The sequence below is a fragment of the Panthera pardus genome, unplaced genomic scaffold, assembly GCF_024362965.1.
Source record: "Panthera pardus isolate Hobbes unplaced genomic scaffold, ASM2436296v1 HiC_scaffold_15, whole genome shotgun sequence".
Lineage (NCBI taxonomy): Eukaryota > Metazoa > Chordata > Mammalia > Carnivora > Felidae > Panthera > Panthera pardus.
Window position 1 is genome coordinate 38,238,826 of NW_026526710.1, and position 114,067 is coordinate 38,352,892.

The 114,067-nt window shown below is 36.8% G+C and overlaps 2 protein-coding genes across 2 annotated transcripts; one reads left to right on the forward strand and one right to left on the reverse strand.

Moving 5' to 3' along the window:
* Positions 1-1,077: 1,077 nt before the first annotated feature.
* THOC1 (THO complex subunit 1) lies at positions 1,078-60,446 on the forward strand. The gene is made up of 21 exons (XM_019418337.2): positions 1,078-1,169; positions 3,600-3,673; positions 3,769-3,829; positions 5,038-5,104; positions 8,971-9,089; positions 10,228-10,276; positions 10,684-10,779; positions 18,613-18,695; positions 21,239-21,312; positions 29,811-29,919; positions 32,085-32,216; positions 47,782-47,882; positions 49,301-49,367; positions 49,566-49,616; positions 49,704-49,774; positions 50,621-50,716; positions 51,304-51,369; positions 55,547-55,630; positions 58,334-58,481; positions 59,213-59,288; positions 60,033-60,446. The coding sequence occupies exons 1-21, from the start codon at positions 1,116-1,118 to the stop codon at positions 60,326-60,328; spliced, it is 1,974 nt and encodes a 657-aa protein (XP_019273882.1). The 5' UTR covers positions 1,078-1,115; the 3' UTR covers positions 60,329-60,446.
* A 1,850-nt stretch (positions 60,447-62,296) lies between these two features.
* Positions 62,297-112,242, reverse strand: USP14 (ubiquitin specific peptidase 14). Its single transcript, XM_019418338.2, has 16 exons — positions 111,981-112,242; positions 106,538-106,683; positions 103,155-103,187; positions 89,759-89,863; positions 88,941-89,044; positions 80,179-80,237; positions 76,734-76,864; positions 75,733-75,813; positions 75,272-75,357; positions 73,577-73,691; positions 70,348-70,413; positions 70,113-70,205; positions 68,392-68,520; positions 64,543-64,603; positions 64,057-64,164; positions 62,297-63,410 (listed from the first exon to the last, which is right to left on the reverse strand). The coding sequence occupies exons 1-16, from the start codon at positions 111,994-111,996 to the stop codon at positions 63,259-63,261; spliced, it is 1,485 nt and encodes a 494-aa protein (XP_019273883.1). The 5' UTR covers positions 111,997-112,242; the 3' UTR covers positions 62,297-63,258.
* Between the last annotated feature and the right edge of the window lie 1,825 nt (positions 112,243-114,067).

A 114,067-nucleotide genomic window follows, 5' to 3' on the forward strand; every position in this document is an offset into this window, starting at 1 on the left:
GCTTCCTGTATTCTTGTTAGAAGCCAAAGAAGGAAACAAGGTACACATGGAACGGTCTAAGATCGTTAGGGAAGTTCCTCCCGTTTGGAACGGAGGACTAAGGGTTTTGCAACTGGGGTCTCTACCCTGGATGCAGTGCCATCCATTTTCCAACGAGCCTGGAGTTTTGCTTTCCTCTTCGGTCTATTTCAGTAGACACCTCTATGTGCAGCAAAGTTAACTGATACCAAGATATTGATAATGATGCTCATATTCCCATTACAAGCCACATTTGCTTTGTTTCATTTGAGCTTTTCGACAGACTTGTGATACAGGCTTTTTTTTTTAAACATTTTATTTACTTTTGAGAGAGACAGAGTGAGAGCGGGGAGGGGTAGAGAGAGAGGGAGACACAGAATCCGAAGCAGGCTCCAGGTTCCAAGCTGTCAGCACAGAGCCCGACGCGGGGCTCGAACCCACGCACCGTGAGATCATGACCTGAGCCGAAGTCGGACGCGTAACCGACAGGGCCACCCAGGCGCCACCCTCCCCCCCACCTTTTTTTCTATTTCACATAAAAGGGAACTGCTCCTAAGCTACAGAGCCCATGAACTATAAAGGCCCACGAACTACTCAGCGAGGCCGTAGCTGAGACCACTCCCTCCGGAGAACGACTGCGGTCCGGAGATCACAGGCACTGCCAACAACTTCCCCAGCCTGGGGCACTCCCAGATAACCCACCTGCTCTGGATTCCCGGGCAGCGGTTACCTTCCCGCGCGACCCAGTGAGCCTTACTACCCGCCATTCACCCGGTTTCCCCAAAACAGGAAAACCACCACAATTGCGCGGGTCCCGGCCTATTCCCCGACCAGCAGCGCCGAGCTTACAGGGCGAGGCCCCTCATATACCGTCACCCCAACAGTTCCCTACGAAACCGGACTAGACACGGTGTGGCTGACTCAGCCTTCCAACGCCCGCTGAATTCAAGTCACCACGGAAGCGGCCAGCAGCCAGCCGACCCACCCCTAGGCTCACAGGCCGCTCTAGCCGAACACGGAGGCAGCAATCTCGTTACTCCCGCTTGACGTCATCCGCGAGCGCCGCAGCGCGGTAGCGGGCACGCGCAGCCGAGAAGATGTCTCCGACGCCGCCACTCTTCAGTTTGCCCGAAGCGCGGACGCGGTTTACGGTGAGCAGACCGTGGGAGAGCGTGGCCCTAACCCGGCTCTATCTTTTTCCTCCTCTTCCTGAAAACACTCGAATTTTGCTCTGGGGTAAAGCGGGGACGGAGGTGTGTAAGGCGCGGTGTCGGCTCCCGGCCCCGTCGGGGGCTGGGAGGTGGGAAAGACGCATTACTTGCCTCTTCCGTGCGTCCTGAGCTGTCCGCCTCCGTCCTTCTGCAGGCAGGTCTCTGAACTCCGCGTTCTGGACGCCTTTGTGCCCTGCGTGGAGGGTTTATCCGCAGACTCCCTCCAGTGCGGTCGAGCTCCCGTGCAGTGCTCGCTTAGCTGGGCAGGTGTCTCCAAAATTGCTTAAGGGTGAAGGCGGGAGTGGTTTTAGCCCAGAGAACTGGCTCCCGCCCCGCCCCCTAAGCTGCGGGTGGTGGTGGTTCTGGCCGCTTATTTACCACCCTTTAACCTACCATATCTCTCTCCTAAGAGATTAACGAGGAGATCCAAAGCAGGAAAACAGAGATCAGCTTGGGAATTGTTGCCAGATGTCTTTTTATTCTTACAAAATGAGGAGGAGTACTTTGAGCATTTGGGGAACGCCTTACAGAGCGTTTTTGTTAGCTTATTTAACTCTTAGCACTGTGAAGTAGGCAAAGTTCTGTTAAGCCTGGTAGATTGGAGACCACCCCCCTGCCAGAGTTAGGTCATGTACTTCCCTGGTGTTTCTGACTTCAGACCCAGGATTCTTTTTATGTTGCCCATCACAGCATGAAGAACCCTGTCCTGAGTTGTTTGCCTATATTTGTCTTTAGATTTGAGCCAGTATTTCAAATCATGATTCAACTTACTGACATATTTAACTGTGCTTACCTAGTTATAGTGACGGCAGAATAAAAATTCTGTGAAAGAAAATTGATTCTTTGTAGTCAGTTTTCTTGTGTGCAGGTTATTTTTTTTCCATACAATGAGGGTTTATTTGTTAATCAGGTTATATCTTAGTTATGTCTTCAGAATCGTTTTCTTTCTGTGTATTTTGCTGTAATCCCAGGTGCTCTGAAATTCTGCTAAGAGTAACTGTTAGAAATATCCAATATCGTATTAGTCGCAGAGGGGACCATTTAATTGGAGATCATCTGGTCCAGTACTTCTAAAGGTTCAGTGTGCAGTGGGATCACTTGGAGATCTTGTTAAATGTAGACTGGTTCAGTAGGTCTGGAATGGAGCCTGAAAGTGTGCGTTTCTAACAAGTTCCCACGTGGTGCCTCTGCTGCTATTAGTAATAAGCGTCTACAACAACCCCCTTATTTAACTGGTGAGGAAATTGAAGCACAAAGAAAACAAGGAGATATGTCCAAGATAACACAGTCTCCTTTTGGCAGAGTCAGGAATGGACATTTCCAATGTAAATCTAACTCCTGGGGGTAAAGAGATGACTTTCCAAGTGTATGTGGATTTTCACAGAGTGAATGACTTTGCAGTATTTTTGTCTTTGATACTTCTTTTTTGTTTTTTTAAGTTTTATTTTTAAGTAATCTCTACACCCAGTGCAGGGGTTAAACTTACAACTTGAGACTTAGAGTTGCATGTTCCACCAACTGAGCCAAATCCCACCCCCTGCTTTTTTGTCTTTCAAATTATGGCTAGTTTAAGACAATTAGCAGGTATTCAGTGTTGACTATGTGTCAGGGACTGTGCTGAGCAAACTAGAGAAGGTAGGACTTGAGATGGGTCTTGAAGAATGGATAGAATTTGCATGAGCTGGTGGGAAGAACAACATAAATGAAAACACTAGAATGAGCTTGACAGAAAATAATGAAAAAATGGCTAGACCTTAGTGGAGAGTATATGTTAAGTTGTAGTGGGAAATAAGGTTGGATAGGTTGAGGGAGATAATATCAAGGACTTGAGAGGGGGCTGTGAAATTTTAAAATGAAAGCCTATAAATAAGGAGCCATTTGGAAATTAAAAAAAAAAAAAACAAAACAAAACAGAATACTCTCATGTATGTGATATTTTAAGAAATGGTAGGTGGGAACACCTAGAATGAGAAAGTCTACTTGGGAATCTCTTGTTAAGTTCACAGTGATTAGAGTGTGTATCATTGGCACCTGGGTGGCTCAGGCACTTGGGCATCCAACTCTTGATTTTGGCTCAGATCATGATCTCATGTACACTGACAGCATGCAGCCTGCTTGGGAGTTTCTCTCTCCCTCTCTCTCTGCCCCTCCTCTGCTTGGGCTCGCACTTGCTCGCTTGCTCTCTCTCTCTCTCTCTCTCAAAAAAAAAAAAATAAACTTAAAAAAATAAAGAATTACTGATGGAATGACTAATAGGTAATTTTTCCCACACATAAGCATTTCCAGCTAGACAGACTATTGATGAGTAATGTTTTTCAGTAAATAATAAGCAAAAATCTTTCCACTTACATGCTATTTTTACTTTTCTAGAAGTCTACTAGAGAGGCCCTGAACAACAAAAATATAAAGCCGTTGTTGAATACCTTCAGCCAATTACCTGGCAGGTAAGGCATTGATATCCATGAAATATCACTTGCTGAGATCGCTATACTTACCTTGAGCTGTTTAAAAAAATTCAGGTGTCTTTTGTTTTTAATAGTGAAAATGAAAAAAAATGTACCCTTGACCAAGCTTTCAGAGGTGTTCTAGAAGAAGAAATTGTAAGTATGTTTTTCTTTCTTGTTAAAATTTTGCTGATAAATTAATAAATGTTATTTTTGAAATTGCTTTTATCTCAGAATAGATATTTAAGATTATTTTTTTCTATAGTGAACTTGCTACTTTGTGAAAGCTGACTTGATCACAATATAGGGATTATGTAATTGTTCAGGATTTTGACAGCACAAGTGAAATTTAAGGGTTTGGTTTAACAAATGAGCTCTCCAAGTGAATAGAAGAAAAGTTGATATGAGGTGTTCCTGAGCAAGAACTAGAATTTTAGATCGGCCCTTTCGCTTTGCTCTAGAAGCAGTGACATCCTTCAGTAACATGAAAGGTCTAGTCCAAGGATGTTCAGCATGAGTACTGGGATTCCATGACCTCATTTTCCTATGATGACTTCATCAGTAAGCATACAAAAATAACTAGAGCCTATCCAACTTCAGTAGAGAAATTTAACCTAAACATGAAAATTTATTTACCATTAGTGGGGCACCCAAAGGAAAGGAAAACTTTCAGCATTTTATTCTTGGTTAAGTAAAGGTTGTGTCTCAAGAATCTAGATCCTTTTCTAATGACCATAATACAGTGTCCCTTTCTTTTGAACACTTCTATATCAAAACTCATTTTTTTTTTCTCTTCTTCAGACCTAGTCACATACGCCTTGTGAGGCATTGGACAAGTTACTTTGCTTTACTGAAGCTCAATTTCATTTGTAATAGGGGAAATAATATTCTTTCAAGGCTGTTGTATAAAACACTTAACGAGCACTCAAAAAATGCTAGTTTCTATGATGTTATTGAACCTGAGCATTACCTCCCTTCTATTAAAACCCTCAGGCATATTGATACACCAGTACAACTAATTACCCTGGCCCTGTCTTTGCCCTGTGCCATTGATTGAGTTATGGCCTCTGCTTCTGTACTTGATTAGCTTGTTGCCATAGTCATGGTAATATAACCATTTTCCTGAGACCATTGTATTTTAAGTGAATCACCTTGATTATTATTTACTTGATCTACTTTGACAATTAATGATTCTATTACTATTTTTCATTTTTTGTATTTTTATTTTAGTAATTTTATTATATGTAACAAATGTGTTTATCTTGTATTTCTGATAATTTGATGTCAGAAAATATGTTTTTATTCTTATCAAACTAGCCTGGACTCTGGCCCCTAAATTAAATTGTTCTCTCCTCTGTTGGTAGATAAATCACTCATCATGTGAAAACGTTTTAGCTATTATTTCTCTTGCTATTGGGGGAGTAACTGAAGGTAAGTACGGTTTTGTTTTTCTTAAGTAATCATGGACGTGACATGCTTTATTTAAAACTTATTCTCCTCATACCTCTCATCTATTTGATTTTGTTCATTTTTCAAATTCTCCCTACTACCTTTGCCAAGATGTTATCCCAATGAAATTAGCTCACACTTCTTGTTTCTGGTATGCAGCACACATTTTGGCACTTTCTTTGTTCTCCAGTTGTTTCGTTCATTCAGTAAATATTTATTGAGCATCTACTATGTGCCTGGTACTGAGCCAGGACTAGAAGATTCAATGGTACAGAAAACCTATCCCTGCCCATAAGGAGCCTAGTGGCTAATGGAGGAAACAAATGTGTAAATTTCTTACTATGGTCTAATTACTGTGAAGTAGGAATGAAGTGTGGTTGGAGTGATTCTCTAAACTCTAAAGGAATAAGGAAGGTCTTAGAAGGGAAGCTGTAACAGGAGCTGGGATGTGAGGGATGATGGATTTGTCAGGCAGAAAGGGAAAGGAATACACAGCTACGTAAAGGCCAAGTTCAGCCTGGCTAAAGAATTGTGTTGAGCAGAGGGGTGAGAGGATGATGACAATGGTGAGGAAAGAAGCAGCAGAGGTAGCTTAGGGTTCTTTGTTAAGGGTTTTGTATACTAAGCTAACAAGGAGCTATGGTAGAAGAGTTGGATTGGGAGAGACTGTTGGCAGGAAAAGTAGGGGACTGTTAAAATGGGGCAGTGATGTTGGGGGATGGTTTCAAGACTAAAAAAGCCATTTAGGAAGTACACAGTGTTGAGGTGCCTGCATGGCTCAGTCGGTTAAGCATCCGCCTCTTGGTTTTGGATCAGGTCATGATCTCACATATCATGAGTTCAAGCCCCCACATCAGGCCGGGTACTGACAGTGCAGAGCCTACTTGGGATTCTCTGTCTCCCTCTCTCTCTCTGCCCCTCCCTGACTTGCTCTCTCTGTCTCTCTCAAAATGAATAAACTTAAAAAAATTTTTAAATTAGAAAAAGGAAGTACGCAGTGTCTAACACATAAGTGGGAGCTCATTAGATGTTTGCAGAAAGAAGCAGTGAAAAACTAGTTCATCAGTAGTCTTTTAACAAATTTAATTGAAATACTCATTAATTCAGATAATTTGTGTGAAAAGTGCCTTTTAATCTGTAAAGCATTATTCACATTATTTTGATACCTGTTCCTACAAAAACTAGACTATTCAAGGTAAAAGTGATCTTCTAGTGCAGTAGCAAGTATTCTGTGAACTTAAGCATAGTTCATAAATTCTGACTTCACACATAAACTTTTATTTATATTTCTTTAATTATTTTGAGAGAGAGAGAAAATCCCAAGCAGAAAATCCCCATGCTGTCAGTCCAGAGCCTAAAGTGGGACTCAATCCCACGAACTGTGGGTTCATGACTTGAGCCGAAATTAAGACTCGGTCACTTAACAGACTGAGCCACCCAGGCACCTTGACACACATTAAACTTTTATACAGGATAATCATTCATTCATTCATTCATTCAGCGTACCTAAATGAGTTCTGCAATGGACTGTTCCTTCCCCAGTTTCTGTCAAACAGCAGTGTCTCCTTAATTCATTGATTACCTTGATGTGTTAACTCTGGTAGACTAGTAATATTTTTAACAGTTGAAGTTATACAAAGTCTATATTTAGAACTTTATTTGAGAAAGATAAGAACTTATGGACTTAGTTACACTGAAAATAAAATCTTAGATGCTTTTTTAATTTAATTGGATGGGAAAAAGTCCTTTTTGACAGAGATTATTATTCTTTACGTGGCGTGTTTTCAAATTGTCCATAAATATGTTTTGTTACATTCAACTCAGCAGATACTTTTTGAGCTTCTCTTTATTATCAGATACTTTACTGATTAAAATGTACAAAAATGCCTACCCTTAAAAAGCTCATAGTCTACTTAAAAATAATGTATGATAAATACTATAATTTATACTGTGCTTTAGAAGTATAGATGGGGTGGCCTGTTCAAAGGTATCAGGAGTTTTTTAGGTTCATGTATATTTGTCATGTGCTTTGAAAGATGGAGCAGGAATTTGCCACATGAGAAAGGAGGAAAACTAGGCAGAGAAAAGCATTGTAAACAAAACCATGGAAGTATCAATATAGCAAAGTGTCTGGGAATTGAGAAGAGGGAATCTGTGGCCAAGGTTAAGGTGAAGCAAAGAATGCGGTGTAGAAAGGCTAAGACACAGGTTGTGAAAGTTCTGTGGGATCATGCTATAGTCCAGTTCGTCAGAATCACCACTGAATCTCTGTTTTTAAATGAGATTGCAAGGCCTCACTTAGTTTTACCGAATCAGAACCTTCAGGAGTGGAATCTAGGTAATTTTCTTAAGTTCTGTAATTAAACGTGAGTTAACTCATGTCAAACTACACTGCAACTATGGGCAGGGAATATGCCTCTCAGATCTCTTGGGTGTACAGAGCATATTGTATCTCAGGATCTAAAGTGGTAAGGCACTGTGGCAGTTTTCTAGTTATTTAGTCCATCTCTGGCCTCTCCGCCCCCCCCGCCCCCCCCCCCCCCCCGTAACATCCCTGGCAGGTGGTCATCCAGCCTATACGCCCATTGATAGAGCTTACTAATTTGATTTCTCTTAGTTTTGTCAGGTTTCCCTTGTATTGAGTTGAAATCTGCTGCCTTATGCCACCCACTGGTTCTTGGCCAGTATCCCTCACATCACATTGCAGATGGCATCATACCAGTGCAGAGTAGAGCTGGAAATAATACTTTCTTTTGAATTGAACATACTGTATCAATTGCAGCCTTTTGGGCTTACAGTGCTCCCTAGATACTTTGTTTGCATACTGTGCTTAAATGGCTACTTTTTTAAAACACTTAACAAGTGCTAGTAAGTGTTTCCTTAAAAGAGAAGGAAGAATGAGCAGCAAGATTAAAGTATTTTTAGCTAGTCCAAGTGACCTTTTCTTTAAAAAGTTTTTAAATTTATTGCTGTAGTTAAATAACATTGAATTTTGAAATAAACAGCTTTTTACTATACCATCTTTTCCCTTCAAACAATGCTTTTATTTTAAATGTTTAATAATAGTTGACATCAGTATCAAACTTTTTTTTATTATCTTTTTTGAAGGTAATCTTTTCAAATCAGAATGATATTTAACAACATTATGGAACATTTGGAAATGAGGAAATGGGAAAATACTATTCATAATTCCTCTACTTTAAAAAACTACCATTCATTTTGGTATATGTTTTTGGTTTCTCTAGTCTTTTTTAAAACTTTTATTATTGTAACCATATAATACGTACAGTTTTGAATCCTGCCTTTTTCACTTAACATTATATCATAAGCATTTTCCAAGTTATAGTCGTCGTAACCATCGTTTTTAATTGGCTGCATTATATTCTTTTGAATAGCTTAGTGGTGAAGAAAACAGACTGTGGAGCCAGACTGCCTGGGTTCGTATCCCAGCTCTACCACTTACTGGCTCTATGGCCTTGGGCAAGTTATTTAACTTCTCTGTGTCTCAGTTTTCCCATTCTGGAGGTAATATTATCTACCTCATAGGGTTATAAGGATTAAATGTGTTAGTATACATAAAGTATTTACTTAGCGTGCCTGACATATAGTAAATGCTCTAGAAGTATTATCAAGAATTATTATCATCATCATTATTGAGTGCACATACCAAAAATTACTTAAGTATGTCCCATATTGGGGACTTTTAGGTTGCTTCCATTTCTTGTCTTTTAAAAAATTTGTTAGGGGTGAGAGAGTATACTGTTAAGATATTCTTCAGAATTATTTTGCATGGGCTATTTACTGTACAGTTTTTTAAATTTTTAAATTGGCTTGTGCTCCACTTGAAGGTATTTGTACCGCATCTACACCTTTTGTATTATTGGGAGATGTTTTGGATTGTCTTCCTTTGGATCAGTGTGACACGATATTCACTTTTGTGGAAAAAAATGTTGCTACTTGGAAATCAGTAAGTGCCTTAGTTTCTTTTTATGATTACATTATGTTTCTACAGATTCAGAGTTCAGAGGATAGTTTTTTTTGTTTTTGGGGTTTTGTTTTTTTTTTGGTTTTTTTTTTTGGTTTTTTTTGTTTTTTTTTTTTTTTGCTTATTTTTAATATTGGTGACTGCTGAAAAGTTTGTCCTTATGAGGGAATTACACTGTCTTACTTGGGGAGCCAAGTTAAGAGTCATGTGGGAAGAAAAAGTTTAACAAAATTTGAGTAGTAACAATTAACTGGAAAATGCACACTTTTCATATTTAAAACAGTTACTCAGTAACATGTTTTGTTATATATGTGAAAATATCTATTTTGCTTAAAATGTTTGAGGGGGAAAAAGTAAAAGTGGCATTGTAAACTCAGTGCACGTTAGTGTTCTTTTTTTTTTTAATTTTATTTTTTAAATTTACATACAGATGAATTAGCATATAGTGCAACAATGATTTCAGGAGTAGATTCCTTAGTGCTCCTTACCCATTTAGCCCATCCCCACTCCCACATCCCCTCCAGTAACCCTCTGTTTGTTCTCCATATTTATGAGTCTCTTATGTTTTGTCCCCCTCCCTGTTTTTATATTATTTTTGCTTCCCTTCCCTATGTTCATCTGTTTTGTCTCTTAAAGTCCTCATATGAGTGAAGTCATATGATATTTGTCTTTCTCTAACTGACTAATTTCACTTAGCATAATACCCTCCAGTTCCATCCACATAGTTGCAAATGGCAAGATTTCATTCTTTTTGATTGCCGAGTAATATTCCATTGTATACATATACCACTTCTTTATCCATTCATCCATCGATGGACATTTGGGCTCTTTCCATACTTTGGCTATTGTCGATAGTGCTGCTATAAACATAGGGGTGCATGTGTCCCTTCGAAACAGCACACCTGTATCCCTTGGATAAATACCTAGTAGTGCAATTGCTGAGTCGTAGGGTAGTTCTATTTTTAATTTTTTTGAGGAACCTCCATACTGTTTTCCAGAGTGGCTGCACCAGCTTACATTCCCATGTTAGTATTCTTTAATACCTTCTTTCCTGTAACTTATCATCAAAGAGTGTGCAACAACTTCTGAACAGTAGTAATAATTTCTGTCTTAATTTCAGAATACATTCTATTCTGCTGGGAAAAATTATCTACTACGTATGTGCAATGGTAAGTAATTAATTAGTAAATGATCGTGTTAAAACATAAATGTGGTTAGAGAAACAGGTGGTTGAATTAAACACAAGTGATAAAATTTTTAAAAATAGATTAGTACCATCATTTTTATAACAGACTGATTTGTTAAAACTGATCATTCACTTTAAATTAAACTGTTCTTGTTTGGCGTATAAACTTAAAACCAAAAAAAAAAAAAATTAGTAAAATTTATCTTGTCCATGCTAAACTCATTTCATTCCTAATTTTTTAGTGCTTTATTTTATGACAATAGTTTGTACCCCAGTTTTGAGAACTATTGCTTTAGGGAAATGCTCTTGACAGGCTGGTTAACAAATTTGGGTATAGTTGTAATAAACATAGAATGATCTCCTATAACCTTCATTTCCATATATTGTTAGATCTCCTAAGAAGATTATCAAAATCGCAGAATACAGTCTTCTGTGGACGAATTCAACTCTTTTTGGCCAGGCTTTTCCCTTTATCTGAGAAATCAGGTAAACTTTTATGCATTAAAGAAATGTTTTGAAGGGAAATCTTTCTCAGTTTTTAATTCAGAAGCTGTTGTGATGGTAATAAGAAAAATAGTTCTCACAAGTTTAATAGGAAATTGTCACTTTATTTTCTTTTACTGGTAATTATACTGTTCCTAATGCATCATATAGGTAATGCTTGAAGTCACTGATTTTTTTTTTTGTATAGTTGACATAGTATCATATTAGTTTCAGATGTACAACATGGTAATTTGTAATTACTATGATGATCAAGAATTACATAGTAATTCTTTTTAAGTTCCAAGCTTATTAATCATAAAAATGTGCAGTTGATTCACATGTATGTAGATATGAATTACCATGTCTGTATTTCATTTATAATGCATGCTGATTTTTCCACTTCCATTTTCTCCCTCAGTCGTTACCGTTTAGACACAATTATGTCCTCTCATTTCTTTTACCATTTTTCATTGTGAAATACAGCACTCATATAGAAAAGTGCATAAAATAAATGTATACTATAATTATTCTGAATCAATTACTTGTGTAACTACTGGCAGAATCCAGAAATGAAATATAACCAGTTCTCCAGAGCCTTTCACAATCTGTTCAAATATGCCAGATTTTAATACCTCTTTCCCTCAGTCTTCCTTTCCTTAATATCAGGCTGTTATACCACCTACTTTGTATGTTGTTGTGAGGATTAAATGAATTAAAATATGTGAAGCACTTACAACAGTGCCTGCACATAAAGAGACCCATAGTATATGTTGGCAATGGTTTCTGTGTGTTTTCTTTTTTGTCATGCTAGATCTGTGTTGTTTTTTCTTTCCTACTTAATGTCATCAAGATTAATTTAGATTACCATTGTATTTACTGCTTGTATTTCTGTCCTTCTATCTGTGGAAAATTTCCCTGTTAAACTTTTCTTTAGTGAAGGTCTGTATTTTGTCTGAAAATCATTATTCTTGAAGAATGATTTCAGTAGATAAAAGATTCTAAGTTGGCACTAGACACAGGATTTTATCTTGTGGGAGATAATCATTACTTTGTCTTCTATCTTCCATGTTCTCTAGACAACACAAATGTCAGTCTAACTTCTTTGAAGATAATCTAAATGTTTTTTTGTTTTTGCTCTTAAGATTTTTTATCTTTGTTTTCAGGCTTTTTCGGTTTTACTGTCATGTGTCTTATTGTGGATTTCTTTTTATTTATCATGCTTGGGATTCTGTAGAAATCTTAAATCTGTGGATTAATGTCTTTTGTCCAGTTTGTAAAAATTTCAGCCATTATCTCATCAAATATTGTGTATGTCTCTTTCTTTTCTTTCTGAACTCCAGGGAACATTGTTATACCTTGTCACTATATCCTCTGTCTCTTATTCTTTCTATATTTTTATCTACTTGTCTTTTTGTATCACATTCTGAATAATTTCTTCAGAATGGTTTTCTGGTTCACTGTTTCTTTCTTCAGCTATGAAAGATCAGCTCCTAAATTAATTTTTAATTTGTTATTGTTTTCATTCTATTGTATTTTATTTTTCATTTGTTGAAGGTCTTTTTTAAGTCTGCTATATCACTTTCTAGTCTCTTATTCCCTGCTCATAGTTTCAAACTTTTTCTTTAGTTTTTTAACCAGGGCAAGTATTTCTATTTTATAGTCTGTGTCTGATCATTCTAGTATCTGAAGTCTTTGTGGGTTTGTTTCTACTGTTTCTCAGGATTTCTTATCTGTGTATCTGGTTAGTATTGGGTATTATATTTGAGAAAATATTGAGGGATTTTGAGGCCTAGGATAGATAGTTTTCTCCAGATAGAGTTTTCATTGCTTTTGCCAGGAGCCTTTAGAAGGAAGCTATCACCAGTCCAGGGTTACCTTAATCCAGTCCGCTTTAAGGCCTATAATTCCTTAGATCATTGAGAAGACTTGGTGCTGGGCTGTAGTTTGGTTTATTTTAACCTGAGGGTATAGTGCTACAGGTTTCCAGCCTTGAAGATAGTTGGGTGGGCCCATCACTTTTGGGCCCTGATTTACTTTTAACATTCTAGCTTTGGGAAGCTATGAAAAGAGTAGCTCAATTTTACAACTGATTGTCTTGTTTGGCAAATGTCCTCAAGACAAAAGTGGCTTTAAATATTGATGATGCATTGCTTACCTTACTTTTCTTCTGGATGTTTGCCACATATCCCTTACTTTCTTGTCAGCTCTTTACTGGTTTTAAGAGAACCATTTTTGTACTTCATTATCTGGAACACTGCTGTGAACATGGTTTATGCTCTGTAAATTTTTATGGAATTAATTGACCTGTTACTGGAAACTCACCTTTTCTATTACTTTTTTAATAGCTTTTTTATTTTATTTAATAGCTTTCAACATGTGAATTCACTTATACAATTCACCATTTAAAGTATACAGTTCACTGGGGTTTTTTTTAGCATATTTACAAGGTTGTGCAACCATCACTGCAGTCTAATGTTTGAGTATTTTTTCTACCCTGTACCCAGTAACTTGCACCCCTGCCTCACTCATCATCATTCTTACCCTCTCTTCCAAGCCCTAAACAACCAATAATCTCCTTGTTCTCTGTACATTTTCCTATTCAGGACATTAAAAAAATAGAATAATGAAATATGTGGTCTTTTATTGATGAGCTTTTTTTAACTTAGCTTACATAACATTTTCAAGATTTATGTATTTTATAGCATGTATCAGTATTTCATTTTTTTATAGCCAAATAATATTATCAGTATAGATATACCACATTTTGTTTACCCATTCGTCAGTTGGTGAACATTTGGGTTGTTTCTGCTTTTTGTTTATTATGAACAGTGCTGCTGTGAACTTTTGTTTATAAGTTTTTGTTTGGATGTATATTTTCAATTCTCTTTGGCATATACCTAGAATGGAATTACTAAGTCATATGGTAATTAAATTTAAATTCTTGAGGAGGGGTGCCTGGGTGGCTCAGTTGGTTGAGTATCCAACCCTTGATTTCGGCTCAGGTCATGATCCTAGAATCATGGGATTGAGCCCCACATTGGGCTCCGTGCTGAGCATGGAACCGGCCTAAGATTCTCTCTGTGTGTCTCTCTCTCTCTCTCTCTCTCTCTCTCTCTTTCTCTCTCTCTCTCCCCCTCTCTCTCCCCCCTCCCTCCCCCATCTCCTCCTGCCCCTCTCCCTCATTCATGTACTCTCTTTGTCTCTCTCAAATAATCAGTGCTTAAAAAAAAAAAAATTCTTGAACTACGAAACTCTTTTGTGAAAAAGCTGCACCATTTTACAGTCCTGTCATCCATACACATGGATTCCAATTTCTCTACATCCTGGGTAGTACTTACTAATTCTGCCTTTTTTTTTAATAGTCACCTGAGTAGGTATAAAGTGGTATTTCATTGTGGATTTGATTGGTATTTTCCTAATGACTAGATATGTTAAACATCTTTTTTTTTTTTTTTTTTTAACGTTTATTTATTTTTGAGACAGGGAGAGACAGAGCATGAACGGGGGAGGGTCAGAGAGAGGGAGACACAGAATCTGAAACAGACTCCAGGCTGTGAGCTGTCAGCACAGAGCCCGACGCGGGGCTCAAACTCATGGACCACGAAATCATGACCTGAGCCGAAGTCGGCTGCTTAACCGACTGAGCCACCCAGGCGCCACACATCTTTTCATTTGCTTACTGGTCATTTGTACGTCTTCCTTAAAGAAATGGCTATTTATTTTATTTGCCCAATTTTTGAGTTGTCTTTTTATTCAGTAGTTATATGAGTTCTCATTATATTCTATATGCTAGACTCTTATCAGATATGTAATTTGCAAATGTTTTCTTCCATTCTGCAGATTTCCTTTCACTTTCTTGATAGTATTGTTTATAACACAAAAGTTTTATATTTTGGTGAAATTTGATATAGCAATTTTTTCCTTTGTTGCTTGTGCTCTTCCTATGTAAGAAATCATTGTCTAATCCCAGGTTACAAAGATTTATTCTTGTGTGCTCTTATAAGAGATTTAGCTCTGTGGTCCATTTTGAGTTAATTTTTGTATATTGTATGAGGTGGGAGTTCAGTTTCACTTTTGTGTATATTAATAACCAGTTGTCCCAGCACCATTTATTGAAAAAACTATTCTTTGCCCATTGAATTGGCATTTTGCCTTCTTTCTGCCTTCAAAACACCAGGGTCGGTTGAACCTTGGGGCCTTGGCACTGTCTTCCCTCTATGACCCTCCTGTTCATTATTGTCACACTACCGACTTTAACTGTTAGTCTCAATTTTACTTCCTCAGGGAGCCTCTCTTTCAGCATCTATTCTAAACCTGCCAGCACAGTCCCTCATTATCACCACCTAATTTCAAACCTCTTCTTAGTATTTAGCACTATCTGTCATTTTCAGTGTGTATGTTGTTTACTTCTGTGTTCTCTGTGCCTAGAACGGTGCCAGACACCTAGTTGCCATTTAAATCTGTGATAAATGAAGTCTCTTTTTTGTGAAATGAAGTATGCCCCTTCATAAGAACTAATTTGTAGTTTCTTTACTGGAAATTATAGAAGACATAAGAACAAGGTTTCAATTCTCAGCCATAATTTTGTCCTTCTTGGTTATTTCCAGCCTTCACTCTTCATCTGTTTTTTTTACATTATATAATTCAAATTTAGTTGTAATAGGGCCTCCTCTTAAAATATAGCTGGATTTTGAATGTTATTTTTTTAGAGATAATGTGAATTTAGTTCAGGAAGGAGAGTGGCCTGTAAATTTCCTTCCCTATAATGATATTAGATTTTCGTACCAGATTCATAAAATGAATTGTAAATTTTCCTATTTTTCTTCTTTAAGGCAAAAGTTGGAGTAATTTTGTATTCTTTCTTTCTTGAATGTTTGGTAAGCTTTACAAAGGAAGCAGTTAGCAACAATAGAATGTTGTGGGAATGTTTTAAACTGGATTTGATTTATGTAATGGATTTGGGACTATTCAGACTTTTCATTTTTTTCTTGAGACAGTTTTGGTAACTTCCTTTTTCCTGGGAATTTGTGAGTATTATCTAAAATTTCAAATGTATTGGAGTACCTGGGCGACTCAGACGATTGAGCATCCAACTGTTGATTTCAGCTCAGGTCATGATCCCAGGGTTGTGGGATCAAGCCCCACGTCAGGTTCCGTGCTCAGTGTGGAACCTGCTTAAGATTTTCTCCCCCTGTCTCCCCTACTCTTCTCCACTCTTCCCCACTCTTCCCCACTCTTCTCTGCCCCTCTCTCCCATTCTTTCTCTAAAATAAAATTTTAAAAATAATTAAAATTTCAAATGTATTTATAGGATGCTATTTGTTGCATTTCTTTTTTTCTATTTTTTCTTTTTTATAGTTGAAGTATAATTAACATACAGTGTTATGTTTGTTTCAAGTGTACAACATAATGATTCAGTGACTCTGTATGTTTCTCAGTGCTCATCAAGATAAGCATATGTGCTTTTTTGTATTAATTTTTTAAAATGTTTATTTATTTTGTGAGAGAGAGAGGGCATGCTAGTGGGAGAGAGAGACAGAGGGAGAGAGAATCCCAAGCAGGCTCACAAACCGTGAGATCATGACCTGTGCCAGTGTCAGGAGACGCTTAACTGACTAAGCCACCCAGGTGCCCCAAGATAAGTGTACTCTTAATCCCCTTTATTTGTAGATCTCATCATATTTTAGAGAACATTTTAGACCTCTCTTCCAGTGTACAGCATTACTAAATTAACAAGACATAAAAAAACCATTCTTTCCTTTATTGACTGGTTGAAAGACTAATAATATATTGCTAATATATAGCTTTAAACATTATGCATCTTTTAATAAGTAATGTTTTTAAATTTAATTTTTAAATTATAAAAATAACTTTTTTCAGAAAATTTGAAAAATGAAGGAAAAAGCTGTGTATAATTAATCCTACCACTAACATAAGGGAGGTTGGCATTTGGGGATATTTTCTCATAGTATCTATGTTAAACATTTGTAGATGCTTGACATTCACTGGAGTATATCCCAAGACCTTCAGAAAGCCAGTTTAACATGTAGTTTAGCATGTAGTGAAGTCTGACTGAAATTATTGATTTAATGAGAATTATGGCATGTACTATATTGAATAATAAATAGAGAATAGACAAATGTATTTTAAGTAGTCAGTGCTAAATGGGCAACCAGATTCATTCACTAGCTTAATGACTTGATCTAGCATAGTTTTTTCCGCTTTCACTTTTGTACTGAAATAACTTTAGACTTAAAGAAGAGTTGGGAAGATAATATAGAGAGTACCTGAATTAACAACCTTCACCTAATGTTAGCCTCTTACATGATCACAATATAGTTGCCAAAACTAAAAAATCAACATTGGTACAGCATTATTAACTATGCTATGACTTTATTTGGATTTTACCAATTTTATCACTATTTTTCTTTTTTCTGTCCAGGGATCCAACCCAGCATCCCATGTTCCATTTAGTTGCTATGTTGCTTTACTCTCCCCAGTCAGTGACAGTTCTTATTTCTTTGCTTATTTTTTTCATGACTTTGATACTTTTGAAGAGTACTGATCAGGTATTTTGCAGAATGTCCTTCAATTTAACTTTGTCTGATTTTTTTTTTTTGTAATTAGATTGAGGATACGGATTTAGGGGAAGACCACAGAGGTGATGTGGCCTTCTCACTGCATCATTTCAACATGATGTTGATATATACTATTACTGGTGGTGGTATCCTTGGTCATCATATTTTTTTGTTGCTAAGTTACAGTCTTTGCCTTTGTAGTTAATATTTGAAGGGAAATACTTTGAGGCTGTGCACATACTCTTTTTCTCCTTAGATCTTTACCCACTAATTTTAGTTTTCATCAGTGAATTTGCCTACAGCAATGATTTTTAGGTTGTCCTGTTGTTGGTTTTCTATTTCTTTTATTCCTTCTACATCTATTACTTGGGATTCTTCCATGCAGAAGAGTTGTCTGCTCTCCCTTATTATTAATTCAGTCATCTGTTTCAGTGTGAATTTGTGGATATTTTATTGTCTGGATTATAATCCCATAGTGTAATTAATTTCTTATTTAGATTGTTCTGGTTTTGCGCATTGGAGGGAGCTCTTTCATGTTTTCCTGGTATGAGAAAATAGAGCTCATCTGTGTTTTCCCTACCCCAACCCTAGAATCACCCACTTCTCCAAAGAGCCTGATTCTTTTATTTAAGAATGGTATTTAGAAGCCAAGATCTGGGTCCTAGATATCTAAGAGTATCACTGCTCTGGGTTCACTTGGTGGACAGACCTAGGAAAGATCTATATGCACACACATCTATATTAATATGTGTCTATGTATGTATTTTTAAATGACCAACAACAAAACCCATGAGATCATACTGATACTTCTGAGTTTAAGCCAGTACCAATATCCCTTCTTATTTATAAGTTCCTTCTTTGACAGAAACCTGGTGCTCATTAACTGCAGCGTATTTATTATATATGTTGTTATACATGCTCACTTTTTGTTTAATACAATTTTTATTTGTGCTTTAGCAAAACTATAAATTACTACATATTACACTCTGTAAAATTGCTCTAGATTTTTCAGTAATAACAGGGACAACTGTATTTGTTATATATGTAGAATTCTGGATACTCTAAAGGCACCTTAAAGAAATGAATTTTAGAAAGGATTTGAAAACCAGGTGTGGGTCTGACTTGATCTTTTGTTTAATTATGGATTTATCATTTTCTTTGTTTTGGTTATGTGACAACAAAGTTATATTCTTAAACACATTTAGGTGTTTGGTGGATTTGCTTTGAAAATCTTTTTTTTTTTTTTTCTTTTTAATAGGTCTTAACTTGCAGAGTCAATTTAATCTGGAAAATGTCACTGTTTTCAATACCAATGAGCAGGAAAGCACCCTGGGTCAGAAGGTGAGGCTGATACAAAATTTAACAAACATAAGTTTGTTACTAAGATAACTCCTGTGACTGGGTCTTCTAAGTCACCAAAAATTTTAAAACCTTTATTTCTAATTTATAGACATAATGTATGTTCTATGCAAAAAATGCAAATCAGATAGGAATATTTAAAATAGAAAGTATGGCTACCCCATAATCCAAGGCCCAAAGATAACCACTCTTAGCATTCTCTGTCTGTCTTTACAGGACTTATTGTGTGTGTAGTTTTATTCCAAAAATGAGATCATATAATACATATTGTTCTGCAATCCATTTTCTTCTTTGGACAGTATAAAATGGATGCATTTCTGCATCAGTACATTTGGATCTGTGTCTTTTTAATGGTTCATGATGAGTCTTTCAAGTGGATATATATTACAATGCTGTCAGTAGGCATTTAGATAATTTCTAACGGTGGATAATTGTTAACAGCATTACAGTGAATAGTATTGTGTATATCATTGCTAAATTATCCAGGTGTCTCTTTAGAGATAAATTCCAATAAGTGAAATTGCTGTGTCAGAATATATGCATATATCACATTTTGATAGCTGCACTCAATTACTTCTCAGAAAGGTTATACCCAAACTTATACTATCACCATTGATACATAGAGAATGTGTACCCACAGCCACACACCACCCCTGGGAATTAATCAATTTTTAAAAATCTTTGCTTAATTGATAATATACTTAAAAAGTAAATCTTCTTTGTTTTAACTTACATTGCTTGGTCATTAATGAAGTTGAGGGATTTGCTGTATGTTTATTGGAATTTATTTTTCTTCCATGACAATTAGAAGCAGTGAGGAAGAGAATTACCTATTCTTGCCATTTGCCCATTTTACTGTTGAAATGTCTTTTTCTTACTGCTGTGTAGTTCTACTCAGACAGAATATTACTAATTCATTGCCTATCATTTTGTTGATTTTTTTTCCTGTTTATTGTTTTTCTTATAACTTTACTTATGGTGCCTTTGCTGTGTAGAACTTTTAATTTTTGGTTTTTTTTACATTTTATTTATTTTTGATAGAGACGGACAGAGGACAAGTGGGGGAGGGGCAGAGAGAGAAGGAGACACAGAATCCAAAGCAGGCTCCAGGCTCCGAGCTGTCAGCACAGAGCCTGATGCGGGGCTCGAACTCACAAACCGCAAGATCATGACCTGAGCTGAAGTCGGATGCTTAACCGACTGAGCCACTCAGGCACCCCTGTGTAGAACTTTTAAATCTGGATATAATATTAATGTTTTTGGTCTTTTTGTTTTATTGTTTCTGGCCTTGTGTCAATGCTAAAGGCTTCTACTCTGCAGATTATAGAAGTCCCTTTGTTTTCTTTGATGCTTTTATGATTTAATTTTTCTTGTAAATCTTTAATCCAGCATGAATGTTGGAGTATGGAACAAACTGAGTTATAATTTTATTTTTTCCAAGTATAATTAGAACCATTTGTTAAATAATCCATCATTTGCCCACTGATTTTTTAAAAGACATCAGTTATAATCAACTTTATTTTTAAAGGTTTTTTTTTTTTTTTCAATGTTTGTTTTTGAGAGAGAGAGATAGAGTGTGAGTGTAGTAGGGGCAGAGAGAGGGGGAAGGAGAGAATCTCAAGCAGCCTCCATGCTGTCAGTGCAGCCCAATGTGGGGCTCAAGCTCACGAACCATGAGATCATGACCTGACCTGAAACCAGGAGTCAGCTGCTTAATCGACTGAGCCACCCAGGCGCCCCTTTTAAGATTATTTATGATATATCCAGAAGACAGTCCAGATTTCTGGCAAATTTCTGTACATTCAGCACCGATTCTTAATTTAGGAACAAGTTATAAATCTTTAAAAAATATCAATTAAATATAACTAACATCTCACTGTAAATTAGACTACCTTATATAATTTGTTAAATGTAATTATCAATTTGGAAGTGATGTTGACTTAAGATTTTTTAAAATCTTGTCTCTCGCCTTCATATATCTTTCAGTATTTCTTGAACTATTCTTTGTAAACTTGTTATTTTGAATTTCTCAATATAGAGCTAGGCACTCAGCATACCCTAAAGTATTCCCCAATAATAAGAGTTCTCTGTGCAGTTGGGGGAGGATTTCTTTGGTCAAACTAAAGCTGGGGACAAAACCACAGTTATTTACTACGATTCTTAGAGTCCTTAATATACTAATGGTCTTCTCAGTTCTCTAAAAGCTCATTGTATATATTTCTAAAATGTATTTAGCCATAGGCCCTTTCTTTGCAAAGGAATCTAGAAACCATGTGTGGAAAAATACTGTCTTAAAACTACTGTATCTTCATAGCTATCTTATATCATTGTCATACTGCTTCTGAGTTCTCAGATCCCTGTCACATAGAATTCCTGTTGCCTTAAAGATTAACTGTAGGTCTAGGCAGAAGTGCAGCTAGACTTCTAACAGTGTTTGTCTAGCAGTGTATGAATGATGTTATTCTAGTATTTGCCTTCTGCCTGACAACTGCTTCATGACAGGCTATGCATGTTTTTAAATTTAGCATACTGAGGATAGAGAAGAAGGAATGGATGTAGAAGAAGGTGAAATGGGAGATGATGAAGCTCCAACAACTTGGTGAGTTTTTGAAGTTCAAGTTTCTTGATCTACAAAGCTAACACCTTAGTGACTAAGTACTAAGTAAGTCAAGTTACATTGTCTTTAGAATGCAGTAATGCCACCTACCTGCTCATTGAGAGTATTATAGGAGATGCTGCTTGGATATGGTCTATTAAGATACACAGTAGTTATCCTATTGTCACCATACTCATTGATGTTATGTATAGTGATATATGGAAAGTGCTTAGAACAGTGTTTATTCAGTAGCTACCATCAAGATGTAGACAAGGAAGGAAATCCTGCTTATACATTTATTTGTAATTTTTATGTATATTAAAGTTACAAATTTTAAATCACTAATAGGCTCTTTTAGTTGGTTTCTGAATTGCATGTGGACAGTTCATTATTTACATGGCCTACTTTATGCGTATGCCTAAAATTTGGAAAGCCAACAATGGGCAACTTAGGCACTCCTCTCTTTTTCCTTCCATTTAACTTTGTGGACCTGTGGATAGGGCCTATGGATAATGGGCTGACTTTTTGATGAAGTAGGAGAAATAAGAAGCCTTCCCTTCTTCTCCCCTTCCTGCTCCATCTCTTGTTTCTTATCTCATATGCTAACTCTTTACTTTCTTTCCAAATTATTTCTTCCTAATGATGGTTAGAAGCAATGAAGAAGAGAAAAGGGAGGTGGGAAGGAAAACTTTCACATCCAGGTATCTGCAGTGACAAAAGATATCATTAATTGCAATTAAATTTCCAAAAGGTCAGGAAGAGTTTCCAGTATCCACACAGGGAGACATATTCCTGGCATCCCAGATTTCAGATTCAAACATGTATCTCCAAAGAAGCATTGAAAGTAGTGTGGCTCCAGGCTTAATTCCAATCCTAGTCATATAACCTTAAGCAAGTTACTTAACTTCCCTGCAACTCAGTTTCAGTATCTTTAAAATGTAGTAGTGCCACCTACCTGCTCATTGAGAGTATTAAAGAAGATGCTGCTTGGACATGTTCTATTAAGATACACAGTGGCTATCCTTGTTGTCATACTTGCTGATGTTATCTATAGTGATATATGGAAAACTTAGAACAGTGTTTATTCAGTATTTATTGTTAGCTATAGTTGTGTTTTGGGGGTTTTTTTTTTAGACATCTATTTGTTCGTGGACATTATGGATAGTATACTTTTGGGGTCTTGCCTGAACATCGAATTTAAAGGGCCAAGGTAGTAGTCTCCAACATAATAGGAGCCTGAAATGTAAAAAGAGCCCCCAAAGACAAACTGTCCAGTGTAGTTTTGTCTAGTTAAACTCAGCCTGTATAGACAAGTCATCCCCTTTGGTTATGTTGATGAAGTAGCCACAGGTACAAGGATTCAATACTCAGCTGCCTCTCAGTCTGTCACAATCATACTTTTCTAACCCTTTTTGTTTTTTATTGAAATGTAGTTGACATGCATTATTACATTAGTTTCAGGTGGATACATAGTGATTCAACATTTATATACATTATGAAGTGATCACCAGTATAAATCTAACTATCCTCTGTCAACCATACAAAGTTGTTACAATATTGTTGACTGTATTCCCTGTGCCGTACTTTATATCCCAGTGACTTACTTATTTTAAAACTGCAAGTTTATACCTTTTAATCCCCTTCACTATTTTTTGAATGGAGGAAGAGATCGTTTGGGGAATTACTTTGTGACCAACTGTATCACCAGATTGTCTTAGGCACTGCAATTTACAAAGAACACATTACCCATGTATCTACAGTATGAAGTCCATTTCAGATTTGGCTAAATACACCAATAAAGAATTTTGTATTAAAAAAATATAAGTGTAACATTCTATAAAATCATCAGCTCAACATTTAAAAAATATGTCAAGTTACAGAACATCTTGGTTAAAATAGTTACAGAACATTCTATTTTAGATAGTAACTCTCACCTCTAATTTGTTATGGTTTGCATACATAATAAGTAGTTACATTTGCTTTGTTTGGATATAGAATCCAAAAGTATCTGTGGAATGGTGAAGTTAGAAGGCAAATTGCAGTGGGTCAAAACATGAAAGGAAGGTAAGGAAATGGCGACATTGAGTGTAGACCACTCTTTCTATGTTTAGCCCTGAAGGAAAAGAGAGGGACAGCATGGAATGGAACTTTGAGAGGAGAGGAATTTTTTTACTTTTAGTGCCTCAACTGTAAAAATGTCTTAGTAGTCATATATTAATACTACTTTAACTATGAGGCACCTCAGTAAATACCAGGCCAACTAAAAATAAAAGATCAGAAGCTTTTACAGGTAGGAGATTATAATTAGCAACTTGGAATAAGATTGTTGTTGCTATCAAGCATTAATTAAGAGGTGAGGTTTCTGGCAACTGAAACAATAAAGGAACATACGATGGTTACATAATTCTCATTCTCTGATTAAATGTAGTCTCCCATTTCTTTTTTTTTTTTTTTTTTAATTTAATTTTTTAAATTTACATCCAAGTTAGTTAGCCTACAGTGCAACAATGATTTCAGGAGTAGATTCCTTAATGCTCCTTACCCATTTAACCCATCCCCCCTCCCACAAACCCTCCAGTAACCCTCTGTTTGTTCTCCATATTTAAGAGTCCTTTATGTTTTGTCCCCCTCCCTGTTTTTATATTATTTTTGCTTCCCTTCCCTCGTGTTAATCTGTTCTGTGTCTTAAAGTCCTCATATGAGTGAAATCATATGCCATTTATCTTTCTCTGACTAATTTCGCTTAGCATAATACCCTCTAGCTCCATCCACGTAGTTGCAGATGGCAAGATTTCATTCTTTTTGATTGTTGGGTAATACTCCACACACACACCACCTCTTTATCCATTCATCCATCAAGGGACATTTGGGCTCCTTCCATACTTTGGCTATTATTGATAGTGCTGCTATAAACATAGGGGTGCGTGTGTCCCTTTGAAACAGCATACCTGTATCTCTTGGATAAATACCTGGTAGTGCAATTGTTGGGTCGTAGGGTAGTTCTATTTTTAATTTGTTGAGGAACCCCCATACTGTTTTCCAGAGTGGCTGCACCAGTTTGCATTCCCACCAGCAGTGCAAAAGAGATCCTCTTTCTCCACATCCTCACCAACATCTGTTGTTGCCTGAGTTGTTAATGTTAGCCATTCTGACAGGTCTCTGGTATCTCATTGTGGTTTTGATTTGTATTTCCCTGATGATGAGTGATGGTGAGCCTTTTTTTCATGTCTCGGTTGGCCATCTGGATGTCTTCTTTGGAGAAGTGTCTAGGGGGGTGTTGAGTTTGTTAAGTTCTTTATAGATTTTGGATACTAACCCTTTATCTGATATGTTGTTTGCAAATATCTTCTCCCATTCTGTCAGTTGCCTTTTAAATTTTTTTTTAATGTTTATTTATTTTTGAGAGAGACAGACAGAGTGTGAGCTGGGAAAGAAGCAGAGAGAGGGAGACACAGAATCCAAAGCAGGCTCCAGGCTCTGAGCTGCCAGCACAGAGCCTGACACGGGGCTCGAACCCACAAGCCACGAGATGATGACCTGAGTCGATGTCAGACGCTTAACTGACTGAGCCACCCAGGCGCGCCCCCCCACACCCGCTCTGTCAGTTGCCTTTTAGTTTTGCTAATTCTTAACTTCACTGTGCAGAAGGTTTTTATTTTGATGAGGTCCCAATAGTTCATTTTTCCTTTTGTTTCCCTCGCCTCTGGAGACGTGTTGAGTAAGAAGTTGCTGTGACCAAGATCAGAGAGGTTTTTGCCTGCTTTCTCCTTGAGGATTTTGATGGCTTCCTGTCTTACATTTAGGTCTTTCGCCCATCTTGAGTTTATTTTTGTGTATGGTATAAGAAAGTGGTCCAGGTTCATTTTTCTGCATGTTGCTGTCCAGTTTTCCCAGCACCACTTGCTGAAAACACTGTATTCCACTGAATATTCTTTCTTGCTTTGTCAAAGATTAGTTAGCCATACGTTTGTGGGTCCATTTCTGGGTTCTCTGTTCCGTGCCATTGATCTGAGTGTCTGTTCTCATGCCATTACCATACTGTCTTGATGATAACAGCTTTGTAATACAGCTTGAAGTCTGGCGTTGCCTCCTGCTTTGGTTTCCTTTTTCAACATTGCTTTGGCTATTTGGGGTATTTTCTGGTTCCATACAAATTTTAGGATTGTTTGTTCTAGCTCTGTGCTAGTGTTATTTTGATAGGGATTGCATTGAATATGTAGATTGCTTTGGGTAGTATTGACATTTTAACCATATTTGTTCTTCCTATCCAGGAGCATGGGATATTTTTCCGTGTGTGTGTGTGTGTGTGTGTGTGTGTGTGTGTCTTCTTCAGTTTCTTTTATAAACTTTCTATAGTTTTCAGTGTACAGATTTTTAACCTCTTTGGCTAGATTTATTCCTAGGTATTTTATGGGTTTTGGTGCAATTGTAAATGGGATCAATTCCTTGATTTCTCTTTCTGTTGCTTCATTGTTGGTATATAGGAATGCAACTGATTTCTGTACATTGATTTTATATCCTGCAACTTTGCTGAATTCATGAGTCAGTTCTAGCAGTGTTTTGGTGGAATCTTTTGGGTTTTCCATATAGAGTATCATGTCATCTGCGAAGAGTGAAAGTTTGACCTCCTCCTGGCCAATTTGGATGTCTTTTATTTCTTTGTCTTGTCTGATTGCTGAGGCTAAGACTTCCTAATACTATGTTGAATAATAGTGGTGAGAGTGGACATCCCTGTCTTGTTCCTGACCTTAAGGGGAGAGCTCTGTTTTTCCCCACTGAAGATGATATTAGCGTTGGGTCTTTTGTATATAGCTTTTATGATCTCGAGGTATGATCCTTCTATCCCTACTTTCTTGAGAGTTTTTTATCAAGAAAGGATACTGCATTTTGTCAAATGCTTTCTCTGCATCTGTTGAGAGGATCATATGGTTCTTGACCTTTCTTTTATTGACATGATGGATCACATTGATTGTTTTGCAGATATTGAACCAGCCCTGCATCCCAGGTATAAATCCCACGTGGTCGTGGTGAATAATTTTTTTAATGTACTGTTGTTGGATCCAGTTGGCTAATATCTTGTTGAGGATTTTTGCATCTGTGTTCATCAGGGAAATTGGTCTATAGTTCTCCTTTTTAGTGGGGTCTTTGTCTGGTTTCAGAGTCAAGGCAATGCTGGCTTCACAGAAAGAGTTTGGAATTTTTCCTTCCATTTCTATTTTTGGAACAGCTTCAAGAGAATAGGTGTTAACTCTTCCTTAAATGTTTGGTAGAATTCTCATGGAAAGCCATCTGGCCCTGGACTCTTGTTTTTTTTTTTCGGAGATTTTTGATTACTAATTCGGTTTCTTTACTGGTTATGGGTCTGATCAAATTTTCTGTTTCTTCCTGTTTCAGTTTTGGTAGATACATTTTTAGGAATTTGTCCATTTCTTCCAGATTACCCATTTTATTAGTGTATAATTGCTCATAATATTCCTCTTATTGTTTTTATTTCTGCTGTGTTGCTTGTGATCTCTCCTCTTTCATTCTTGATTTTATTTATTTGGGTCCTTTCCTTTTATTTTTGATCAGACTGGCTAGTGGTTTATCAATTTTGTTAATTCTTTCAAAGAACCAGCTTCTGGTTTCATTGATCTGTTTTACTGTTTTTGGTTTTGATAGCATTAATTTCTGCTCTAATCTTTATTATTTTCTGTTTTCTGCTGTTTTGGGTTTTATTTGCTCTTCTTTTTCAAGCTCTTTAAGGTGTAAGGTTAGGTTGTGTATCTGGTAGTCTCCCATTTCTTAAGGGCAAACTTTCCTTGTACTGCATTTCAAGAGGCATTTATTATATTCTTATATGTGGTAACTGAGTATCATTGTGTGTGTGTGCATATAACTATATATAAAACTATATAAAATCTTCAAAAGCCATTTTGTTTCAAAAAACTTATTTATTAAGTGTATGGAACTACACAAATACTGGTTATAGTATTATTTGAGGAATATAAATAATTTATTTTATACATGGCTTTTCTTTTTTCCATTTGCACATTTTGGAAAATGTTCCTTTTGTGGCCTTTTTTTTTTTTTTAACTTGATATGTAGAAAACCCAGACTTACAATCTTGTAAATCAATGAAATTGCTTCAGTTATAGAAAACAGTTGATGTCAGTTGGTGTTCAGATCATTGTTTTCCTGTTTTCAAAGTTACTAGGAAAGAATGTAGAAAGAGTAAAAGTTAACATGCCCATTAGATTCTTTTGAACACTGTCAGTTCTTGATAAAACTTTTGGCAGGAGCTGGCTGTTGGTCAATTAAAAGTTGCCAGTATTCTTCATTATTGATTTGAAGCAAGGTCCACATATTTCAAATACTAGTAGTCGCTCTACCAAGTTAGCATTCTTTTATCAAAATGAGCTAGCTTGCTAAATTATTAACCTTTATACATAATTCAAAGCCGTTATAATCTGGGTAAGCATAATTCAAGCATAATTTCAGCCTCTTTTGTAAAATGAAGTGCATGCACTTTGTGACTGCTGTTTCCTTGCAGACCAAGGACTTTTTCAATTATTTCCAAGTTCACACCTTTGTTCCATACAGTTAGAGTTGTCAGAAGTGTGACTGTAAGATAAGTAATCTGTTACTGTATGTGGTTGTTTTAATTGATGTGCCAATTGATTATAAATTTAATGAAATTCTTTAGACAAGTATTTTATGATACTGACTTGTAGTTTGTAATCTTAATCATATGAATTAAAGTACTATGGTGAGAATCTTCATCAAATGTGCTTCCACATGTTTTGCTAAAATACTTTTCCCTTTGTCATTCTTAGAAAACTAATGCCTTTTCAGACATTTCTGTAGAAAACTGATTTTTACACTAGCAAATTATTTTTTACTTTTCTACTCTATCCTTGTATAAAAAGGAAGTAAGACACTTTTCAGTCTTTTAAATATTACCCTATCCCTCCCAAAAAACTTCTTAAAGTACATAATGAAAATTATACTCATTTTATTTTACTATAATCCTTTAAAATGCTTTATAATATTGTCCCTGTCACTCCCTTGTCATCAAAAAAGTAATTTTTAATATATCCGTGTCAAAAATGAAGAGTGGAAGATTAACGTTCTATTATTGCCCAGAATAGAGAATGCAAGACTCTTAAGATCATAAGACTTTGTGGATCACTAAGCCCCCCTTCCTGTTCTGCACATAAAATTACAATCTTTCTTGGAATATTTGTATGGCCGTGAAGCTTAGAGAAAATACTAACTATAATCCATAGGTTCAATTTATTAAGGTTTATTTAGAAAGAATGGAGTAAGGTAGTACACACAAAATTAATTTTACAGAGGTGATGTTGAAAATTTGTGTGGATATTTGAGGATATGAAATAGTTCATACCTCAAGCATTTTTTTACATTATATAATGGCTATTTTGAATGATATAGAGGATTTTGTTAAAACAAAAATCTCTTAGATAAAAAAAGTCTGAAATTTTTAACTTTTTTTTTTCAATTTTTTAATGTTTATTTATTTTTGAGAGAGAGAGACAGAGCATCAGCAGGGGAGGAACAGAGAGAGAGGGAGACACAGAATCTGAAACAGGTTCCAGGCTCTGAGCTGTCAGCACAGAGCCTGACGCGGGGCTCGAACTCACAAACCGTGAGATTGTGACCTGAGCCGAAGCTGGACACTCAACCGACTGAGCTACCCAGGCACCCCTGAAATGTCTAACTTCTAAAATTAAAACATAGTGTAATGATTTTTGTAAATTTAAAAATTAATAGAATGTGTATTGACACTGCAGATTTGTAACAAATTACAGGTTGAATTAGTAATGCCATAATAAAAACACTAAAGAAAATGCCTACTTTTGTAATACTGAGTTGATATGTACTTGTCTGATGCCATGTCTTTTAGCATAGGTTCAAAGTGACATTAGTTTAAACAACATGGAAGTTGATTTCTTTCTTATGTAAAAGTCTGGAGACAGGCAGTTCAGAGCTGGTAGAATATCACTTCTCAGGAAGATTGTCTAGGGACCTACGTTCCTCCTAACTTCTTATCCCACCATATCTTGGTGTTTCCTTTTTTTCCCTATAGTCCATGTGGCTCATCATCATATCTGCATTATGGCCAGCAGAAAGAGAAATAGGAAAGTGGTAAAACATGGCCCCAAAATTGCACATATGACTTCTCCCAAATAGCCAGAAATTAACCACATGGCCACACATAGCTGCAAGAGAGGTTAGGAAACATAGTCTTTAATTCTGAATAATCATGTATTGGGCCAAAATTCAGGCATTCTGCTACTGTAAAGTGGATCTGTTAGAGTCTATGAATCCCCTGAAATTGTTTATAAAAGTTTAAGTATGAACGTGCACTTTTCTGGGTAAAGGGGCTTAGCTGTCATCAGCTTCTTAAAGGGATTTATGACCTAAGAAAAGTTAGGAGCACTTAGATATTTCTAAAAAAAATTTAAATGATTTATTTAATATGACATTTATTTTATTAGCTCCATTCCAATTGATTACAACCTGTATCGAAAATTCTGGTCACTTCAAGATTACTTCAGGAATCCTGTGCAATGCTATGAGAAGATTTCGTGGAAAACTTTTCTGAAGGTGAGTTGCCAGTTACGTACTAGCCAAAAGTCAATGTTTTACAGCTATGGCAGAGGCAAAACTTGACTCTTGTCCAGCATACTTTTTATTGTATAATTTTACCTCTTAGGTTTTTATGCCTATTTTGTAATATAATGCAGAAGCTAAATTGTAAATTAGTATTTAAACCGCCAATTTTGTGGAGTTGTTTATAAATGAGTTAGGGATTTCAAAGTTAGCAATTACAGCCTTGGGGTTTGATTTTTTTTTTTACATAGTATTATCAACACAAATTGATGAATATTTGCCAAATATGTTGTCTTTACTTTGCACAAAATTATTTCAAGTATCCTGTTAGAACGAGGGTTGCAAACTATGGCCATGGGCCAGATCCAGTCTTCTCTTTGTTTTCGTAGTTGTTTTGGCACACAGCCACACTCATTCATTTATGTATTACTTATGGCTGTTTGTGTGCCGTAATGGCAGACTTGAGTAGTATGACTGAGACCACATGAGCCACATAGCCTGTGAAAATTAATAAAAGGAAACCTCATTTAGAATGGAAGAATCAGGAAACCAACAGGGGGAACTCTTACACTCAGCACTAGTTGTTAATTTCAGACCCAGCTGGAAGAGATAGACCTTTTCAGTCTATACTATTTTACTGTCCCAGCAGCATGAAGATTTCTTCCTCTCCCAGCAACAGCCCAGCCAGTGAGAGATAGCGACAGTTTAGCCAATGAGAAACCACTATACTTTGAACTCCCAGTTTATTCCAGTGGACTTTTAGTTTATAACAGTCCCTCAGAACTCCTCCTTTATTCTGTAAAAGAGCATTCTTCTACTTTGTTCTCCCAAAATTTGTGCCTGGCTTTGTGGTAGTTTGCTAGTCCCAGATTGCAATTCTCAGCTATTCCCAAATAAACCCTTTTTCTTTTATTTATTTATTTTTTTGCTGGTAAAATAACTGGCAGTTTTATTTTTAAGGTAAACAAGCTTAGGGGTGCCTTGTCGGTTGAGTAGAGCATGCAACTCTTGACCTCATGGGTTTAAGTTCCAGTCCCACTTTGAGTGTAAAGACTACTTAAAAATAAAATCTTAACAAAAAAAAATTTTTTTTAAGTTGGAGCACCTGAGTGACTCATTCTGTTAAGCATCAGACTCTTGATTTGGATTCAGATCATGATGTCACAGTTCATAAGTTAAAGCCCTGTGTCAGTCACTGCACTGGCAGCACAGAGCCTGCTTGGGATTCTCTCTCCACCTCTCTCTCTCTGCTCCTCCCCTGCTCCCACAGGTGCTCTCTCTCTCTCTCCCTCTCAAAATAAACTTAAACAAAAAATTTTTTTAAAGGTTTACAAACTATCAGAAAAAAATGGCTAGGCTTTGTTTTATAAGAATTCTCTGGGGGCGCCTGGGTGGCTCAGTCGGTTGAGCAGCCGACTTCGGCTCAGGTCACGATCTCACAGTCCGTGAGTTCGAGCCCCGCATCGGGCTCTGTGCTGACAGCTCAGAGCCTGGAGCCTGCTTCAGATTCTGTGTCTCCCTCTCTCTCTGACCCTCCCTTGTTCATGCCCTGTCTCTCTCTGTCTCAAAAATAAATAAACATTAAAAAAAAAAAATTAAAAAAAAAAAAAGAATTCTCTATATTTCTTTTTGTTGGCTACTTAAAGATCAGTTGTCCTTTTCAGTTGTAGTCAAAATCCAAGGTGAATGCATAGCTCTTAAAAGTGGCATGGTGTGTGTTCAGATTAAGTGGTGAGTGAGAAATCATCTGGAATTGTTACTAGATAGGGTTCAACATCATTGTCTTATTTGGTCACAGCATTTTAGCACAAGAAATGCTTGAATGTTTTCCACAGCTGGTTAAACAGCTAATTTCAATGGTAAATTTCTGTATAATCTGAAAGCATTACTTTCTCTATTTGCCCCTTACACAAACTATATAAGAAATGATATTTCTTAAGGAGTAGAGGGTTTATCCCAACTTTTACAATACCATGAAATCTCATAACAAGTAGTTTTACTCCCATTTTCCCGCCATGGTTTTTCTTGTTTAATATGCTTTACAATATGCATTCATGGCTAACTGTGAGTAAATTCTAGGTGTTTTGATATAGAAAAGCACTTAAAAAATTATTGGGCCACAATGCCAAATAAAACTAATTGGTATTTTTACTTTGCAGTATTCTGAAGAAGTTCTAGCTGTTTTTAAGAGTTATAAATTAGATGATACTCAGGCCTCCAGGAAAAAGATGGAAGAATTAAAAGCAGGAGGAGAACATGTGTATTTTGCAAAATTTTTAACAAGTGAAAAGGTACAAATTTTTCTTTTTCACTAAGCATAAGTACTCGTCTTTTTTTCTATTTAGCTGATCTTGTTTTTAAGTTTAATAGAAATGTTTATTTTTGGTTAAAGCTGGTAAGTATTAGTTTGAGAATCTTGTGTCTTCCTTCCACAAGTAAGACTAATTTGATTTTAGAAGTGAAAGAAGTTCTGCATTTTCTGTTTTGTAGGCTTATTTTGCATTTTAATTACTTTCAAGTGCATATATTTTGAACCTCAAGTTAGGATTTAATTTGCATTATTGAAGATAATATTTTGTAATTAGTTTGTCCCTTAGGTACAAATAAGGTGTTTAAACATTCTCTGTAATCTTATTTGTACAGCTTAATAAGTAAATTTTATTCAAATGCAACGCTAAGGGGGGTATAGCTCAGGGGTAGAGCATTTGACTACAAATGCAATGATAATTGTATTAGGAGTTTGGCTATAAGGAGTTTGACTACAAGTGGTAGACACCAGATATGTTTCATGTGGGACCAGGGGCCGGAGCCAGATTCACTGCTTGAAGCCAGGGACTGAGGTTGAAATTTACCTTCTTTTAAAAAGAAGCTAAGACAAAATATTAATAGTATTCTGCCAAGGGCAGTGGATTCATAGGAGACTCTGGGTCTAGGGATAACAAAGACACAGATTTGTGTCAAGCTTTATGTCTGCTAGTTTTGTGACTAAATATGTGATATCTTCAATATACTAATAAAATAGTTGCTCCAAGAATTCATCTTAAGACTTTTTCCAGACTTGGTTCCAGGGACCCTCATGGAATCAAATGGAAAACTCCTAGACAAGAAAGGATGTACAGAGAAAGAAGGGAAAGTAAACAAACATTCCAAAACAAAAGCTTCTCATTCAAATCTCTGATAAATTACAATTAAATTACAATATGATTCACAAAATTTATAAAGAAATTCAATACTAGGAAATACCACCAACCAAATCAACTGTTGGGATACACGTGTATTTATTCCAGATACACAGCCTGATCGTGACTTTAAAAATACATGTTTTGGATAATCAAAGAGATAATTGATTATATAGCATCCATTGAGACTAAATAAAAAATTGTGAAACTGAAACAGGCAGAAATGAAACAGAATGGTTCAATATGACAACTGAGAGACTTAGAAATGAAAGATGTGATCATCAAAACCAAAGCAGAACATACAGAATTAAACTATAGATTGAACATAGATGAAAAGAGAACTAATGAATGTTAGGTAATGTTAAGTTTACCCAGAAGACACAGAGACAGGGTTTTTTAGCTTGTTAATGTGAAAGAGCAGTTGAGAGCAATGTGTGGTTGACTGAGAAATTTCAGCAACTATTAAAGAACAAAATAGAGGGAAAAGTATATTGAAAAGAATTAAAGGGAATACCAAGTTCGAAGATTAAATGTGTGCTACAAATAATACTTCAGTACATCATGCTATAACTGCAGAGAAAAAGAGACAACCTTAAAAACCACTAAAGGGGGAAAAAAAAAAAAGACAAATATACTAGAAAGGAACAGCTGTTTGTTAGCCAATTTCTAACAGTTAACAGATACCAGAAGATAGTGGTGAAATGCTATAGTTCTAAAGAAGAAAACCTGTCAATCTAGAATTTTATATCCAGCTAAATGCACTCAAGACTATGGACAAAATAGACATTATCATTGAAAGACCAGGAAAACATACTTCTCTAAGACCTTCTTTTTGAAAAACTTCTAAAGGGTATTCTCTAGGAAGAAGGAAATTGAACCCTTAAGAAAGTAGTGGGATACAGAAAGCAGTGGTGACCCCAAAAATTGAAAAACATGACAGTGAATGTATTGATAAAAAACAAAAATGTCATAAAAAGTGCTTAAAAATTTTTTTTTAATATGAAATTTATTGTCAAATTAGTTTCCATACAACACCCAGTGCTCATCCCAACAGGTGTCCTCAATGCCCATCACCCACTTTCCCCTCCCTCCCACCCCCCCCCATCAACCCTCAGTTTATTCTCAGTTTTTTAAGAGTCTCTTATGGTTTGCCTCCTTCCCTCTTTATAACTTTTTTTTTCCCCTTCCCCTCCCCCATAGTCTTCTGTTAAGTTTCTCAGGATCCACATAAGAGTGAAAACATATGGTATCTGTCTTTCTCTGTATGGCTTATTTCACTTAGCATAACACTCTCCAGTTCCATCCACATTGCTGCTAAAGGCCATATTTCATTCTTTCTCATTGCCAAGTAGTATTCCATTGTATATATAAACCAGAACTTCTTTATCCATTCATCAGTTGATGGACATTTAGGCTCTTTCCATAATTTGGCTATTGTTGAAAGTGCTGCTATAAACATTGGGGTACAAGTGCCCCTATACATCAGCACTCATGTATCCCTTGGGTAAATTCCTAGCAGTGCTATTGCTGGGTCATAGGGTAGATCTATTTTTAATTTGTTGAAGAACCTCCACACTGTTTTCCAGAGTGGCTGTACCAGTTTGCATTCCCACCAACCGTGCAAGAGGGTTCCCATTTCTCCACATCCTCTCCAGCATCTATAGTCTCCTGATTTGTTCATTTTAGCCACTCTGACTGGTGTGAGGTGGTATCTCAGTGTGGTTTTGATTTGTATTTCCCTGATGAGGAGTGACGTTGAGCATCTTTTCATGTGCCTGTTGTCCATCTGGATGTCTTCTTTAGAAACGTGTCTGTTCATGTCTTCCCATTTCTTCACTGGATTATTTGTTTTTCGGGTGTGGAGTTTGGTGAGTTCTTCATAGATTTTGGATACTAGCCCTTTGTCCAATATGTCATTTGCAAATATCTTTTCCCATTCCGTCGGTTGCCTTTTAGTTTTGTTGATTGTTTCCTTTGCAGTGCAGAAGCTTTTTATCTTGATGACGCGCCAATAGTTCATTTTTGCTTTTAATTCCCTTGCCTTTGGAGATGTGTCAAGTAAGAAATTACTGAGGCTGAGGTCAGAGAGGTTTTTAAAAAAATTTTAATGTGGAATTTAAACTAGATGACAATATGGGAAAGGAAAACATGTTTAATGACTGATGTAGGCATATACTTCAGTCAGGAGTGCTTGAGCTTACAGGGTTAAGCTCTGGAATTCCATTACTTAATACCATGAGGGAGGTAAAAACAGCTTTGAGAAGCTTCAAACTTTATGATATGGAACAGAGAGAAAAGGCGCACAGAGAATTGCAGCAAAGAGAATGTGAAGCATGTAATGTTTACTATCTTCAGTTCTCTTTGCGGCCTCTTAGGCAACAATTTTTTCCTAAATTTAGATCTATATGACAACCCTTCTTATACATTCTTCATATTTTTACGGTGTATACCCAGTGTTTACTGCTCAGTATCCAGGTGAAAATAGTTGTAGTGCATTACCTGTAGCGTCAAAAGTATGCACCATTTTATAAGCTTTACTGTTCCACTGAAAGACTTTCACATCTCTCTAATACCTTACACAATGTTTTAAATCCATTTGATATAGTCCCACATCTGATGGGAGTGTTATCACCCAGAAGCATTACATTTTGTTTACATGAATGTGGTCATACTTTTCCCTAGGGAGGGAGATTTAGGATACAGTGCATAGAAAGAATGATACAGCCTTTATAGTTACAGACAGGCCAATCATATAGTAACCACAGATAGGCACAGGTTCTACAAATAGGTGTCTTTGTAAGTTCCTTCTTTCTTAAAGAGGGATATTTCCCCTAGAAACAAAGTTGCATTGTAATTTTTAAAGGCCACTTTTTTGTGCTGCCTATGGTATGATTGTAAACACGAAGTTCTAATAATACAGTTTCCTTGTTAGCATGGTAAAATAATCCAGGGATAGTCACTAAATGTAGTGCTGAGGACATCTGGGTTTTTTGGTTTTGTTTTTTTAAGTTTATTTATTTTGAGAGAGAAAGGGAAAGAGAGAGAATCCCAAGCAGGCTCTGCATTATCAGCACAGAGCCCGACGCAGGGCTTGTACTCATAAACCGTGTGAGATCATGGCCTGAGCCGAAATCAAGAGTTGGACATTTGATCAATTGAGCCACCCAGGCGCCACTGTTTTGGTTTTTTTAGTAGAGAAGACACACAGCTGTGATAAGAATGGTTTGACAGACTTGATTTGGGCTTTGAAATAATCAAACACAAAGCTATAGAGCACATCAGTGTTGGGCCTGAGGTGGCCAGTGAGGAAGTTACAGAAATTTTATTGGCCTACCATTAATATTTCATGAAGAAAGAGACCAAATTACAGATCTCACCATCATATAAGCTATAGACATTGTGTCTGGGCACTTCAGTTGAATTATGTTACTTTGGGTTACTTTATTTTTCAGAATTATTTGGATATTTTCCTATCTGTGCTGTGGGCAGTGAAGACATTGATAAGTCTTAAGGACTTTACAAATTTTGCAATTTGTTTGAAGTGTTTTGCTGACATTTTAGAAAATTTAGAGCATGCTTATTACTTTTTATTGTTTGTAGAATCCCGTGTGTGTGTGAGGCAAGCTGTGGTTATGCAAGTAAGGTAAGAAGGTCTATTCTTTGGTGCTGCCAAGTGGCCATCTAGGAAAGGCTAAAGCCAGTCAGGGTACAAAAGGTATCCTGCCAGTGTAGGCCATGGACATGGAGCCTGATTCTGAAGGACAAAGTCTGAAAGAGTTGGTAGAGGAGACTGGCTAATTGGTAAGATAAAGAGAACAGCAAAGATAGGGTGAGAAATGACCTAACCTTGCTATTTCATTAGCCAGAGTAATAGAAATAATCATTTCAATTATTAATAAATTATTAATAATTAATAACATTAGAATGTTAGCTCCTCCAGAAATGACCATCTCATCTCATTTTATGGCACTACATAGTCACGAAAACATAAAGTCAGTATATTCATAAATGTAAACAGTTCTTTGAAAAGAAAATGTGCTTTAATGAGGGCAGTGATTACTACCACCTGGACAGAACATACAGCAGGCAAAGCACATTTTACTACCCTTGAGAATGGAGTGCATACTCAGAGGCTTAATTTTGTGTCTCTGAGTTAATCAGGTTCCCTCCTCTAAGTGTTTTTAAACTTTATACTTTAATATATATGTTTTAATATATCAAACAGTATGTTTAATGACAGTATTAAAGTTTTGAAACTCTGATTTTAAAGTATGTTTAAAAGCCCCTATTGAGGGGTGCCTGGGTGGCTCAGTTGGTTAAGCATCCAACTCTTGATTTCGGCTCAGGTCATGATCTCACGGTTTGTGAGATCGAGCCTGAGTTGGGCAGCTTGCTTTGGATTCTCTCTCTCCATCTCTCTCTGCCCCTCCCCTACTTGTTCTCTCTTTCTCTCCCTCTCTCTCTCTCTCTTTCTCTCCCCCCTCCCTCCCCTACTTGTTTTCTCTCTCTCTCCCTCTCTCTCTCTCCCTCCCTCCCTCCCTCCCTTCCTTCCCCTCCCTCTGTCTCTCAAATAAACTTAAAAAAAAATTTTTTTTTTTATGTACACATTGAGGGGCGCCTGGGTGGTTCAGTCAGTTAAGCATTTGACTTTGGCTAAGGCTATGATCTCATGGTTCCTGAGTTCGAGCCCCGCGTGTGCTAACAGCTCAGAGCCGGGAGCCTGCTTCAGATTCTGTGTCTCCCTCACTCTCTGCCCCTCCCCTACTCACACTCTTACAAAAAATAAATAAACATTAAAAATAAAGAAATAAATAAACATTTTAAAAAACCCCATCCTTTAAAAAAAAAAAGTACACATTGATTTCACCATCTTAATCGGAGTATTCTGAAGGATATATATATATATATATATATATATATATATATATATATAGTTTCTTAAGGAAACTACAGATTATTGAAACTTTATCAGGTAACCTAAGAGTATTCAGTAAAGTCACCTAATTTGCAGTATTGTCTGAGGTTTATGAAAACCAGTATATAAACACTAGCTGTTTAATCACAACTCGATTTAATTGTTCACCAGTGTTCGTTTAAATAATCCTAAATCTTTGTAGCAGTAACAGCATAACCTGTATTGTTCAGGAGGTTCCATTTAATTTAGGCTTTTGGAGGCAGAAAAAAAGTCTTGCATTTACTAAAATAAATAGTTTGTATCGGGGCGCCTGGGTGGCTCAGTCAGTTGAGCATCCGACTTCGGCTCAGGTCATGATCTCGCAGTCCGTGGGTTCAAGCCCCGCCTCGGGCTCTGTGCTGACAGCTTGGAGCCTGGAGCCTGTTTCGGATTCTGTGTCTTCTTCTGTCTCTGACCCTTCCCCATTCATGCTCTGTCTCTCTCTGTCTCAAAAATAAATAAACGTTAAAAAAAAAAATTAAAAATAAATAAAATAAATAGTTTGTGTTTTACATTAGATATATTAAAGGAAAAGAGATCAAAATGTAAGTTTTCATATTTTACTAAGGGGTATTAAGTCCTCTAAATCTCCTTGAAAGTATTAGTACAGAAGGGTTTCTTCAAATCTTTTAATTTATGACCATACCTTTAAGTTACCTTTGTTGACAATAAAGCAAAAGGGCTGACAGATAACATCTCCTGCTTTGCTGGAGACATACTTTTCTTTATCCTGTAACTCAGCAAGGACACTGAAATCCTTAAACTACAATGAAATTTTTCACTTTTTTACTTTTTTTTTGAAAGAAAGTTTTTAAAAAATTATTAGTAAATACAAGTACTATTTAAGTTTGTAATTTAGTTTTTATGCAATAGTTTATATGTTCTTTTTCTTCTCAGAAACCAAATGTTTTATAATTCAGTTGAATATAATATATGGACCTATTCCAGGTAGAAAAGTATTACAATTTAGTCTGCTAAACCCTAATTTAAATCTAATTTTGTGAAAATTAAGTTTAAATCATGGCATTCTTTTTAAAATAATGACTGTGGAACCTGTGTTTTCTCCCAGTCTGGGGAGAAAAATGAATATATTCAAAGCATGTGGAGTTTTGGCTTGATTTCTTTCTTGTCTAAGGAGGGTTTTTAACAGCTCTCCCAGAATTATATAAGAACTTAGTGATGCTTTTAAACAATTTAAGAAAGAACTGTAGTACACTTGAGAAATTTTATACTTTTCTAGAAATCCCTAAAGACACACAGTTGACCAGAGTATATTCATATACTCATTTCTTTTTTTGAGTAATCTGCAACTCCTACATTAGAAAGACTGCTGCCTGATTTTCTACTCCTTGACCCACAATTCGGTGGGCTTTCACAGAAAAAAAAGAAAATGAGCCTAATAGTTAATAGAAGAAATTACTCAATTATTAATAATGAAAATTATAGATTATTTTTATCAAGTTATTAGGCAAACTAGAGATTATACAGGACACTTTTATTCCAAGGAAAGGAGATATTTTAATTACTCAGATAAAGCCTGCTTCACTAAGGGCCCAAGAGTAAACCATAGATTCATATTTACACAAATGCTCTCAGTTTCCAGTGCATTCAATTGTCATTGGTAAATTTGTTTTCCAGGGAACAGCAGTTTCCTTTTAAAGAGTTTTGCATTTTAGAATTGTACCCTCCTAGTTCACTTGCAGTACATAGCTAAGCTTTGTAATTCCAGTGGGTTGCATTAAGAAGGAAGGAAAATAGACCTAAGAAGCTTAAAACTTGGAAAAGAGCACAAGAGAAATTTAAGAAATGGAATGTGCAACGTTATAATTTGCATCCACAGAGGATATATGCCTAGAACAAAACTATTCAAAAAAGTTGAAATATTAGGATGGAAATAGACATACCAAGCAGATATCAACAACAAAAAGCAGCTACATAAGTACCAAATACAATAGAATTTAAGGCACAAAGCTTAAGTAGGGTAAAAATCACTAATGAGCCATCCTATGTGCTCAAAATCTATTAAGAAAAAACTTGTAAAAGTATGAGAAGTTGGCAGATGAACAGTTATAATGGAGTATTTTTAACTGCCTTCATCAAAACCTGATGGGTTGAACAGACTAAAGATTAGTAAGCAAATCCATAATAAATTGGATTTACTGCTAGATCAAGCAGACCAGTATTAATAAGTATATATGGTAGATTTGAACAATAAAAGTAATAAGCTTCATGTAGTGTATATGGAAACCTGTACACAACAAATAGAAGTAATATATTATTTTTCAATACATATGCAACATTCGCAAAATTTGTGTACTAGGTCATAAAGGAAATCTTAGCAAATTTGAAAGATTCCATATCATGCAGAGCATATTCTCTGGCCACTGTACAATTAAATTAGAACTATAAAAAGTATGGTTTATGGGGTACCTGGGTGGCTCAGTTGGTTGAGTGTCCGACTTCAGCTCAGGTCATGATTTCGCTGTTGGTGAGTTCAAGCCCCACATCGGGCTCTGTGCTGATAGCTCAGAGCCTGGAGCCTGCTTCAGATTCTGTGTCTCCCTCTCTCTCTCTGCTCCTCCCTGACTTGTGCTCTGTCTCTCTCTCTCTCAAAAATAAATAAACATTAAAAAAAATTTTTTGTCTTAAAAAGAGGTAAATATATAGAAACATGAAAAGCTTTCCCTAGAAGTTAAAGAGGAAATCAAAATGGAAACTCTAAATTTGTTGTAAAGGTATTATATAGCAAAATGTATTGTATGTCAAATGTGTGGGTTACAAATAAAGTAAGAGGTAAAGAGAAAATTACAGCTTTAAATACAGTAATAAAAAATTTAAGAATGAGAAATTGAGAATTCCTTTCAAGAAGCTAGGTACAGAATCTCAAAGTAGAAGTAAATAATGCACAAATTACTGAGGTGGAAAAAAATATATAGAACACATCAGTAAAAGCAAAACCTGTTTTTTTGAAAACAAAAATTTTGTAGGAACAATTTTTATAAAATTTTATAGAGCAGGCCTGACCAAGGAAAAAAGTGAAAAGGTAGCAGTAAACCATTTTAATAAAATAAATAATAAAAATGGGCATAATTGAAAATGACAGATATTTAAAATATGTAAGAGAATATATTTTTAATTTCTGCTAATACCTTTTTAAATCTAATTCTGCAGAAAAATTTAATTACCAAATAGATTCACAAAGAAATAATAAACCTAAATAAATAAAATATAGTAGTCAAAATGATACCTTTTGAATGACATCAGGCTCAGATTTTTTTACTCACATATTATCAGCACTTCAAGGAATAGATGATTCTTATTGTAAATGAAATTTTTCAGAAATTATAAAAGGAAGAAAAGCAACAGGTCCTTAATATGAGATTGATTTAACTTTTAAGTAAAATCCCAATAATGACAGAACATGGGGGGGAAAAAGTGTATATATCAATACAGTAGAGGTGAAGAAAAAAAATTTTAATAGGATTTATCCTAGGAATGTAAGTATGGTTCAACATCGGGAAGATTAATGTAATACCAAATTAAGCCTAAAGGTTTAAATATTTTAAAACTATATGATCATCTCAGATGCCAAGAAAATTCTTACAGTAAAATCTAACATCCAGTACAAAAACAAACCAGAAGGGAATTTTCCTAACTTGAGGGAATTAATAAAAACCCTATGGCAAGTATCATACATAATGATCAAACTTCCAAAAATATTCCCAGTAAATTCAAGAAAAAGGCACAGATGTCTGCTAACCATATTTCTGTTCAACACAATAGTAGTGGCGGACCTAGCCATTTCATTAAGAAAAAAGAAATAAGAGTTATAATTACTGAAGAGAAAAGACTGAACTGACTCTATTTGAAGGCAGTAGAATAGTCTACAGAGAAAATCCAGGAGAACCAGCAAACTATTAGGAGAATTAAGAAGGCTTCAGCAAGGCTACAAGAGACACATCAGTGGTATTTTACTCTCTAAGCAACTACAAAATGTTAGTCAAAATAGCAATGAAAACTAATACCTAGAAGAAATTTTCATGGAGAAAATTATAAAAATGGAGAGGTACAACTATGTTTATAGATAGGGAAACCCAGTGCCATTTCTCCCCCAAGTGTATCCATAAATGCATTGTGTTTTGAATCAAAACCAAATGTGTTTTTTGAGGAAACTTGAAAAGTTGATATTAAAGTTCTTCTGAAAAGCCAAGAGTACTAAGAAAAATTGGAAGAAATTGGAAACAATTGCCCTATCAGATATTAAGACCTGTAATGCTCTAGTAATTGAAACAGTAAAGCAATTATTAGTACAGGTATAAAGAAGAAAAAAAAAAACTAGAAAAATAGAAAGCACCAACTGAAGTTTGAGATACAAAAGTTACATTACAGATTAGTGAGGAAAAGATGGATTATTCCTTTTTTTTATTTTTATTTATTTATTTTTTTTTTTTGAGAGAGAGGGCTGAGGGGAGGGACAGAGAGGGAGACAGAATCCCAAGCAGGCTCCATGCTGCTAGCACAGAGCCCCACATGGAGCTCGAACTCACAAACTGTGAGATCATGGCCTGACCTGAAACCAAGAATTGGATGCTTAACCGACTGAGCCACCCAGGCACCCCGAGATGGATTATTCTTAATAAATGTTGCTTGGACAGCTCACTCATATGGAAAAAAATACAATTCAATTCATACCTTATTACATGCACAAAGCTGAATTCCAACTTAATTAAAAGTCTAAAGGAGAGGGGCACCTGGGTGACTCAGTTAAGCGTCCGACTTCGGCTCAGGTCATGATCTCACGGTGCGTGGGTTCGAGCCCCGCGTCGGGCTCTGTGCTGACAGCTTGGAACCTGGAGCCTGCTTCAGATTCTGTGTCTTCCTCTCTTTGCCACTCCCCCACCCCTCCCCTCCCTCTCTCTCTTCCTCCCTCCCTCCCTCTCTCTCTCTCTCTCAAAAATAAACATTAAAAAAATTCTTAAGTCTAAATGAGAAAAGCAAAACTGAAACATTTAAATATATATATATATAATGTGTACATTTGGAGCAGGGAAAGATTTCTCAAGTCACAGCACCAGTCATGAGGGAAAATACCAATATAGTTAATATGAAAACATAAAAGTTTGAATAGTAAAAGATACCATAGAGGGGCGCCTGGATGGCTCAGTCGGTTGAGTGTCCCACTTCAGCTCAGTTCATGATCTCACGGTCTGTGAGTTCGAGCCTCGCGTTGGGCTCTGTGCTGATGGCTCAGAGCCTGGGGCCTGCTTCGGATTCTGTGTCTCCCTCTCTCTCTGCCCCTCCCCTGTTCATGCTCTTTCTCTCTCTGTCAAAAATAAATAAACATTAAAAAAATTTTTTTTTAAAAAGATACCATAGAAAAAACCATATCAAAGTGAAAAAACAGCCACAAACTGGAAGATACTCATCACCTGTATAACTGAAGAAGATTAATATTTTGAACATTCTATCAATAAAAAGACAAGCCAGTGGAAAGCTGGAAAGATGGTATGTGCAGGTAGATTGCAGATACAGAAACCTAAATCACTGATAAGCTTATAAAAGATGCTAACCATCTCTAATAGCCAAAGGAATTAAAATGATGAGGCAGTCGTTTCACACCAAATTGACAAAAGCAGAAAAGCCTAACAACAAATGGTATTTGCAAAGGTGTGGGAAAGGATGCTTTCATACACGCTGGTTGAAGTATAAATTGATTCAACCACTTTGCAGAGCAATTTTATAACTAGCAAAATTAAAACTTCTGTTCCTAGATGTGGCCCCTAGAGAATCACACACACATGCACAAGGAAATAATTAAGAAGACTCATTGTTTGTAAATTATGTGTTTGTAGGTGGAAGTGGAAACAATCTAAATGTTCATAAGCAGGAGGCTGGTAAATTACGGTAAATTTATGCAGTAGAGTTCCACAAAGCACTGAAAGTGGGTTAACTGGAGCAGAGATTGGCAAATCTAGCTTGCCACTTGTTTTTATAAATCAGTTTTATTGCCTCACACCCATGCTATAACATTCACCTGTTGTCTATGGCTGCTTTTGTACTGCCCCAGCAGAAAGTCGTAGTTGTGATGAAGACTGTATCATCCACAAAGCCTAAAATAATTTACTAATTGGCCCTTAACTGAAATTTGCCAACCCCCGAATTATGTTAAATGTATTAAGTTGTATAAATTTCAGTTATAATGTCGTGTGAAAATAGTTTATTGCAGAATAATATGTATAGAGTTTGAAAACATGCAAAATACCTCAATATGTTATTTATAGATGACTACTTATGTAGCAATAATGTGAAATCTGCATTAGAATCATAAACACCAAATACATGGTAGTGCTTACCATAGAAGAGGAAGGGAGAGGGGAGCAGAAGAGGGAGGTTACAGAGGAGGGCTTAACAGTTTCGATAATATCTATTTCTTTAACAAATGTGGAACAGGTAAAAATGTTAGGATTTGACATGTCACTGGATAGAGGGACATGAATGTTATATTACTTAACTGTACCTTTTTGACATTTAAAATTTTTCATAATTTAAAAATTAGATAATTTGATATCAGCTAATGTGTTAATGATGACAAATTAAGATTTTAATGAGAATGCTCTTAATTTTTTTTCTAGCACAGATTTTTAAAGTACTTTGTATAAATGATAGAAATGGGATATTTCATACTTCAGTTTAATTTTACCAGGAATATTATTTACATGTACAGTTTATTGACAGAAAGGCACATAAAGATAAATAAGAATAGCATGATCCTTTTTGGGTTTAGAATAATAATCAGGAAGGCTGAAAGGCCTGAGCTGAGATGTGCAGTAAAAGCTAAGGATGATAAAAGACCCTTTGTTCAAGAAACAAAACAAAGAAATATTTGACCCATTGCGTGATGTAAATGGTGTAATTTTCTAAATAACCAAAGAAAAGTAGAACTAGAAAATATACATTAAGGAAGAAATAATGCACTTGAGCGTGTCAGTTTTAGTCTCAGTTCTGTCACTAGCTGTGTGATCTTTCAGAGCTTATAGTTTCCATAAGCATAGTGTGAAGCAGTTAGCTTGACTGATCATACTGGTCCCTTCCCACCTCCGATTCAATGTCTTGTTGACTCCTGTTTTCAGTCCACTATTTCCATCAAAAACTATATTCTAGGGGCGCCTGGGTGGCGCAGTCGGTTAAGCGTCCGACTTCAGCCAGGTCACGATCTCACAGTCCGTGAGTTCGAGCCCCGCGTCAGGCTCTGGGCTGATGGCTCGGAGCCTGGAGCCTGTTTCCGATTCTGTGTCTCCCTCTCTCTCTGCCCCTCCCCCGTTCATGCTCTGTCTCTCTCTGTCCCAAAAATAAATAAAAAATGTTGGAAAAAAAAAATTAAAAAAAAAAAAAACTATATTCTAGCATAAAAAATAAATGTGGGAGGGGTGCCTGGATGCCTTAGTAGGTTAAGTGTCCGACTTCGGTTCAGGTCATGACCTCACAGTTTCGTGAGTTCAAGCCCTGTGTCGGGAGCCTGTCATGTGGAGCCTGCTTCACATTCTTATCTCCCTCTCTGTCTCTGCCCCTCCCCTGCTCACGCTGTCTTTGTCTCTCTCTAAATTAAAATAAGATAAAATAAAATAAAATAAAATAAAAATTAAAAAAGAAATGTGGGAGACCAAAAGCCCAAGATAGATGAAGAGTTTGTACACAACACTAGCCATTTCAGTTCATCTCTCCAAGCCAGGAGGCTTGTTTGTATTCCCGACTGGCTGAACTACTTAAGGTCTTCAAACAGACGAGTCTTTTACTGGACTTAGAGTCTTGGTACCTCCTGTTTTCTTTCTTGTCACATACTCTCCAACTCAAGATTTGCTCCTATAGTTTATAGTTGTGCTTTTTCCAGGCAGTCTTCCTCGAGTTGCTTAGGCAAATAGATGGAGGGTGGAACCTCTCACTGGAGAAAAGCGGGTTTCATGGGCAAAATAAGTGTGTTTTACTTTGGACATGAAATCTGATCAAGTGTCAGTTGAACATTCAAGTAGATATGTAGTAGCTTTGTAAGTATACAGATTTGGAGTTTAGCAACAAGGTCTAGGATGAGAGTATAGATTTGGTATATGGTATAGTTACCAGCTGTATGTAGTAATTAAAGGAAAATACAGACTGGAGAGAGAAGAAAACATTATGCAGCATCATGCAGAATCCTGAAGAAAATCAGCATTTAAGGGGCAGGGGAGTCCGGGAGAGGAAGAAGCTTGAAGAGTAGCCAGTGAAATTGGAGAAAAACTAGAGAAGTGTGACCTTGTGGAAGCCAAGCATATCAAGTAGGATGAGGACTCTGAAAAAAATGTTCATTGTGGGCGGGTGGGGGGACACAGTTCATTGGATTTAACAACAAGTAAGTCATTGGTCATCTTGGCAAAAACAGTAAATTGGTAAACAGAAAGCCACAGATTGTGCAGGTTGAGGGGTGAATTGGAAACAGTTCTTTCAAGAAGTTTGGCTGTTAGGGAATATGAGGGGAGGCTGAGGATCTCTTTGAGAGAAGTTACTTAATGGTAATAGAAAGGAGCTTGGAAAGAAGAAAGGGTTGAAGAAAGGGGGGTTAACTGATGGGACTCAGTTAACTTAGGGAGATTGGAACTTCCAAATGGAAGGATTACCTTTAGCAATGAAGATGTCGAGACAGAAGAAAAAAGGTGAAAACAAGGATGTGGGTGAAGCTTCCAATTTATTGAAATATTTTCATTGAAGGTGGAGGTAGTTGATGTACTGAGAGTGGAAGGGTAGTTAAGTAATGCTTGTAATATGTTGAAAGGGTTTGCAGTAATTGCTGTGGAGAAGAGGAAAGAATTACAGCCTTGGAGAATAAAGAAAGATCACTGATTAGAGACCAGAATTTTAAGTTAGAGGCAGTAGCATAGGGGGATACCATCTGCAGAGCTGTGTGGTTTGTATTTTCTTTCAAGTAGCTCCGTCTGCAACCTTCATGGGAAGCCTTCGTGTTGATAGAGGGAAGGTGAGTAACTTGGTTCGATCTGGTGTTGCTGTTTTGCCCAGTAGATGTGACAGAAGTATGGCACAAAGGTGTTGAGGAAGTTGGCAAGAAAATGGTTGAAGAGAGAAACCAGAAAGTCAGGACCAGGACTCAGCCAGCTATAGCCGCAGGCTAAATCTGACCCACTGCTTGTTTTATTTTATATTTTAATATGTTTACATAAGTACCTACATAATATAATATGCCTCTTGGCTCACATAGCCTAAAATATTTAGCATCTAAAGAAGGTTTGCTGACCCCTTATCTTAACCAAAATAGGATTACTATAAAAACAGAATGGGACTAACAGGCAGAAAATAGATGATTCAAAGGACTTAAGGTCTCAGGTCCTGGGACAACTGAGTGAGAGACTGGAAGAATCAGAGGCTATGGTGAGAGGACTGTGAATTGAGGGTTTCAGAGCTGGGTTATATTTCTGGTTTGCTGTATCTTGACTTCAGAACCACAGATGTAACAGTGCTATCTACCGAAATAAATATCTCATGGCATAAAATAGTTTAAAAATCTGAAGCCTTTGCTCTTCTGTCCTAGGGCTTGTGCAGTAATGCCTCATATTCAGTGAGCACTCAGTAAATATTTTTTTAATTAAAATCTTTCATTTTTGTAGTAGAATAACCTGTACCTTTAGGCAAAACTTGAATTTAATGTGTTTTGTGTTGTGTGTTTTGTTTTTCAACTAGTTGATGGATTTACAACTGAGTGACAGTAACTTTCGCCGACACATCCTGTTGCAATACCTCATTTTATTCCAGTATCTCAAGGGGCAAGTCAAATTCAAAAGGTGAGTTAATGTGAGTAGTAAATGATTTCCAAATAGTCCTTTCTAAAAGAGGACTTACTGATGTATTTTTCCTATGTGTCAGACTCATTTATAAGGGTCACATCCCTGAAACCTTCCTTTTGCGGCAACACTAGATAATCAGACACTTTTGTTAGAGATACGAGATGTTAGGATATTTGTTTTAGAGAAAGGTATTGACTGGATCTGCTATCAGTGTAAGTCTCTCCTGATGAGCGCCAGGGCTTCCTAGGGGTCCCCCAGTTGTGTGGGTGCAGGTCTCTCTGTTCCAGACATCCACTGTTCCCCTTTCACCTCACTCAGACCTTCTCCAAGCCTGATTTGCAGAGTAAATCCATAATACTTCTCTCACAAGACGTGGAGCTGTCTTAAGCCTTTAGAACTCAAAAGAATAAAGTAAATCTTTGAAGCACAGAGGAGTTCCAGTTTCTTTGGAGTTTCAGAAAACCTGATCAGTTCCTCTAGTTCCTGAGTACCTCCACCTGCAGCACAGACCACTTCCTCTTGTCCTATCCATAACTCAAGTAGAGTTCATCATTACTCAATGGCACTTTTAAGCTGCAAAGCAGTGTTGTATTTATTAGTTGTGTGAAGACCTGCTGGCTTTGAATCCCGCTTTCATCAATCACTATGTGCAGTTCAGCCCTTTCAGGCTTTTGATTTTAATATAACAAATAGCAAGTACTCAAAAACGTTATTTTTTTTATCCTGCTATTGTTGAGTTTTAATATAGTTTGGTGGAAAGATCAAGGACTTTGGAGCCAGACCTAGGTTTGAATTCAAGCTTTGTTGTCTTGGGCAAATCACTGAGCCTTTATGGCCTCTGTTGAATACACACACATCCTCATTCTAGAATTAAATGAATAATGTGTGTAAAGTGCTCAGATCCTGGCACAGTAGTCTTACCACTATTTACTGGCTGGCAGTAAAGCACCTAGTGCATAGTGAGAGCCTAATTAATGGCACCCATTAACACTTTGGGTCTGCCTTCACCCTTCTCTAGGGGTGGGGTTTTTTTTTATTCATTGTGTTTTGATTGCCTTTTAAAGAAATGTAGCATGCTTTATCTGGATGTGCACCATGTAGAAGAATATGTTAATATTAGAGGTTTTCATTCCACATTAAATTTATTTTAGGAAACCTTCGTTGCTCTGTTCATAGTTAATCAGATTGAGTGTTCTCCTTTATACACCTTCATGTCTTCAATTCTGATCATCTTAAGTGAAGTGCAAGAATTTTCTCTTATAATCCTATTCATATCTTGGTAACTTCTGACACTGTTTACAATCTGGTTAACTTAATCTGTTCTAGGCCTTGGGTTTTTACAAGATAGTATATAAGCCTTAAAATTGAATACACATTGCTGTAACTTAGTGTGCTTTTATTGCTTTGTTTCCTAGTTCAAACTATGTTTTAACTGATGAGCAATCACTGTGGATTGAAGATACTACAAAATCAGTTTATCAAGTAAGTTCAACATGCAACAAACCCATGATTGAACAAAATGGAAATTTAGAATTTTCTTTGTTTCAGCCCCAAATAGGAAAATAAGGATAAAGTTAAGCTCAGGTACAAGATCACAAACACTTCTTGGTTCCCTGCCTACAAACCACACCCATGATGCAGAAAGTTGTTGAAAGCTTAGTATATTCTTTCTAATCACAGCTACTATCTGAAAACCCCCCCGATGGAGAAAGATTTTCAAAGATGGTAGAGGTATGTATTTTATATTTACATAGCCTTCGTAGCACCAAATAGAATTTCAAAGGTCTTCATTATATAAATATAATTTGTTTTTCCCAGCATATATTAAACACTGAAGAAAACTGGAACTCGTGGAAAAATGAAGGCTGCCCAAGTTTTGTGAAAGAAAGGTAAATATATACGCATCTCAAGCAATATGAGAAAGGTATTTCAAAATACCATTTGACATTATTTCACATTATGGATAGATGTATATGTGTATTGCATATTAAAAAGTGTAAGTAGAACTGTATAAGAATACAACCATTTTGGGGCATCTGAGTAGTTCAGTCACTTAAGGGTCCAACTTTGGTTCAGGTCATAATCTCACGGCTCATGAGTTTGGGCCCCACATCAGGCTCTGTGCTAACAGCTCAGAACCTGGAGCTTGCTTTGGATTCTGTGTCTCCCTCTCGTTCTTTCCCTCCCCTGATCATGCTCTGTCTCTGTCTCTCTCTCTCAAATACATATTTATTGAAATAAATAAATGAATTAACAAGAATATAATCATTTTGATTTATTTCTTTTTTTAATTTATTTTTATTTTGAGGGAGAGAGAGCGTGAGCAGGCAGGGGAGGGGCAGGGAGGGAGAGAGAGAATCCCAGCTGTGTCAGCACAGAGCTCAACATGAACCCAGAAACCATGAGATCATGACCCGAGCTGAAATCTAGAGTCAGATGCTTAACCAACTGAGCCTTGCAGTTACCCCTGATTTACTTCTAGTTGAATTTTTCACCTTAGATTTCTTGTCATTAAGTTCCCAGAACAAATTATTATTATTTTTAAAATGCTATATGTATCCACTCCTTGCAATTTGTTCCCTGGTGTGGGATTTTTGTCTTCTAATGATTGTTTTATAATAATATGAAGCTTTGATGTTTTTATGGGAAGAAAACAAGAACTGGATTTTCTTTTACATTAAACACTTTGATGTGTGCTATCCATTTGTAAGTCCAGTGTGTTTTGTTCACCACAGAACGTCAGACACCAAGCCAACAAGAGTAGCTCGCAAGAGAACGGCACCAGAGGACTTCCTAGGGAAAGGACCCAACAAAAAGATTCTAATGGGAAAGTAGGTTAACCTTAATACCATCTCCTATGTGGGATGGTATTAGTTTTTTTATATTTTGAAGATGTTACTGTAAGCACTCTCCAGTTTTTGTGTTTTTCAAGTTTTTTGTGTTTGGTGCATACATAGATGACTAAAGCAGACCACACACTGTCAATCTCGATGGCCCATTACATGGACTCATGCAGATAGATAAGCTTCCATTTTGTTTCTTGCTCCCAAAATCCATGGCTCTAGGCTATGCCATTTTTTTTTCCATGTCGTAGACAGTACAGTCGCTGTTAGAATGATCGCTGTTAGAATGATCCAGCTCATTTCCAGCTGCTGTAAGGTACCACGATCCTTCAGTTTCTGTTACTTTCCGGTTAATTATTCATTGCTTTATACTCTACTTGAATATTTTTAGAAAAAACAAACGACTGTAATCATTAAATATATGCTTATATAGAAAATTTGCTAAATAGCAAAATTTAACGAAGAAATTAAAACTCATTCTGTCACCACCTAAAAATTCACTGTTTAAGTATTTTTACAATTTTAAGGCATATGAGGATGATGTCCATAAAAAAATGTATTTGTCTGTTTTGTAGTGAGGAGTTAACAAGGCTTTGGAATCTCTGTCCTGATAACATGGAAGCTTGCAAATCAGAGACAAGGCAAGTTTAAAATGTTTCACATGAAGTATTGCTTTTCTCACATGTCAAGTGAATGAAATGAATTTATTGTGTTGACTTTGGCACAGCAGAGTATGGTTTCCCATCATGAAACACCTAGAAGCACTGGCAGAATAATTTTAGAAATCACAAGGAAATACAAATTCATAAAAGAAGAGGGAACTGAAAACCGAAGTATGAGCTAATATGGTTGCTTCTAGCTGAGAAGTTTGCAAATGATTTCCACTTTGGGGAGCCAGGGAACTTGGGTTGTAAGAGCTACAGAACGACAGAAGGTAAGGCCTTAGGCCTGCACACATTTGCAACTGAGTTTCCCTTGAATAAATTTCAGGCCTTTGAAGCACTGCACTGAACGTAAAAGAACAGATTAAGGAAGAAGGATTTGCTCACTGGCACAGGAACAAGCTTGTCCATTTCTACCTGGGGTGTGGGTGAAAAGGAAAAAGTACTCCCTGAGAAATTATAACAAGTCTAGTGTCATGCAGTCCTACAATTTAAATTTATCCTACCTGCAGTTCAAAGGAACCCCCAAGTTAAGGGTGAATTAAAATGTCTCAGTCTGATGATAAAAATCTTTCTGGAGGTCACACCTTCAACCTAAGCCATACAAGGATCCTCCAGATAAAGTCTGATAAGATAACCATCCACACTTAAAACATTCAAGAAAACAACCTACCATGAGAAAGAATCAGCAGATAGAACAACAGAACTTAGACAACCACTTCAGGTAATAAAACCATCAGGTAAATACAGCTTAAAATAAGTATATTTAAGATAGCTAAAGACATAAAAGAAGGAAATAAAAATTTTAAAAAGGAATATGACACTCTGAAAAAGGACCAAGCAAATTTGAAAAAACAAATAATCTAGCAATAGACACAGGTGGAAATAAGAATTAATGATTAAGAAATCACCCAGAACAGTAAAAGGGATCAAGAGTTAGAAAATACGAGAGTAAGAATCAACCACAGAATGAGGAAATAGAGAATGAGAAAGAGACCATAATCAAGATAATGACTGAGGATTTTTCAGAACTGAGAACAGGCATAAATTCTTAGGTTCAAGTACAAGTCTTAAGTAGGATAAACAAAATAAATCCATATTTCTACATATTGTTGTAAAATCTCCCAAGAGAAAAACCAGACTACCTGCAAAAAAACAAAATTAGACTGACAGCTGACTTTAAGAACAAAAGAAACCAGAATGAGTGTTAAGAGAAGGTGTCAACCCAGATTTCTGTAACAAGTTACAGTAGATCAATCAGGAAGGAGTGACTGAGAAGTAAAGTTACTTTCAGATTAAAACAATATATTATCAACAGTCCTTACTAAAAAAGCTGTCAAGGAAATGGAACCCAGAAACACTGAGTAAATTACAAGAAGGATTGCTATTCAAAGACATTGGTAAACATGAATAAAACTCATCAAGAATTCACTGTATAAAACAGTAGTAATTACTATTTGGGGATTATTTTAAAAGGTAGAACTAACATTTGATAAAAGTAACAGGGAGTGATCAGAAGAATTAAAGAATGTTACAGATGAAGGTAGATAGTAAGTAGACTTCAAGTAAAACATGCTTGTTAAGTATGTAAAACAAATAGAATGTGTAACTTTGAAATGAGTTGAGGATACAAGGAAATATAGAAGATTCAAGCAATCAAATAAAAATAGGCAAGGAGGAAAAGCCACATAAGAAACAAGTAACGGAAAGCATAAAATTGTACAGTTAAAAGAAATTCATATATAACAATAAATGGAAATGGACTTCCTAGTTCAAAGATATTAGTCAGTATATATTTTTTAAGTTTATTATTTTGAGAGAGAGAAACAGCAAGTTGGCGGGGGGGGGGGGGGGGGGGGGGGCGGGGGGGAGGGCGGTTGGTAGGGCAGAGAAAGAGGGAGAGAGAGAATCCCAAGCAGGTGGAGCCAGAACTGCGAGATCATGACCTAAGCCAAAGTTAGATACTTAACCGAAAGAGCCATCCAGGCACCCCTAGAAGTTAGTATTCTATTTTTAAAGTCCATCTATATGTTGTTTATAAGAAACACCTTAAACATAAGGATATGGAAGGGTTGAAACTAAAAAATATATGTATGATGTATGACAAATGACAGTTATATGGATATCAGAGTTTTAAAGGCAGAAAGCATTATTAAAAATAACGACAATCACTGCATAAAGGTAAAAAATGCATCAGAAATACATAGATCTTCTAAACCTTGTTTCTAAAGAAATAAGTCTAAATAAGGATTAACCAGCTCACAATCTTGACACTTCTACAAAATGTTTTACTAGAATTTTGATACTAAATACTTTCAGTATTTAATAAGAAGGGTAAGAAAAACTTTGGATTTAACAAGACAGTTAGCAAGCTTAGTCTTACAGAAAACACAGATGCATTTAAATTATACGTGAATAACAAAATGTATTTTAAAAGCTTTCACATACTTTTTAATAACTCCAGAATCAAAGAAGCATAACGTAAATTAGAAAACACAGAATTAAATGGTAGAAGTATTATAGATTTAAACTTTGGAGAAATAGAAAATAGAAATTTACGACCTTAAATGTTTATAGTTTTTTAAACATCTGAAATTTAACTCAGAGTTAACTGAAAATTAAGAATCCAGCAATGGGGGTGCCTGGGTGGCTCAGTCAGTTAAGTGTCCGACTTTGGCTCAGGTCTCAGTTTGCTCTCTGTCTCAGAAATAAACAAACATTAAAAAAAAATTTTTTTTTTAAGATGTGTTCTTTTTTTTTTTTTTTTTTTTTTTTTCAACATTTTTTATTTATTTTTGGGACAGAGAGAGAGAGAGCATGAACGGGGGAGGGGCAGAGAGAGAGGGAGACACAGAATCGGAAACAGGCTCCAGGCTCCGAGCCATCAGCCCAGAGCCTGACGCGGGGCTCGAACTCACGGACCGCGAGATCGTGACCTGGCTGAAGTCGGACGCTTAACCGACTGCGCCACCCAGGCGCCCCAGGATGTGTTCTAATCAGACCCTTGAATCTTATTTGCTTGACTATCAAAATCTTACTTCTAAAAACAAATTCAGTGGGGCACCTGGGTGGCTCATTCAGTTGAGCATCTGATTTCGGCTCAAGTCATGATCTCACAAGTTTGTGAGTTCAAGACCCACATCGGGCTCTGTGCTGACACCTCAGAGCCTGGAGCCTGCTTCAGAATCTGTCTCTCTCTCTCTCTCTCTCTCAAAAATAAACATTAGAACAAAATTTTTAAATCAAAAAAACAAATTCAAGAAAGATGCCATTAAAAACCAACCATGCTATCATGGTAACTATCTAAAATAAGCTCAAAGTTAAACTCTTCAAATTTTAGTATGGTATGGTTATTAGTGTGGGTTTTATTAATTCTGGTTTAAGGAAAAAACATCCTTGGATATGGACATTTGGATGTGAAATTTTCCTCCTTGCTGGGGAAATTCAAATGTTATTAAACCCCAGGCTCCCCCTGTGACCAGTAACATTACAGTGTAGAGTCCAGTGACTGTGTTAGATGGAATACAGTATATAGTAACATTGCAATACCACACTGCCCCTCTTTATTATCCTCTTTGAGAAGTTTAGTTTTGAGTCATTTACCTTTTTTTTAAGTTTATCTTGAGAGTGTACACATGTGCGTGAGCAGGGGAGGAGCAGAGAGAATCGCAAGCAGGCTCTGTGCTCACAGAGCTCATTCCCATGAACTGCGAGATCATGACTTGAGCTGAACCTGAGAGGCAGACACTTAAACGACTGAGCCACTCAGGTGCCCAGAGTCCTTTACCTCCTTAAAAATATGAGTTCCTGGGGTGCCTATGTGGCCCAGTTGGTTAAGTGTCCAACTTCGGCTCAGGTCACGATCTCACGGTTTGTGGGTTTGCACCCAGCGTTGGGCTCTGTGCTGACAGCTCGGAGCCTGAGCCTGCTTCAGGTTCCATGTCTCCCTCTCTCCCTACCCCTCCCTCTCTCATGCTCTCTGTCTCTCTCTCCTTCAAAAATAAATATTAAAAAAAAAATTTTTTTAATCTGAGTTCCTAAGTAATATAACTAACACAAGTGTGGGTAACAGGAGAATCTTTCATTGCCATCATTTTATGATTATTTATTATTAAGAACACACATGATCCTCACTAGGTAATTTTATAACACCTAGGGAATACATGCCAACTTTGGAGGAATTCTTTGAAGAAGCCATTGAACAGGCAGACCCTGAAAACATGGTTGAAAATGAATACAAGTAAGTAATGTTCCTCATGAGCTAACTTTCCACAGTATTTTTTTAGGAATTGTATGTACACCAGAACACTAATTAAGAGAGATGGCTGGTAGGGCAGTACTTTTCCTCATAGGGGAGTTTACGTGCCAAGTTCACATTAGCACACATCCTGATTTCAATGACCATGCCCACTAACAAGCAAGACACAGAATCATACCTGTTTCAGAAAATAAGCACAATCCCTTTGGACCCCCCACCTCCCTTCAACCATCCTCTTTTCTTTGTTCCCCTTCAAATCAGAGTCTCCCAAGAGGCGTAGATAACCATTGCTTCATTTCCTCACCTCCCATTCCCTTGTCAGCTCACTGCTGCTGGGCTGTCTCCCTGTCCCTCCACTGAAATCACTCGTCGAGGTCACCGTGTCTTGTTTTGACCTCCCAGCAGCATTCACCAATGGTGTCTCCTTCCCTAGTGTGTTCTTCTCTGGACATCCAGCAAACTCCACTCCTGCCTGTTTTCCTTCCTGCCCCGCTGCATCTCACCTGGCTCCCCATCCTCTACCTAACTCACAAATTTTGGAGTAACTTCAGGACTCAGTCACAGCTCCATCACGTAAATCTAGGCAATACCACACAGCACTGTGGTTTTAAATCGGCACTTTGGTGTCATGATTTAAGGGCAAGGACCCTCGTGTCAGACTGTCTGGGTTCCAACCCCAAGACAGTGTCTCCTACTGGCTAGGCTGCTACAGCTACTATAGCACCCCTCTGCCTGTGTCCTCATTGTTAAATAGTAATAATACCCACTCTACAGGGTTATTCTGACGATTAAATAAAATGGTTCACTTTGAATCACACAGGTCATGTATTTAGCACACAGTAAATAGAGTGCTGTGGCTGACGTGACCTTATGACTAGTTAACGAGTTAGTTACTCTAATCTCTTAACTAGTGATGCTCCGGTCAGTTCTCCAGAAGAATTGTGATCTTTAAATTCCTGCTTAAAATTTTCCCATGACTGCATATTAAAATTAGGATGAAATCCAAATTCCTTACCTGGATCTAAAAGACTTCAGTCTGACTCCTTCCCCTCCAACCACATCTCCTCCTCCTCCTCACTCATTTTCTCTGTTCTAACCATACCAACCAGGGTTTTGTTCTTCACCTCAAAGGTTTTTCTATCTCAGGGCCTTTGCACTTGCTATTATGTTTGCTTGAAACTTCTCCCCCAGGTATTCCCATGGCTTGTGGTCTTATTTCGTATCTCTTCTCAGATTACTGCCTCAGGGCAGTTTTCCCTGGCCCAGAAGCTCCCCCCCCCCATCAGAAATTCTCACTTTTCTTGGTTTTCTCATCCTTACCACTGAGATTCTTACACCTCGTGTTTATCAGTAATAATGATGCATTCACATTTACTGTGTGTCAGGTACTCCCTAGGCACTTAACATATATACCTCTAAAGTAGAAACTGTTCTTCTCTCCGTTTTACAGTTAAAGAAAGTGAGGCAAAACGTGTATTGAATACATTGAATAATGTATTGAAGTTCTTATCTAGTAAATGACAGAGCCAGGAAAATCACTCTGGCCTCAGGGCCCTGCCCTTAACTGCAGCACTAGTGTCTTGAGGGCTCCGTGACCCTGAGTGCCGAGTTCAACAAGTACTTGTTGAATGAATGAATGTGATAGTTCTCCAAGAACCTTAAGAACCTGAATGGTATGTATGGATTTCTGGAGAATAAAGTTTGTATTTATGACTGGCAGGATTTTGAAAATGTGTAAAAGATTCAAACTGTTTAAATGGGAATGTGTCCGAGAAGTAGACTGGTTCCCTGTTCAGGCAGAGCCCTGTAGCATGGCATTAACTTAGCAAGACCATGGTATCGGAGCAGCTTTGTAAGTACCAGCACATGTTAAAAGTAGAAGCTCATTTGTAAGAGAGGACTAAAGAAATCAGCTTGCTACTCTTAAGAACTTGGGGAGGAACTGCCAAATGACTTGCAAAAACTCACAACCAGAATACATTTGTGTTCTAGATTCTTCTGCAGCTTGGCTGTTTCTGGAACATTATCTTTAGAATTTGAGGTTTCCATTTCTCACCTTACTGTGTACCACCCACTGCTGTGCTTCGTAACAGTTCATGGATTCTCTTCTTGCATCATTGCTTATTGTGTTGGCTGTTCGAGGTTTCCCTTTTAGTTTTAGAGCCATTTTTCTTCACTGGGTTTGGTATTAAGCAAACTAAAATTTGAATGTTATATAAATGGAAAATAACATATTGGATTAAGTTTATGTGGTCAAAACTCAGCCATTGAATTTATAAAATATTCTGAAATTCACACCTGTAGGTGGCATTGACAGTATGGACATCAATTTACTGAACATAGTAAACCTTATTGTGAATTTTTTTTCCTAAATAGGTAGATGATTACGGTCCGGCACATAGAACATCTAGTTATTACTATACAAACTGACTTAATCTTAAGTAAAATGTGTATAAACTTTTCAAATGTGTTTGCTGCATATGAACCTGTCTCATCGGATTCTGCTGGTTTCTAGTATTACAAATGAACTGCATACTGAGAAGGTCTTTAGGAATAAGATCAAAATGAAAAGAATGGTGCCTTCAGCTATTTAGAGTATAGAATTTCACATGGTAAGTTATATTAATTAGAAGGCATATAGAAATAAAAAAACGTAAATTATAAGATGGACATCTCTTTTCATAGGGCTGTGAACAATTCAAATTATGGTTGGAGAGCCCTGAGACTACTAGCACGGAGAAGCCCTCACTTCTTCCAGCCAACCAACCAGCAGTTTAAAAGTTTGCCAGAATATCTTGAAAACATGGTAATAAAGCTAGCAAAGGAATTACCAGTAAGTAATACAGATGAATTTTTTCATATTCTTTAGGTGATGTTATCTAAAATGATTATCACGATTTGAGCAAAGAAGCTGAATATACAGCTTATCATGTGGAAAAAAATAATGATCTACAAACCCCCATGTTTTAGAATAAGGAAAAATAGGAGTATATATTTATAGGAAGAACATAAATTGATAAAGTATCCTAAATTACATGCTGTATAAAAAATTTATTAAAGTCCACAATACTTTGGTTAAACTATCATTCCACCTGTAAACTCAGACATGAAATTTTTCCTGTTTGCCAATGCACTTTTATCAAACAGGATCTGAGGGTAGCAGTAGGCATCTTGGCCTATCTTTCTACTCTGTTCTCTTTTCTAATACAATTTTCTCGTTGTATTACTACAACTCAAAAATTTTTAAGAACATGGTTGCTCCCCTGGTTTTCCCCAGCCCACTGTTACTGTACTAAAATATTTGCAAATCATTATACTTTTTATTGGCTTCCTTCTTCCCAGGTTGGGGGCAGGGGAAGTCTTTCTCATTCTCAGATCTTAACGTCCACTCCAAGTTAACACCATCCCATTTGTGATCCTCACCTGCCATTCCCATTTAATATGCTCAAGGATAAAGTTCTGGGTCCTCTATTTGGAAACTCAACCATTCCTGTCTAACCTGAAAGTATCCCCAGGTATTTTACAAGTCAGCATTCTTTGAAACATTCTTCTTCCTCATTTTAGCCTCCTTCTGAAGAAATAAAAACAGGTGAGGATGAAGATGAGGAAGATAATGATGCTTTACTGAAGGAAAATGAAAGTAAGAATTGAATTTTCTTGGCTATTTTACAAAATTGGAAAAGATTGGGGTTCTTTGTTGAGAGGTACGTTATTTGATCTACTTCTCAACTTCTACCACTTATCTCTCAGCTGTTTCTTATAGTGAGGAATTTTAAACATTGTTTGACAACTTGTAATTAAAATATTACATTTTATGCAATAAAAATGTGGAAGTGACGGGAAGGAAGGTACTTAAATTTGAAGGTGACCCATACTTGTTAATTTTGACAGGGATTGGGGTGGTTAGAAGGGAACACCTGGTTTCAGGGGAGGCCTTCATAATTACACTAGAGGCAACAGCTTTAGCTTTAAAAGAAGTATTGAGGGGCGCCTGGGTGGCTCAATGGCTTCAGTATCTGACTCTTGAATTAGGCTCAGGTCATGACCCTAGGGTTATGCGATCGAGCCCTGTGTCAGGCTCCACGTTGAGCATGGAGCCTGCTTGAGATTCTCTCTGCCCCTCTCCCCTGCTTGTGCTTTTTCTGTCCTTCACTCTCTAAAATAAAATTTAAAAAAATAAAAGAAATACTGATTTCCTAGTGATCATGACTGTAAGAATATTCAACCCACAGAAAATATAGAAAGGAATTGTTTTACTTTTAAAACAAAGCTTATGAAAGGTGATTAATATTTCAGTGGCCCCGTAACTTCCCAGTTCTGTTGTACTTTGAATTGTACATGTCCTCATACTTTGTACATAATTTACATTTCGTGTGTTTTCTAGGCCCTGATGTCCGGCGAGACAAACCTGTGACAGGGGAACAAATAGAAGTATTTGCCAACAAGCTGGGCGAACAATGGAAGATCCTGGCTCCCTACTTGGAAATGAAAGACTCGGAAATTAGACAGATTGAGTGTGACAGCGAAGATATGAAGATGAGAGCTAAGCAGCTACTAGTCGCCTGGCAAGATCAAGAGGGAGTACATGCAACGCCTGAGAATCTGATGAATGCACTGAACAAGTCCGGATTAAGTGACCTTGCAGAAAGTCTAACTAATGACAATGAGACAAATAGTTAGCTTCTTTTTCCTTCATTTTTTTTTTTTTTTTTATTAAAACTGTGATAAGATTTTGTTACCAAGCAGCATTTGATAAGAGGTCCAATGGTTTTGGTAAACAATAAACATTTTTATAACAGTTGTTGTACAGTTGGCTGGTGCTCCAAGAACAAAAGAACACATTGGCTCTTGATGACTGACCTCAGGGTTTCAGAAGGGAGTAGGTTGGGAAATGGCCAAAATAAAGTGACCTCAAGGTCAGGTATCTTTGTTAAATATTTATAATGAAGTCAGTAAGCAATATTTAGGGAGCATGGTGTTTCCTAATACTATGCCAGATTAGATTCCTGCATGCCATTAGTAGTTACAAAATTTAATGTGCTGTTCTGAAAATCCCAGAATGACTTTGTGAAACCATATGACTGCTCTATTCTCATTCATTTGTGCTTTAAAGCAGAGGATCAGCAAACAATGGTCCATTTTCCACCTGTTTTTACAAGTAAAATTTCATCAGCACAGATGCCGATTCCTTTAAGTATGACCTATGGCTCCTTTCATGCTACAACACAGTTAAGTAGCCACAACAAAGATTATGGCCTGCAAAACCTAAAATAATTTACCATCCACCCTACCCATTACAGAAAATGTTTACCTTATTTCTTTTAAAGTTGGAGGTTGGCAAAGTCTAAAACCTAGTCTTTTTAGCTTTACAAAAATTATTTAACCTCTTTAAGTCCTTAAAATAGAGATTTATACTTCAGGGACTATTGTGAAGTTTGAGATGTATTATGTGAATGCAATCTATAAACAGCAAAGCACTATGTAGTAATGGCTGGAGTTACTACTATCTATTAGTTACTAGCAACCAGAAAGATAGTTACTACCATCTATTTCCCACGTAAGTATTAGGTCATCACTGTTCATTTGTTTTGAATCCTGAAAGGCTACTAAGTGCTTATTACACCATAAATGTTCTTGCTTGGGCTTAACGTCCCTAGCTAGTCCCGAAAGTGATACAGCAAGGCTGTACTGTCAAAAGGGCCTCAGTGCTCATGGCACAGCATACAAGGCACACTCAAGAATCAAGACATTTTCTGGTCTACTCTCCCTTCTCAAAAACCTTATATGCAAGGCTGAACTCTAAAATAGCCTTATTTAAAACACTGATATAAGTCCCAATTTCTAACACTTAAAAAAATCTTTGGAATAATGCTTATTTGGATCAAGTAAGATGAAATCAATTTTATAACAATTAAGGAATTACAATTTTAAAATTCTAACTCCATACAAGACGTACTTTGTTCTAAACCTACCTCACCTGACCCAGTAGCTACAGCATCCTGCAAATCAGAAATGTGAATTCTAATTGCTAAATTTATGTCCTCAAAATTGTTCAGACCAAGACAGAATAAAAACTGCAGTCACAAGCCTCATGGCAATATCTAGGAATCCTTACCATTCTTATGGTCTATGGTCTCCTCCTCCCCATTCCAGTCTGTACCCTCTTCCAAGACAAAGGGAATAATGACTGCCAATAATTACCATTTAGCTGAAGAAGCTATTTACAAGTAAGTTTCCCTGAAATGCTTATTTTATCCCGTCTCTGATTTTATCATGTTGTTCAAAGTTTAGAGGAAAATGGCCATTATTCTCTAGGAAACTAGTAGTTATCGGTGACATTTCATGATAATCCCCCAAACTTCATTTTACATACCTAACTCAAAATCAGAGACAAATTAGCTAATTTTCTATCTTTGTCTAGCAATCAATCAAGGCTCTTAAGATGAGGAACTAATTAGAATGTGTTAAAAGGTAAGAAACCTACCATACTGAAACACCACATATTCTTGGTATTTTTACCATCACTTTAAAAGTCACTATTAAATTCTGAGACAGACATGGAGATTTTGGGAACAGATGAAAGTAAAAACAATTGAGCCAAAGAAAAGAGCCATAAACATCATTGCAGTCAGCATCCAAAGAACTCCGTTACTTTTACAACTTTATATTTCTTTTAAACAATATAATGTGAGGAGGCAAAAAAAAGATAACATTTTTTAAATGGATGCTTAACAGCAGAATAAGACTAACCATCTGCAGAAACTGTATAGTATTACATATTACCTAAACTCAACCCAAGCTCCAACACTCAGTAGACAAAAGACTTGAGGTCAGAAGCTGTTAGTCCCTCCTTTTTTTTTTTTTTTTATTAAATATCCTCATTTTCTAAAAATAAGCAACCAGAGCTTGTCAACTTTTTTTTTTTTAAAGGTTGATGACTACAAAACCATTGCAAAGTTAAATATACAAACCATAGTACAGAGAGACACAGTAATAAATGTATAATCAAATGTACTATTACTGATCACAATTTATTTTAAAGTCATGAAAAGCCAGCAACAGTCAGGCTGGACAAATACTTGATTGTACCCATGTTTCCATGGGATGTGGGCAGCAGCACTGAGTAACACAATGAGAAAAACACTTACTTCCTTTCTACCTTCCTGGTAAAATTTTTGTTAGATAAGGCAAAGGATGGGCAGCTATGAATCACCGGTGGTTTGAACCATGCAAGAACAACAACAAAGAGTAGGTGTGCAATAAACATCTGATTGCTGAATCCTGGGCTGAAAAAGGGAGAAAAAATTTATCACAGAAGGTAATGGTTGAAAGGCATTTTCAGATGAGAATTTTTAAAAATTAATGCAAGAAATAAGCTTTTAAAAAATATCTTCCTGCAACCTTTATACAGGGGAGCACAGTCCAAAGGCAATTTTCTTTATTCTGTAATTTTTTTTAGGTTGATCCACAGAGTGGTCTGCTTCCACCCTCTTTTGTTCCACACGAGGGGATACACATAAAACCACCTAAATAGCTTCTGCTAAAGCTCTGGATTATAGAAATGATCAACAAATAACATTTATTTCACACCTAAACATAAATAGCTAAAATTACTGTTCACTTTCCTCTTCCATTATTTCAACTCTGCGAGGCCCATACAGTAATACATATGCTATATGCCAGTCTCCACCACCAGAAAGCCGCAAGATATCCTCCGGTGTCACGATGCTGACCTTATCATCATCAAACTTAATCCACTCATCTGAAGAACAAGAGAAGAAAATGAAATTAATATCCTAGAGGATTTTCTCAGTTTCATTTCAAAAAAAGTACTGAGTAATTATAGGCTAAGTAGTATTCCATCTATCATACTAACAGTTTTCCAAGTGTAGTCCAGGGACTACTCTGGTTCATTTTCAGCAATACCATAAAAGTCACAATTATTGTCATAACACTATTAAAGCATTTAGTTGCCGTTTTGCCCTCATTCTCTCAAGTGTGCTTTGGAATTTTCCAGAAGTCACAGAAGATGTGTGATAAAGCAACAGAAAAAATGCAGAAACAGTTAAGAGGATCCAGCTGTCTCCTATCAAGCCAGACAAAACAGACCTACAAAATCAAATCAGTACTATTTCTCTTGCTATTTTTTGTTTTGAAAAATAGTTATTTTTAGGTTGTGTGGTATGTTTTTTTATTTTATTACTGTCAGTTTTCACTGAATTAATTTCTCAGTAAATATTAGGAGAATCCTTAAAAGCAAAAGCTCTTTGTGGACCTCAAAAATTAAGAATATAAAAGGGTTCTAAAACCAAAAAGTTTAAAAACCACTGGGTTACAAAATTTGTACTAAATAAACTGTTAACATAATTAACAACTGGGAAAACAAAAAAAACAACAACAATCCTTACCTTGTTTCCTTTTTACCCATGACACATAATGGCCTGAAGAGCTAGACCTTCCCTGATGTGTTAACACTGCTTGCAAATCATAGTATCCACAATTATTGGAGCCAATATCTAAAAAAACGTAAATCCAACATTAGACAATGAATAGGTGCTTTCTCAAGCTAGGTAAGCAAGCAAGAAGTCTGGTGGTTAGTCTAGAGAAGTACTACTCTATTATTAGAATTCAGTTAGACACTACTGTTCAAAATTAAGGATTTATGAAAGATATTTTATGAAGTATGGTAGTATTCACAGAACTAATGCCAAAAGACTGATTTTTACTGTGTTTAAGGCACATTATATTTTAAGAAATCTGACTTTTTTTAAAGCATGCTATCTGAAAAAATTCCTAAGTGGAATTTTACCTTCAACACACACACACACACACACACACACACACACACACACACACAACACAGTAACTCAACTGAAGTTATTTTTTCCACTTACCATCAGCAAAAGAAAAAGGTTCATATTTAACTTCTTTCTGGGGACTACTCTTTTTGTCACTCTGAGGAGAAAAAAATTTAACTTTAAATCATGATACTGGAAATAAAATTTATATTCTCCAATAAGTATTCATTTCCACAAATATTTACTGACTACAATACAAAACAAAGACAAAATGTCATCTACCTTACAATTTACTAAAACGATATAATTATAGTTAACATAAAACTGTAAACCCAAAGAATCTACACTCCAACAATACAATCTTGTATGTATAGTAACAGACCCTCTGACCAACTATAAGCCACTAAACCTAGAGCACAGCAGTGAATAGAGCAGTATAGATAAACTGTTCTAGAACAGAGAAGGAAAACCCAAGTCTATATTTTAAACAAAATACTATCAAACCACATAGGATAAGAAAAAAAAAAGGTTATATCAATAAAACAGGAAAGTCAAATTGCTGCAACATTAAAGCTACTAAGACATGATCACCTGCTCAAATGAACTGAATCTTAGTTTACATGAACTAAGCTCTTTAATTCAGCAAATATTTACCTAATATCGAAACACAGGATTTACTACTTTAGACAAAGGTTCCTAGTGGGAACTCTCCCTGCCTCAGCCCATTTCAGTGTGTAATACAAAAATTAAATTTATCTAGGCATATGGACACACAGTTCTTGAAAACTGTAATGCTAATGAACACAATGCAAGCAGTTTAAAGATAGGTGGAACAACAAGAAGTCAAAGGACCCTACAACAAAAAAGTGGCAATTAGGTCAACCATTCCTTTTAATATAATTAAAATTTAATATTGAGAGTAACTATAGGAAAAGCTATAGAAAATCATTTTTTAAGTTATAGCTAAATTAGAAATCTATCATATGTTCAAGTAACCACAAGGCAATAAAGGGAAATGAAAAACAGAACAAAGAGAAAGCAAAACATAACAGATTTAAGAAATCAATAATTATATTCAATGTAAATGGTCTAGAGGCGGCTGGGTGGCTCAGTCGGTTAAGCGTCAGACTTTGGCTCAGGTCATGAACTCACAGTTAGTGAGTTCGAGTCCTGCATTAGGCTCTGCATGACAACAGAGCCTGCTCAGACCCTCTGTCTCCCTCTCTCTCTCTGCCCCTCCCCTGTGCTTGTGCTCTCTCTCAAAAATAAACTTTAAAAAAATGTTTTAATGTAAATGGTCTAAATATACCAATAAGAAGAGATTAACAGAGTGTCTTAAAAAAACATGAGCCAACTAACTCTATGGTGTCTACAAGAAACTCCTCAAATATAACTATATAGGCAAATTTAAAGTAAAAGAAAAGATATCATGCAAACATTAACAAAAACAAAGCAACGGTGGCAATAGTACTGTCAGATAAAGTAGACTTCAGAGCAAAGAAAATTACCAGGGGCAGAAAGTGACAGTGCATAATATAAAGGGGTCAGTCCACCAAGAATACTTAGCAATCCTAAAGGTGCAGGCACCAAATAACAGAGCTACAAAACCTGCACATCAAAAGCTGACAGAACTGAATGGAGAAACACATAAAACCACAATTTTAGCTTCCTCACTCTCAACAATTGATAGAAACTCCCCCACTCCTCTCGCAAAACTGACAGAACAGCTCGATAGAAAAACAGCAAGATTATAGGAACATGCAACATCACCATCAACCAACTGAATCTAATCAACATCCAAAGAACACATTCCATTCAACAACAGAATGCAAATTGTTTTTCAAGTACCCATGGAATATTTATCATAGCTAAAGGGAGGGAGAAAATTTTGGAAGCCATGTATCTGACAAACGATTCATATCTATAATATAAAGAACTCCCAGAGCATCTGGGTGGTTCAGTCAGTTAAGCGTCTGACTCTTGATTTCGTCTCAGGTCATGATCTCATGATTCATGAGATCGAGCCCCAAATCAGGCTCTGTACTGACAGCGCAGAGCCTGCTTGGGATTCTCACTCCCCCCTCTCTCCATCTGCCTCTGCTCTGCTTGTGCTCCCTCTCTCAAAATAAATAAGTAAACATTAAAAACCATATATACAGGGCACCTGGGTGGCTCAGTTGAGCATCTGACATCAGTTCAGGTCATGATCTTGCAGTTTGTGATTTCTGAGCCCTGCGTTGGGCTCTGTGCTGACAGCTCAGAGCCTGGAGCCTGCTTTGGATTTTGTGTCCCCCTCTCTCTGCCCCTCCCCCACTTACTGTCTCTCCCTCTCTCAAAAATAAATGTTAAAAAAAATTTTTTTTTTAAACATACACACACACACACACACACACCACACACCTATACATAAAGAACTCTCAAAATTCAAGAGTAAAAAATAGCACAATTAGAAAATGAGAAGACATGAAAAGACATTTCACCAAAGAGGAAATACAGATAGCAAATAAATTCAGCCCTTAGGAAAATGCAAATTAAAAGCCACAATGAGGTATCGCTGCAAACCTATACAAATGGCTAAAATAAAGAATAGTGACACCACCAAATTCTGGCAAGACTGCAGAAAGTGGATCAGTCATATGCTATTGATAGGCATCTAAAATGGTACAGCCTCTAGGGAAAACATTTGAGTTTCTTAAAAAACTAAATGTACAACTACCATGCAATCCAGCAACTGTGCTCCTGGGTAATTATTCCTAGAGAAATGAAAATTTATCTTCACACTGAAACTGGTACATGAATGCTTATGGTAGCTTTATTCACAATAAACAACCCAGCTATCAATAGTTAAACTGTGGTATACGCATACCATGGAATACTCTTCAGCAACTCTACAAAATGACCTGGACTAATTTCCAAAGAATTATGCTGAGAAAAGAAAATCTCAAAGGTTACATACTACATGATTCCATTTATATAATGATCTTGAAATGACAAAATTACAGGAATGGAGAAAAGTCAACAGTTGCCAGGAATTGAGGAGGTAGGGGCCAAGGGAAAGTGGGCTTGGCCACAAGGGGGCAAGTATGCAGAAACTTTGGTTGATGAAAATGTACTGCATCTAGACTGTATTAATGTCAATTTCCAGGTTATGATACTGTATTATCATTTTGAAAGATGTTACCACAGGGGAAACTTGGTAAAAGGTATTTGGATCTCTTCGTATTACTTCTTTTAACTGCATGTGATTCTACAATTATCTCAAAATAAAGCTTCGTGTTTAAAAATAAAAGCATTTAATACACATACAGTAGTAATTTGTAGAAGAATTTAATTTTAAACTTGATATACAATATCACACTAGAAATATCTCGTTACCAGGAAAGATGTTTTTCATAATGGAAAAAAAAAAAAAAAAAAAAAGAATCCAACACACAGTTCAGCTGTACCTTATCTGAACCTAAAATGATACAACTTATTAAATACAAACTCTCCTAAGATTGTGATTTTAGCAGTTAAAGGCAGGCACACCAGCAGCACCTAAAAGATACAACTTAGTTGTCACAGTAGGCATAAATGAGCCGATACTCTACAACATGAATTCCATCTTAAAATAGAGATAATTCCATGACTTACAAGGAAAACAATAAAATACACTAAAAACACTAGGCAAGATTTTATGTAAAGTACTTTGAGGTGATAAAAGAACTTTAAGCTTAAGCTACATATTACAGGGAAAAAATAAATATTAGGGCTTATTCTACCATAAAGGGCCCATACACCATAACTAGAGTTCTTTTTCTTACACTAAAATATACCCAAAACTTTTGTGAATAGAGAAAATAGAGGTTCATCCATTTCTACTAAGAGATTAACGATAACAAAGTAATTGTTGAACAGATTAAAGATTAAAATATTAAAATGAGAAAATCAGCAATAAGAACCTACTGTCTTTGGCTGCTGATTCACTTTTTTATCTTCTAGATCCTTGAATTTTGATCGAAAAGAGACCATTTTCTCCTGAAGTTCTGGTGTACATAGTTCGTACACGTCCAACATAAGAGGAAATTTAACATCCTATATACAAAACCAAGAAAAAAAATGTGTAAACACACTTATAAAAGTAGTTACTAAAAATATCTATTAACACTTTTATAGTAGTACTTTCATAATCAAAAGAAGTTGAAAATAAAATTTATAAAAATCACTTGCAAACCTATGCAGCTGAAAACATCACAGTGCTTATTTTCAATCTGGTCCTAATTTTCCTTTTTAAATAGGCTCCATGCCTAACTTGGGGCTTGAATGCAGGATGCTAAAATCAAGAGTCACATGCTCTACCAACTGAGCCAGCCAGGCACCCGGGTCCTAACTTTTTAAGGTAAAAAAAAATTTTTCACTTTTTCCCCCCCAATATTCTAACCCATAACATTAACCACAGAGGAGTTACCAAAATTTACATGACAAAAGAAGCATTTCAAAAACATTAGATCAGGGGCACCTGGACGGCTCAGTCAGTTAAGCGTCCAACTTCAGCTCAGGTTATAATCTCACGATTTGTGGATTTGAGCCCTACATCGGGTTCTACGCTGACAGCTCAGAGCCTAGAGCCCGCTTTGATTGTGTTTCTCCCTCTCTCTCTCTCTCTGCCCCTCCCCTGCTTGTGCGTGCTCTTGCTCTCTCAAAATAAACTTAAAAAAAAAAAAAAATAGATCAGTTGCTGTGAAAATAATTGACACTTATAACGGACAATGGAAATCAATTTACAAATGGGGTCACTTAATGACTCTTTGTAACCTGAAATACTCCTTTACACAGAAATAAGTGGTACAGTTTAATAACTAAATATTAATACATATTTATAGTTAACACTAGTAAATACTTCCAACTACATTTGACCCTATCATGTAACACTAAGTATATCTAAAATTGTATTAAGAATTTCAGCTGTCTCCCAAGGATCAAGGACTGTGGATATGTAGCAGAGCTACCGTTCCATAAAACAGTTCTTAAGGCTGGCTCTTACTGAAGAGATTATAATTACTGCACTAGAGAGTGTAGTGTGTTATAATACTGCTGGGTCAGTATCTATGGAGTTGAGGATCTGCTCTAGAGCAGTGTTTCTGGGAGAGTGAAGGGCAACCATCAGAATTAACTGGGAATCTTTCAAAAAATTGTAAGACCTCAGGGCCTACTTAATCAAATGCTGAGGGTGCTGGTGGTAAAAATCAGGCATGTGTATGAATGATTTAAAAGAAAAAGGACAGGGGCGCTTGGGTGGCTCAGGCGGTTGAGTGTCCAACTTCGGCTCAGGTCATGATCTCGAGGTTCACGGGTTCAAGCCCCGTGTCGGGCTCTGTGCTGACAGCTCAGAGCCTGGAGCCTGCTTCAATTCTGTGTCTCCCTCTCTTTCTGCCCCTCCCACACTCACGCTCTGTCTCTCTCTCCCTCAAAAATATAAATAAACACACAAAAAAAATTTTTTTAAGAAAAAGGACAATAGATAATTCCAATACACAGTCTTGGTTAATTAAGAACCAGTTATCTAATGTTAATAACTTCCCTTACAGTATTTTGAAGTTTATCCCTAAAGGAATAAAGAAACCTTTAAGTTAGGGATTTCTATCAAAGAATTACAATATTTTATTATACTGAAGCTCATTACTAACCTTAAGAACTTTAGCATTCACAGATTCCTTCTCTTTATAAAAAAATCGAACCATCTGAATAGTCAAGTAAGCAGGTAGTCGGCTGATCTTGGACTGAGGAGAAAAAATAAATCCTATCACATGCAAATAACACAAGTTTTTAATTCCTTGGTTTGGTACAAAGACTGGGTAACATTAATTAACTGGAAACCTTTCATCAAAATGGATTCAATTTCAAAAGGAATGCACAACTTACAGATTTGATGTATAAAGCATTTCTTTGCAATGTCGGAGACTGTTTGGTGATTTCTTCCTGAAGTCGCTACAAAAAAAAAAAAAAAAAAAAAAGGAATATAACAGAAGACCAAACATTTTTAGTTTTAAAATTTTTTTTCTGCAATATAGAATCACACTTTTTTTTTTTTTTTTAAATAAGTTCTATGCCCAAAGTGGGGCTTGAACTCGTGACCTTGGGGATCCAGAATCACATGCCAGGGGTGACTGGGTGGTTCAGTCGGTTAAGCGTACGACTTCGGCTCAGGTCATGATCTCGCAGTTTGTGAGTTCAAGCCCCACGTCGGGCTCTGTGCTGATAGCTCAGGGCCTGGAGGCTGCTTCAGATTCTGTGTCTCCCTCTCTGCCCCTCCCCTGCTCACACTCTGTCTCTCAATAATAAACAAATGTTAAAAAAAATTTTTTTTTTTAATTTTTTTTTTAAACATTTATTTTTCTTTTATTTTTGAGACAGAGAGAGACAGAGCATGAACGGGAGAGGGCCAGAGAGGAGACACAGAATCCGAAGCAGGCTCCAGGCTCTGAGCTGTCAGGACAGAGCCCGACGCGGGGCTAGAACTCACAGAGCGGGAGATCATGACCTGAGCCAAAGTCGGACGCCCAACCGACTGAGCCACCCAGGTGCCCCAAAAAAAAAAAAAAAAAAAAAAAAAGAATCACATGCCAGCCAGGCATCCCTGGAATCTACTTTTAATTCTGTTAGACAACATATGAACATGGATTTATACCACCGAAAAATCATCTAAATGAAGACAATGTACGAAGGCCTTTAGATTTGGTTCAGTTCTGAAAAGGCATCAAATAATTTACACTAGTGTGAACTCCTCAGAATGTAAATAACGTTTGAAGTTTTTAAATTGTGACCCAAATGTTGCTCATATTCTGAGTTTACACTGAATTTTATATAATATAAAAAAGCCTTTTATGGCTTCTGTCTACATACAATCAGAATACTATTAAAGGACAATTAAGAAAATGTAGAGAATCCTTGTTCTTTATGCTTTATGTATAAAAACCTTCCAGAACCAATTACTATTAAATGAGAAAAGTCATCACAGAGAAAACCTGTTAATCTAACATATGTGGAAAGCCATTTTACATATCTTAACCATCATGTCTGCTTTTCCATTTCTTACAGCCTATGTGATGCTCAGCAAGGCAGTTACCCCTCTGCACATCATATGGAAATGATAACAACAACCACATATATATCATAGTGCTGTTAGAATTACATGAGTCAGAATGTGTAAAAAACATGCACAACCATTTGGCATATATTCTATGTTCAATAAACATTAGCTAATATTATTTTTCATATCAAACACTAATGTGCTCTGCTTCATAAGAACATTTAATATCCAAGACATTTAAGTTAAAACAATTTACTGTTAATGTTTACTATAAAATTACTTATATAAAATATTTTCTTAATTTTTAAACATTACTAATCATATTACAAAAGGAATCACCATGTAGCTTTTTAACACTTAATCAAGTTTGTTCATCAGCAAAAATGGTAAAGAAATATGGAGCCAAATTACTCTAGAATAATCAGAACAAATGATAATAAAGCATCTAAAAAACAGGCAACATGGGGCGCCTGAGTGGCTCAGTTGGTTAAGCATCTGACTCTCAATTTCAGCTCAGATCATGATCTCATGGTTCGTGGGTTTGAGCCCTGTGTCGGGCTCTGTGCTGGTAGTGCGAAGCCTGCTTGGAATTCTGTCTCCCTCTCTCTGCCTCTCTCTCTCTCTCAATAAATAAATACACATTTTTTAGAAATTATTATAAAAATGGGCAAGACAATACAGTATCTGAAAAATACATGCTTTTCAAGAAAGCATATCTGGCATGATGTTATTCATCAGGTAAGCTATATCAATTATCAATCCACTATCATCTAGAAGAGCCAAGCACATTTAGCTTTTCCAGAATTTTATAAAATTATGAAGAAAATATTGTCCTGGAGAGTTCCTGCCAAAACATTCCATTCCCTTCTACACTCCCCAATTACATTTATACTTCATTTGATGCCTTGAAACTTGCACATCATGATTTATTATAGGACTCTTAGGAGTTAGCTATTATTTGTAAGCTTTTAAAATAAACTTCTCTTAAAAGCCATTAGGCCTCATTACAACTCCCCTTCAGTATCACAGAGCAGAGAATATTACTATTTGCCTCTTATGTCCACATTTACCAACCCCTTTCCTAGCCAATCTTATCCCAAACTATAGATGGGAACTCCCTGATGACAAATGATCTTGTTTATCAATGCAATCCCTGCCTCAATTCACTGCCTATCTTCAAGACATGTACGTATTTCCCAAACCAAACCAAAGTACTAAATTAGCAAGCAAAACTGTTAAATTTTATCAATCTTCTCATTAAAGAATACATTCTATAATATGGAAACGGTGAAAGAGTACTAACTGGATAATGACAGTATCAAGTTCTAGACCCGGCTCTGCCACAAACCAATTAAGTCACTTACATTCTGGGGCCTCAACTGTAATACTGGTGCAGTGGCAGAGGACCCACATGGCCTGATTTGAACAGTAAAATCCCAGTTTATACTCATCATTACTAATACACCCTCATCATAATACCCTCAGAGGCCTCCTACAAGCCTCTGGTCACAACATTTTTGTCAACCTATCATGCACATAATACACAACCTTGTGGTTATGTGTGTTTCCATTAAATGATATGTTGACACATTATCGTCTTCACAGCCAACTACACTCTAATTCATCCCTGAACAAAGCTTATCTAACAAACATTATTTTCTCCTTAAGGCTTATCTAACAAACATTCACACACAGTCTTCTTGGCCTCAGAACACTAGACAGCACTTCAGCACTTTGGCTCAAGGCCACTCTAAACAGCAAATCACCAACAAAAAGCACAAAATGCAAAAAAAAAAAAAAATTTGTGGTACTAAAATTACTGCAAAAGGACACTTGCTTGTTTCATGAGTTGAAACTAGAAGACAGAGCATCACCTTTTTGGACCTCAGGTGAGACTGAGTCCATTAACTCAAAATTTTTGCCACTATGGAACATGTCTACAAATGACTATGAAAGCACCACAAGTATTGATATTAGAGGTATAAATAAATTTTAGTTAAGTAGGTGTATCTGCAAATAGAGAATCCATTTACAATTAAGATCAACTGTAACTGAACTTACCAATTTAAGTCCTGTAAAAAGATACTTGACTTCTTGATTGATAAAACAGCTAAGCTGAAGCTGATTTTCCTTCCCTTTAGTGACTTCTTCTTCTTCAGATTCTGTACATTTCATGCTTGAGAAATAAGATAAGGAATATACCAACAGGCATTCACTTTGTTACATAATCCTGAATATAATAAATTATCCTAATGCTATTAAAATTAATAGCATCACTATTTGCAAATGACATATCCGATAAAGGGTTAGTATCCAAAACATATAAAGAATTTATACAACACCAAAAAATAATAATAATTCAATTAAAAATGGGCAGAAGACATAGACATTTCTCCAAAGCAGATATACAGACAGCCAACACAAAAAAAGATGTTCAGCATCACTAATCATCAGGAGAATGCAAATCAAACCCACAATATCACCTCACATCTGTCAGAATGGCTAAAATGACAAGTGCTGGCAAGAATGTGGAGAAAAAGGAACTCTCATGAACTGCTGGTGGAAATGCAAACAGGTGCAGCCACTGTGGAACACAGTACAGAACAACCATATGATCCAGGAATTCCACTACTAGGTATTTATCCACAGAATATGGAAACGCTAATTTGAAAAGACATATAGGCACCCCCATGTTTATTGCATTATTTACAATAGCCAAGTTATGGAAACAGCCCAAGTGTCCGTTGATGGATGAATGGATAAAGATGTGTTATATATACACAATGGAATATTATTCAGCCACAAAAAAAAAAAAAGACTGATATCTTGCAATCTGCAACAACTGAATGGAGCTAGAGGGTATTACGTTAAGTGAAATAAGTTAATCTGAAAAAGACACATACTGTTTGATTTCACTCGTGGAATTTAAGAAACAAAATCAAATGAACAAAGAGACAAACCAAGAAACAGACTCTTCTTAGCTATAGAGAACAAACTGATGGTTACTAGAGGGGAGGTGGGTGAAATAGGAAAATGAGCACTGAGTAATGTGTAGAACTGCTGAATCACTATATTATACGCTTGAAACTAATATAACATTGTATGTTATAACTATACTGGAATTTAAAAAAAATAGCATCATACACTGGTATTTAAAACATTTTGGTTTCCAAGTAGATTCATTTCAACATACTTAAAAGTGCTCCATTCACTTACCAACAATATGAGTAATGAGTGTATAAAAGGATAAACTCTCAACAAATATACATTGGTACTCATAGTATTGAATGGTTTTAACACTAAGGTACATAAACAGAAATCTTTAAGCTTCTACCCATGACCTAGAAAATAGGCCTTCCCTAAATTCATGAATTCATGTTTTATTGGCTCAATCTCATGTATACAATTTGGCTGATACATTGTTTCATACATTTAAAAAATTAATTCCCTATGAAGTAAAAAAAAAAAAAAAATTCCCTATGAAGTGAATTAATGAGGTTGACTCCGCTAAAGATATTCTTAGGAAAAAATAATGAATATCCTTATTAAAGTATATACTTACCTAAACATTAGGATTACTCTAATGGGTATATTTTTCCAAATTCCTAAGTTTCACCATATTTTTCAGGCATAAAGCCTCTGAAGAATTTTTCATACCCCACCCACCACTCCAATCAGTCAACAATGCTACTGATACCCATCTACTTCTAGTAAGTTATGAGTACAGCCTCTACAAATCTTGGCTCATAAGGATACGTAGTTTCAAACTCAACTCCGAAGAACTGATCAATTAAGCTTTTCTTTTTAGAAGGTGTCACTGCTGATGCAGATGAAGAATCTGTCTGCAAAAATTAAAACAAAAATTCCAAATTTACTTTATATAGATACTAATGTGTATTTCTTCCCTCATAATCCAATTTAGTAAATACATATTTAAGCTTTTTAAAATGTAAGCCCCTTCTGTAAAATCCTTCTATTCAAAAAACATCACCAAAAGACTACAGATGCTCAATAATATCTTCTATGTTTAATAAATAATACACTGAATTCAAGTGTCAAATGCAAGCTTTCAAATTCCAACTACAGACTGAGCATGTTAAAGTATTCAAGTACATGTGTATCTATTAAGATGAATTTATTTCAAGCCTTTGGGATTGGTGAGTAGGGGGAAATCAAGGTATAATGGAAGTCTATAAGCACAAATAGATTTCAATCACCTCTTTAACAGAATCATCTTCTATAGCTTCCAATTTCTGTTGCAATACTCGCATCATTTGTATCCAACATTCATTAGCATCCTGTAATTTAAAAATGACACAGTAAATAATCCTGGCTGTGACAGCGTTTTACCCATAAGAGTCTTCCAAAAGAAGTACTGTTTCCTTAGGGAAGGGAAATAAAGCTATTTTATTTAAAATATTAAGTCAAATGAGATATTATATGATCTTCAAAGCAAAGAATTCCAGAACATTCATTCATTCAAGAGAGGTTCACTGATCTCTTCCTTATGCTAAACACTGTTTTAGACACTAAGAATAAACACAGCCGTGACCAAAACAGAAGGAAGTTCTCAAGGGGGATATAAATAACATATAACATAAATTCACCTAAAGAGAAGTTATGAAGAAAAAAAAAAATATGGGAGCAGAAAGTGATGAGGTGAAAGGAAGTGTGCTATTTCAATAGGATAGTCAAGAAAGCTTCTCTGATGCCTTGACATTTGAGCCGGAAGACCCAAACAATATGAGGAAGCAAGCCATGCACTTATCTGTAAGCTAAAGAAAGAAGAGCAAAGACCCTGCAGAAAGAGGGTATGTGGAGGGTTTAAAAAATAGCAAGGAAGCCAGTGAGTGTACAGGAGAGCCAAAGTAAGCAAGGGTGAGAGTGGTACATGATGAGCTCAGGGAGGTAGCCAGGAATAAGATTATTCAGGACTGGGATAGAAAATCACTAAGAGGCAATCAACAAGGGACCAAGGATTATTCCTTAGTAACAGTTTAAGGACTCTAAAAGGTTGTGTGGAGAAACCCGCAAAAAGACGGACAAAAGCAGAAGTGAGATGATCAATTACCAGACCACTCCAGGCAAAAGATGATAGTATGAACCAGAGAGGACTGATAACTGGAGTGTATTTGGAAATGCAAATAAATATGGTAAGTGTATAACACCTAAGTTTTACATTTACACAATGAAAACCCCAGAACCTTGCCCTGTTTACCTGTTGAAGATACTGTCCTTGTTCACCCTTCTCCGCAAACTGTGGGAAAGCCATGTGTAAAAACTGCAGTAGGATAATAGGTGGAATACTAGAAGACGTTTTATCCATGGAATCAAACAAATCTCTAAGGGCTTAAAAAGCAAAGCAAACACTGCTTTAGTAAAACAGTGACACATTTAATACATGTTACTATAAATTAATTCTAGATTAATAAAAACACAAAACTGCTGAGTACTTTTAAGTATATCTACTCTTTTTGTAGTTTTCAGATTCCCAATAAGAAAAAGATTTGTTTTTAAATCTTAAAGAATTGACCCGAAGACTTTATAATGCACTAACTATAAACAACTTCTGAGCCCTGCCCCTCTGTCTCTCTCTCCTTGCCAGCCTTTGTCTTCCAAAACAAAGCACGGTATATTCATTCAACACAGAGAACACATAACCTTTGTCTAGGGATCAAACAGGCTGATGTTACTGTTTTGGTACTATGCCACTGTCAGGCCACCACTCCCAACCGACCTCCCCTTAAGCCCGTACTTAGCTCCCAACTACTTAACTCCTAAACATTAAATAAAATATGTTTAACATACATCCTAACTCTACTAAGAACCAAAACTAATTTGCCTTCTTCAAAATCTTTCCTCTGCTATCCTCTTTCACTTTCATAAAATCTCATGGTCATGGCAGACTGAGCCCTGCTCTGGGAGTTCAGAATACTCCTGCTCTGCTGACTCCCTGGCTATCATACCTTGCCCTTCTTACTTCATGTACAGCAAAATGCTAGTCTAGCCTATCTTGACTCGTTTCGTTAACTAACATGTGAAATGTTATCTACCATTAGTATATACAAACCGAAGCCCAGAAAATACTAAGCACAAAGCCAGTGTGCAATAAAATATTCCCGAATAAAACAACGTGGTGTTTAAAAATGTTTTTCCAAGAGACAGCAAAAATTAAGCATCACTACCAAGCTAATGATTTTTAAAAGAAAAAATCTAAATTATAGCACACTTTAAAGTACACATTACTCAAAATAAACAATGGTTTAAGATTTAATATATACCATAAACAGAGCATCTCAAAGTATTTCATTAGTTTGAAAGAAAAAGATCAAAAATGCACTATACATTAAAAGAGACTAGTAAAACATGAAAATTGAATACAATGTATGATCCCAAACTGGCTCCCAAAGCAAAGAACTTTATAATGGCAATACTGGATCAACTGCCGAAATTTAAGTAATCTGTATTTTAGAGTACTTCATCCATGTTAAACCCCTAGATTTTGAAAAATGGTAATTGTCTTGTGATTATGAATGTCCTTATTCTTGGGAAATACATACTGAAGTATTCAGGAATAAACTGTAACGTCTATACCTTACTCTTGAAGGTTCAAAAAAAAAAAAAAAAAAGAACATGGTTACAGAGAATGATGAGCCAGGTATCTAGGTAGGACAAAAAGTTAATAACTGGTGAATTCTTGTAACTGTTCTGTAAATTTAAATTTAGCACAAAACAGGGGTGCCTGGGTGGCTCAGTCAGTTAAGCATCTGACTCTTGGTTTCAGCTCAGGTCATGATCTCACATTTCATGGGTTCGAGCCCCATATCGGGCTCTGTGCTGACAGTGAGGAGCCTGCTTGGGCTTCTCACTCCCTCCTCTCTCTCTGGCCCTCCCCTGCTCACACACGCTCTTTCTCAAAATAAATAAATAAACATTTTAAAAAATTAGCACAGGGGCACCTGGTGGCTCAGGTGGTTAAGCGCCTGATATTGGCTCAGGTCATGATCTCGTGGCTCTGAGTCTGAGCCCTGTGTCAGGCTCTGCGCTAACATGTTATAGCCTGGAGCCTGCTTCAGAATCTTTGTCTCCCTCTCTCTCTGCCCCTCCCCTGCACACACTCGGTCTCTTTTAAAAATAAACATTTAAAAAAATTAGCACAAAATAAAATTTAAAAATGAAAAACAGTATCTTTCATCTCCTCAATACTACAAGCCTCTTAGAGGATACTGGAGAAGTTGCTGAAATTCCAAGCTACTCTTAGATACAAAAGCAAACAAGTAAACTAGATATAAATGATCATATTTTTCTCATTAAAAACTTCCAATAAATCTTTCAGGAAAAAAAATGGTCGAAGGAAAAACCTCTAACTACAAATGACACAAAGAAACATACTGTTTTTATAGTATTACAAATTAACAGCTGACCACAATGAGATACCACTTCACACCCCTAGGCTAGCTATAATCAAAAACAGACAATACCAAGTATTAGCAACAATACAGAGAAATGGGAACCCTTATTCATGCTGGGAGAAATATAAAATGATGCAGCTGCTTTGGAAAACAGTCTGGCATTCCTCAAAAGGTTAAAGTATAGTTACCATACGACCCAGCAATTCCACTCACAGATATATACCCAAGAGAAATAAAAACATGTCCACAGAAATCCTTGAACAAGTTTTTAGCAATACTTACAATAGCAATACTACAATAGTCAAAAGCGGAAACCACCCAAATGTCTATCATTGATAAAAGGACAAAGGAAATACAATATATGCCTACAACAGAATCTTTTTCAGCAATAAGGAATCAAGCACTCATACATACTACAATCTGGATGAACCTTGAAAATAGTGAAAGAAGCCTCTCTAAAAAGACCACATATTGTAAATTCCATTTTTGTCAAAAGTCCAGAATAGGCAAATTTATGGAGACTGACAGTAGGTGAGTGGCTGTACAGGGCTGGGGGTGGAGAGCGGAAAACAGGGTGACTGTGAAAGGTTACAGAGCTTCCTTTTCAAAGCGATGAAATGTTCTAAAATGGACCTGTGGTGATGGCTGCACAACCCTGAGTATACTAAAAGACAACGAATTGTGCACTTTAAGTGCATAAATTGTATGGTATGGGAATTGTATCTAGTTAAAGCTGTTACAAACAAAAAGGCACAGCCATAAGAATACCTTATCAATCTAACCCAATGACTTAAGAAAGTATTCACTTGTAAAACTGTCCCAAAATGAATGGAGACAGAATACATGGTCTCATGTAATGAAGAAATGTTATTCCCATGCTTTAAGAATTTGTTTCTCCTCATATTTCATATACCACTTCCTTACACTAACATTAGACTCTCTTGTAATGACTGCATCAACTATAATAAAACCTACCTCTTGCTATCCTCAGAGATAGATCTTACTAATAGAACCTAAAGCCAAAATTAAATTTAATCCAAAAAACCGAAAGACTCTTAGTGAGAAAAGACAGACATCAAAGGTTTATAATTTGGATAATAAAATAAAATGTAAGTATAAGTACTCCGATTTTAATGAGACAAGGTTTTACAAAACAATTTTTTAAATTGAAAGCTACTAAACAAACTGAGTGAAAAATAACTTATTGAATACTACACTGCCCTCTCAAAAAAGGAGTTTTAAGATACCGACCTGCAGTAATGTACTGTGCTGAAGCCATTTCCCCTGAAGCTCTCAAGGCACCTGCATACCTAGGAACATTAGGCAGAATTAAATAGGATTCGATTCATTCTGAAACTCAAATGAGAAGAAACTAGTTAAAAGAGCTTATGACACCTTCAACTGCAAGTTTATCAGAGTTGTTCCCACCTTTATATTTCCTCCTCTTTTGGTCTTGTTACATTAACAATTATATGTACAAAAAGGAACACTAAGAAAAAAGGGAATTTAGGGGGGTGCCTGGGTGGCTCAGCCAGTTGAGCCTCTGACTCTTGGTTTTGGCTCAGGTCATGATCTCACGGTTCATGATATCAAGCCCTCCACCAGGCTCTGTGCTGACAGCATAGAGCCTGCTTGGGATTCTCTCTCCCCCCCTCTCCCTGCCCCTCCCCTATGCACTGCTCCCAAAATAAACATTTCAAAAAGGGAAAAAAAGGGGTGCCTGGGTGGCTCATTGAGTTAAGCATCTGACTTCAGCTCCAGTCATGCTCTCATAGTTTGTGGGTTCAAGACCCACGTCAGGCTCTGTGCTGACCTCTCAGAGCCTGGAGCCTGCTTCAGATTCTGTGTCTCCTCTCTCTGCCCCTCCCCTCAGCTCATGCTCTTATCTCTATCTCAAAAATAAAAAAATAAAAAAAAACTTTTTTTAATGTTTGTTTTAAAGAAAAAAAGAATTAGATGAATGAAGACTACTTTTAAATTCTTTCTCTTAACACTTTATTTATTTATTTATTTATTTATTTATTTATTTATTTATTTATTTTAATGTTTATTTCTGAGACAGAGAGAGAGAGACAAAGCATGAGCAGGGGAGGGGCAGACAGAGAGGGAGACCCAGAATCCAAAGCAGGCTCCAGGTTCTCAGCTGCCAGCACAGAGCCCAATGCGGGGTTTGAACTCACAAACCGTGAGATCATGAACTGAGCAGAAGTCCAATGCTTAACCAACGGAGCCACCCAGGCGCCCCTCCCTGCCAACAATTACTTTTAAAAAAAACATTTCCCGGGGCACCTAGTGGCTCAGTCCGTTAAGCGACCAACTTTTAGTTTTGGCTCAGCTCATGATCTCACATTTTGTGAGTTTTGAGCCCCATGTTGAGCTCAGCGTTGACAGTGCATAGCCTGCTTGGAATTCTCTCCTCTATCTCAAAATAAATAAACTTAAAAAATTAAAAAAAAAAAAAAATTTCCTGAAAACACTGCAAAACAAAAAAGTACAAGTATAATATCCATTATTACAAAGAAAATAAAACACAACTTCAGAAATAACAAAAAAAAGCATTACATCAAAAACATTAAATCAAAGTCAATATACCTACATTCAGCATTAACTTTCTATGTAACAATAAATAAGTCCCTTTAATTTTCAAGTCTGTCTGCTTACCTATAAAATGAGGTGTTGCTATTAAATAATTTCTAAATTCACTTTCAATTTAAAATTCTCAGTTAATTTATAACAGCACAAAGGACTGGCCATTCAAAGGAAATAAACTAGTATTTATTCATACATCTTATGACACAGAATCAGAAATGATCATTCATATATCAAACACCGAGGGGCAAGAGAATGACTGCCTATTCACTATGATTAAAAAACTATGTTCATGTACCACACACCCACTGAAGGGACTAAAATGAAAAAGAATGATATCAACCAAGATTGGCAAGAATGTAGAGCCATAAGAACTATCAATACCATCAGTAACATGGATGAATTTCAAAAACTATGCTAACTAAACTAAGCCAAACCAAAAATACATTCTGTACATTTAAGTTCCTGAATGCACAAAACTAATATGAGATCAGTAGCTGCTTGCAGAGTTGGGTAGTGGGTGGGAATGAGGACTAGGAAAAGGTAGAAATATAAAAACTTCCTGGGATGAGGGAAATGTTCTGTAATTTGTAAAATGGGTTACAGATATTTGCATTTATCAAAACTGATCACACCAAACACAAGATATTTACTCCATGTAAATTACATTTCTATTTAAAAATAAAAAAAACTTTGGGGCGCCTGGGTCTCTCATTCGGTTGACCCATCTGACTTGATTTTGGCTGATCCCAGGGTTATGGGATCGAGTCCTATGTCAGGCTCCATGCTGAACATGGAGACTGATTAAGATTTTCCCTTTCTTTCTTTTTCTTTCTTTCTCTCTCTATCTCTACCCCCTCTGCCCCCTCCCATGCTCGCGTGCGTACTTTCTCTAAAATAAAAAAATAAAGTAAAAAAATGTCTGTGCTTATGTAAACAATCAAAGAGGTCACAGAAAATGTCAAATCATATCCAACTGAAAAGTTGTTAATTTAGATATTTTGGAAATTGCTATGACTCAAGTTTTTAAGTTTTTCAGTACACAATTCATAACAATGTCTGAATTATATATATTCATTTTAAACAGTGAAAATCAGGGGCGCCTGGGTGGCTCAGTCGGTTAAGCGGCCGACTTTGGCCCAGGTCATGATCTCACGGTCTGTGAGTTCGAGCCCCGCGTCAGGCTCTGTGCTGACAGCTCGGAGCCTGGAACCTGTTTCAGATTCTGGGTCTCCCTCTCTCTGACCCTCCCCCATTCCCGCGTCAGGCTCTGTGCTGACAGCTCGGAGCCTGGAACCTGTTTCAGATTCTGGGTCTCCCTCTCTCTGACCCTCCCCCGTTCATGCTTTGTCTCTGTCTCAAAAATAAATAAACGTTAAAAAAAAAAATTTAATAAAAAAAATAAATAAATAAATAAATAAATAAATAAAAAATAAAAAGTGAAAATCATAATAGCTTCCCTCTTAGTTTGTAACTTCTTAAAAGGCACTTCTGAAGTTAATGTACTAATAAAGCAAGTGTATCCCAAAACATCAGTGAAGTTTATAACAACATGTTGTTAGTGAATTTTACTTCTAGTTACAGGACAACATTGCTAACTAACTATCCCTACATTTATGGCAAAGGCTATACTAATGAATTATCTTTTAACTCACTAAGAATAGGAAAAGCATAATTTAACACTATCTCCCCACACAAACCTCTCATTATACCAAAAAAAATAAATAAATAAAAAATTAAAAAAAATTTTTTTTGATGTTTATTTATTTTTGAGAGAGAGACAAAGCATGAGCATGAGCAGAGGAGGGACAGAGAGAGGGAGACACAAAACCTGAGGCAGGCTGCAGCCTCTGAGCTGTAAGCACAGAGCCCGATGTGGGGCTAGAACTCATGAACCATGAGATCATGACCTAAGCTGAAGTCAGACACTTAATGGACTGAGCCACCCAGGGGCCCCTACCAAGAAAACGTTTAATTCCTAATTAAGGTAAAACCATCCAATAAGCCAAATAACAGTTGAACTTTACAAAGAAAAACTGTTAGAAAATAAAAGGAAAAACTGCCAAGAGTACAGAGAGATGTAACAGAAACACTAAGAGGATTTACAGAAGATAAACAATAAAAGAGTACCTTTTCTAAGAAAGTCTTTACCAAGTCAATAAATTTAAAAAAAAACAACAAATGAGGGGTGCCTGGGTGGCTCAGCCGGTTAAGTGTCCGACCTCGGCTCAGGTCATGATCTCGCGGTTTGTGGGTTCCAGCCCTGCCTCAGGCTCTGTGCTGACAGTTTAGAGCCTGAAGCCTGCTTCAGATTCTGTGTCTCCCTCTCTCTCTGCCCCTCCCCTGCTCACGCTCTGTCTCTCTCTGTCTTTCAATAATAAATGTTAAAAAAATTAAAAAAAAAAACACTACATGATATAGAAAATCCAAATGTAATTAATAAGCTTCAGTCTATTATACTTTATACTTTATCACCTACAAAAAAAAAAAAAAAAAAGGACGTTTGACTTTTCTATCATCTGTGAAATACAAGAATCAATCATACATCAGCTAACCCCAAACATGCATCAACAGAAAAATAGATATTGTGTAGTAGATCCATACAGTGGCATAGTACACAGCATGAACATCATAAACTACAACCACACACACAAGGTTAAGCCAAAACTAATAAGCCAGACCCAAATGAACACAATCCATGTTTCTGCTTATAAAGAGTTCCAAATAGGCAAAGTTAATCCATGAGGTTAGAAGTCACATTATTATTAACTATTCTGAACACAAAGTAGAGGCAGCCATCAGGAAGGGAGAGTCACGAGGGAATATTTAGAGGCTGATGAGATTCTGTTTGTCTGTGTTGGTTACACAGATGTGTTCATGGAGATAATTCATTCATATACTTTTCTGTATGTTAAAATTTAATAGTTATAAATGAATTCAGAGTCAAAAGGAAGATTTTATAGTTGTTTTTTTTTTCAAAAACATGTGAACAGCCTCATCTAATGAATAGAGAACAGCAACCAAAACTCAGAACTAAATACCATACTTTCATTACTACACAAGAATAAATGATCTAAGCGTACAACTTAAGAAATCAGAAAATAAAACAAGCCAAAGGAAAATAGAAATAAGTTAATACAAAGAAAAGTAGGATGAATCAGACAATCAAAAAAAGTGACTGAATAAATCTAACAGCTGATTCTTTGAAAAATAAAATATACAAACCTCTGGCAAGATAATCAAGGGAAAAAATACATAACAAATAAAAATGAAAATGAGGGGAAATACAGGTCCAAAAATAGATAATTCTTACACTAAAATATCTTAAAGACATAAGGACAAATTCATAGGAAAACATATTACCAAAACTTACCCAAAAGACACAGAAAATGTACATTTAAAATGCCCCCCCCCCCCCAAAAAAAAAGGTTTGGTCCAGCCAATTTTATAGTTAAGTTCTATTAAGAATAGATCATTCCTGGGGCCCCTGGGTGGCTCAGTCGGTTGAGCATCCGACTTCGGCTCAGGTCATGATCTCATGATTGACAAGTCCGAGCCCCACGTTGGGCTCTGTGCTGACGGCTCGGGACCTGGAGCCTGCTTCAGATTCTCTGTCTCCCTCTCTCTCTGCTCCTCCCCTGCTCACACTCTGTCTCTTTCTCAAAAATAAAGATTTAAAAAATTTAAAAAAAAGAATAGATCATTCCTATACAACTTTGAAAATATAAGTAAAATGTAAGTAAAATATCAACCTAGTAACTGCTAATGAAAAAAAAACTATGTGGTACTTACCAAGACATGTCTTGCCAATCTCCAGTAAGATAAAAATATGGCCATGTGATACAGTCTTTTGTAAGTAGCTCATAGAATTTAAGGGTAATTTTTTATATTATACTTTTCAAGTTCTAAATTTAGAATTCCTACTTATCACGAGGTTCCACTAATGAGGAGCATCAAGCAAACTAGGTTCTACCTGTAGCTCTGGTTCTTGGCCCTCATTGCCTCTTCAACTAACCCAGTCTATTTCCCTTCTACCCTTTAGCAATATATACTTCTCACTCCCCAGAACCTGCCAAATAAAAATTCTTAAGTATTTAAGGATGAGCTTCAGACTGCCAGTTTTAAAACACCTCCCATGGAAGTTTCTCTCTCTTCTTTCATTCCTATTTTATCAGTGAGTGCCATTTTTCCAAAGACATACAACCCCATCCATGTCCTCTTGTAGTAAGTTAGTTAAGTACAAAGGCTTCTGACCTCCTGTAAAAACTTAGCATTCAAAAAGTATTTCATCTGGTCAAGAAAACTGAAATCAACAGAATGAAATCTCCCCTGCTTATATAAAACTCAGAGAAATAACCCCAAAACATGAAGGACTTCTCCTTGGAATAGAGCCTGGAAGATATCCGAGATGAACAAAATACAAAGAAGTCTTGGAAGTAAGGCAAGTCTGCTCCCAGTAGCCAGTTTTTAGGGCAGAGAGCTGCCCAATAAGCTGCTCATTCAGCTCATTTGCAAATGAAACATAAGCAAGAGAACATGGGTGCATAAGATAACTACACAATCTCGACACAAACGAGAGATCAATCCTTACATCTAAGGAGAACAGAGTTTAAATTAAAAAGGTCCAAACAAGGGGGGGGGAAAAAGACCTTGAAATAAGAATACTTCAGAGCCTCGAAGAAAGAAAAGCAGAATTCATATCCAAAATTAAGAACATGAGATTAAAGAAAAGAAAGTTGTGATAAGCAACTGTGAAACAAAGCTAATGCATACATCAGTGAAATGTAAAATAGAACTGAGGCACTCTCCCAGAAGACAGCACATAAAATAAAAAATCAGAAGTGCAGAAAAAAAAAAAGAGACATGAAAAACAGATCCAGAAACTATTATTCTGAATATAAGGGAAGCCAGATAAAACAAAGGAGAAACTATCTGAAGAAATAACAGCCAAGAATGTCCAAAGTTTAGGACAAGAGTCCTTACACTAAAACTCACTCAGCACTAAATAAGGTAAATAAAACCCCACACCTACCCTATTAGAAAACTCTGAAAAACAAAAAGAAAAAGAAAACCTTAAAAATTATTAACAGAAAAGAATAAGAAATGAAACTGATATTAGATCTCTCATATCTGTGGGCACACAAAAATAGTGGAAAAGTAACTACAAACCTCTGGGGAAAAAGCACTCTGAATTTAACATTTCCCATCAAAGCAGTTCTGAAACAGTACCAAACATGGCAGACTTTCTCAATCAAGACTCTAAGTGCCTGGAAGATAGGTACTATGTCTTGTTACACCAGCTATAAGCTAGACAACTTCATAAATACCTGACAAGAATTCACTTCAGAGAAATTTAGAAAACCTTCTGTTACTCTCAGGTTTCTGTATAATCCTCTCTCCTCTCTATTGCCCAGCTCTATCAAACCATTTCACAAGCCACTAAGGAAAAAAGAAGAAGAAGAAAAAAAAAAAAAAAAAAAATCAACATTCATAAAGCTGGCTAAGAATTCAAATTACAATTTAGAATTCTATCCTACATTAACAAGCAGCAATGTATATACCAAGACAGTTGTAATAAATTTAGTGAGAATTAAGTGACCTATTTTTTAAGTTATACATTTATATTCAGTGAGGAGAAAGGATCTTCATTTACAGACTATTTCACAGGCTGTCAAAACACAGGTAACTGTTTGCTCTTTTTTCTTTTCTATAGTGGTATAAAAATTATTCACCAGCATAAGGACAAATCAATACAAATAAAGGTATTTATTTCTAGACTAGAACTGAGAGTTCTGAAATAAATCTTATTACATACATCATGGTCAACTGATTTTCAATAAAGGTGCTAGGGCAATTCATCAAGGAAAGAGTCTTCAGCAAATGGAACTCAAAAAACAGGATATCCATTTGCACAAGAATGAGATACCAACTTCCCACCATACATAAAAATTAACTAAAAATAGATTAGAGACCTAAATTTAAGAGTTAAAATTATGAAGCTCTTAAAATATAGGATTAAATATTTGTGACCTAGGATTAGGCAACTGTTTCATATGTAAGATACACACAAACACACACACACACACACACACACACAAAATTAAACTACATCAAAATTAAAACCTCTTGTGTTACAAAACAGTAACATCAAGAAAGTGAAGACAACTCACAAAATGAAAGAAAATATCTGCAAATTATCTGAAAAAGGACTTACATCCAGAACATATGACTTACACACTTGTAACTGAACAATCAAAAGACAAACCATTTAAAACACAGGCAAAGGGGGCACCTGGGTTGAGTGTCCAACTCAGCTCAGGTCATGATCTCGCTATTTGTGAGCCTCATGTGGGGCTCACTGCTGTCAGCACAGAGCCAGCTTCAGATCTTCGGTCTCCCTCTCTCTCTGCCCCTCCCCTTCCCATGTATGCACGCACACACGCACTCTCTCTCTCTCTCAAAAATAAACATTTAAAAAAAAGATTAGAGTTAAAAAAAATAAAACACAGGCAAAGAATTTGAACAGACGTTTCTCCAAAGAAGATATACAAGCCAATAAATACATGAAAAGATGATCATCACGAGTCATTAGGTAATTACAAACAACAACTACAATGAGATACCATTTCACATTTAGGATGACTATAATCAAAGACATTTGAATAAAAAGACTGGCATGGAGGTGGAGCAACTGGAACTCTCTTACATTGCTGGTCAGAAGAGAAAATGGTGCCAAGCAGTTTGGCAGTTCCTCAAAATGCTGTTTAATGAAGAGTTACTACATGACCAAGTAATCCACTCATAATCAAAAGAAATGAAAACTGGTCTGCACAACAACTTCTCCCTGAATGTTCATGGTAGGTAACATTATTATAACAGCCTCAAAATGGAAACTAATCAAATGTTTATCAACAGATGAACAGATTAACATAATATGGTATGTCCATAGAGCTGAATATTCAGCCATAAAAAGGAATGAAGTACTGACATATACTACAATATGAATAAACCCAGAAAATATATTATGCTAAGTAAAAGAAACCAGTCACAAAAAATTACTTACTGTATGATTCCATTTATATCAAATGTCCAGAATAGGCAAATGGATAATACAGAAAGTAGATAAATGGTTGCCTAGAGCTGGAGGTGGGAAAGGTAAAAGGAGTGACTGCTCAGGAATAGGTTTCTTTCAGGAAGGAAGAAAAGAATCTAAAATTAGACTGTGATAATGGCTGTACAATCTTGTGAATATAATAAAGACCATTTAATCAAATACTTTAAACAGATGAACTGTACAATAAATGAGCATCTCAAATAAAGCTGCTAAAAAAACTATACACACAATGATACACTAAACACTACTCACCCAAATGTGAACCTCCCTTACCTACCAACAGGATTACAGCATTTCTCTTCTGTCTTACCTTTTAAGGGCATCTTTGAGTTCAGGCACGGAACGAATACACTGAACTGTGGCATTCATGTAACAAGTGTTACCAAGGTTTGTCAATCCACATGGTAATTCCATCTGATAAAGAAAAGGATTAACTCATTTTTATAAAATGACATAGCATGTATAAAATCCCTAAAATTTACACTTTGAAGTACAATTTACCAACTCATACCAATTTATATTCCACCTTCACCCAGAAGTAACAATGTCTTATATCCCACAATAGAAATGTGTACTTGCAACATGCTAATATTGTGTTTTTAATTCCCTTCTTGAAAATAATAAGAGAACAATCCTATCAGTCTTGCCCACCTTTGCAGGCTTATCATTAGAATGGGTTAACAAAGTATACATAGAAACACTTCAAAAAAAGAAAAAAATAACACTATAAAAATGCTCAATGATAAAAAAATAACATTTGACAAGTTTGTGTTAACCAGTTTTTTTAAAACAATATTGCAATTTAGGATACATTGTATGTATTTTCAACAAGGAAAATTTTAAGAATTTAAACAATCCAGCATTTAAACTATTTATCGTCTTTAAGCCTGTTTTCCCATAAAATAATAGCAGTTAGCATAACACTTATTAAAGATACTAATTGACTTTGCATTGAATTATCCAATTATACAAGGACTCCTCAAGCCAGTTTCAAAAATAAAACCTTTTACTACTAAAAACATACATCTTAATATTAACAATTAAATCTTTAAAACATTTAGATGCTACTTTCTGAAAGGCATCCTAGTAACTATAGCAATCAAATATATAAAACGTGGTATGTCTTACCGCAGATGCTAACTGTTCTTCGGTCATGTCTTCTACAAAGACAGTCTTAGCTGAGGGCTCCTCAGGAAGAGCATCTGCTGACCCCATCATTAGTAGAGTCATTCCCTATTTTTAAAACAAAAAAATTTAATTTCATAAAGATGCTCAAATGATGTGTATATCCAATAAAAGAAACCAGGTACAAAAAAAAAAAAAAACAACACATACTGCATGCTTGTATTTGCCAGAAAAGGTAAATCTACAGAGACACCAAGTAGACTACTGGTTGCTAGGGCTAAAAGGTAGAAAGAGGGAGTGACTTTTAACACACACCCATTTTTTCCAAGGGTGATGGAATGTTCTAAAATTAGACTGTAGTGAAAGTTATACAACTCTCATCAATATACCAAAAATTACTGAGTTATTAAAAAAAAAAAAAAATTCTGAGCTGGCTGCTTCAGACCAGAGGTCACCTGCTTATCTGCAAAGGGGAGTGAAGAAACCAGAATGGTGGAACATCTGTATCTTAATTGTGGTGGTGGTTACAGGGCTCTATAAAATTAACCAAATTCAAACTGTACACTAAAATTTTACAGGTGAATTTTTTTTTAATTTTTTTTTTTAACGTTTATTTATTTTTGAGACAGAGAGAGACAAAGCATGAACGGGGGAGGGTCAGAGAGAGGGAGACACAGAATCTGAAACAGGCTCCAGGCTCTGAGCTGTCAGCACAGAGCCCGACTCGGGGCTGGAACTCACGGACCGTGAGATCATGACCTGAGCCGAAGTCGGCCGCTTAACCGACTGAGCCACCCAGGCGCCCCCAGGTGAATTTTAATCCATATCAATTATGCCTCAATGAAGCTAGGGGAAAAATAAACACTGTCATAAAGACAGGTGAGAATGGGGGCACCTGGGTGGCTCAGTTGGTTAAACGCCCAACTTCGGCTCAGGTCATGATCTCACTGTCCTTAAGTTCAAACCCTGCATTCAGCTCTGTGCTGAAAGCTCAGAGCCTGGAGCCTCTTTCAGAGTCTGTGTCTCCCTCTCTCTCTGGCCCTCCCCCGCTCACACTCTGTCTGTCTCTCTCTCTCTCTCTCTCAAAAATAAACATTAAGACAGGTGAGAATGTTTACAATACTGGAGTGGAGGGAATTCTTGAAACGCTCATTTAGTGGAATCATTTCTCCCCATAACAAACTAAGCACAGGTAAGATTCTTTCTGTAAATGTCGATTTCTAACTGTAACAATTATTTACATTCGAATAGAATTATTTTGAGAGCATCAAACCCTCCATTATTAAAAATCACCAAACACATAAGTTAGTTCAAAATATCCAATTTTATAATTCTACACTGTCAGCCTAAGGGAACATTTATATTCAATAATATGTAACATTCCATACAATAGAAGAACAATATCCCCTCAAATCTCGTAATCCTGAAATGTGAACAATGTCTTACTACAGAAGACATGAGTGCATAAGAAGAGTAGGGAGATTTTAAGGAAAAAAAAAAAAAAAAAAAAAAGGAAGGCACCTGAGTGGCTCAGTCGGTTGGGCATCCGACTTCAGCTCAGGTCATGATCTCACGGTTTGTGAGTTCAAGCCCCGCGTTGGGCTCTGTGCTGACAGCTCAGCGTCTGGAGCCTCCTTCAGATTCTGTGTCTCCTCTCTCTGCCCCTCCCCAACTTGTGCTCTGTCTCTCTAGGTCTCTCAAAAAATAAATAAATGTAAAAAAAATAAAAAAAATAAAAAAGCCAGAAGTAGAAGTTAGAAAAAAAAAAAGAAGATGAATATTTCTACATAAGGATTAAAATTAGAAAATTAATAAGGCTGGGGAACCTAGCTGGCTCAGTCAGTGGAGCATGCAACTCTTGATCTCAGGACTGTGAGTTTGAGCCCCATGTTGGGTGTATAAGTTAAAAATAAAGCCTTTAAGAAAATTAATAAAGTTGGGAATGCAAGCTTGTGCAGCCACTCTGGAAAACAGTATGGAGGTTCCTCAAAAAACTGAAAATAGAACTACCCTACGACCCAGCAATTGCATTACTAGGCATTTATCCAAGGGATACAGGTGTGCTGTTTCAAAGGGACACATGCACCCCCATGTTTATAGCAGCAGTATCAACAATAGCCAAAGTATGGAAAAAACCCAAATGTCCATCAATGGATGAATGGATAAAGAAGATGTGGTGTATATATATGTGTGTGTGTGTGTGTGTGTGTGTGTGTGTGTATATATATACACACACACACACACACACACACACACACATACACACACACACACACAAAATGGAGTATTACTCAGCAATCAGAAAGAATGAAATCTTGCCATTTGCAACTACGTGGATGGAACTAGAGGGTATTATGCTAAGTGCAATTAGTCAGAGAAAGACAAAAATCATATGACTTCACTCAGACGAGGACTTTAAGAGACAAAACAGGTGAACATAAGAGAAGGGAAACAAAAATAATATAAAAACAGGGAGGCGGACAAAACCTAAGAGACTCATAAATATGTAGAACAAACTGAGGGTTACTGGAGGGATTTTGGGAGGGGGGATGGGCTAAATGGGGAAGGGGCACTAAGGAATCTACTCCTGAAATCATTGTTGCACTATATGCTAACTAATTTGGATGTAAATTTAAAAAAATAAAAAATAAACTTAAATAAATACAAAGAAAGAAAATTAATAAAGTTAACAAACTCAGTCTTCATAGTACCTATGCTGAACTCCAATAACCTTCACTCCATCACCTGTTATTTTTAACTTAAGCTTTCTGTAAGATAATGGCAAAGCAATACTAAACCATCACTAAAGAATCTTTTTTCCAAAGACAACTATCCTAAGAAAACCAAATACTTAAAGAATATACTTGCAATAATTTTAGAAATATAATAGAAAAGAAAAAAATATTTAAAAAAGTAAACCTAATAAGATATATGTACTACTTTAATTTAAAAAAAAACCTATAAAGCTTTAGAGATACAAAAAAACCAAAAACAAAAACAATACCTAAATAATAAACTGAAGGTAATGATTGATGTAGAGAACAAAGTTAAAAAGAAATATAGAAAAAAATGAAAATTCCTTACAATTTATAGCCCACTGACAAGTACCCGAGACAGTCAGAGGAACCTTCCTCAAGGAGCTTATTAGCTGCCTCAGTGTTTATACATTGCTATAGGCAAAAGGCAACCTTAGCTTGACATTAGCCTGACCTCCAGGATCCTATAAAAAAATTCCTTTGGAATCTTCCTTTCTCTCTACCCCCCTCCCAAGCTATATGTTAGCAATCATCTTCCAAGCGTGTAGCCCACTGATATACATCTAAAGAGTCTCATGACCAAGTTTTACTAGACAGTAGTGAAAAACCTTATCCTAACAGCCCCTTAAGGTCCTAGAAACCTTGCTTCCAAATTCCTTAGAGACTTATACTATCCCTAAACCCCTCGCAACTTGAAAGTATGTATCTGTCACTCCTCACCATCTCAGTGCAGCTCTCTGCCCACAGATCCTGCCCTGTGGCTTTAATAAAACCACCCCTTCTGTATCAAAGACATGTAAAGAATTCATTCATGACCTATCACTCCTGAACCCCAACATTTTCACAGCAGTATCCAATTTCTAAACTGGAAACATTACTGTAAAGATGTGATTCCAAATTATTTCTTTCTGAAACTTTACAAAAGCATTCATGTAGCAAGTTTATACACACAATAATAGCTAAGAAATTTCTAAAGAATAAAGACTAAAGAAAATAGATTATGCAATGAAGAAGGTTGAGGAAAACTAAACAATAATTTAGAAAAAAAATAATCAGTTCTCACCTCATGGTATGCCATACCGGAAATGAATTACAAATTAAAGATGTAAAAATTGAAACAATTACGCAAACATGTAAGTGAATCCAAAATATATCTTGCTTTCCTGGAAGATTTTCTAAAATTGACATAAAAGATGAAAGAACTAATGTCACTGACTGCAAAAATCTTGAAAACTTCCAAGTTTAAATTACCAGTCAAAATTTAAAAGGAAAAACTAGAAAAAAAAAAATTACACTATATAAAAGCACCTAAAGAAAAAAAATCAGTAAGGCAAACACACAATAAAAAATTGGGCAAAAGAGATAAATGTTAAGCAAAAGGGTTAAAATAAATTAATAATAAATTAAGCTAGAAAAAGCATACATTAAAACCAAAGTAGGGGCCCCTGGGTGGTTCAGTCAGTTAAGCGTCTAACTCTTGATTTTGTCTCAGATCATGATCTCACAGTTTGTGAGATGGAGCCCTACTTTGGGCTCTGTGCTGACAGCGCGGAGTCAACTTGGGGTTTTTTCTCTCTCTCTCTCTTTCCCTCCCTCCCTCTATCCCTCCCCTGCGCATGCTGTCTCTTTCTCAAAACAAATAAATTTTTAAAAAAGTAAAAGAAGGAAATGAAGCAAAGAAGTGAAAACATTAAAATAAGTGAACAAGCAAAGTTGATTCTTCTGTGGGGGCAGGGGTATCAATGAAATTGACACAAACCTCTGGGTAGATAATGAAAAAAGTGAGAGAAACCACAATTTGCCAATACAAGAGAAAAAAAAGAGAGAGAGAGAGAAAATAGCACTACAAACCCTAGAATTAAAGGATATTAAGAGTATATTATGCCAATCAAGTCAACAATTTAAACTGTAAATTAAATGGACCAATTCCTTAAAAGATACTAATTGCCAAAACTCATGTAAAAGAAAATTTAACATCTGAATAGTCCCATATTTATTAAATACACTAAATCTTAACTAAAAGTCTTCCCACAAAGAAAGCTCCAAGCTTCACTGGAAAATTCTATGAAACATGTGTAAAAAATCTTTCAGAAAAGAACTTCTTCAAACTAATGGTGAACATCTGTAAAACAACTCCAGCCAAGACTGGAGATTTTTCTCCTAAGATTCAGGGAAAAAGCAATGATGTCTACTATCAACCACTTCTACTCAACACTGCTGAAAATCCTAACCAGTGAAATAAAGCAAAGAAAAAAAGAGAAATAAAAGGGGGAATTGAAAAGGAAAAAATAAAACCATTCTTATTTGCAACATGACTGTATACCAACCTACATTATCCTAAACCCCAATATGTAAAAATCAGCAAAATCACAGGACACAAGATCCATATACAATAATTAATTCTACCTCTATATATTAGCAATAAGCCGAAAGATGAGATTTGAAAAACACCTTTATGATACCATCAAACCATGAAATACTTACTGACATTTAACAAAACATGTATAAGACCCTATATTGAAAATATAAAATACTGTTTTGAGAAATTTTAAGATCTAAATAATGGAGAGGTATATACCTTGCTTGTAAACTAGAAGACTCGATATTAAGATGTCCCAATTTGAGGGGTGCCTGGGTAGCTCAGTCAGTGAAGCATCTGACTCTTGATTTTGGCTCAGGTCATGGTCCCACGGTTAATGGGAATTCTCTCTCACCCTCTCTCTCACCCCTCCCCACTCTCTCTCTCAAAATAATAAGCTTAAAAAAAAAAAAGTCCCAATTTGATATATAGTATCAATGTAATTCCAATCAAACTCCCAGCAGACTCTTAGAAAATAAGCTGAATCTAAAAAGTGCAAAGGACATGCAAAGATCTTAGAATAGCCAATAGTTTTGAAAAAGAAGAACAATATTACTGGATATCACGTCTTGAATAATCAAGACTGTGGGAAGTGAATATTGGTATAAAGGTACATATACACACACCAACAGAATAGAATCCAGAAACAGACTTACATGTGCTCTCACCAGTGAACACTCATATGGGGAAAAAAAAATAAACTGCCAACCATTAGTTAACAACAAACACAAGAGTCTGCTCAAAACAGACGATATACCTAAATATAAAAGCTAAAACTTGTAAAAGTTTTAGAAAACAGAAGTCTCTTGTGACCTTGACACATGCAAAGACTTCTTAGATGGGACACGAATAGTCAAAACCATAAAAGAAACTGATAAATTATACTTCAACAAAATTTAAAACTACTCAACAAAACACATTAAGATAAAAGACTAAAAAACACAAACTAGGAGAAAATATCACAGCACATGTATCTCACAAAAGACTTGATTCCAATATACATCAAGAATATACAAAATGCAAAGAGATTTAAAAAAGGGGGGGGCGGCGCCTGAGTGGCTCAGTCAGTTGGACGTCTGACTTTGGCCAGGTCATGATCCCACATCATGAGTTCAAGCCTCCCATCAGGCTCTGTGCTGACAGCTCAGAGCCTGAAGCCTGCTTCAGATTCTGTGTCTCCTTCTCTCTCTGCAGCTCACCCACTCAAGCTCTGTCACTGTCTCTCAAAAATGAATAAACATTAAAAAAATTTTTTTAAAGAATATACAAAATGCAATTAAGAAAATAATCCAATTAAAAATAGGTCAAGATTTGAACATATGTTTCACAAACAGAAGATAAACAAGTTGCCCATAAGCTCATGAAATCTGTTCAATATCATTAGTCATCACATAAATGTAAACTAAAACCACAAGAAAGCATCACTATACACCCACCACAAAGGTGAAAAGAAAAATGACTGACAACAATCAAATGCTGTGATGATGCAGAACAACTGGATCCATCATACATTGTTCACAGGAATGTACGATGGTACAACCACCACTATGGAAAGTATTTGGCAGTTTCTTACAAAGTTAAATATATAGCTTAACCACATGATCCAGCAATTTCACTCTTAGGTATTTACTCAAGGAAAATGAAAATATGCATCACTCGTAGGTATTTACTCAAGGAAAATGAAGGTTCACTGCAGTTTTGTTCATAATAGTCAAAAAGTATAAACACAAATATCCATCAAGAGAGGAAAAGATACAGGGCACCTGGGTGGCTGTGTCGCTTAGGGGTCCAACTCTTGGTTTCAGCTCAAGTCATGATCTCACAGTTCCTGAGATAGAGCCCCGCATTAGGCTCTGTGCTGAGTGTGGAACCTGCCTGGGATCTTCTCTCTCCCTCTCTGCCCTCCCTCATACACATGCACCCTCTCTCTCTCTCAAAATAAATGAACATTTAGGGGCGTCTGGGTGGCTTGGTCGGTTAAGCGTCCGACTTCGGCTCAGGTCATGATCTCACGGTCCGTGAGTTCGAGCCCCGCGTCGGGCTCTGTGCTGACAGCTCAGAGCCTGGAGCCTGTTTCAGATTCTGTGTCTCCCTCTCTCTCTGCTCATCCCCTGTTCATGGTCTGTCTCTCTCTGTCTCAAAAATAAATAAACGTTAAAAAAAAAAAATTAAAAAAAAAATAAATGAACATTTAAAAAAAAGAAAGATGGATACACACACACACACACACACACACACACACACACACACACACACACACAAATTCAAGGAACCAAAACTGTATAATGGGCAAAGCTACCCAATATATGTTTAACTGTAGTCTCAAAAAAGGAGAGGGGCACCTGGGTGGCTCAGTTGGTTGAGCGTCTCTTATTTCAGCTGGGGTCATGATCTCAGTTTGTGGGTTCGAGCCCTACATGGGGCTCCTCCACGGTGACAGTGGGAAACCTGCTTGAGATTCTGTCTCTCTCACTCTCTCTCTCAAAATAAATAAACATTAAAAAAAAAAAAAAAGAGTGAAGGAAGGGCACACAGAAAACAAAGAAACAGCTGAAACTTTTCCAAATGTAATAAAAACTAAAAACCCACAAATTCAATAAGCTCAAACAGAACATAAAGAAAACCTCTCCAAAACACGTAATTGCTGAAAAGCAACGAGAAAAATCTCAAAAGCATCAGGAAAACTAGAACCATTACATGCAAAGGAACAAAAGAATGACAGCAACTATGCAAATCAGAAAAGTTTTCATGTATTGAAAAAGTGTTAATCTAGAATTCTATACCTATCAAAAATGTCTTTCAAAATGAAGGTGACATAAAGAAAGAGCTCTTCAGAAAAACAAAATGAGCTATGAGAAAAATTCATAGATATGCTCTGCAAGAAATGTAGAGGTTCTTCAGGCAGGAGAAAATGGTATCTGCTGGAAATCTATATTTGGATCCAAGGGGAAGAATGACAAAAATGGTAAATATGACTTTTATACATTTTTAACCTCTTTAAATAATTATTTAAAGCAAAAATAGGAATCAAGTATAAGATTTCTAACATGTAGAAATAAATTGTATGACAATAGCAGCAAAGACCAGAAAAATGGAAGTATACTATCAGAAAAATCTTACATTATACTTGAAGTCATTTGTTATTTAAGGCAGATAAGTTAAATATATGTAATATAAACCCTAGAGCAGCAGTTCAAAAACATCATCTTAGGACTCTTTATACTAAGAGGCAGCAAACTTTTCCTATTAAGGGCTATACAATAAATATTGTAGGCTTTCTGGGCCATACACAGCCCATACAACAAGGGTCAATGAATTTCAGAGGACCGAAATAATATTGGTATGTTATGGGACTGTAACAGAATCAAATTAGAAATGAATAACACAAACATACTAGAAAAAGGCCCAAATAACTGGAGATGAAACAACATAGTTCTAAACAATCTATCAGTCAAAAAAAACAGAAGAAAATATTTAACTGCATAATAAAAACATAGTATATGAAAAATTGTGGATACAACCACAAGCAATTAAAGATAAATAATTTTAAGTGTCTACATGAACAAAGAAGATATAAAAAAAGTCCATGATTTAAAAAAAAAAAAATTTTTTTTTAACGTTTATTTATTTTTGAGACAGAGAGAGACAGAGCATGAACGGGGGAGGGTCACAGAGAGAAGGAGACACAGAATCTGAAACAGGCTCCAGGCTCTGAGCTGTCAGCACAGAGCCTGATGCGGGGCTCGAACCCACGGACCGTGAGATCATGACCTGAGCCGAAGTCGGACGCTTAACCGACTGAGCCACCCCGGTGCCCCAAAAAAAGTCCATGATTTAAGCACACACCTTAAAAAGCAATAAAATGAAGCAATGTAAATCCAAGGTAGGAAAAATGGAAATAATTTAAAAAGTAGGTATCAATAAAATAGAAAATAGGTAATATATCAACAGAGTCAAAAATTGAAAAGATTAACTGATAAATCCTTAGCAACACTAACCACCCTCCCCCCCCCCAAAAAAGCAAAGACACATTAGTATCAGGAATGAAGAGGGGGAATATCAACAAATAAAGATAAATACAAAAGAATAATTAATGATTATTCTGGCAATGACTATTATGCCAATAAATTCCATATATTTAAACAAATTTTCTCAAAGAGAAAAATCACCAAAATGGACATAAAAAAGAGAAAATCTAAATACCCTGTATCTATTAAAGAAACTGAGTATTAATCAAATTCCAACATAGAAAATCCAATTCCATATAATTTATCCATGAATTCTAATCAAGTACTTACAGAAATTATACTAATCTTACACAAACTCATTTAGAAAAGAAAGGGGAGGGAATACATCCCCAAATAAAAATACTAATATTCCTCATGAACATATATATGAATATCCTTTTTAAAAAAATGAAGGACGCCTGGATGGCTCTGTTGGTTGAGCATACAACATCAGCTCAGGTCATGATCTCGTGGTCTGTGAGTTTGAGGCCTGAGTCAGGCTTTGTGCTAACAGCTCAGAGCTGGAGCTGCTTCAGGTTCTGTATCTCCCTCTCTCTCCGCTCCTCTCCCACTTGCGCTCTCTCTCTCTCAAAAATAAACACTAAAAAAATAGTAATAATTTTAAAATGAGAAAATAAAATCCAGCAATATATAAATGAGATAAATACATGATTTAATGGGTTTGTCCCATTCTCCAAGTGTTTGTCAACCCCTCTAAAATTCTTTCACAGAGTCAACACAATCAAAGCTGTTTTCATAATACCAAGGAAGTTACTGTCCCTTGTTCATTGTGCAGACACTTGCACTAATAGTGCAAAAAATTTTAACAGTTTAACACATATCAAAGTAATGACATCAAATGAACTGGTAAAAATGATTATTAAATCTCAACCTTTGAGTACATTCCTTTTTCATATTCTGTGCTATGGAATGGGAAGCATCCAATAAAAAAAATAAAAATAAAAACTTAACTTCTGGCAACCAAGATCTCCTTCAGTAGGTGAATAAACTGTGGTATATCCAGAAAATGGACTATTATTCATCGCTAAAAAGAACTGAACTATCAAAGCCATGAAAAGGCATGGAGGAAACTTAAATGTAGATTACTAAGTGAAAGAAGTCAATCTGAAAAGTCCAGATACTGTAAGATTCCAATATGGGACATTCTGGAAAAAGGCCAACCCATGAGACAATGAAAATATCAGTGGTTATCAGAGGGTTGAAGGGAAGAAGGGATCAGGCACAGCATACAGAATTTGGGGCGGGGGGGGGGGGGGGGGGGACAGTAAAACTATTCTGTAATGATACCATATTAGCGAATACATGTCATTATACATTTGTCCAAACTCACAGGATATGCAACACCAAGAATGAAACCTAATGTAAACCATGGATTTGGGTACCAATGATGTGTCAATGCATGTTGATCAATTACAACAAATGTGCCAAATTATGTGTAGGGGATGTTGGTAATGGAGAAGGCTCTGCATGTGTAGGGAGGAGGATATGTGGGAAAGCTCTGTATCTTCCACTTAGTTTTTGCTATGAACCTAAAACTGTTCTAAAAAACAAAATCTGGGGCACCTGGGTGGCGCAGTCGGTTAAGCGTCCGACTTCAGCCAGGTCACGATCTCGCGGTCTGTGAGTTCGAGCCCCGCATCGGGCTCTGGGCTGATGGCTCAGAGCCTGGAGCCTGTTTCCGATTCTGTGTCTCCCTCTCTCTCTGCCCCTCCCCCGTTCATGCTCTGTCTCTCTCTGTCCCAAAAATAAATAAAAAACGTTGAAAAAAAAATTAAAAAAAAAAAAAATCTGTTTTAAAAAAAAAAAAAAAAAAATCAATGAGAACAACATATCTGCATACCAAAGTATGATTATTTTCTTCAGGATAAGCTTTCATAAATGTCTGAGTTGCAAACTAGTTCTAGCAACTAGTTCGTTGCTTTCTTTTTAATTTTTTTTAATGTTTATTTTTGAGAGAGAGAGAGAGAGACAGAGAGGAGGGAAGGAGGGGCAGAGAGGGAAGGAGACACAGATTCCAAAGCAGGCTCTAGACTCTGAGCTGTCAGCACATAGCCCGATGCAGGGCTGGAACTCATGAACCGTGAGATCATAACCTGAGCCAAAGTTGGATGGTTAACCGACTGAGCCACCCAGGCACCCCTGGAGTAGTTGCTTTTGTAATGAAATACCATTTTTACTTACAACAACTACAAATTATGGGTTTTTATACTTGACTATTTAGCCAACATTTTCTCAAAAATAAATGAAGTGAGCTTGATGCCTTAGGAAAAACGGACTATAGTTGATGACAAAATTAGAGCTTTTGCGTGAAAATTAGAATGTTACATCTGTCACTAGGTACTTGGCAGCTCTATGTACTGTTGAGGTTGGTGGTGATATTAATGAAAGCCATTTTTTGGTATTGTATATTAAAATACATTAACATATGTAAGATCTAAAAAACTTAGGAAACGAGTCTTTTCCAAATGACCAATACATGATGTTACAAAATCATGCACAAGAATTAAGATCCACTGTAAGTGCAAAACAGACAAATAGATGTTTATGTTGGAAAGGTCACTGATGTGGTTTCTACCACAAACTAACCAATTATAAACTATCACATGTTAAGTTCTGGTGTACTAGGAAAGAAGAATGTTCACGATTTTATCTTAAAAGACCACTCCCTTTTCCCACTATTTGACTATGTGAGGCCAGATTTCTTATAAATACTTCAACCAAAACAACATATCACAACATACTGAATGAAGAAACAAATATGAGAGTTCAATTATCTTCTAATTAAGCTAGCTTTTTTTTAAGTTTTTTTTTTTTAACATTTTATTTATTTTTGAGACAGGGAGAGACAGAGCATGAACAGGGGAGGGTCAGAGAGAGGGAGACACAGAATCTGAAACAGGCTCCAGGCTCTGAGCTGTCAGCACAGAGCCCGACGCAGGGCTCGAACTCACGGACTGTGAGATCATGACCTGAGCCGAAGTCGGCCGCTTAACCGACTGAGCCACCCAGGCGCCCCAAGCTAGCTTTTAAAGAGATTTGCAAAAACATAGAACGCTGCCAGTCATTTCATGTATTTTTTGGAAAACATTTACAAAAAAAAATTAACATGTAATGCGTCTGTTATTGTTATTTCTAAATAGTTTAATTTCAGTTTTAATTTCTAATATATCAATAGATATAACTCACATATACAAAACTCTTTGGGGTTTAGAAATAATATTAGAGTATAAATGGGGTCACAAACACCAAAAAGTATGAAAGCCACACATCCCAGGAATGCCAGGTTTAACAATTAAAAATCAAGAAGACTAACCAGATTATCAGAGTAAAGTAGGAAAATCATATGACCTTTTTAATAACCACAAAAAGCACTTAACAAAATTCAACAGCCATTCATAATTTAAAAGGTCTTCATGAAATGAGTGAGCTAGAATAAAACAAAGATGCCCATTTTCATCACTTTCTATTCAACAATGTGTTAGAAGTCCTAGCCCAGGGAAGTATGGCAATAAAAAGAAACAAATCTTAAAGACTGGAAAGGAAGAAGTAAAAATAACTCTATTTGCAGAAAACATGCACATGTACATAAAAAGCCCCAAGGGGATCTAGAAAGTAACTACTCAAAGTATTAAGTGAATTTAGTAAGGTCAGGATAAAAATAAACCGATCTACCCATGAACTAGAAAACAAAATTTTTTTAAAATATCATTTTCAACAGCCAAGAAACACTACATTCCAAGAATCTAACAAAAACCATGAAGATCTCTATCTACACAGAGAAGCTACACAATTCTGCTAAGAGAATATAAAGGCCTAAATAGAGTACATCATAGTTAAGCATTTTAATACTCAATAGGAAGATGCCCATTCTCCCCAAAATGAACTACAGAACCAATACAATCTCAAAATTCCAGGAGTCCATTTGTAAAAATTAACAGACTTATTCTAAAATTAGAAGAAAATGCAAAGAAGCTAAAATATTCTGGCAGAGGTTGGAGAACTTAATCTCATTTCAAGACTTACAAATTTTAGTAACTAAGTTGTAATCAAATGTATCAATGACACAGGAGTCCAAAAATACAATTCCAAGTGATTTTCAAGAAAGACTCCAAGATGAGTCAACGGGAAAAGGCAAGTATTTTCAACAGATAGTGCTGGAACATATATATACATATATATGGAAAAAGGCATTTAGAATGTATTTTGGTATAATAATTAAGAAATTGCATTATAATAAGTGTTATGATAATACTTACATTTTTTATTTTGATGTTTCCCCAATCATCATCCTGTTTTAAAGACAAATAAAAAACATTTAACCATGGCTGTATAAATTGAACATATTCTAATAATCAACTAATTTTAAAGGTATCCAGGGGCACCTGGGTGGCTCAGTCAGTTAAGTGTCTGACTCTTGACTTCAGCTCAGGTCATGATCTCACAGTTGATGGATTCAAAGCCCCATGTTGGGCTCTGCACTGACAGTGTGGAACCTACTTGGGATTCTCTCTCTCTTCTCTCTCTGCCCCTCCCCCACTCTCTCTCAAAAGAAATAAACTTTAAAAAACAACAAAAAAAGCTACTCCAAAACAGTTTTTTCTTTATGTACATTTTACTTAAAATTACTATAATCAAAAATACTTGGGGGTGGGGGGGTGGCACCTGGCTGGCAGGGTTGAGCATCCCAACTCTTGATTTCAGTTCAAGTCATGGTCTCACAGTTCCTGGGATGGGGGCCCGACTTCGGGCTCTGCACTGACAGTGGGAGCCTGCTTGGGATTCTCAGTCTCCCTCTCTCTCTGCCCCTCCTCCACTCTCACACACAAGGGCACACATGCACAGTCTTAAAGCCAGTAAGTCTAACAATTGCTTAAACTACAAAAGCCACAATCTAAAAGACAATAAACCTAACAGTTCCAAAAAGACTAAAAAACATTTGATGACAGATACTAATTTTTTTGCATGTTTGTTGCATGTATACAACTAGCAAAGCTAATAACTAGCTTACAAGACAGGAATGAAGAGTAATTTATAAAATAAGATCTACATAATTAGAACAATTATATAATTTATTACCAAAAGTAGGAGATTCTTAGGAATCAAAGTGCTATTAAAAATTATACCAGGGGGGTGCCTGGGTAGCTCAGTTGGTTAAGTGTCTAACTTCAACTTTGGCTCAAGTCATGAGTTTGAGCCCCACATCAGGCTCTCTGTTGTCAGTGCAGAGCCCACTTCAGATCCTCTGTCCCTCTCCCTCTCAGCACCTCCCCCACTCACACTCTCTCTCCCAAAAATAAATAAACATTAAGAAAAAATTATACCAGGATTACCAGAGGCAAACTAACCCTTAATAATATCTGCTGTGTCTACAAATGTTTTTCAAATCCTAAATTTCACATCTATGAAGCAATTAAATACTTTTACCTCAATATATTCAATTAAAACCAGATATTTTTTTTCATGCCATGATTGGCCCACAGGTATTTTGCCTAACCTCAGTACTTTTCCTTTTTTTTTTTTTCTTCCAAGACTTATTTAAACTCAAGTTAGTTAACATAAAGTGTAGTATTGGTTTCAGGAGTAAATTTAGTGATTCATCATTTATATACAACACCCAGTGCTCACCACAAGCACCTCCTTAATGCCCATTACCCATTTAGCCCAACCCTCCCACGAACCTCCCCTCCTACAACCCTCAGTTTGTTCTCTAAAGTGAAGAATCTCTTATGGTTTGCCTCCCTCTGTTTTTATTATTTTATTTTTTCTTCCCTTCACCTATGTTCATCTACTTTGTTTCTTAAACTCCACATATGTTACTCCTTCCCTTTTACTGAAGATGCCAGGCACTCAATATGCTTCCCTTTGATGGTGCCACTAATTAGCTCTCTGGACACCCTGCTTTAAAGCCCAACAGTAACTTCCTAAATGCCCTTCTCAGTTTAAGGGTTATTACTACAAATCATAAGGAATGTTAACTATATATGCTCCCTCAGATCACTTAGTTATCTGAGCTCACACAAAATTGGAAAATGAACCCAGATCTGCCTGACTTGTAAATCTTCTGGTGCCTTACTATATATTACTTAAATCTCTCCGACACTGGGGTGCCTGGGAGGCTCAGCTTATTAAAGATGGACATGAGGGGCGCCTGGGTGGCTCAGTCGGTTGAGCGGCCGACTTCGGCTCAGGTCAATGTCTCACGGTCCGTGAGTTCGAGCCCCGCGTCGGGCTCTGTGCTGACAGCTCAGAGCCTGGAGCCTGCTTCAGATTCTGTGTCTCTCTCTCTCTCTGACCCTCCCCCGTTCATGCTCTGTCTCTCTCTGTCTCAAAAATAAACAAACATTAAAAAAAAAAAAATTTTAAAGATGGACATGAGCTCAGGTCATGATCTCACAGTTTGAGTTCGAGTCCCGCATCAGGCTCTCTACTATGAGTGCAGAGCCCACTTCTGGATCCTCTGTCTCCCTCTCTTTCTGCTCCTTCCTCCTTCCCTCTCAAAAATAAACACTTAAAATAATAATAATCTCTCTGATGCTAAGTTTTCTCATTTATGAAATTATAAAACACATTTATTCTCATTTTTAAAATACATATAGGTGAGAATTAAATAAAAGAAAAGCCTGGAACAGAATAAGTATTCAGTAAGTGATAACTATCAGTAGTCAGTTTCATTTAATTACCATTTTTCTGTAATTCTCCACAGTACACCACCAGTATACAGCTCATCACAAATTAGGTTACCAACCTCCCTAATGACCAAAAGCTCATACTGTAACTTGGAGGGAAAACAATGTTTTCTTCACCAACATCTCTTACTGCCCAGCTTACAGGGGCAACCAAGCCCTATCTCTATAGTTACCTACAGCTCTTCAGTATTTCATACCTAACTCTTGAGGATAGTACCTTTTTAAAACTATACTTACATAGTATTACAAACAATAATACTTGCATCTTTTTGTGGCCCATCACCAATGATGCCAGTAAGCTTAAACTCATAATTGTAGTCAATGTGATCATTCCAAGGGAAAATTATGTTCCCTGCTCTTTTTAAGCAAAATTTTTTGTCACCAAGTAGGTGTTAGATAGTAATTACTCTTAAGTGATAGGAGCTCCTTTTTAATGAGTAGAATGCAAAACAGGCCAAAATAAAAAATTAACAGTTTTCCAGTATTCCAGAACTGGGGCTTTGGTGAAGATGTTGTAATACTTTGATTTACAACATTTGAATGTATGTACAAAAATACTTTCTGTGGTCTTTTCCTTTTAAGCAACTTCCATATTTCTAACAGAGATAAAATTTTCTCCACTCCTATAACAGGAAATTACTAAGGATATATACACAGATTTTTGTATTTGTCTAAACAAAATACTTTTAACACACCCTCACAGGAAAAAAATCCAAACAGAGATACATGGAAAGTTCCACACTCCTCTGACCCCCCAGGAGTATTCACTGATACAATGCATTTTAAAATAAAAATTTTGATGATGCTTTAATGTTCTTTCCTACACTAACATGAATAAAACCACTTTAATCTCATAGACTATATACTCTCACCAAATAAAATACCTCAACTGCTGCATTTTCTGGTCTTTGCAGTCATTATATAATATCATATAATGAAAATTTGGACTTTACCTTCAACGTTCCTCCTTTCACCATAACTTTCTGTCTGGCCGGCTGGACTCCAGTCAGTGCAAAAAGCTGAGCCTTGAACACCATTGGAGGTTCATCAGTGTTCAATTCTACACCTTCAAACTTCTCCTTTCCCCATTTCACAGTAACTGGAAATAAAACCATAATTTACTTTTTTAATTTATAAAATAACAGGACTTTAGATTTAGAAGATCCCCAGGGAACCTATTAGTTTGGCTTTCAAGAACTAGCCTGTCATTCCTCTTAATATGCTCACAATGCCTACCTTATCAGGAATGATGTGAATGCAGTAGGTCCTGAATAAAATTTAAATGAATCTAACCCAACTTCTTACTTGACACAGAAATGGGGTCTGAACATGACTGATTCACTAACATCACAAAATAGTAAATATTCAAGTCTTCTGAATCCTACCCTAATAATCTCAGCAAAATATGATCACACTGAAATACTTCCCACAATGAGGTTCAAGGACTTCAAAATATGTTTAACTAAGCAACTATTAAAATTAGTACATACAACTGGAATAGAAAAATAAAGTTTAGAAAGATAATTTGAGAGAAGAAAAAAATGCTTGTAAAAATAAAGCATATTTAAAACAGGTCAAGGAATACAGATTCTGGATTATAAGAAAAGCTCCATGGGAGAATTGAAAGGTGTGGTTCCTAAGCCAGAAGTGGTCAAATATTAAGAAAAATCCAAAGATACAATTATTAAAAAATCCTACTTTAATCATTTGGATGGCTATTAAAAAAGAAGAAGAGAAAGAAAATACCAAGTGCTGCTGAGGATGTAAATAAACTGGAACCCTTTATATTCCTGATGGGAATATAAAATACAGTACAGCCACTGTGGAAAAGGTATGGAGGGTCTTTAAAAAATTAAACTTACCATGTGATCCAGCAATTCCATTTCTAAATATATACCCAAAAGTGTGAAGCAAGGACTCAAATGAATATTTGTACACCCAGTGTTTACAGCACATTATTCTGAATAACCTAAAAGATGTGAGCAATCCAAGTGTCCATCAACAGATGAACAAAATACGGTACAGACATACAATGGACAGTATTCAGCTTTAAAAAGTAATGAAATTCAGGGGTGCCTAGGTGACTCAGTCAGTTGAGCATGTGACCCTTGATTTAGGCTCAAGTCATATCCCAGGGTCATAGGACTGAGCCCCAGGTCAGGCTCCATGCTGAGCGTGGAGCCTACCTATGATTCTTTTTTCTCTGTCCCTCTACCCCTCTCCCCACCTTGTCTATGCACGTACTCTAAGATAAAAAAAATTAAAAGTAATCAAATTCTTACACCTGCTATACAACATGGATGATACACTAAGCAAAATAAGCCAGATACAAAAGGACAAATACTATGATTTCCCTTATGTAAGGTACCTACAGTAGTCAAATTCATAGAGACAGAAAGTAGAATGGAGGCTGCCAGGAGTTGTGGGTGAGGGGAAATGCAGAGTTATTTTTAAAAGGTACAGAGTTTCAGTCTAGGAACATGAAAAAGTTCTGAAGGTAGACGGTGATGATAGTCACACAACAACATGAATGTACTTAATGACAAAAAAAAAAGGTACACTTAAAAATGGTTAAAATAGGGGCACCTGGGTGGCTCAGTCGCTTAAGTGTCCGACTTGGGCTCAGGTCAAGATCTCATGGTTTGTGAGTTCAAGCCCTGCATCAGGCTCTATACTGTCAGTGCAGAGCCTGCTTTGGATCCTCTGTCCCCACCTCTCCCCCCAACGTTGTGCATGTGCACACACTCTTCTCTCCCAAAAATAAATATTTTTTAGGGGTGCCTGGGTGGCTCAGTCAGTAGGGCGTCTGACTTCAGCTCAGGTCATGATCTCATGGTTTGTGGGTTCTGGCACCACATCGGGCTCTGTGCTCACAGCTCAGAGCCTGGAGCCTGCTTCGGATTCTGTGGTCTCCCTCTCTCTCTGCCCCTACCCCACTCACATTCTGTCTCTAGCTCTCAAAAATAAATTAAAATGGTAAAAAAAAAAATGTTTAATAAACATTTTTTAAAATAGTATTTTATGTTACATATATTTATCATATGATAAAAAAATTTCAATCTGCCTCAAAAAAGAGCTAACTTTTAAAATACATAAGAAGAGGGGCGCCTGGGTGGCTCAGTCGGTTAGGCGTCTGACTTTGGCTTGGGTCATGATCTCACGGTCCCAGAGTTTGAGCCCCACATCGGGCTCTGTGCTGGCAGCTCAGAGCCTGGAGCCTGCTTCGGATTCTGTGTCTCCCTCTTTCTCTCTACCCCTCCCCCACTCACGCTCTGTCTCTGTCAAAAATTAATAAACATTAAAAAAATTAAAATACATAAGAAGAAGTAATAGTTGGTTTCCACTGAAAACTTCACACCTATTCAAATGAAAATCTCACAATAGTTGTCTGTTTTCCTGTAAGACCAAAATATGAACAACTAATCCTTACTATAAATCCCAATTCTTTCACCAATTCAATTAATGTGTTTAGCATTCATTCAATAAGCCCAGTAACAAGTATTGGGGAGACTCTATGAACCTTGAATCTAGTAAGAAGAGAGACTGGAGGAGAAAAAGTTAAAATAATTAACAATACCATATAAATATTATAAATGCTCCAAGATCACAAAGGAAAGCTTCATGAGTGAAGAACAATTTCCTGGAAAAAGTGATAACTTTTAGTTACAACTATCAACTTTTTTTTTTAATTTTTTTTTTTTAATGTTTATTTTTGAGACAGGGAGAGACAGAGCATGAGCAGGGGAAGGGCAGAGAGAGAGGGAGACACAGACTCCAAAGCAGGCTCCAGGCTCTGAGCTGTCAGCACAGAGCCCTACACGGGACTCAAACTCACAGAGTGCGAGATCATGACCTGAGCTGAAGTCCGATGCTCAACTGACTGAGCCACCCAGGTGCCCACAACTTTTTTTTTTTAACATGTTTATTTATTTATTTTTGAGAGACAGCACACACTCAAGCCGGGGAGGGGCAGACAGAGAGGGCGAGAATCCCAAGCAGCCTCCACGCCAGCTGCACAGAGCCCAATGAGGGACTTGATCTCATAAGCCATGAGATCATGACCTGAGCTGAAATCAAGAGTCAGATGTTTAACTAATAGTTATAGGGGTGCGTTTGGCTATCAACTTTGAGTTGAGTCTCAAAGAAAAAATTAGATGTTATCCAGACACTTTGGATATATAAGCATTCCTGGAAAAGATAAGAAAAACATCAAAAGCATAAAACTGCATTATGTGTTCTGAGATTTAAGTAATTCCCAGAGGGGTAAGAAGCTGGAACTGGAAACTGGCCAAGGATCAAGTCAAGAAAGATAAATAAGTCATGCTAAAACATACAGGCGTTGGGCTTTATGTTATAGAAATGTAAAATTCCTGAAAGGTTTTTTTTAAAGGCCACTTCAGTCTATTTTGAACATTGTTATCACTCTAGCAGCAGGTGGGGAAATGGGTTTGAAGAGGGCACAACTGTAATCTTGAAATAAGCAAGGAACATAGAACAATAGCACAAGAAAAAAACAGGACAAAACCAAAACAGTGTTAGAAATAATGAAGAAGAGGGGCACCTGGGTGGCTCAGTTGGTTGAGCGTGCGACTTGGCTCAGGTCATGATCTCACGGTTTGTGAGCTCAAGCCCCATGTCTGGCTCTGTGCTGACAGCTCAGAGCCTGCAGCCTTCTTCAGATTCTGTGTCTCCCTCACTCTCTGCCCCTCCCCCGCTCATGCCGTGTGTGTGTGTGTGTGTGTGTGTGTGTGTGTGTGTGTGTGTGTGTGTGTGTGTCTCTCTCTCTCTCTCTCTCTCTCAAAAATAAATATTAAAAAAAAAATTTAAGAAATAATGAAGAACCCATCTGAAATTGACTTAGCTGTGTCACCATGAACAAGTTACTTTAATTTTTTGCTCACCCATCAAAGAGAATCCTACCAGTATCACAGGATTATGTTGAAGATTGAAACAAAGCAACGTTATAAAAACACTAGCTTTGTGCCAGGTATACATATTAATTTTTATGGCACTTATCCTTACCCATATACCAATCTGGATATTTAATTTTTTACTAAAACTTATGAAATGGTACTTAAAACGTTCTCATTTTAATATAGAGGTTTTTGCAGAACCTGATATACAGAATCTCAAAATGGAGAAGTCAAAGGAAGAAACCTTAGAAATCTACCCCAATTCTCTCATTTTGGAAATAAGGAAAAGATATGATTAAATATTTAAGATAGAACTTAATGTTTAAGATAGAAAGTTTGGTAAATATTAAGTATTTTTGAGGGGAACAGAGAGATGTTGGTAGTGTGTTTACATATTAGCATACACTGGTATTTATTGCCATTACTTAATTGATAACCCCTCAGTTCTCCATTGCATAAATAGAATATTTCAAGTACCATTCTACTGTTAATCATGGCTTTAGAAAGACATAGAGAAATCATTAAAGCATTCAAGATTCTAGAACATCAAGAATCAACCTCGAGATTAAACATTATTCCTTTGTTTCATACCATTCTTTGAAAATGCTGAATCTTCAATAAAGGAATCATGATAAAGTCAGGAATGGCCAATGAATCACACATCCATAGCTAACCGAAGCCACTACATACATTTCAGGTGCCATTTTGAATAAGACTAAGAAACAGCAAGGGCCATTAACTAAGTGAAAATGTGATCCCTGGCCAATACCTTGGAGCAAAATAAAATAAAACAAAAACTGTCAAACGCCATTTAAAAGGAAATTACGCCTGTGGATATCTGTATTCATCTAAGTCTCAATGCTAACGCTATGCTTCAGACACAGAAGCCCAATGTAACGTCTGATGAAATGAAAGCAAAGCAAAAAGTTCGCAGTATGCCTCAGGATAAAACTGAAATTGGTATAAAAAGGATGCCTGAGCCAAAGGCTGCAAAGGGTAAGCTATGGGAAGCTACTGACAGAAACCCCAAGCACGATGAAAGCTAACCTTCCATCTCCGGTCCTTCCATCCCACCCTTACCCCTCCCTTCCACAGCTACCACTAATGAGCCCAAGAAAAGCCCCGCTACACCTCTAGCCTGCTCCCGGGTGCCTCAGGACACACCCTCACCTCTCCCGGTTCACTAGGACAGCGACAGAAACTATTCTGCAGAGTCACCACTCCAAGTGGCTGACTTGCGCTCCCCATCTCCACTCCCCCACCCACCCAGGGCCAGGAGGGGCAGCAGTCCCTCAAGCTGCAGAGCTCAGAAATAGCGGGCAGAGAGAAAGGGGCCAGGGTCATCGCCACGCCGCAGTCACCCCGACGCACGCCTTCCCGATCCCCTCCCCCGTCCCGTTCTCAGCCGGGTGCCCGGCCTGAAGGCCAGGCCTACTCAGAGGCCTAGCACAGAACGGAACCGCAGGGCGAGCGGAGAGCTCACCTGAATAAAGCGGCATGGCGGCACAAAGGGCGGCGGCGGCGGCGCAGGAAGGCTGGGCCTGGCAAGGGCGTCGAAGGGAAAGGGACGCGATGAAGCTGTGGCGGCGGCCAAGGCGGAGGCGCGGTAGTGGCGGCAGCACGGGTGCGACGAGAGTCTCATTCAAACCGGCCACTGACGATGACGCAGCAACACGCAGTTTACCCGCCCACGGAGCCACAGGGCAACTGCAGGAGAAGACCCAGCGCAGAGCCGGCGAGGCGGGGCCTACTGGATGGAAAGCCAGGAGAGGCGGGGGCGCGCGAGGCGGGGGCGGACAAATGCGAGCCTGTGGCCCCTGCACCCGTACAGGTGCACGCCTGCGCAATGCACGCCGCTGCCCAGCGCCCACCTCAAAGTGGGCCAGGCCTCGCCCTGCCTGGTCCCCGCCGAAGTGCGGAGTTGGTTTTCTGGCGGCTGTCTTTTTTAAAAAGTCTTTCTCCCTTTTTTTTAAAGAGTGGTTCGGCTTGAGACGGGCATTTTTTTTTCTTGTTAATATAGGCGGGAGAAGAGCTGAGAGAGGCCTCGCTCCGCCCCTCACCTGAGTCTGTCTGCTTATTAATAAAAATATCCAACTCTCCCTCTCTGGATTTTGTGACAAATGCGTGTCAAAAAGCTTTGCATACTGCGGAGATAGGTCAGCCTTGATTGTAACGTATTACTGTTGTTTTTAACAACCGTTTCAGACCCTAGGTTGGATCCAGTAAGATAGAAAAAATGCCCTAAGATAGTCGGGAGTTACCTGTAGCCCTCCACTTATTGGTCTTGGACCTGTTCCCCCAGGAAACAGAATTTGAATACATGGTTTCTGAGGCCTCTTCAAACTCTAAATTATCCTGGGAGAGGGAAATTCAAGCATTCTAATTGAGAAGAAGGCCTGTAAATGAAAGGAGAAATTTCAAAGAAATTCGAATTATATTTGAGGTACTTCTTGAGGTAACAGGGACTTTATAATGACCCCAAATTCTGAAAAAGTATTTTTTTTTAATTTTTTTTTAACGTTTTATTTATTTTTGAGACACGGAGAGACAGAGCATGAACAGGGGGGGTCAGAGAGAGAGAGGGAGACACAGAATCCGAAACAGGCTCCAGGCTCTGAGCTGTCAGCACAGAGCCCGACGCGGGGCTCGAACTCACGGACTGCAAGATCATGACCTGAGCCGAAGTCGGCCGCCTAACCGACTGAGCCACCCAGGCGCCCCTGAAAAAGTATTTAAACTGTCCATATTGCAAAACATAAAAATGATGTCTGTAATATTAAGTGGAAAGATTATGACAAATTTATTGAGCATTATGATTTTAAGTACATAAGATTAATGGTCATAAAGACTTGTTTGAATCCAGTTGTTACTAGCTGTGTGACCTCTCTGAACCTCAGTTTCCTTCTCTATTAAATCAAGGGAATAATATCTACATTATAGGATTGTTATGAGAATTAAATAAGATCATACACAGAAGATGCTTAGCAGAGTGCATTGTACCTAGTACACCACAAATATCTATTACAGATTATACAATAAAAACTGAAGAGGGAATTTGTATGGTATGGTTAGAGTAGTGGTCTATGGGTAGTTTTATTCTCTATTTTCCAAATGTTTAGTCATATAGTTGTATAAAATATACCTGTTTATTTCATTTTAATTCCAGTATATTAACATACAGTGTTATGTTAGTTTTAAATGTACAATATAGTGAGTCAGCAATTCAATACAGCACACACTGCTCATCACAAGTGCACTCCTTGATCCCCACCACCTATTTCACCCACTCCTGACCCCCCTCCCCTCTGGTAACTATTACTTTGTTCTCTGTAGTTAAGAGTCTGTTTCCTGGCTTGTCTCTCTCTTTTTTCTGAAATGTAGCTTTAAAAATATATTGGATATGGGTGCCTGGGTGGCTCAGTCAGTTGGGCATCCGACTTCAGCTCAGGTCATGATCTTACAGTTCGTGAGTTCGAGTCCTGCGTCGGGCTCTGTGCTGACAGCTCAGAGCCTGGAGCCTGCTTTGGATTCTGTGTCTCCCTCTCTCTCTGCCCCTCCCCAGCTTGCTCT

Bases quoted from the DNA above. Each gene is read 5' to 3' on its own strand.
- THOC1 (XM_019418337.2), top strand. From the start codon at position 1,116: ATGTCTCCGACGCCGCCACTCTTCAGTTTGCCCGAAGCGCGGACGCGG. The intron at 18,696-21,238 runs GTGAGGCTGATA...TTTTAAATTTAG, and splicing joins AAAGCACCCTGGGTCAGAAG to CATACTGAGGATAGAGAAGA. The intron at 49,617-49,703 runs GTATGTATTTTA...TGTTTTTCCCAG, and splicing joins GATTTTCAAAGATGGTAGAG to CATATATTAAACACTGAAGA.
- USP14 (XM_019418338.2), bottom strand. The intron at 80,238-88,940 runs GTAAGACAGAAG...TAATGTTCCTAG, and splicing joins CTCAAAGATGCCCTTAAAAG to GTATGCAGGTGCCTTGAGAG. The intron at 75,358-75,732 runs GTGATTGAAATC...TAATTTTTGCAG, and splicing joins AAGATGATTCTGTTAAAGAG to ACAGATTCTTCATCTGCATC.